At 30.3% G+C, this 120,771-nt stretch overlaps 5 protein-coding genes across 9 annotated transcripts; 2 read left to right on the top strand and 3 right to left on the bottom strand.

The window, feature by feature from the left end:
- Positions 1–14,345: 14,345 nt before the first annotated feature.
- On the top strand, positions 14,346–31,823 carry LOC123303125 (cullin-2). Of its 2 annotated transcripts, XM_044886252.1 has the most exons (11): positions 14,346–14,363; positions 17,272–17,440; positions 17,504–17,707; positions 18,937–19,228; positions 22,186–22,584; positions 23,839–24,225; positions 25,514–25,660; positions 27,879–28,023; positions 29,298–29,497; positions 30,047–30,262; positions 31,645–31,823. In XM_044886252.1, the coding sequence occupies exons 2-11, from the start codon at positions 17,322–17,324 to the stop codon at positions 31,774–31,776; spliced, it is 2,241 nt and encodes a 746-aa protein (XP_044742187.1). In that variant the 5' UTR covers positions 14,346–14,363; positions 17,272–17,321; the 3' UTR covers positions 31,777–31,823. The 2 variants fall into 2 exon arrangements, with proteins under 2 accessions (XP_044742187.1, XP_044742186.1); XM_044886251.1 differs by lacking the exon at positions 14,346–14,363 and having other exon boundaries at positions 17,205–17,440.
- Positions 31,824–42,923: 11,100 nt separating this feature from the next.
- Positions 42,924–45,755, bottom strand: LOC123302263 (zinc finger protein 271-like). 3 transcript variants are annotated; one of them, XM_044885125.1, is made up of 2 exons: positions 43,881–45,755; positions 42,924–43,093 (listed from the first exon to the last, which is right to left on the bottom strand). In XM_044885125.1, exon 1 carries the CDS (start codon positions 45,547–45,549, stop codon positions 44,461–44,463), a length of 1,089 nt encoding a protein of 362 aa, XP_044741060.1. In that variant the 5' UTR covers positions 45,550–45,755; the 3' UTR covers positions 42,924–43,093; positions 43,881–44,460. The 3 variants fall into 3 exon arrangements, with proteins under 3 accessions (XP_044741060.1, XP_044741059.1, XP_044741057.1); XM_044885124.1 differs by having other exon boundaries at positions 44,391–45,585; XM_044885122.1 differs by having other exon boundaries at positions 42,924–43,089; positions 44,391–45,585.
- Positions 45,756–51,212: 5,457 nt separating this feature from the next.
- LOC123302569 (mitochondrial import receptor subunit TOM7 homolog) lies at positions 51,213–51,735 on the bottom strand. Its single transcript, XM_044885547.1, has 2 exons — positions 51,504–51,735; positions 51,213–51,448 (listed from the first exon to the last, which is right to left on the bottom strand). Exons 1-2 carry the CDS (start codon positions 51,616–51,618, stop codon positions 51,384–51,386), a joined length of 180 nt encoding a protein of 59 aa, XP_044741482.1. The 5' UTR covers positions 51,619–51,735; the 3' UTR covers positions 51,213–51,383.
- A 4,280-nt stretch (positions 51,736–56,015) lies between these two features.
- LOC123302329 (eukaryotic translation initiation factor 2-alpha kinase) lies at positions 56,016–73,375 on the bottom strand. Its single transcript, XM_044885215.1, has 14 exons — positions 73,079–73,375; positions 72,280–72,406; positions 70,694–70,844; positions 69,804–70,153; positions 69,147–69,293; positions 67,056–67,305; positions 66,318–66,489; positions 65,274–65,406; positions 64,978–65,210; positions 63,172–63,309; positions 61,274–61,757; positions 58,638–58,785; positions 57,997–58,190; positions 56,016–56,302 (listed from the first exon to the last, which is right to left on the bottom strand). Exons 1-14 carry the CDS (start codon positions 73,207–73,209, stop codon positions 56,156–56,158), a joined length of 2,805 nt encoding a protein of 934 aa, XP_044741150.1. The 5' UTR covers positions 73,210–73,375; the 3' UTR covers positions 56,016–56,155.
- A 1,990-nt stretch (positions 73,376–75,365) lies between these two features.
- On the top strand, positions 75,366–96,045 carry LOC123302359 (phosphatidylinositol 5-phosphate 4-kinase type-2 alpha). 2 transcript variants are annotated; one of them, XM_044885263.1, is made up of 8 exons: positions 75,366–75,805; positions 75,889–75,986; positions 78,341–78,437; positions 91,451–91,603; positions 93,943–94,090; positions 94,160–94,311; positions 95,014–95,101; positions 95,631–96,045. In XM_044885263.1, exons 1-8 carry the CDS (start codon positions 75,674–75,676, stop codon positions 96,005–96,007), a joined length of 1,245 nt encoding a protein of 414 aa, XP_044741198.1. In that variant the 5' UTR covers positions 75,366–75,673; the 3' UTR covers positions 96,008–96,045. The 2 variants fall into 2 exon arrangements, with proteins under 2 accessions (XP_044741198.1, XP_044741197.1); XM_044885262.1 differs by having other exon boundaries at positions 95,014–95,137.
- The last annotated feature ends 24,726 nt before the right edge of the window (positions 96,046–120,771 follow it).

Here is a 120,771-nt window from a genome sequence, read left to right as displayed (position 1 = left end):
ATTCGTAATCTACGTAAAAAATGCTTGAAAATGGTTTTTTTCCTGATGTTCTAGGATGTTTTATAAGAAAAAGTGCTAAAACTGAACTTTTACCAATTCATTTTCTTCTTCAATTTTTTAAAGGACCTCGCCCAAATTAGATGTAATCTGTATTTCTGTCAAACTTTTTCAAATTTTGGGAAATGATAGTTTAAGTCATTCTAAAGAAAAGTTCTCATGACCACAAGTCATGAAAATGACAGGATTTCTTGTTATAGCTAAATTAAAGTTGGAAAATGTACTTATTTGTATAATATATGCCTATGTGTGTATAGGCATATACATATACAGATATGTATAACTACGTGCATACGTATGCTTTTTAATGTATAGGTGTTGTTTTTTAATTCTTGTTTTTTTTTTGAAGAATATGTTACGAAATTCAAAGAAGAAGCTTTGTTAAATGTTCAGTGGATCAATATGAAGTGTTAAGATCAATTAGTATACTATTTGTATAAAAATTATTGCAAACGAAGTAAATTCATCTGCTAAAACTAAAACAATATTTGCGAAGCTAGGAGGGAGCAAGAGTGGACAATACCCATCTTAGGCAGTTGATTGTTCACGATAGAAGTATCGAAAGTTAAAAAAATATGTACGGGTGGCGGGATCCACAATATAAGTGACACGTCACGCACTTGTGACGTGTCACATATTGAAACAAAATTTATACAAATTATAAATATTTATAATTGATTATGTAGATTGATCATTAATTTCAATCTGGGAATGGGAAATAGAACTATTGTTAAATTTTAGTACACGAGCGATATCTGTTAATAGGAAATTAAATTATTCCAATGGATATGTTGTATTGTATTTATGTTGGAGCAAAGAGTATAAGATACAGGAGAAGGTCGCGTATGCAAGCACGGGTGCCATCTGGTATTTGTGCGCAAGTACTAAAGTATATATACTGTATTTACATAAAATTTTATTAACTTCCCAGAGAAAGTTAATGTAATGGTGTCGGTTTTGAAAATCTCCAGTTTTACATATTTTCGCGGTTTCAAGACCGCAATATCCGAACCAAACCTTTTCAATTTGATGTCTGTGTGTGTGTGTGTGTGTGTGTGTGTGTGTGTGTGTGTGTGTGTGTGTGTGTGTGTGTGGGCGTATGTGCATATGTTCGTACGTTCGTTCGGATTCTTTCACCTCGGTTATCTCGCGAACCAATTAGGGCATTAACACATGCCTGGGCTTATTCGACGCGTAAGCGCGTATTTAAGAACTGAAAGAGTTTTCACCAGAATTAGTTTAGCCGTTTTTTAATGGTAATAAAAAAACTGGAAAAAACTTAATAAACAGAATCTGAAAAGTAGATAAATTACAGTTCAATTCAGTTTAGCACATTCCTACTTTCAAATTTAATTCAATTTAATGGGTTATCAGTCGCGTTTTATAATTCTATGACTGAATCACTAGAGGCGTTGAAACTCGTATACACTTTTTTAACATTACCAGTAATGAGAGCCTTCTCCTCTTAGTCTTTATGCTGAAGTAGAAATTGTAAAAAAAGAAAAGAAAAAATCTCAAAGAAAAAAAAAAAAAAATTTACATAGGCATCTATGTATTATAAATGTGAAAGTAAGGATGTTTGTTTGTTTGTTGAGCTTTCACGCAAAAACTAGCGAATGGTTTTTAATGAAACTGTATAGCAATATAGCTCATACATCAGAATAACACATGAGCTATAAATTAAAAAGATACAGATACTAAAAAAAAATTTTAATAAATTTAATCTGACATTTACTATTTTAAATTTTAACAGAAATCTTTAATTAATGTTTCAAAATGATGATCACGGATGGATCATTTTGAACCATAAATTAAAGATTTCTGTAAAAATATAAAATAGTAAATGTCAACATTCATGGCTACCTTTTCTGATATACTCAATGACTTATGACTACTTTACAATTTAAAAAATTTAAAACTGTGCATACCTTTTAGCTGCGTAAAACAATCCCTTTATGTGTTATGGAACTTTGATAAGTTATATCAAAAGAGGTGGAGGCTATAAAGCGGTGGTTTTTACTTTTAAACCCAGTGAAGCGGGTGGGTATCAAGCTAGTTGAGAATATTCTAGATGCTACTGACCGGCTGTCCGTCCTGTATACAAATCAAAGGGGAAAATCATTTAGTAAAATTAAAATTAAAAAAAAACCCAAAATATGCGTAATCAAGAATTTAAAACAAATATACTATTTTCAAAACTCAATGAAAACACAATTAAAAGTTTAAAAAAAAAAAAAAAACATTTTATTGTGTAACAAGATAAATCTGAAATCTGTATGCATTTTCTTATGTGGAATAAAAAAACCCCCGGCTCAGCGTGGCAGAGGCACGTCGTAAAATTTTTGTAAGAAACCTTAACAAGAATTAATTAGTATGTTCTTTTGTTCACGTGAATTGAATTTTTATAAACAAATTCTTTTGTTTCTCGCTGAAAAACCATTTAGTTTAATAGATGAATTTTTATAAATAAATTCTTTTATTTATTGCTGAAAAACCATTTATGAAAAAAATAGTGTTCATAGTTTTAATTAATAGATCCAGGGAGGAGCAATTGGGTGTAATTTCTACGTACAAAAAGTAAGGAAGTCGCCTATGTTAACCTTCGTATACTCGCGCGCGATATCTCAGACCAATCATTTCTTGTTAACTCAAAAATAGCATCACTGTGATTTTGCTGATTTTCGTACCTTCTTATTTGGTTGTTAGCCACGGATTAGTGCGGTGTCTGTGTTGATATTTAGACTACGTAGAGGTAGTTCTACAAATAAAGGAATCGGCGTATGAACTAAAATATCATTAAAAATATATTACAAACTAATTGATTTGTATAACATATTAGTACAACAAAATTAAATAAAATATCATGGGAAAAAATCGACCTCTCAGGGGTATGCCTAACTCCCGTTTTTGGGGGGTTTTAATCAATTTTTTACAAATTACAAAAAAACTATGTGTGGTGTTAACAATTAACACACATATACAGTACTATATTAAAAACAAATGTAATCTTTATAGTAAAATATGTGCAATAGAACATACATGACAGTTCTAGAATTTGCTATAACAATTGATTGTAACTATATAAACGGAGCAGAGAGATTACAATAAGTCAGATTACAATATGAGAGATTGCAATACGGACTCTTCAAGTTAAGTACAGAACGAGTGAAGTGAAGAACTCATTTATCATAATAACATTAAAATAAAAGTGTTGTGAATCGTATTATATTTATATGTATTAAAAAAAGCTTAACAATAAAAATTCGTATAATCCTATAGACAGTTGAATTTTTTATTACACAAATTTGATCACGTTGAGCCCGCTACATATGCATTAAATAAAAAAAAAGTTCAAATGAAAGTTCTAGCTGAATTATTTTTGCATATTTTCGTTTTTACATGTTTATGTAACAAATTCGATATTAATTCTAACCCATTAAAAGAATTTATGAAATTGGGAAATGACGAATTTGTTTTTTCCATTGCGCAACGGAACCCTTAAAACTATTATTTCGATTTTTTTTTTTTGGACTTTCCAATTTTGTAAAGTTTTAATACTTATATTTGTGTAATCTATAAAAGGCTTAATACGATTCTATTAATATAATTCTAAGTAAAATAATAAAAAATTTTCCTTAGTTGAACACCTTTTATTTGAATCATTTTTCGCAGATGTTGCTTTCTATTTGTTTATGATAATGTTACAAAAAATTTGAAATAAGATCGTTTTTAGATCACGTTTTACCGTGAAACGTGACTTGATATTCCATGTCAATTAATTGTTTTGTCTAGCGATTCTTTAAGCCTTCATCTGATTAAAAATCAAGACTTTTAGCAGTAGAATTTTTTTAACAATTTTAAGGATTGCACAAATTAACCGAATTTTGTGCAATTCTACACAGAAAATTTTGAAAGTGAAATAAAATTATGATTAATAGAACAGAAAGTTTTAAAAGTGAGATTACATTATTTTTAATAAAAAACGTTTTTCATCACTTTTTATAGTTTTCACAAGCGGAAAACTAGAAAAATGCTTATTTTTTACAATTTGAAAAAAAAAAAAAAACAGAAAATTATTGTTTTCAGCTCGAAAAACTTATTCGATTAATTCAATCTTCTTTAAGGATGGATAGAATTGCCAACTTTTTTCGAGTGATTGCAGTTAGAAAATGAATTGTAGGCTAACCATCGCCTATCTTTCTGTACAGTGAGAAGTGTGCCAACATCTGAGGCAATTGCTTAGGTGAGCTTGGGATATTTATAAAAATACATTTATCAAAAGAATATAGGAACATTTACCCAAAAAAAAAAAATTCATTGAATATAGGGACATTTATCAAATAAAACATACATTGAATGTCAAATCATATCACAAAATGTTTTACATAAAACATCTTGATTTCACTGAACTTTTTCGATTTTTGACTTAAAAAAAATACTTATCTCGTATCACTTTACATTTTTTCTTACGAATCTACAATGGTTGGACCTTAATTACGTCAGATGTTGGCACGATTAAAATCGTTTGACACTCAGTCTATATAACTCTAAAGTCAATGATTTTATTTACATGATTATATATTCCATCTATGTAAAATTTTATTTTGCATCTATAAAGTATAAATTGCATGACTTTAAACTAAAATCAATCTTTTTCATAGAAGTAATGATTTTGTTAATTTAACTTCAGTGATTTTGTATCAATGAATTCATATTTTAAATTCAATCCCATTCTATTATAAATACAAATATTTAGCTGTATTTGTTCCAATCATTAAGAAATTGTTTGAAAGTAATTTTACTTTATTTCAATATGAAACGGACAACTTAAGGATCAGGTTGTAATTTTTTTAATTTTTTTTTCAGTGTAACATCCCTGCAGAAACGCGGAAAACAAAATTTTTCCAAAATATTTATGTAGTAGCGTCATCTCGTAGAATTATAAGATAATTGGACATCGCTGTCGTGAATCAAATCAACTGTCGAATTTTTTTGCGATTTGATAATTACAGATGGTACTTGTAGTTCTGTTAAATTTAAATTTTAAGTAAATAAATGGTGTTGGTGAATACACAGCATACTTTTTGCAGATACGCCGATCTTTCCTAGCTCCAGCATATTATACAAAGGTAAAGGTCTTTTTAGCTTATGCCTTCGATTAGCCAAAAAAATTCACTTGTAATTAAACCAGCGCCAAATAATTAAACTACGAGCCAGAATTCATTATAAATTTCCGAAATTTCACTAAACATTTTTATTAGGTCCAAAATAACTCATAAATAAATCATAATAAGTTTAAAGAATAACATCATTCCCATTTTTAATGAAAGCGAAGACTATATGTATTTATAATCAATTTAGAAAATCCACTCGTTATTTTCTGAAATAACTTTGCAGCCAATAAACGAAATTTAAATAGCAAAACCGGAAATACAAAATAATTACATTTTATTATAGAAATTTGTTATAAACAACTGTTGGGGCCACATTTTTTATTTCTTAAAATTTATTATCTAAATTAACACGGATAAAAAATTTAGTAAACCGCATTAAATTATTGTGAGTTAAAATTTGGGCTGACATTTTCCGAAAAATATTACTTTAAGGGCGGTAAAAAATAAATGCAGTTGATGCGATCAAGAGCAGCACGCCTTTGTATAGACAAAGTATATTGTTATGTAGATAGATATACCTACCAAATAATGTAACACACAAGAGTGTATACAGGGCGTTCTGTTATTGACTGCAGATCGTTGGCCTACAGAATAAGCTCATAAAGACCAAGGAAAAAGTTATTTACCTATTTTCGAACTGTTCAACAGTTCACAGTTCAATAAAATATTGAAAGTAGGAGGTGGTCCTACATTAAAAACACTCAAAAAATGCATAATATTGTTTGTGTGTGTTTAAATAGTTGATTGAGCCATCAACACTTTAGTTTATTGTATGCATATTGATATAATATAGTAGTGGGAATGATTGTATCTATGTACTATGTACCACACCCTACTTATTCGTCTTCTCCTGTTATTATTATTTCTTAGTTTATGTAATAATACAATACCAGCCTTCAAAATTATAATGAATTATGATTCGATAAACTTATTTACTTTTTATTAATATTATATTAATTTATTTTGTTAATTATCTCGCAAACTAGGCCTCATATCCAAAATTCTTTTTCCTTCGCCTTTATGAGCTTATTCTGTAGGCCAAAGATCTGCAGTCAATAACAGAACGCCCTGTATAGACATACATATACCAACTTAAGTCATGTACCACAGTTTACTGTCGGAGTAAGTATTTGCTTTTATGTATTTTTTATTCTTATAATAGGGTACTTTCGGTAGTGAAAAATAAATTATAAAATTTCATAAAAATTAAAATATACTTAAATATTCTGATTTTGAGTCATAAAAGCATATAATTGTTTTATTTTATTAAAATTAGAAATCGTAATTTTTATACTGTATATCACGTGACCTAAAACGCGCGTAAGCTCTGGTGTGATGTCATATAGGTATTATAGACGCAGAAACAAAGCACAAAAAATGATCAAAGTACGAAAAATTTGAGCAGTAAGTCGGATTTGAATGCGGTTTTCGGCATTCGATTCGTTAGAGTGGCAGGAAATTTTGTGACCTAGTCTGATTTATAAGAAATTAAAAATATGCAACTAGTATAATAAATATGCATTGTATAATTGCATTTTAAATTGACCGTTAATATTAAATTCGGTTAATAGTGATGAAAATGATTTCAAACTCGTTACACGGGGGTTTTTGGAGTTGCTGAACACGAATATTGTAACAGAATTGGTCTCAATGGTACCTGGTGCTTTAGGTAAACAATTTCTCGTCGTCCAGTGGAGTTTTCGAGAAATTTGTTATACAATATAGTAAAAAAAAGCAATGAGTGTGATAAATTTTTGGAACAAATAGCACATTTTTTTAATAACATAAATATTAGAAACGCAGAAAAAGAGACCAACAATAAACATAGAAGTGGATTATGGTACGAGTTCCGCTATGGGGAGAATGAATTACTGCTTCGAAATGTTTTGAAGTAATGACTGTTGATAATACCAATATTACGTCATCAAAATGAATGACAAGATTTTCGAGAGAATAAAAAAGGTTTAAAATTTAATTTAATTTTAATGCAAGAAAGCGTGTTAATTTTACCAGAACATAATGTTTGTGGCTTTTTATTAGGAAAATCAACATTTTGAAGTACTTTTTCAAACATAGTAGAATGCCCTATTTTTGGGTGTGTTCCGTAATATTCACCAGTATACTGGCCAGTGCTTATGAAGTCATAAACTGACGCCATACTGGCGAATCGTTCCGAATATATTCTTAAATATATATTCTTATTGTATTCGGAAATTCGAGTAAGTCTTTTTCAGACGCCATTATTCCTTCTTAATGAACAATAAATAAATAAATCTCTTGCACAAAGTGTTACCAGTGCAATATGGCGTAGTATACCAGTACAATATGGCGCCGATTTCTGACGTCATGAGCACTGGTCAGTATACTGGTGAATATTAAGGAGCACACTCTTTATATTAAAAGTTATTTCAGAGTTCGGCTAATTCTCTATAGCATTTTTTTCTACAATTTATGATATTTATAATTATAATATTGCGTACAAAAAGTGTTGGTATCCCCTCAATGAGGTAACACCGAACGGCATGGAATTTGAAAGAATAGAGACTTTTTATGACAGTGTACATTCAGGATAATATAGAATAATGATGTGTTTGCGAGCATTGTCAGCAAAAATATGGAAGACAAAAACATTTTTTTATTATCATTTGCAAAAAATAATTTTTATTTTATTGTTTTCTTTCAAAAGAATTTTTTTCACATTATTCTAAATGAATATAAGAATGACAACGTAATTGAATTAATTGGAGACATAATTGAATGGCAATTTTTTCAATCAATTATGAAAATAACAAATTTGTGAGCATCCGAGCTCCGTCACATAGGTCATATTTCCTCCTTATGTTATGTTTCTTACTATTAGGTGATTTTATTGAAATGGGAATTTTGTTATTTTTCAAAAACATGAAATATATTTAAACAAAACTACTAAATTGACTGAGTTAATTGTTGAAATACACTGTTTAAAAAGTGTTGAATGTCAGTGCTTGCATTATTTTTGATAAATATATATAACACCATATAATAAAATTTTGTTCGTAACATCAATATTTTTGAGCACTGAATTGGTGGGACGAAGCAAGCCGCTATATCTGGGATTCGTTCTTTCGATTTTATCGTCATAGTTACCTCTATAACTGAGACAGCGAGTGAATATTAAATACAGTAACCTTTATAGCCGAGAATTGAGATAATATCGTTTTGTTTGTTTACTTACTTATTCTTATTCTACCCGCAAATTTCGCACTTAACTAATTTTTTTACTATCATACGGATGTTTATTTGAAAAATACCGAAACGAAGGCTCAAATCGTTATCAGTACGTATAAAACGAAGTTAATATCTTTTTATGAAAGTGGGAAGACACGCGATGAAGTCTATGCCGAATTTAATTTGCCAAAATCTAATCTTTGTAGGATAATTCAGAATAAAGATTAAATTAAATCATGTTCTGAAGGACAAGGAAAACTAAAACATGTACGTTTATCAAAATATCTTGAACTTGAACAGTGTTTGCCAACGTGAGTCAAGCAATTTCGTAGCAAAACCGTTACGGTAAGTGGACCGGTGATTAAATATAAGGCACAATATTTCATAATTTTTGTAGCAGCAATGATATTCATAATACGTTATTTTATTTAATAATTGCACCTCTATAACTAAAATAACCTGTATTCTGACCTCTATTAATGGAACCCTCTATAAATGAGACAGATATTTATTTATACCTGGATTTTTGAGACACTGGGTAAGTGGAATACCTCTAGAACAGGCATGGGCTAGTTATTTTAAGTCGAAGTCATTGTTATAACTTTATTGTGTACCATAAACTTTTAAGTGTGTCTCTTTATCCAAGTCCGCATTGCTCATATAGGAGGAAGCGAGACGGGTATATGACTCTTCTACCTATCACAGTTTCTCTTATAGTAATGAGATTGTTAGAAAAATGTTATCTCTCTGTCTTACTAGTATTTTTGGTTGTCACTGGTTAAGTTGTCACTGTCTTACTCGTATTATAGATACAAATCGGTGAGGGACTTCTCTAAGCCATGTTTGCCCATGTCTGCTCTATAAGTGAGACAAATTTTCAGGTCCTTGATGTCTCACTCAACCAGATTCCACTGTACTTCTCAAAATATCAAACCGTATGTGGCTATAGTCTGAAGCATATCAATAATAGGTTTCGGGTAATTCAAAACAACACGATTACCGTTTTTATGATCAGTAAGTAGTCTGCTTTCAACCGTATGACAGATTTGTTTATAATCCAACATATCCAAGATAAGATTTATAACTTCCCGTAATAAAAATTACCTAGCGGTTATTTTTAGAATTAATTCTATAATACCTAACAAGCACAATGTTGTGGTCATAACAAAAAAAAATTACAATTTATTTATCATCGTTTTAATGAATAATTATGCTAATGAATCATTTGTGTTTCTATGTGCAGTGCAGGCGCTGGATGGGGTTGAGTGTGCAAAATATCAGTACCGCATTTTTTCAATTGATTCTTGCTCAGAAAAGCTTATAGATTAATATTCTGGATCTTGCCAGGAACCCCATTGTTCCAATTTTTTTAATGCATACTCCCCCCCCCCCTCCATAGAAACAGTTTAATGACATTTTTTTGAACTAAGTAAAAGTTACTCTAGGTTCTATGGTTCATTTAACGTCAAAAAGGTTCTTTGTGATTTTTTCGTAAACTTGGTTTTTGCTAAAGCTAGAGTAACTTTTACTTGATTCAAAAAAAATGTCATTAAACTGTTTCTGTGGAGGGGAGAGGTATGCAAAAATTGGAACAATGGGGTTTCTGGCAAAATCCAGAATATTAATCTATAAGCTTTTCTGACCAAGAATCAATTGAACAAATCAAGAATCAATTGAACAAATGCGGCACTCATATTTTGCACACTCAACCCCATCCAGCGCCCGCTCTAGTGGTGTGAGTTGTAATATTGATATAATATATAATATTTTCAACAAAGTTCAAGCAATAAAATAATGACCCGAATACTTTCCACGAATTAATTGTGATTGATATTTAAAAAAATAATCGGCAAAGTGCGTGTCAGATTCGCGGTAGGAGAGTTTTATATGAATACTAGCTCGACCCGTGAGTAATTCCGCTCTCGTAGTTACCGTAAGCCGTGGCTAAAAATAACAAACCTAATACTGTTTTGAGCATTATATGTCTAGAGTATTAGGAGAACATCTATAAAAACTAACATGTTTGCCTAGTAAACTTATTACTTAAATTTTTTTTTAGTTTATCTTGCATGTTTTTTCCTAAGCGGTACATTTTTAGATCGTGATTATATTTTTCGTCAAACCTAGACATAATAAGCTTGAAAATGAGGGGATGGAATTTGATAAAGGAATAAGGAATTGATTGCTAGAGTAATAATATATAAGATCCAGGGTAGTCTTAACTATATTAGACACCGGAGTGCAAAATTTAGCCTGCGCCCCTCTTGTTAATAAAAAAACCAAGATTTTATGTTTTTTTACTCCCAAGTTTGTAACGCTTAGAAATGATGATCATAAGAACAATATATACATAACAATATATAACATAAGAACAATATTTAGGTATAAGTGTTCATAAAAACATTTATTAGTCCTCTTCCGTTTGTTCGTCCGTCTGTCTGTCAGCACGAGACCTCGAAAACGAAAAAAGATATCGAGCTGAAATTTGTATAGATTTGTACAGATTTATTAATTGGTTCTTGTATCCGTAAGACTCGTTTTGTAAACCGTTAGAGATAGAACAAAATTTTAAATATGAAAAATGTTCCTTATGAAAAAATAAACAACTTTGGGCAAAATTTTGGTGTTCATTTTCTTCAAAACTATAAAAGATAGAGAGTTGAATATTTCAAGGTAGCTTCAACTTAAAAAAAAGCTCTAAAAATTTTCAAAATTTGCAAAAATAAACAAATAGAGGCTCGAAGGCCGCCATAAATGTGTTGGTTTTCCAAACTTTCTTAAATTTATTAAAAATAATGCAAGCAAGCTGATGTTCAAAATTGTGTATACATGATATTTCAAAAATTAACTCAGTTAATTGTTTATTTTCACTTATTATACCATGTATATATGAAATATATCATGGTATACTAAGTTTAGTTCCAAGTTTGTAACGCTTAAAAATATTGATGCGGCTAATAAAATATTGGTATAGGTGTTCATAAAATCCATTTCCAGCTGTCCGTCTGATTGCTGAAAAACACAAAAACATTAACTCAAAAGTCAAAAACAAAAAGAGATATCAAGCTGAAATTTTTTTTCTTGAACTCATGCATACGACGAAAATTACCTACCCTCGAATATCCCTGCTGAAGCCTATTTTAAGTTTAAAGGTAAGTATTCACTTGAGACAGATTATTATCTAGGCTCAACTCCAAAAGTGGAAAAGGAAGCAACGGAGACCGATGTACAAAAATTTTCAAGTGGACATATACTGAAATTTCAATTTCCAAAAATTTTTTTTTAAGTATACGGATGAATTTTTGTCGACTTCGAGTTGAGACATAGTTATTGAAATAAATACCAAGATACTCGAAATAAAGATATATTCTATTTAAAAAATATAATTAAAAAACTTACAACAGATTCATATTTCGCTAAATATCGATATTTCCATTGCAACGCAACCATCGTCAGTAACTAAGTTTATTCATACAACACATTACAAACATTTTTTACAATATACAATTTTATTTCGAGTATCGTGGTATTTATTTCAATAACTATAAAATATTCATTTTTTATCAACTTTGCATATTTTCAAATTTACATTTACAAAATTCAAAAATATTTGTGATTAAAATTTCTCATTCGCAAATATTTTACTCATGTCTTTGACACATGAGCGTGAGAATAATTCTTACGAAATTCTCACGTAATATTTTTATGAATAGGAAAAAACTATTTTTATAAAAATTCGCTTGGAATTATGGAATTTCCCTATTTTTATTTCAATATTTCACAAATTTTTCTTATCAGTCAAGGCCACTTTTAAAATAACTGATAGTGATGTATTTTTATGAAATTTTTTCTTTTTTATCTCATAATTAATAGTTTTTGTTTTGGGCCGACTCCGTGTGGCAAAATATACCGACTATAAGCATGGTACGGTTATTTTTTCGTAAATTGAGTAAATTATGTCAGCAAATGCAAAAATGTCACTATTCATAAACCAAACATTACAGGAAAAAAGTTTTTGCTAACATTTTGACAGCGGCGTTTTTTATTTACCTATAAGTACTTTATTTTCTAAAAACTCAGTTCTAAAGGTGCAAATATTTCAATTCATCCTATATAAACATGATATCATAGCTTCTGAGTTTTGTATCACGGCTAAAAATTTTAAGATACAATAATACGTTAAATTTTTTTTCCAAATTGCCTTGTAACAAAGTAACTCATTTCAAACCGTGTAACAAAGGGTACGTTCCGATATACACTGCGAGCACTGTTCATTGATCTTATTGGAATGAAATTCGTTCCGTTATAGACTACCAGTACACTGCCGCAGTACCTGCCCTAAGGAAAATAACGACGTCATGAAACGTCATAAATCATCGCCATTTTTGTACTGCAAGCACTGGCGTTTTAGAGGTAAGGTACCCTCAGTGCATTTATCACGTGATCAAAATCAAACAGCGCCATTTTTTTAACATTTCGCTTCAATTATTAATATACCTTATAATACCTTATATATAAACGAGCAATTCTTGTATATATATTTATATATATCAACGATCTTGGAAATGGCTCCAACGATGTTCATGAAAATGAGTGTGCTGGGGCGAAAAGTCGATCTAGCAAAGTTTCATTTTTAAAAAACGACCTTTTACCCGTCTTTTCATGAAAAACTGAAACATGCACTGCAATAACTGACTCTTCCTGACATCTATTGGTGTATATTGTAGTTAACGAAATAAAAGACATTACCGGGAAATTCAAATTTGTATTTGCGTGGAGACATTTTAAACGGTCTTATATTAGTGATAAAATTTATGTCTTATTAACTCAAAAAATACCGAGCAAATCTCGGTCATCCAAATATTATAAATTATTCGTCATAATTATAAAATGTGAAGTAAAATTGTTTTATTAATAAAAATTTTAGACATTACATTCATGATAAATGAAAATAAAACATTTTAACTAAATAAAAATTTATACATTTTTATTATAAGAAAAAAAATTTAATTTTTTCAACTAATCTTGAATATATTATAATTTATAAATATTTAATTATAAAAATATTCAAACAATAATTTATTTCGTTGAATAGAGAACTTTTTAATGAAAATTATTTTCATTTGATAAAGGTGTCAAAAACCGAGGTGACAATACACTGGACTGTGTTCCGTTTTAACCAGTAACCAGTATAGCACTATAGCTGGCTAAAAAAAATGCTTTGCAGTATACTGAATAAATGTCATATCTTACATTAGTGCCAATTTATTTCGAAACATACCCAAAATATTGTGATAATTTGCCCACTCAGTTTCCAGTAGCGCACATATACTGTATTTTAAAGTAGTTCGGCCGTCACATGACTAGTCAAGTTAGCAACTAATTTATATTCACTGAATTTAAATCTAAGTTATGAATAAAAATAATATTTGTATCACGTAAATGTTTTTTAATGCTTTAAAAATATCGTAAAAGATCGATTTTATGCTTTAAAAATATCGTTAAAAGAAATTTGACTAGTTTTTGACGTTTAAACGTCAAAAACCAAAGTTTTTTTTATGTTTTCTTTTGGAAAGCGCCGTAAAGTAATGTTTTTTTTTTTTTTTTTGCATCAGAATCTGCGATAAATTTTCTTCATAAAGAAGAAAATAAGGTTCTGTGTTAAAAATCACAATTTTGCCACGCAAGAGGCCCCAAAACTGTGTTTATTGTGATCAAGGGATTTTTAACTATTCTTTACCGCAAAAAAAAAAATAAAAGCCGAACTACTTTAAACAAATGGTAGTGCAAGTAATACATATTTTGCCTTACGTTTATAATTTCTTATATGTTAAAGAAATAGACATAAATGCAATTAGTATTGCATATACTACGAAGTATACGCATAAATTTAAGGTTCCATTGTTTGTACTAGGTAGCAGAAAGGTAAGAAATTTCTCATGAAAAAATTGTAAAAAGGAGGAATTTTTGCTTTGTAAATTGTAAAAAGGAGGAATGTCTACGAATTATTAAAATTGAGACCCAAATAACATAAAAATCTAATTCAGTTAACTATTAGATGAGTATTTTTCGAGATATCCCTAGAACCGTCCTGATAAAGGTTGAATAAAAGCCTTTCCTACAAATTTTCTAGGTATACGCTTGCTTTTTGAATAAATTTGAAAAATCTTTCGATTAGCTCGAACGCAACATTTTGTAATATAAAAATACAAAACTGGGTAAATACAGAGTTATACATCACATATCTAAAAAGCCTAAAGACCAAAAATCGTAAAAGCATTAAAACGGATACCAAAAAATGTAAAGTTTCCAATGAAAACTTAACATTTCTTTTCCATGCTATAAAAATTTTACGCAGTTATCTGAATGTAGAGGTAAAAAAACTGAAGGATATTTTTAAAAATAGAACATTTATAATGAAATTCATTGTGAATGATACTTAATTTTTGGCGAAATATTTAAAATTAGGAAATCTCTTTTATTTAGTTCAGTTACCTATATATACAGAATATATACGCATTTTTCTACAGTGGCTTCCATCAAAATTATCGTATTTGTAACAAAAGTAATTTAATCATTTAATTTTTAACTATTAAGAATGTTTTATTGTGGGACATATCAAAATCATACAAAACGAACGAAAAATAGGATGCTCTTCAGTTAAGGCTAAAACTACTGTGAGCATTTTAAAATAATTCATTAATCCATTTAAAAGTTATTGTTTTAAAAAAAAAAAACTGTCATTATAAATAAATGTGTTAATTTTATTATGGTGATTAGTCAATAGATTCAATTCATTTCAGTTACCATAAAAACTACGAAACGACTCAAATTTTCAAATTATATCCCTGATCAAAAAATCCGATTCATGAATCAGAAATTTGCAATTCAACCAATCGGAATAAATAGGATTCATTTGTAAAAAAAGTTTCGATTCATTCCAATTGAAATCAATTAAAATTTTGAATCGAAATTTAATTAAAATGAATCGAGTTTAATTGGAAAAAATTTCCAATTCATTGCGATTGAATTCCGATTCAATCCAATAGACTAATCGGTAATTTGAAATTGGTTGCAATTCATGAATGGGATCGAATTCGAAATTTCATAATGGGTTCTATTGTATTGAATTGTAATTCAACCAGAATGAATTGGAAATTTGAGTCGAAATTCAACCAAACTTTTCTATCAGGGATAAATGAAATTAAGCGGTTGTTCAGAAAAAAAAATTAAAAATTAATCGAAAACTAGGTTTCCTTTCAAATTAACCCTATTTTCATTCGTTTTGAAAGAGAATCATATACCAAATTTCAACAAGTTTCGATACAAGGAATTTGTTTTTGTAATTTTCTCGATTTTTTTTAAAAGGGAAGGGTTAAGAAAGTTGGTAAAAAAATTTTTGTCTCCGATTTGAATAAAAATAATTTTCTAGAGTAACTTTAATCCAAAAAATACAAAAATCGTATCTCTTTGACAAATAGACGAGTAGTTTCTAGGATATCGACTAAAACTATATACCCCGAATCGGATTGGAAAACTTATCATGACTTTTCTATGAATCTGTACCTACAGACTTATATATGTTTCTATTGCATAATTCTGCATCTATGTCGCAGATAGATAGTATCAGTGGTTTTACAAATCCATTAGTTCATTAGTTCATTAGTTATTTTACAAAATAACTAACAAAACTGCTACCCAAGTTTGGCAGTAATGCAGAATAGCTTACCTGCAGCCACAATAAGCATTTAGTGTAGGGCGAAATAAAAAATGCTAACCTATGTAAATCATCGACGATTTTTTCGAGTTTCCAATTTTATTTTAATATTCTGCTACATAGTACAGATTGACGAAAAACAAATTTCGACCAAAAAAACAATCAAATGGATTCTGTGCTAGAGCCGGTCTGAAGATTTTTTGACTCTTACACGTTAAACCTGTTATTAAAATGCACAGGTACTACAACTTTTTGGCCATGCCTTGAATGGGGTCGAGTTAAAATTCATAGACGATGATACTTAATTCACAAGGTAAACGCAAGTTACAAAAAACCATAGCCTCGTGCTAGCTTGATCCTGTTCTCCTAATGCTAATTTAAACAATAAAGTTGTTTTTTTTATCCATGGGAATTCCGTGCGAGTCGAGCTAGTATATTATTATTATTAATATATATATAACTTACGCCATTATTGTTGTTTAGAACTAAAATCGACAATCTGACGTTTCATTTCAACCTGTTTTACATAACCTCTAATCGTTGATTCACTGCATTATTAAATATGCAATTTTTCGTGTTAAAGTTCAGTATTTATTAAAAACCGCTAAACACTTTTTATAAAACAGCTAGTGGTTGTATAAAACAACTAATTATTCATCTAAGTAATCCGGTATTTTTTCCGGGTTTATTATTTCCTAAATCCCAGTAATTCATCGACGAAATCTATATCAATTTATTGCTCGAATAAGATCATTATAAAACACCTCTATTACATTACATTTAGCTTTAAAAAAGTGAAAATGAATTAAGTGAAACACAGAAGACACTGTACAACGTGTCCAAGGCATTCTATACTTTATATCTTTTGTTTATAAGATATATAATCGCTTAGCATCCAATAACATATATGAAAAAAACCATAGTTCAGCCATAATTGTTCTCGTGACAATTCGACAGATGAACAAGCAAAATAATAAAAAAAAACATAAATAAAGAAAGCGTAAGGTCAACCTCAATCAAAAAAAATATAATTTTGGATTTAACAAAAAATTAAAAACGTTATACTTTTGAAAAAAAAATAACAAAAAGAAAATTTGTTTTATGATTATTTGAAAGTGTACGAAAAATTTCTTGATTTGTGAGTGTGTTCGGGAAAATCATTCAAAATGTCTTTAACTCCGAAGGAGATGAACTTCAACGAAACGTGGAGTTCTTTAAAGGAAACTGTTGAAGGTGTTATCACATTAGGGCATGTTCCAAGATCGATATGGAATGATCGTTTCTCGTAAGTATTTTTCGTAAAAAAATTTTTTTTAAAGTTTTATTGTTTAATTTTTTTTTCTTGTAGTGATGTTTACTCGCTGTGCGTTGTACATTATCCGGAACCTTTAGCTGATAAATTATATCAAGAAACGTATAAATTTCTAACAGAACATGTCACGGAGCTTTATAAACATGTTGAGGCTCAAGGTGATAATAACCTAATACCGAGTTATTATTCGGCATGGATGGAATATAGCCAAGGTTTAAATTACGTTCATAAACTTTATTGGTAAGTCGTTTATTTTACTAAACTATGGTTTGGATAATTTTAAAAACTTAGAGGTTAATCTTTAAGGGCTAAATTTTTGAAATTTGATCTTGTAATCGAAGACTACACCTTTAGATCCTTTTCATATATTATTAGGGTTAAATCTGTGCTGATCGGGTGAAAATTAATTCAGAATAAAATCTAATAGGTTCAAAACCATTTTGATAAAATTTGGAGCAAAACCTAATGAACCGGATAGAGGTTTAATTCTCAAGTTATTCGGACACTATCGTGAATCTAACGGTTTCTAACGTCAACTCTTCTTAAAAAGAACTCCTAGAGCGTCAGGTAAAAAACCAAATTAATGCATTTTTCACGTAGATTACGAATCCGAGCATGTGAAAAATTATTGGATTTTACTTAATTAAAATAGTTACAAATTTCCATTACAAAAAAGTTATTTTTCGTGCCTAAAAATGAATAAATAGGTTAAGTTAATTAAAAATAGGTTGTTAATTACCTTTTAATTATATTTATTATTAAAATATGCTTAAAATGTTCAAAAAATGTTATTAATCGCGAAATATTTCAAATTTTGAGGTTATGGTGTCCATTTTAAAGCATCTTGAATCTACACACGGTTCATTCAGTGACACGCAGGTTGGCCATGCTTTTAATGGGGTCGAAATAGCTTGGAACTGCGAGTTTTTTGGCTTTTTGGTTAACCCTGTGATTGCTTTCGTTCACTGATCCTCGGGTTGGTCAAGCCCACTTTCGGATTTAAGGAAAAAGGCCCAGTGCAAAATCTACAAATAGAGACGTTTTTGTAGTCTTCGTTAATGAATTTGGTGTCCAACTTTTGGTGTGCTTTCATGCAAATTTATCATCTCCCCCCTTTTTTTTTTTAATTCTCGTAAATGCACTTCTGGACGCCTTGTCATGCCCCTTTTAAACTGCACTTCGGATCACCTTGGGGTGCCCAACTTCGAGGGCCAATTGACAACTGCTCCTTTGACCACCTGTTAAATTCGCCACTGGCCATGCCTCTAATGGGACTGACTTCATTAATTCATTTCAAAATAAGTGCAAAAATTGTTATTCACAGTTCTATGAAAAATAAATGCTTTCATTCACGCTAAATTAAATCTGAGAAAAGCTTAAAAAACTTATAATATTTAATAGATAATATTTTGTTCACGCTAATCATCTACTCCAAATTATCTTAACGTGAGACTCACGCTTTTTTTTAGGTATTTAAATCAAACCCATATTAGAAAACAAAAATTATCAGAAGCGGAAATGATTTATGGTGGCAATAATCCAGATACTCAAGAAAAATTAGAAATTGGTGAATTAGGTCTACATATTTGGAAAAAGGTTATGATAATGCCATTAAAAGAAACTTTAGTACGAAATTTAATGTCATACATAATGATCGATCGTGAGGGTGGACATGTTTGTACAACCACACCGGAAATGGTTCGTGGATGTATACTCAGTTTTGTTGCGTTGGATCAATATCGACCACAAGATAATATTCAGGTCAGTAAGTACTCTTAAACTTTTGAGATCATATTCTCACATTTACAATGTGGTAATCAGCCTTTAAAAATCTGAACAAACGAATTTTAATATTCTTTAATAGTCTTGATATTTAGTATCAAGTTTGCAACAAAATCTTGTGTTTTTGGGTTCGATTTACTTTAACAATTGTAAGGGTAGTCATCAACATGAAAAACATTTTCATGCAATATTGAAAATAAACGTCATTCACATCCAGGGCATCAATTTCAGACCAAAAAAAAAACAGTCAACATCGTTCTGTAACGCAATCCATTCACTGAAACGTCGCACCAGCTTCATTTTAGCAAATATATGGCCAATGACATCGCCACTAGATTAGGTTAGAGTGGCTTTCCTGGGGTGGGACACACTTAATCCATAAGGTCCGTTGTGATACCGAAAAAGGGTTGGCCCATCCCTGGCCATGAACCATATGGAGCTGTTTAACAACAGCAGGAGAGCTTTGACGTCGACGGACTTTAAGTCGGAGAAGTCGGCAAAGATAGCCTGGCTTAAGTAAGTCCATCTCCTCATGGCAAGAGCTGGGCAGTGACAGAGAAGATGAGACATTGTCTCCTCTTCCTCACCACTGTGACAACTCCTGCAGTAGTCGTGATACACTGCCAGGCCCAAGCGTTGAGCATGCCTGCCGCCCAACCAGTGTACTGTAATAACCGCAATAACTTTGCGAACAGAGGCCCTTGGAAGTGATGTAAGATCTTCGGAACGCCTACGATTGTACTCAGACCATATTTGTCTTGTAATATCACAAGTACGTTCCTCTCTCCATCTAAGATTGGCCTTTTTTAAGATATCGTCTTTGAGGAGCAACTTTCAGTTCGCAAATGGAACTCCCGGATATTAATTGATGCTTGTGTCTGGCAGCATTGTACCATTTCTGGCAAGCTCGTCGGCTTCACAATTCCCTGGAATGTCCCTGTGTCCCGATACCCAATGAAGGTTTACATTCATTTGTTCCGCCAGCTCATTTAAAGACGTACGGCAGTCTTGAGCTACCTCTGACATCGCCACTCTAAAAACCGCATCAAACTATCGCTTGTTGTTGGTGGAGAAGTTCTTCAATTATTTATCTTCTCAGATAAATGAAAATCAGTTTTATTACTCAGAATAATTTCGTTTGAGAAATCATGATTTTGGTCTAGCATTTTTTATGAAAAATGTCATCCAAAGAATGGCCATATGTAAGAAGAACCGCGGCGAACATTTGGCAGATATTGCGTTTTTTTTTTGTTTTTTTTTTAATTTGAAATATCTCTGGTTGAAATATCCATTACTCTCTAGAATTGAATTTAGAAGACAAAATTCTTCATCGATATTTTGGTTGCAGTTGATATTCTGCATCAATTTGAACTACAAAATCTTCGGTTTAGGTCAGAGTTGTCAGGTGATTCGTTCAAAAAGCGGTAGACTCAGTAAAGAAACTGTAAATCCTTATTCTTACTTAAAAAATTTTAGAGTATAAGGCGCAGTGAAAAATTATCAAAAATGATGATTTTGTCCATTGATATATTTTCATGGTTTAATTTATCGAATGTTTAGACATGATCGTGGGAATCCGAAACCAGAGGTCAAAATAGACTACCAAAACTCCAAACATTTTGCTCCCCTTATATTGATAATTCATATTTTATATTCTATATATATGCAATATATATCAAGGTATATTAATTTTAGTCGTAATTTTAGTAGTAAGTTTATAACGCTTAGAAATATTGATGATGCGAACAAAATTTTGGCTATAGGTGTTCATAGAATCACTTAATTAGCCCATTTCCGTTTGTCCGACTGTCCGGCCATCCGCTCGTCTGACTGGAAACACGATAACTCAAAAACTAAAAGAGATATCGAATAGCGTCGTCAGGACGTAAAAAGTAAGTTTGAGTTCCTAAATAAGCAACATTAGTCAATTGAGTCTTGGGTTCGTAGAATCCATCTTGTAATTCGTAAGAGATATAACAAAAGTTTAAATTTAAAAAACGGTTCCTTTTGCAAAAATAAACAACTTTTGCTTGAAACATTTTTTTGCAAACATCATTATTTAAACGTGAAGGCGCAAATTAGGGCAAAATTTTGGGTTTCATTTTTTTCATTTTCTCTGAAACTATAACAGATAGAGATTTGAAAATTTGTAGGTAGCTTCAACTAGTGAGTCTTGTGATAGATTTTCGAAAAGCGAAAAAAAATTTTTCCAGAAAACTAGAACAAATGGTAACAAACTATAATACCTTCCATTTTCGAACTCTCTACATTTATACGTTCTAGTTCAAGCGGGAACAAACAATTGGCTGAGTTAATAGTTGCATTTATTTTTAATAAATTAGAGATGTAGCAAAACTAGTAAAAAAACTAAAACAAATAGCGGCCAGAAGGGTCACCATAAATGTGTAGAGAGTTCGAAAAGAAAATTTTTTTTTTGTCTCGCAAATAATGGTGGCCATTTCGAACATATCATAAAATAATTTCTTATGACTATAATTTAATACAATTCCAATCCGCAATATTTTGCTAATAATAATTGATTCGTATCTTCCATCGTCTGATGTAGTCCATCTTAAAAACCAATCGATCGATTTCATTTTTTATGCTCTTTCAAATAATATATGTGCAAAGGTAGGGCATGCTATTTTAAATTATAAAGTGAGAGTGGCTAGGGGCGAGGGGATGAAAGAACACTATTTTTCAACTTCCCCATCTAAATCAACAGTTATTAAGAATGGATACTTTTGAAATGAAAACACTGTATCTTTTTTTTAGTATTAAAAACTATTTATTTTACTTTATCGCGCTACTAAACGTAGATATTATTTTTAGTACGTTTACCTCCGATTGTACTTCCCAAACATCCCTAAAGCCGTTGATCAAAATAATGGCAGTGAAATAAAAAATAATGTTTTTTTGTTTTGTTTTTCGAACAGTTATATGTAGAAATATTCGAAGATCCATTTCTAGAAAAGAGTTCTGAATATTTTAAAGCAGAGGCAGCGAAACTATTAGAAAAATATGATGTGAGTAATTATATGGAGAAAGTTCGTCAAAAACAATACGAGGAATATAAACGTTCACACATATTTCTACATCGAAGTTCTATCTCAAAAGTGCATCAACGCATCGAAAAGCATTTTGTTGAGGAACATTTAGAAGTATTTCATACAGAATGTCGTGATATGATCCAGAAGAATCGTACCAAGGATTTAGCAAATATGTATCCTTTATTGAAACGGGTACCAAATGGTTTGTCTGTGCCAATTGCGGAATTTTTGGATCATGTTAAAGAAGAAGGTTTACGTGCTGTGAGTTGCTTAAAAGGTGATACTGTAAGTATTTTAACTAAAAATATTTTGAAATTGATTTTAAAGTGTTTAGTAATCACGAAAATTTTATTATTGTTTTGTTTGTCAATATTAACTTATTAATTTATTATTAGAGATGAAACGGATAGTGGTTTGACCGGATACTAGATATTCGGCAAGATACGAGGCCTGAGCGCCAGATATCCAGTTACCAGATATTCGGCCCGGTAGCTCCAATTGTTTTCACTTGTCATTGTGGTTTTGTTTGATTAACATAAAATGTCTTCATCAAAAAAACGATCGCAAATTTGGCAATATTTTATTTAAATAAAGAACACCGAACTTAGCTCGTATGAGAGCTTCTTTAAAAGCTGAATTGGAAAGTCATTTTTAATCCTTAGGAGAGAATCCAAATTACCTACTTGCTACCTTTTTAGACCCAAGATTCAAGTCAGACTATTTAGGAGTTCTTGAAACTGAAAAAGCCCGATAGAAAATCATGATAGAGTATATAAATAATAAGAATATAGTTTAGAAAACTAAAAAACACGCTTGTTGCTTGTTCTATGTATATATGTATAGTATGGTTATCGGTAGTATAATAAATGTATATAACTGATGATGTCCTATGCATGGGTATGATATTAGAGAGTTACATACAAACATACATACATACAGGTGAAGGTAACATAAGCTTGTTAAAAAAATATTCTTACGACGAATCTTCTTCTGACAATAACATATCATCGCCGTCTTCATTACCTGCTAAACGAATGGAAGAAGATGAAACTGGATCTAACCTCACAAGTGAAGCTCATAACACTTTTTGGGACTGTTTCAATGAAGTGGCAAAGGATAATAGTAGTGATTGTCGGGATCAGGAAAAACAAAATCCAATTGCTAACGAGATTGATTTTTTCTTAAAGACTCGAGATATCTCGATTGCAATCACGACCCATACATTTGGTGGTCAGTTAATTTGAATTAGTACCCACAGTTGTCAAGATTTGCCAGAATTTGTCTTTTTGCACCTGGCAGTAGCGTTTCAAGCGAAAGGCTTTTTTCAGAAGCTGGTCTAGTAACTTGTGTGAAATAATGCGAATTTTTTCAATTCTACTATACGGGATTCGTCCGGATATTCGATTACTATCCGGTATCCGGCCGGATAGTGAAAACAGGCCGGATACCAGATAGTTACCGGATATCCGTTTCATCTCTATTTATTATTTAAGTTTGATTACTAAATTTTGTATACCTAATTCAATTTTTGCTTTCTAGGTACATATACAATTTGTAGAAAATATTTTACGGGTATACCATAAATATGGGAAATTAATAGAAAAAGTATTTAGTGGTGATCAAAATTTTATTAGTGCATTAGATAAAAGTTGTTCATATGTTATCAATTATAAAAATGTAACAAAGCCGACATGTCGTAGTCCAGAATTGCTTGCAAAATATTGTGATACATTATTAAAAAAATCCGCAAAAGGGATAAGTGATGCAGAAATTGAAGAAAAATTAACTGATTGTATAATTGTATTTAAATATTTAGATGATAAAGATATATTTCAAAAATTTTATAGTCGAATGCTAGCAAAACGTTTAATTCATCAACAAAGTTATAGCATGGATGCTGAAGAAATGATGATCAATCGTTTAAAAGTAAGTTGCTTTCATTTAATTTTATTTACCTGGCGCCAGTCGTAATATTTGACAATCATTTCAAAACGGCTGGAAATTTTATAGTTTATTTTGAAAGTCTTATCTAATTTCTTCTACAAATAGTCTAATTAATAACTCGGAAAATGTTAAAAACTTGACGAACAGCACCGATTTGAAAAATTATTTTTCTACGTGGTCCTTAGACTTTTAGACTCATTTGAAAATTGAAGGAGAATAACCCATTACCCAACAAAAAATCGTCTATAAATTGAATTGGCTCTAGCGAGTTTATTTGATTACTGATCACGAATACGGGTCTTAATTCAACAATATCACACTCCAGTATGGGATTCGTACCCTTTTTGGTCAAAATACTTACTTTGTTTACTAAAATTGAACATTTTACTGCGAGATTTCATCCAGAGATTTATTTAGTTGCATTTTACACTATTTTCCTGTTTATTTACTTGACTAAAAATTTTTAAATCCATGGACTGGACTATTTCTAATTGTGTGCTAAGCTTAAAATTGATGAATATTCATTCAGGGCGATGTTCAAATAAGAAGATAATTGAATAAAAAAATGCAAAAATTATTTTGTCCGACACTCAAAAAACAAGATGCCTGTCAAGCAACAGACATCCTGTTTTATTGACAAGATGATTTTTAAATTATCTAACTTCTTACTTTTTTGAATAAACCTCAAAACGGTTTTGGAGTGCACCGAATTACTAAAAACTCTAGATAAACATAGTAAAGTCATTATTGGCTGTGTGCTGGGACACTCAGGCATCGATGGGAACGAAGAGGTATATGTGCTCCAAACACCCCATAACCATTTCTTGGGGTACCGAAAAGCACAGTAAAAACTGAAAAAAAAGAATAGATGGTACGGGAGCCATCTGCTCTTGGGCAAAACCGTGCAAAAAGTCTTATTAAAAGACTCACGAAAAAAGGCTCAGAAGAAACTCTCAAAGGCAATAATCTCTGCAGATTTTCTTTAGAAGACGAGGAAACTGGAATACACATTCTGTTGGATAATAGACCAATATTCTAAGACTTACTCCTAACTCAAATCTATCCTTAGTGAAGTTTCATTAATTTAAGCTCGTCGCGGGTTTAAAAATTTTCTAGGCGTCCTGAAAAACAGGTTCCTGGTTTGAAAATTTACAGAAAAAAATATGTTAAGTCATGGTCTTGATAATAACCATTTCAAATTTCTAACCGTTTTAAAAAGACTAGTTCTAGGTTTATTGTTTGAATTATTAAATTTTGTTTGTTATTTTAGCAAGCGTGTGGCTACGAGTTTACAAATAAATTGCATAGAATGTACACGGATATATTTTTAAGCACCGATTTAAATAATAAATTTAATAATTATTTAAAAGAAAAAAATCATTCTTTAAATATTAATTTTCAAATTTATGTTTTACAAGTAAGTACAATTTTTTTTGTAATTATAGTAACCCCGAAATATTGAACAACGAGTCAAACGACCTTTAAATCGAGTGAGAATAGGGTGAATGATTTTAAATCACTTTGGAACGCAAAATATATTTGGTTGCTTCGACTTGTGCGCGGATCAATATTATCACAGAGTATAGATATTAAGCGTATTCGATGTTATTTTTTGAGCCGCCATTTTGATGTTTTTTACTAGAATATTCTGTATTTTAACATGCGGCAAGAACATCCTAGTTAACGAAAATGATGAAATATTGAATATTCGAACAGTTTGGCAATCGAGTAATCTCGCGTAAATCAGACGTTAATTGATCGCGTTTATCTTGCGATTTAACGCCTGCTTTTTCTTTCTTTGCATGCTGTCAGTTATTGAAATACTTCATACTTACAGAACAAAACCATATAGTATCAAGTATTAGAACTAATAATATAGATCCGTTACGTTACGAACGTAATTATAGCATTGCAAATATATAGAAGTTGATGATATCAAACGCAATGGGTGAATGTAACCTATCAAAATTAAAACTAATAAAAACCTGCTCTCTTTTGTCAATTTAAACACCCCCTAAAAACTATTTTCTTTCTTTTATTGAATTTAAAAAGGATAAAGTTAAAATTAAAACACTCGCGTTTCATTTTACTCAAAGTAGATGAATGTCTGAAAACGGAGGTTAAACCCCATTATTATTATTATTTTACTCATATCCCCTATGGCTGAAAAGGGCCCCGAGAATTGCATTGCCTAGGGGCCCCGATATGATTAATCCGACTCTGTTAATAAGTTTTATAACAAAACTGTTTTATTTTTTCATAATAATTTGAAAGTTACATACAGTTTTAAAAAACTTTTCAAAAGAGAAATAGTCGCGTCATTTTAGCATTTCAAAGAGAATTTTTTTTCCCCATATTTTTTAAATGCTCATTAAGGTGTATACATCAAAATCTACATCTAACTTGGTGCCGCTAGAAAGTTTGGCCATTGCTATGGGCCAAATAGGCCAATTTCTCTAATCAATTTATGAGGTGATTTTTGAAAATTTTAAAACTTTAAAAATATTTAACAAAATGAACCAGAGACGTACAGTCGAGGGTTTTCGAGGTCGCTGATCACTATCCCGTAGTCAGAATTGCGATATACTCCCCCCTCTCCTGGATTAATTCGCTCCGCTGGTCCAAAATAGCAATATTCTGTAAATATTTAACAGAATGGACCCAAAAAGTATAGTCGGGGGTTTTGGAGTCGCTGACCACGATTACGAAGCTAGAATGTGGATATACTCCCTCAGATTCAGAAGCTAGAATGCCAAATTCTGACTTCGGAATCGTAATCAGCAACCCTAAAAACTTCCGAATATACTTGGCCAATTTTATTGAATATTTGCAGATTATTGTTTTTTTGGATCAGCAGGGGAAAAACTATCCCAGGAGAGGAAAGAATATATCGAAATTGCGATCACCAACCCCAAAAGCTCTCTAGTATTTCTTTTTGTCGAATATTTACATAATGTAATGTTGCGGTTTTGGACTAGCAGAGGGCGTATTACTCCAGTAGGGGTTAATATCGGCATTTTGAAATCTTGACCAACGATCCCAAAAACCCCCGAATATTCTTTTTTGGCCGATTTTGTTTTAAATTTTCAAAAATCACCCCAGTTATGGATTCCAATAATTGATTTATTTGACCAATAGCAATGGTCAAACTTTCTAGCGCCAACAAGTTAGATGTAGATTTTGATCTATGCACCTTCCAGAACATTTAAAAAAAAAACTGGTCCAATAGGTTGAAGTACAAAAAAATTCCTTATTTTACACTTTTTTCGTCTAAAACAAAAACGCCTGAAGAAAAATATCGTGTGACGTTATAATTTTAATTGTGTATGTATGTATTTATATGCTTTTTAATTTTAACATTTGTCTAAATAACGTTTGTAATCTGTGAATTCTTTTTTTATATTTTTTATTCATTTTAATTAACTTATATTTAATTATACATAACTTTAAAAAAATTTTCTTGGCAAAGTTCAATATTATTTATGATAAAGAAGTGAAATAAAATACAAAAATTGATGATTATTTTTTATTCAACAATCCAATTCATTTTATCTTTAAGATATATGGGGTACATAGTGCATGGAGATAGTCAATAATTATAAAATATTTTTAAAGTGATATGTTTTGAATTACAGACAGGTGCTTGGCCATTAGGACAAAATTTGCAAAATAATTTTGCAGTACCACAAGAACTCGAAAAAAGTGTACAATATTTTGAACAATTCTATCATGCACACTTTAGTGGTAGAAAATTAACATGGTTACATCATTTATGTCAAGGTTTGTATTTATAATTATAACTTTTTACACGACAAGTGTCAGCCTTGACAAAAAGAGATCACAGGGATTCAATATATACCAACCCATTCACTATTGAATTCTATCTTACTGGGATTCAAAAACTATCTGCAATAGCTAGAATTAGAAATCGATAGCAACTTCAGAATTTGTTTCGATGCATATAAAATTCATATTCATATAAAATTTTGTGAAAATATTGCAGGGTCCTGATAAATAAATTAAGATTAATGAATGACTACTAGGCAAAAGAAACTTGTAGGAATATTATAGTCTCGTCCTGTGTTCAAATTTAGAAAAAAATAGAACGAAAAAAATTTCTGTAAAAGTGCCCCATTGTTGAACGCAAGGGTTAAAACTTCAGAACCAAACCTACTCCTCTATAGTCAACAAATTCAACCCAACCAACTGGTAATTACAAAAATACTTCGGACCTATTAAAATTTATTTTTATTTCAAAATTAGTCCTATTTTACCATTAATTTACCTGAAAACAGGCGTGGATCTAGAGTTAAATTGTGGGGGGTCACATAAACTGGAATCCGGATTCATAGTGGTGAGAACCGTGGATTTTTTGTGTTTTCGTGTGGGGGCCTTACTTAAAAATTTCTTTTCCTAAAAACTTGTTGTCAAAAATTATTTGATTTAGTTTTTTTACTTTATATATAAAATAAATCAGAGTATATTAGGTTTAATCCCAAGTTGGTAAAACTTAGAAATATTGATACCTAGGAACAAAATTTTGATATAAGTATTCGTAAAATTAACCTAGTTATTCCATTTCCGTTTGTCTATCCGTTAACACGATAACTGAAAAACGAGGTATCGAGCTGAAATTTTTTATATCGTGCTCCGGACCCTAAAAGTGAGTTTGAGTTCGTAAATTGGTAACATGGGTAGATTGGTTCTTGCAAATTGCAAGGGCAAGAACAAAAATTTAAATGTAAAATTGTTTCATATAAAAAAGTAAACAACTTTTGTTTAAAACAATTTTCTGTAAAAAACTTTCTTTTCCCGTGAGAGTCTAAATTAGGGCAAAAATTTAGTTCTCTCTTTCTCAAAAACTATAAAAGATGGTTAGTTAAAAATTTGTTGGTAGCTTGATTGATTCTAATTTCATACTAAACTCATCCGATAATTGAAATTTTGAATTCAGTAGAATTTTACTTTTTTTAAAGTAGGTGGGTGCTTTGAATCATTTTTGTGAATTTTTAGAGGAGACAGGTGCCTTAATATGTTTTTTTTTGTTTTTTTAGGTGAATTAAAATTAGGATATTTGAGAAAAACTTATATTGTAACAATGCAAACATATCAAATGGCAATATTACTACTATTCGAGAAGGTGGATTCATTAACTGTAGCTGAAATTTTAAATACTTTACAAATAAATGCTGAACAATTTCAGAAACATATTGTTAGCTTATTAGAATGTAAATTATTAAATTCAAATACTGAGGTAAGTACTTTCCGATTTTCAATAATACATTTAAAGTTATCTTGAATCTTTTCTTGAATCTTGAGACCCTGGACACATGAGGAACATAGGGCTTCCTTTTATTAAACTTAATTTGACAGCTAGATCGAGAACGCACTCTATTTTCTATGTCTATGGCCACGTCCTTACTGACCTACAGATAGGTTGTCAGAAAAATATTCAGCAATTAGTCCCACCTAAGTTGAAAAGATCCTAATGTGCTACTTTTTTTATAGTCTTCGTGTTTTATGGTGACGTCCTGGAATCGTGAGTCACAAAAATTGCACGTGTTTTACCATTCTAAGTGATATAGCTATAACATTATATGTGAATTACATGTACTGTTATAGTAATGGTTCAACTTTTATTTTATTTTAGCGTTTATTTTAACACAGAGTGTATATATCGCTCTTAACGACTCTCAGATATAACGGACATAATTGTACGATCCCTTCGATGTCGTTTATCCTATTTTGACTATATCTTATACAGAATATTCGGGAAAATAATTTGTATTTTTTCTTTTTGCAGGAAATAACACCAAATACGATATTATCATTAAATTTTGATTTTTCGAGCAAACGTACAAAATTCCGTATTACAGCCGCCACACAAAAAGAAAGTCCACAAGAAGTTGAAAATACTATATCATCGGTGGAGGAAGATCGTAAATTATATTTACAAGCAGCAATTGTTAGAATTATGAAGTCTCGAAAGCTTCTTCATCATAATGAACTAATTCAGGAGGTCAGTTTAGTCTTATTTCTACGGAAGCATGAATGGTTCATGATCAATTTATGAAAAAGTGGCGCTACACTAGCTTCTTTTTTTTTTAAATGTGTACTACCCACAAGTATAAAACCAACTTTCAAAAAGTGCACTTGTGACTTGTGGTTATGGATACAAACCTTGAAAATGTCAGTCGGTGATAACTATTATTTAGTTAGCCACTACCGAAACTGTATGGAATTATTAATAATTGTATATGCGGATTTAATGATAATATGATAACGTTTATTATTTGTATTATGTAGTTAGTTAAAAAATTTTATTAGTATTATTTATAAAATATAATGCTTTATTTAGCCTTTTCCCTAAGAAGATTAAAAAAAGATCTGCTAGATGGCAGGAAATCGAAATATAGGAAATCAAAATATTTGTATCTCCCTAGTTCTACCATCTAGCGAATCTTTTTTTAATCTTCTTAGGAAAAAGGCTAAATAAAGCATTATATTTTTTAAATAATACTAATAAAAATTTTTAACTAACTACATAATACAAATAATAAACGTTATCATATTATCATTAAATCCGCATATACAATTATTAATAATTCCAGACAGTTTCAGCAATTCTTTGGTTTCGGTAATGGCTAATTAAAGAATAGTTATCACCGACTGACATTTTCAAAAAGGTTTGTTTCCATAACCACAAGTCAGAAGTGCACTTTTTGAAAGTTGGTTTTATACTTGTGGGCAGTACACATTTAAAAAAAAAAGCTACTGTAGCGCCACTTTTTCATAAATTGATCATGAACCATTCAGGCTTCCGTATATTTCTCCCGAAAATATAAACTTGCATTGAATTTTATTAAAGAGGGCAATTTTTTATTGCAAGTGTATAAAATCATAACTGCTAGAGCTCTCCCTCTTCTTATAAATAATAATTGACAATGAAATGCATTAACACTTAGCAACATCCTTCCTTCTTTGCGTAACGTATTTTATGAATGGCCCCTTATTAAGTCATTATATCCAATTGCAAGCGCGAAAAAACACGTTTTTTTATTAGTGATTTTTGGGAAGACCATTTATTTTACATAATTATAAACGTATACATGTAGGACATTTCTTTAGTTTTAAGATCTCGTTGTCCGTTTCAAAAATTTGATATGGTACTGCTCCTGCAGGCGATCTCCTGGAGGTCCTCCAAAAAAAGTGAATTTTTTTTTTTTTTTGATGCGTTTATCTTGAATATTTGGATAACTTATGGATAACTTTGAAATTTTTAGAGAATATGTACATTCCGGAAATGCAAAAAAAAAATGAATCTTGGAAAATTCTATCTGAATTTAACTCCTTAAAGAAAATGTTTTCGTTACTTTATCCTAAAATATTAATTTTTTTCAGGTTTTATCTCAAAGTAAAGCATCGTTTGCACCAAGCATTCAAATGATTAAAAAATGTATTGAAGCCCTAATCGACAAACAATACCTAGAACGAACACCAAACAGTCCTGATTCCTATAGCTATGTGGCATAAAAAATAAATTATATCGAAAATAAAACTAAAAAAAAAAAAAAAAAAAACTTAAAAAAAAAAACAAAAAACAAAAAACAAAACAAAGCCATTGTTCAATTGTTCACGATTTTATTCTAAAAACAAAGTTGGGCATATAAAAACTTATTTTCAGAGAATATACCTTTAAAACAAAACAACAAATGCCTCCACATTACAATCCACGTATGCAGTAATTTGTATATGGAGGTGTCAACATTTTTTCTAAATATATAAGCAATAATTAACATATACAAGAAAATTTCTTTTTTGTTTTGTTTTATGTGAAAATCGAAATTTTTTGTTTGAAAATGTATTCTTTGACCGGCAGCGATCGTATCAGAACGATTATTTAAGTCACCTTTTACAATTTGATCTCCCCCAAAAATTAATTTGGAAATTCCGAAATTTGATTAAAAAAATTTGTTATAATAATCAATAGGGTAGTTGATTACTTTTAAAACGATGCAAAAAAAAAAAAAAAAAAAAATCATAAAAAATTTAAGGTTAAGCGCAGTATTTGACATTTATTTCGAAACGGCTGAAAATTTGATAGGCTAATGCTTTTCCCTCTACGAAAATTTTTATAAATGAGACTTCGTCCAAGATTTAACAGATGGCAATCGAAAAACCTTAAATATCAGAGAATTTAGAAATTCTGGAAATGTTAAGGAATAATCAGAGAAATTTTAACTACAAAATCTCTGATTTTGGTCAGGGTTGTCATATCATTTCGTTAATAAAGCGTTTGATCTAGTAAGAGAGCAGTAAATTCGCAAAAATATCGCTTCAAAATTAGTTAAGGTAATATGGCAGTATCGAGGATCACAGTTAACTACTAATTTTTTTAATTTATTCAAAAGATCAGAGTTCCCTCAGTTAATAGAAAATAAATTTCAACATGATATTTACCGTACAGTTTTTTTTTAAATCAATTTTTTTTAACTCGGCGTTCGCGTTTGTATTTGCTTTTTCGTTAACAGCCATATTTAGGAAGATATATATAAAGGCAAATAAATTTAGGAAAAAATGTCGGGCTGCTTAAGCGCGCTGACCCCTCATAATTTAAAAACCTTTTAGAATTTTTTATCCGAAGAAGATTTTTGATATATTAATCGAGAATGATCAGTAATGATCCCTTAAGTCATTTACGATAAAATTTGCTTGAAATAGAATTTGCATTTAAATTTTTGGAAGAAACTTAAAAATTCGAGTACAACAGCTACGTTAGCCAGAAAATTTTACTGCAATTTCCCGCCTTATAATCTCTTTTAACATCCTCTCAAAATTGAATTTCTTTTAACATTCTCTCAAAACGAAAGTGTATTTTTCTTTATACCAAGTTGAAGTATCAGAGAAAATTTTTGTTCGCCCAATGCCGTAGAGTGCCTCTAAAAACCATTGTATTGGTGTCTTCCTATCCTGAACTTCAACACGGTAGAATTTACACTTTGTGATTTCATCATTTAGGTTCTTAAAATTTGTTAATGATTTTGTTTACGATAAAATCTTACAATTTTCAAGATATTCGAAAATAATATACATTAACAAATGCCATTTTGAAACATAATCCACTTTCGATTGTCATTTGTTCACATCTGATAATTAAATGTCATTTAGAAATCTTTTGCCAAAAAATTTGCCGCAAATTTGTATGTTTTTTTCAGGCAGTTGACTCAGTGGTGGCTTTAGGCTTGAATCCATGAAGCCTCTGTCGGGTTTGATGGTGATGGCACCCTAGATCCAAGTCATTGCAAGGCAAAATACACACCGGCGGCAAGAACATATATATAAGGACGTGAAACTTGGAGAGGATAGCAGGAAAAAAGGCACCTATCTAGGCGAGGCCTAGCTCTCGGCAGTTGCGTACTTTCTACTGCGCATCATACTGTCTTTTGTTTTCAATCAATTGAAAGTGATTGAAAACGTTGCATACTTGAAATTGTCAAGTATGCAACGACCGATGACTAGATCCCGCCCAGATAGAACCTCAGCGTAGAAACTTCCTATGTCGAGCTATGAGCGGCCGTAGCTGAATTTACGGTGCTAATCTGGGCGGAGTCTAGTCATCCTTCGTTGCGTACTTGACAATTGAAACAATTGAAATTGTTTTCAATAACTTTCAATTGATTGAAAACAAAAGACAAAAAATTGAAAACAAAAGACAGCTTGATGTGCAGTACAAGGTACGCAACAATCGAGGATTAGACCTCGCCCAGATAGGCGCCTTTTTTTCTCCTAACCTCTCCACTTTCGTCCTTATATAGTTTCTCGTCCTTATATATTTTCTTGCCGTCGGATTATATTTCGTTACAAAACGGCGCCTTGCAATGCCTTGAGTCTAGGGTGCTATCACCATCAAATCCAGCACTGACCTGAATATACTCACTTGAAAGTTATATGGTCACTAAATCATTTTGTATTTTTAATACGCTGTTAACATTAAATTTAAGATTTAGATAATTTTTTTCTAGTAAATTTTAATAAACCAATTGTGTGCAATTAAAAATTCAATATTTAACATAAAAGCAATAGGAAACCTCGCATATGTTTCATCAAATTTAACCATAAGCGCTGGGAAAAACATTAATACATTTTTATGATTAAGAAATAACCAAATTTGCCTTATGTCAACAGAATATTGTTCATTTGCTACAAGAACGTCATACATTCTTTAAAATTCAGAATAATAGACTCAATTAATATGAACTCTTTAAAATTCATCAGTCTTAGCTTAGAGTCTTTAATTACCGAGACGTATTTGCGGCCAGTAAAATTCCAACACCTTATATACATCAAATATATTTGGTGGCACTAAGCATATTAAAAAATATGTATTTTTCAACCATCAAATATATCTGATCTACGATCAAATTATTCGCTCCATAGAGAAGAATAGACTGACTGTTGATTGATATAGACACAAAAAAATAAAAATTAGCCGCATTATCGTCAGTGGACATTATTTGACGTCTCTTTTTACCAATGGTGCACGTTAACAGATAGTTTAGTTCATAATTATTAAACTGTGCGCCCAAAATAAAAAATACATGGGCCGGAACCACAATGGAACAACTGGCGGAACCCTTTGGCAGAGGATAAAAAGGGAAAATTTTCAAACCAGATCTAAACATATTGCATCATACTTTTCATTTATACCATATTATTACCACAAATAATTTTTAAATGGAGCTTTCACAATTTGTTTTGTCCCGGGGACTCTTTAGCTGAAGTTCCGGCCCTAAAAAGTATGTCTAACTCACTTTTATCTAAATAATTAGCACTCCATATTTATTTATTTTATAAAGAAAAACAAAATACGGAGTGCTAACTTTCTAGAGCCATCATCGTTAAAAATGCGTATATTATTCTGGCTCCCTCATAATTACTGACTAATACAGTTTGTACCAAAGCTATTATATTCTAAGAAAAATTTTTTTTTTTGCTCCGATGTATTATTAACGAGGTGGGTCTTCTTTAGTTATCGTTAGAAAGGATAATTAACAAAACTCTATCTCGTTAATGGAACATCGGATTCAAAAACTGCAAAAGAACTTTGTTCTTAGAATGTTGTCTTCATATCAAGCTGCTATAATAGATAGTGGTTCTTTTGTAGTGGCCGTATAACTTTAAAAAACAATCAACTACCTTATTTCGATTTGTTAATTTTTTTATCAGAATTAAATGCACTACAAAATTTTTATTTTTGAGAACTCCTTTCCTTAACAGAGAAACTACAAAATTTCGTTTAATATTTTTTCGTTTGATGTTCAATTGATAATTTTAATAAAAGTTTCAGGTCAAACATTTTTGTAAAGGCCTTATAAAAAATATATAAAAAAATTTGTATATTTATACATACACACATGACAAAACTAAAAAAAAAAAAAACAAAATATTTTACGTTCATTATAGTCAAAATCCGGTTATAACAACATTGAAGAGATCTAAAATTATGGTCTTTATATCCGACAGTCGTTCTGAAAAAAAACGTCACCAGAAGCTAATCACAGAAAAATCATCCCTTTCTAAAGAAAAATGAAAGCCTGGCCGTCAAAAGACAAGCTGTAATACCATATGGTCAGATTGGGGCGCCCCCACCTGATCATTTAGGTGGACAAAGAATTTTCCCAAACAGACGACAAAAGTAAAGTATTTCAGCTTGTCTTTTTACGATTGGGCTAAATTAAGCTCCTATAATATAACGTAAGCTCCTAACAACATTGACTACATTGTAGATAGAAATTTATGAAGTTGTTCCTTACAAAAAAATGAACAACTGTCATTTACAACAGTTAACTTTGTAGTTAAGGCCACGCTGTTTATAAGGTTCAAAATAAAGTGAAAATTATTAAATTTAAGTGAAAACTACTCAATATTAATTAAAGACTACTCAAAATTGAGTGATGTAAGTATTTTAATGCTAAGGAAGACTCTATCTAGCGATCGAAAAAAGAACTATAGGTGTAAAAATTTTGTTAGTGAATTACATAAAATTATATGTACCAAATATTTATAAGAACACAAACTACAAAGTTTATAAAAAACTAGGAAAACTATCGCAATTATAAAAGACTAGAAGAGCAAATATGGCACAGCACATTAAAAAGTGAAGTAGTAGGTGTCTTTTGCCTTTTCAATCAATGAAAAAATCAGTTGACATCTTAACGTTAAAATCCCATTCATCCAGATATGTTGTTTTATCCGATGTATGTTATAAACGGTATATTGACGGTATGTTATATTTGGATTCAGTCAGAAACTTGCCAATTTGTCATAATAAACGATTTATCATTATAAGCAATGTCGTTATAATCAATTTTGACTGTACTATTATTTATGCTTTTGTATGGTTTTTCTATTCTATTTAAAAAATATGTATATTATAAATAAATTCTAAAAAAACGAAAAAAAAAACTAATGATGTCTCGAAACGTCTGGATAAAACGAAATAAAAAATTGCAGCTTTGATATGAGTATATGAAAATTTTTAAAACAAACTAACTGAGAAAAAATTGTGTTTTTTTTTTTATTTTTTTGAAATTATTGTTGTATTATATTAAATAAAAATATATTATTTAAATCCTATATTCGATAGTATTCTTTTCTCGTGTGTACCTAAATCATCCCTCTATGCCCTATTTGAGAATCCGTTCTTTAGGCTTAACCTCAGTCTTTAAATTAAACTGGCCTAATTTGACTCTAGCATCCGTACCTTGACCAGTCTGTAACCCTCATAAAAAACAAAACTATTGAGTCTCTTTGCACTCATTGTAGAACGTAAGTAGTTTTTAACCTTTTTCTAAAAACGATCGTTCTGCACTACAGTTTGTTACAGCTAACGTAATAAATATTCTATTATTGCGATTTCTACGTTTGGAAACTCAGTGTAAAGGTCGTTTGCTCGCAAAAGTTTCAGAAGATCGGAAGGTCAATTTTTTTCTATCGTTTTTTCAGTGCAACAAGCATAGCAAAAATACCCAAATTTAAATTTTATGATTCCAGTAAATTAAAAAATCAAATATTACCATTTCAAATCTTCAAAGAAATGAATTAATTAAATTTTTTCGAAGACAAATTTTCACTTAAGGTGCCAAAATTATGATTTACAGTATTTCGATTTGACAAATACTGTATAAGTCGAATTTCTTGAATTATCTATTAAATAATGTATCATTAATTAAAAAAATAAAAACTTTCCATTCAGAAATTTTGATGACAATAAGAAAATTTTTTTCCACTTGCCAAATTTTGCCGCCCTGGGCACTAGCTCCGACTACCCCTAGTGTAAATCCACCGCTGTCTTTTCACAAATAGGATCCGAATATTTTATTTTTTGGTTTCGCGCTTATATAAGTTCAGAATTGGTTTTTTCTCACTTATAAAGGTTTTTGACAAAAACAATGTCAGTTAGTCGACTGTCGCGCTTAGAGGCGCAGGCAAGTAGCAGTCTAACTTGTGGAGATACACTAGGGAAAAGAGAGAAAAACCACTTTCTCTTATAGATGTTTCCTGTTCCTCACTTATCGAGGTTTCAGAAGGCTAAATCGGCAGTATATGGTTATCCATCCAGGTTTGATTGTAGTTGATTTCTTTTGGAGGAGGCGCACACCCCAATTTACCCTCTCAGAATCCGCGCTTAGAGACAGACAATATTACTTAAGTACACCCCAATTTGTAAAAATGCCTATGGTTACTATGGATACGAAAATATGTAGGATAAATTATCGAACGACAAAAATTTAACGAATAGAATGATCTAGTATGTTCTAGAATAACTTATCGTTTAGATTTTAATCAGAGCAAGCTTAGAAAAATGCATAATTTGTTTATAAAACAAAAGTTATTCGAAATTAGGTTTCACTAAATTGAGGACGTTTTAAATCTGTCTCGTTAAAACTGAGTTAAATAAAATAAAAATTATTAGTTTAATATATTTTATTGGACTTTAAATTAAATTATGAATGTTCAAAAAGCAAATAAAGAAGCTAATACCCTGGATAATGTTCCAGATAAAGTTCCACATACACAAGAAGCCGACGAAGAAAATTCGTCGAAAAATTTGGATTTGAAAAAAAAGGTATTTTCTTTAGTTTTATTTCGAATGCTTATATTTTAATGAACGATTGGAGTATAGTAGATCGAAACTTTAAAATATAAAATCGAATTTTTCGACAGACGAATCGAACCACGTACGTCGTACGAAAGTATAAAGCGAAAATAATTGGCATCTGCGAAGTGGGCCCATGTATTTTTTAATTTAAAAGATTCCTTACATTAAGTTTCTCAATGGTTTTTCGCTGCTTTATAATTTCATAATACCTAGGATCTTTGCCCGATGTGTGTCGATAATCTGCGTTGACTTCACGCCAAAGTACACGTAATGTGAATCGATCGTATATTCGTCTTTTTGACGATACTCATCGTCAAAAAGGCTTTATCTCATTTTCATCGTGAATCCTCTTCGTAGAATGAAAATTCAATTTCATTTCGATTGAAAAGCATTTTGAATTTTCAATGAATTAGATAAAAGTTTTATTCCGATTGAAATAAATTCTAATTTTTTGCATCGAAATGAACAGGTTTCAATTTATTCGAGGAAATAAAACCGAAAAAACTCCGCGCCAGTAGATTTTTATGGAAACCGCCTGGTAGAAAATATTTGTCTAAGTGTACTCAACAAAATCATATCCATGTGAACTTGTACTTTTTCGATTTACCTCACTTCCGGACACCCATATTCTTTTTATTGAGCATTTAAAAAAATTATTGGATTTTATATTTTAAACGATTCCCATTTTTTGATCCTTGACATCTTTTACCTAACCCGGCGGTGGATTTACACTAGGGGGAGTCGGGGCTAGTGCCCAGGGCGGCAAATTTTCTAGAGTGGAAAAAAATTTTCTTATTGTCATCAAAATTTCTGAATGGAAATTTTTTATTTTTTTAATGAATCATACATTATTTAATAGATAATTCAAGAAATTCGACTTATACAATATTTGTCAAATCGAAATAACTGTAAATCATAATTTTGGCACCTTAAGTGAAAATTTGTCTTCGAAAAAATTTAATTAATTAATTTCTTTGAAGATTTGAAATGGTAATATTTAATTTTTTAATTTTCTGGAATCATAAAATTTAAATTTGGGTATTTTTGCTATGCTTGTTGCACTGAAAAAACGATAGAAAAAAATTGACCTTCCGATCTTCTAAAACTTTTGCGAGCAAACGACCTTTAGCTGTAACAAACTGTAGTGCAGAGCGATCGTTTTTAGAAAAAGGTTAAAAACTACTTACGTTCTACAATGAGTGCAAAGAGACTCAATAGTTTTGTTTATTTTTAAATAAGATATCAAAACTACATAACTTTGAGTGAGATTTCAATGGCGGCAAAAGATTAAATCCGGCCCTGAGGATATTGTTTTGTTTTGCTAATTTTTTTTAAACAAATAAGTAATATTGACCGACTTGCTTCATGTAATTGGGGTCACAAGTAAAAAAAAAGTGTTCTTAGACATTTTTTTCTAAGCCCTCCAGTTTTCGAGTAAAAAATTCATAAAATTTGAAAAAACGAAAGAAAAAAAGATTTTAATCCGTCTGAAAAAATCATATTTTTAATATGTATAAAATTTTCAATTGTAGAGTAAAGTTTACTCAACAACATCCCGCAAAAACTTTTGTCCTAATTACATTTTAAGTGCTTGATTACTAATTGTTAAGAGAGCTCGCGAAAAACCACCCAAAAATAACGACTCTCTGTTCTATACATGCTAGAAAGATGATGCTTTCACCAATCGACTCAAAATAAAGTCAAATTAACAGAAAATTATAAAAAAAAATTGATTTTCCACAACGCAGCCTTCCGGAAAATCGTTTTTTTAAATTTTCCGGAGAGTTGCGTTGTGGAAAATGTTAATATTCGAACTTTTCTGAAAATTTGACTTTATTTCAAGTCGATTGGTGTCAATCCCATCTTTCTAGCATGTATAGAATAGAAAATCGTTATTTTTGGATGGTTTTACACGAGCTCTCTCAATAATTAACAATCAAGCACTTTAAATGCAATTAGGTCAAAGGTTTTTGCATAATGTTGTTGAGTAAGCTTTACTCTACGGAGGAATAGACTTTTTGAGGAATGAAAATTGTTTTTTTTTTACTCGAAAATTGGACTAAATAATTCCTAAGAACATTTTTTATAACTTTTGACCCCAATTCATAAAACAATTTTTCCCAAAGCAATTCGGTTAATATTACTTATTTGTTTAAAAAAATTAGCAATACAAAACAATATTCTACCGGGTTACCCACGGGAAACCTGCCCTTTTACGTTCAGGAACATGTTTTAAACGAGATCCTGCAAAAATTTTCCATGTGAAAATTTTATTTTGCCGGATCTATTATTTAAATTGCAGAAATCATATTCGAAAACAAAGTTTGTTTTTCGGAATTGAATCTTATTATTTGTTTTGAAAACTAATATTAGTTTTTTTTCTTATTTAGGTATTTTATCATGGACTTCCAAAGGGAAAAACAAAAAGGTTAAACGCCATTGATGAACGCGAACCATTATATTAACAGTTACAGCAAATTATAATACGTGTTAGGAGTAAAAACTTTTGGTAGAATTACAATAGGTAATGTAATTTCAACTTTGTGTTACAAAAATAACAAAATTGTTTGTAAATTCTTGAATGATTATACCACGTATATGAAATATATCAAGGTATATTAAGTTTAGTCCCAAGTTTGTAACGCTTAAAAATATTGATGCTATGAACAAAATTTTGGTATAGGTGTTCATAAAATCACCTAAATAGTCAATTTCCGGTTGTCTGCCTGTCTGTCTGTCTGTCGTCTGTTCGTCTGTCATCACGATTACTCAAAAACGAAAAGAGATGCCAAGCTGAAATTTTTATAGTGTGCTTAAGACGTAAAAAGTGAGGTCGAGTTCGTAAATGAGCAATATAGGTCAATTGAGTCTTGGGTCCGTAGGACCCACGTTGTAAATCGTTAGAGATCGAACAAAAGTTTAAATGTAAAAAATGTTCCATTATAAAAAAATAAACAACTTTTGTTTGAAACATTTTTACGTTAACATCACTGTTTACCCGTGAAAGCGCATATTATGCTCAAATTCTAGTATTATATGGGTATATCAGAGTTCCGTATACTTAGCAGATAAAATTGTTATTTTTCACTCAAATTATTTTCATTCATTTGGGAATCGTTTGGGAGGATTTGGGAATATAATTTTAGAATTTGGGAATTATTAGTTTTCCTGTAATTAATGATTATTTTTTCAGCGTATAGTTAGCAGGTAGGTAATTAAATCCAATTAATATTATGTTATTTGAAAGGAAATCATTTGGGAATTATGATAAAAGAGGTTTCAGAGTTTGGGAATGTATAATTAATTAATAAGAGTAAGATCTATTTTTTAGTTTATTTATAGGTTATGTTATTTAACCGTACACCTGAACCATTAATTGTTATATGGCAGTATGGCGCCAATATTTAAATACTACTGAATAATTTATTTTTTAATTTATGTAAATGTTAAGTTTTATTTTGCATAAAAACTGTTCTTATTCAATTGGGAATCGTTTGGGAAGATTTAGGAATATAATTTTATTAATTAGGACTGATTAGTTTTCATTTAATTAATTAGTTTTTCAAAACGTCAAAAATTAAATTTTCACCATTTTTTAGTTATTTGATAATAATTTACCCGGAGATTAATCTAATTTATTTGGGAATTACATTTAGCATGGTTTCATCATTTGAGACAGTATAATTAATTAATTATTTACATTTATTTTTTAGTTGCTTTTTATGGTTATATGAATGGCGGCAATATTCAAATGTTACTTCATGCATTGTACTTACCATGAAGCATATAGGCAGGAGAACGATCGCTATAGAAAATATTGTCCCCGCAATATGGATAAAATAAGTGAGGCGCTGCGATCAATATGTAGTATCAATAAAAGCGGGCTGTTGTGCGCTAATTTCAAATGATATATCAATTTGTACATTATGCTAACAACAACAGCTAACTTCACAGATACTACTTCTTGATGACAGCGCGGCTGGTGGCTTAAAAATGAACTATAAATTCTACAAATTTTTAGGGACAGGTACGCTAATGCTTTAGTACATAGCGATCTTTCTCCTGTTCTATTACCTTCATGGTACTTACTTTAAATTATCTCTGTTATATTTATTAGGAGATCATTTGTAAAAGCTAACATGTTTGCCTGATAAACTTATTATTTAAATTTTCTAAGCGGTACATTTTTAAACTGTGAATATATTTTTCGTCAACCCTAGACACAATAAGCTTGAAATGAGGTGTGAATCATGGAATTTGATAAAGGAATAAGAAAGATAAGTATAGGACAGAAAAAAACTTGCTAGAGTTATAATAAATAAGATTAAAAAAATAAGTTTTATTTCCGTCAAAATAATTAAGTACATCAAATTTATTGGTTACCAACTTACACAATCATAGACGATATTTTACAGAGTGGTTTAAATAAATGTGCCATATTTAATCCAATCGTTTAAATATTTTCTCATTCCACATCGTATACATAATACGATTCTCAGAATATGAGCCATCTTTATAAAAAATCCCATAAAATTTATAAAATTTTATTTAATTATCAACATATTTTGTACAGGGTGGTAAAATTATGGTATCAGAAATATTGTATGCTGGTGGTATTAAATTTTCATCGCCATCTTGAGCATTAAACTGTATCAATACCAATTCATAGGTTATAATTGTTCCAGCTACCTGAAAAATAACATAATTTAATGTATTTCCCATTTTAAACATATCGTGACAAATTGTTGGATAACAAATTTACCAACTTCATACTTTCATAAAATAATTCCTATTTATTGAAATATATAGGCAATATTATTACATAGATGATGAAATTATAATGTAGAACCATATGTTTTTATTGCAGGAATTGTTCAATGGGTTATTAAAGAAAAAAAACCACGGAGTGCTATTATATGAGTGGTAAATCGCGATAATAATCGATAATTTTCCATACTTATTCTCTCGTACAACTTATAAATAATTTATAGCAGCTCGATCCGTGAGGAATTCCGCTCCCGTAGTTAAAAATAACAAACAATAAATATGGTAGAAAAGTGGAGAAAAAAGTCAAAAGTTTTTTAATTAATATTAGGAGAACATGTATTTAAAATTTTAAAATAGTAATTATATGTCTGGCGTATTAGGAGAGCATCTATAACAACTAACATGTTTGCCTAATAAACTTATTATTTAAATTTATGGATATTTTTTCGTTCAAATTATTTGTCTGTTTTTTTTTAAGCAGTACATTTTAAGATTGTGTGTATATTTTCACCAATCCTAAACCAAATAAGCTTGAAAATAAAGGGAAAATCATGAAATTTGATAAAGGAATAAGAAAGAAAAGGGTAGGACAGACGGAAAGAAGAGAAGGATAGGTAAAAGACAATTAAAAATCAGAAAAAATCAATTCAATTTATTTAAATACTGTTTTGTAAACAGTATGACGTTAAACTGAGCACATTCTCATCACCTTCGATTTGATTTTTCGACATTTAATCACATGACTTGCTTTCAAAAGTCTTTCATATTCAGTAAAATTACGATTACTCGGTTTTGTTTACCCCCAACAACAAATTTCATTAATATTAATCATTCTCTTCTTGAAAAATTGCATAAAGAATATGTATTGCTACGTTATTATTAAAATTTGTCACTTTATGTCAGCCATGTTTTTTTAGCCCCGCCCATATGTCAGATCCCAATAATTGTACCATGATATAAACAGTATCAGTAGTACCAACTTGACATTCGTATTAATTTCATATTACACTGCGTGCAAGATTTTTTATCATAAAAAGAACTTCAAGAAAATCAAATAAATATAAATCAATTTTATTTTCACGCAATATTTATTCACTTTTTCATAATATTCAACGGTTTTTATGACAATAAATGCTTGTATGACAATTATTATTAAAATTTGATTCGATGGAAGTTTTGTTCTTAAACCTCCATACATTTGGACCATTGGATACTTCACCTCGCCCCAGCTTCCTCAAGTGTGCTTCCTCACGTTACTCCTTTAAATAAATTTTATAGGTATTTTTATTTTACAATTTAGATTTATCTTTGGTATGAGTTCGTTTATGTTGAATTAAATAAGAAATCCGCGCAAATGTTTTATCACACATTTCACATGAAAAGGGTTTTTCCCCAGTATGAATTCGTTCATGTTGAATTAAAAGGCTTATATAATTAAATGATTTATCACACATTTCGCATGAAAAACGTTTTTCACCTGTATGAGTTCGTTTATGGGAAGTTAAAGCACTGTTATACGTAAATGTTTTATCACACATTTCACATGAATAAGGTTTTTCACCAGTATGAATTCGTTTATGCACAATTAAATCGATTTTTCTATTAAATGATTTATCACACACTTCACATGGAAAACGTTTTTCACCTGTATGAGCTCGTTTATGGTTTATTAAATTACTTTTTAGAGTAAATGTTTTATCACACATTTCACATGAAAAAGGTTTTTCCCCTGTATGAGTTCGTTCATGTTGAATTAAACCGTTTTTATAAGTAAATGATTTCTCACACACTTCACATGAAAAAGGTTTTTCACCTGTATGAGTTCGTTTATGGTTTATTAAATTACTTTTTAGAGTAAATGTTTTATCACACATTTCACATGAAAAAGGTTTTTCCCCTGTATGAGTTCGTTCATGTTGAATTAAAACGTTTTTATAAGTAAATGATTTCTCACACACTTCACATGAAAAAGGTTTTTCACCTGTATGAGTTCGTTTATGTTTGATTAAATTACTTTTCCACGTAAATGTTTTATCACACATTTCACATGAAAAGGGTTTTTCCCCAGTATGAATTCGTTCATGTTGAATTAAAAGGTTTATATAATTAAATGATTTATCACACATTTCGCATGAAAAACGTTTTTCACCTACATGACTTTGTTTATGTACATTTAAACTGCATTTTTGAGTAAATATTTTATCACACATTTCACATGAAAAAGGCTTTTCCCCGGTATGAATTCGTTTATGTTGAACTAAGTTGTTTTTAGAAGTAAATGATTTATCACACACTTCACATGGAAAACGTTTTTCACCTGTATGAGTTCGTTTATGGTTTATTAAATTACTTTTTAGAGTAAATTTTTTATCACACATTTCACATGAAAAAGGTTTTTCCCCTGTATGAGTTCGTTCATGTTGAATTAAACCGTTTTTATAAGTAAATGATTTCTCACACACTTCACATGAAAAAGGTTTTTCCTTGGTATGAATTCGTTTATGTTGAACTAAGTTGCTTTTATAATTAAATGATTTATCACACACTTCACATGAAAAACATTTTTCCCTGGTATGAATTCGTTTATGTTCACTTAAATGGTGTTTTTTATTAAAAGTTTTATCACACACTTCACAAGTCAAAGATGTTTCTTCATTTTTAATATTATGAAATTCTAAATCATTTCCATCAAATATTTCATCTTTAATAATTAATTCAGTATTTAATTGTTGTTCAAGTTTAATTCGTTCGTTCTCCATTTTAACATCAGTTTCTAATATAATTAATTTGGGAATCACATTAAACACGGTTTCATCATTTGGGAAAGTATAGTTAATTTATTAATTACATTTATTTTTTAGTTGATTTTTTGTGGTTATATGAATGGCGGCAATATTCAAATGTTACTTCATTTACAATAATTTTGTTTTTTTAATTTATTAAAATGTTAAGTTTAATTTTTCATTAAAACTTTTCTTATTCAATTGGGAATCGTTTGGGAAGATTTAGTAATATAATTTTATTATTTAGGACTGATTAGTTTTCATGTAATTAATTAGTTTTTCAAAGCGTATACTTAGAAGGTAAAAAATTAAATTTTCACCATTTTTACGTTATTTGATAATAATTTACATGGAGACTAATCTAATTAATTTGGGAATCACATTAAATACGGTTTCATCATTTGGGAAAGTATAATTAATTTATTAATTACATTTATTTTTTAGTTGATTTTTTGTGGTTATATTAATGGCGGCAATATTCAAATGTTACTTCATTGACAATAATTTTGTTTTTTTAATTTATGTAAATGTTAAGTTTTATTTTCCTTTAAAACTGTTCTTATTTAAAACTGTTGTTATTCAGAGTCATAATCATCGAATTGAATCAACATATCAGGAAGTAAAAAGAGGAGTGCCTCAAGGAAGTGTATTGGGACCATATCTGTTCATAATATACCTCAATGACATAGTTTCTAATATAAAAAATGACCCGATACTGTTTGCAGATGATATATCGATTGTATACTCATCTGAAAACAGCGCAGATTTGAAAACAGAAATCAATGATTCAATTGCTGAACTATCTGAGTGGTTTAGAAATAATGGTCTGAAACTAAACGTCTGCAAAACGCAAGCAATAAAATTTGGAAATTATGGCGAAAAGATGGGAGAACTAGAAATAATAGACAACCAAATAATTAAAATCGATGACTGCAGTAAATTCCTGGGAATATTTGTAGACAAAAATCTAGATTGGAAAAAACACATCGATTATGTAGCAAAAAGAATCAACAAATCTATATATTTACTGAGGATTCTAAAGTCTAAGTTGCCGATTGATGGGTTACTACAAGTATACTATAGTCAAGTTTATGCTATATTGAGGTATGGAATAATCTTCTGGGGAAATGCGGGATATGCTGAAAAAATATTTAAATGCCAGAAAAGATGCCTTCGTGTAATGTTCACCTTAAAACAACAGGAGCACTGTAGACCTTACTTCAATAAGCATAAACTTCTGACAGTATACGACATCTACATTCTAGAAAGTTCCCTATTCGTAAAGAGAAACCCAAAACTTTTCGAGTGTAAGGAAAATATGAGAGCGCGTATCACTAGATCCACCTGGGAATACAAGGTTCAGCAAACGAGATTGAGCACGATATTAAAAGGGCCATACAACAATACGATAAGAATTTACAACAAAATCCCAGTTGAAATTCGTCAAGTCCGCGACGAACATAAGTTCAAGGTAAGTCTCAAGCAGCTGTTACTGGAGAGATGCAATTATAGTGTCAGTGAATTTTTGGACATGTAAATCTACTCTGTTCTTTTCTTTCTTTTTTTTGACAATTTTCATGTACAAATTTTGTATATTTTTTCTATGAAATAATAAAGTATTATTATTATTATTATTATTATTATTATTATTATTATTAAATTGGGAATCGTTTGGGAAGATTTAGGAATATAATTTTATTATTTAGGACTGATTAGTTTTCATGTAATTAATAAGTTTTTCAAAGCGTATACTTAGAAAATAAAAAATTAAATTTTCACCATTTTTACGTTATTTGATAATAATTTACATGGAGACTAATCTAATTAATTTGGGAATTACATCAAACACGGTTTCATCATTTGGGACACTAAAATTATTTAATTAATTACATTTATTTTTTAGTTGATTTTTTATGGTTATATGAATGGCGGCAATATTCAAATGTTACTTTATTGACAATAATTTTTTTTAAAATTTATGTAGATGTTTAGTTTTATTTTCCCTTAAAACTGTTCTTATTCAATTGGGAATCGTTTGTGAAGATTTAGGAATATAGTTTTATTATTTAGGACTGATTAGTTTTCATGTACTTAATTAGTTTTTCAAAGCGTATTCTTAGAAGATAAAAAATTAATATTAAAAATTAACCTCCTACGCTAGCTTGTACCTGTACCTGTATAAGAGAATAAATATTTTATTTACAATTTTATCAATACAAATGCAGTTTTTATTTCATGATCAATTTATTTATCTTTATTAGAATAAACAGTTAAATAATTTTCCTTCCTATCCACATCCTCTTCACACTTCCTAATTAACACTTTTTTTATTGGACGAATTATTAATCTTTAATAAAAATAAGATTCGCATAAAGCATTAATCTACACCTACATAAAAAATGATACAAATCATCATATAGAAAATATATATTTTGACATTAATCACTCCCAAAACACTTCAAACAAACCTTCACAAACGATTCCTGATCTTTGAAAATTTCCCGATTAAATAAAAATAGTTTTAATGTCAAATAAACATTCACATAAATTAAAAAAAACAAAATTATTGTAAATGAAGTAACATTTGACTATTGCCGCCATTAATATAACCATAAAAAGTCAACTAAAAAATAAATGTAATTAATAAATTAACTATATTTTCCGAAATGATGAAACCGTGTATAATGTGATTGCCAAATTAATTATATTAGTCTCCATATAAATTATTATCAAATAACGTAAAAATGGTGAAAATTTAATTTTTTACCTTCTAAGTATATTGAAGAATAATTAATTAAATGAAAACTAATTAGTAATAAATAATAAAATTCTATTCCTAAATCTTCCCAAACGATTCCCAATTGAATAAGAACAGTTTTAAGGCAAAATAAAACTTAACATTTACATAAATTATAAAATAAATTATTCAGTAATATTTGAATATTGGCACCATACTGCTATATAACAATTAATGTACGGTTAATTAACATAACCTATCAATCAACTAAAAAATAGGTGTAATTAATTAATTATACATTCCCAAACTCTGAAACCGTGTTTATCGTAATTCCCAAATGATTTCCTTTCGAATAACATAAAAAGTGGATTTAATTTCGTACCTGCTAACTATACGCTGAAAAAAGAATCATTAATTACAGGAAAACTAATAATTCCCAAATTCTAAAATTATATTCCTAAATCCTACCAAACGATTCCCAAATGAATGGAAATAGTTTGAGTGAAAAATAACAATTTTATCTGCTAAGTATACGGAGCTGTATATCAGCTATATGTGTGTGACATGTATATATGTGTAATGTGACAGAGTAATTAACGTCCATACATGGTATTTCAACAATTAACTTAGTTAATTGTTTGTTTTCACTTGTTTTATACTAATTTGAGTTTCAACATTTTTTTGTAATTCATAAAAAAAAGTATTGTATATCAAATTATAACCAGTTTTTGTAAATTTCAAATTATTTGTTTCAGAATAAATCAACAGTTTTAGAAAATTACAAAAAACAATTGTAATTTTACAAAAATCTTTAAAAATGTATAATAAAATAATAATTACCTTATAAATATATTTTTTTTACAAAAATAAATAATTATTATTAATTTTGAAGAAATACTAAGTTAAAATTTTGTTTTAGCTCAATCTGTGATATTTTTGACCCAACGCTAACGTTTGCCGTCACATAATGCCTCAGCTTATTGTCATGTCACCCTAAAATGTTCTTTGGATTATTCTAATCAAAAGTTGCCACGGCCATAAAACTTTTTAACGAATAGTTTTCGAGCTACGGGCGATCAAAGCTACACTTGTATTATATTTATAGTAACGGTATTACTAATAAAATGGCTTCCTGTGAAACTTTTTCAAACCGCTCCATAAATGTTCTTCAGATCGTTCTGATCAGAAACTCTCATGGTCACAAAAATTTTTAACAGTTCGTTTTCGAGGTACGGGCAATCAAAGGTACACATTAGTTATATAGACCGTAGATCGTAAACTACTCATTAAAAAATTTCTTAACGGTGAGAGCTTTTGATCAGAACGATCCAAAGAACATTTTGGAGGCGATACCAAAAGATAAAGAATCTACGGAAAAGTGTATAAGTTTTTGATGCACATAATGCATATTTCTTCCTAAGTAATTTTTTGTTGTTTTTTGTTTAAATCGTTCAGTTTCTTATTTATAAACTACAAAGTAGAATCTGTCGAATGAGTTATAGATGATCCCGATGAGACCATTTTATTACAACAATAAGTTTAAACGAATTTTAATAGAATATTGGAGTCGAAAATTCTAGGGATGAGTATACTTTTAGCCTAAGCAGAGATAAGAATAGAAATTTTCGTTCATTTTTTGTCCGTTCTGACCTGCCCTTTTGTGGTTACGATCATGAACGGTAAGTTTCTACGGTATCGATTGAAGAAATTGGTCCAGGATATCAAACCTGTACAATTTTAGATTATATCTCAGAAATTATTCATTTAATCGTCCAAGAGGCTCGATTTTTGTAGTTTAGAAATAACTGTAGAAAACGATTTTTATTCAAATCGGAGACAAAATAGTTTTATCGATATTTAATCATTTTTTAAGTATCCTTTTGAAAAAAATCAAGAAATTCACTAACAAAATTTGCTTTAAAATTGGATGAAACTATTTATCCAAGTTAATTTTAAGCCAAAAATAAAAATAATCGATTTCATTTATTGATTGGGCGAATAATTGTTAAGATATCGCTGAAGGCCGATACGAAAAGTTTTTATTTAGAAGGTATTCAGAAGATATTTCGGAAAATACTCAACTTATCGTTAAATGAGCTGGATTTTTACGTTTTTTTGCATCCTAGTTACACTAAATAATCCAAGAACACTAACATTTTTTTAACTTTACATTTGAACGACAACATGGGTGTACCAAACTTTTGGTCCAAGGTGAGACAAATTAAGATATTTTTAGAAAAAAAACTATGAGATGAATATTTTGCTTCCGGAATTTACTCTAGGGAGTCTTTTGGTCGCTGATAACAAATACGGGGTTTAAATTCTACAGCACCTCACTTCAGTAAGGGATTCGTCTTATTTTTGACTATAAAAACTTACGACTACCGGACTCATGATCAGCGACAAAAATTATTGATTTTAATAATTGTTAAAAATTGTTTTATGCTTGGTAATTTCTGGACTATTAATCAATTCTTTTTGGAATCTGATGAATTTCTAGAAAATAAACTTCAAGTCAAGATAATGTTATAAATAAAGAATTTATTTACAAATAATAACAAAATAGTATTTCCATAATTACAGTTTTTTTAAACGTAATGACAAATTATTATTTCCATAATTACAGTATTTTTAATGAAAAGATAACGCAGGTAACCTAAATTCGATGAAATCTGAACATTTGAATGAATAACTATTGCCATAAAAGACTGCTTAAAGAAAATGGTGGCATTCCAGGATCTGGTCCCATTTTAAAACCTACCAAATTAAAACATTAGAAATGGAATATTAAAGTATAAAAAATCGAGTTTACCTAAGTAAATGACACCGGGTATAAAACCCCAATGAAAAGCAGTTTTTACAGCGTCTACAACAATACCAAATCGGTTTTTTACTTCATCAGCAGGTTCTGCCATTCGGATTTCCATGTTTAATAATTTTTTACTTCCTTAAAAAATATTTATCAATAATTTTCTTTACTTTAGAAAGTTTATGAATTGAAACGTGATATCGTAATTTTGACAATTGTGAATTGAATGCAATATTTTATCTATGATTGAATGAAGTTCGTACGAGGTGGACCATGAAGGTTATAAAGAAGGAGAAAGATCGCTATGTACTATGGAGTGTAGAGTAAAAGGAGAATCATCTCTTATGACTGTTTGACCAAAAAAGTGTCCACAAAAAGCTGTTAGATTATAGTTCCAAAACCAACTAAAAAGGCGCTGATGACCACTGATGATTCGATGTGTATATACTATGTGTATATACTTTCTTTCAAATGCCGTCATCAGCTTACGGCAGCGCCACCACAATTTCACATGACTTTATGGACACTTTTTATATACAGAGATGATTCTCCTTTTACTCTACCCTCCATACTATGTACTAAAGCATTAGCGCACCTGTCCCTGAAAATTTGTAGAATTTATAGTTCATTTTTCAGCCACCAGCCATGCTGTCATCAAGAAGTAATATCTGCGAAGTTAGCTGTTTATGAGTACAAGTAGATGAAGTTAGTTGCATAATGTACAAATTGATATATCATTTCAAATTAGCGCACAACAGCCCGCTTTTATTGATACTACTTAGCGGTCGCAGCGCCTCACTTATTTTATCCATATTTCGGGTACAATATTTTCTATAACGATCGTTCTCCTTCTTATAACCTTCATGAGGTGGACTGTGGAGTTCTTAGATAACCTTTAAAAAAAATCTTTGGGCCATAGATAAAATTTTGGGCGCTTTCGATGATTTGCTTTTATTTTGGTTAAAATGTGTGAAATTTTGAAAAAATATAAATGCTGAAAAATGTATCCTTCAATTAGAATATTTTTAATAGTAATTTACTGGACATTTATGAAAATCTAAAAATGTCTTCTCATTTTTTTCAATTTTTCCGAAAGTGATCGAAGTTTTGCTATTACATTTCACGTGGTCAGTTTAGGACGTTGTGCCAAAAATTCAAAATTGGCAGTGCTTCAGTACTTTAGTGTGAATTTGTCAGAGAATATATCGGTATTTACTGATATAGTCTCTGGAATTTGTGCTTGGGAAGTAAAAAACACAAAAATGGCAATTAATTCAACTGATAATTCAAGTAATCATTTGTTCATCAATAACGAAAATATTAAACTCGAAAAACAATTAAATACGGAATTAATAATTAAAAGTAAAATAGAAGAACATTTTATAATGGAAAATGAACGAATTATAAATGAAATGTTAGAAAACAGTGTTACAACGGAAAATGGCACGATTAAAAAAGAAATATTAGAAGACAACATAACAGTGGAAATTGGAAGCATTAAAAATGAAAAATTAGAAGACAAAGGTACAATGGAAGAAGCAATACTAAGCAACAGTAGTGTTAGAATGAAACATGAACATTTATACAAAGTGAATTATGAAAACATTAAACTGGAAAAAGAATTAAATACAGAATTAATTATCAAAGATGATATATTAGATGAAAGTGTTCTATTAGGATCACAAACTATTTACACTAAAGATATTCAATTTTCATGTGATATTTGAGCTTTGTATGCTGCTAGTTGAACAATGGTTTTGTAGTCAGGATACTTAGTATTTCCCAAAAACTTTCGCACTACATCATTCAACGATACCCAAGCTTCTTTTTCCTTCTCAATCATACTTTCCACAAAGAGGGTGCCAGTTAAAAGCCTTTTTATATCGGAGCCAGTGAAAACTCCTTCTTTCAACTTTGCTTCTGATAGCTTCGGGAATTTTTTACATAGATATTTAAAACAGTCTTCATCCTTTTGCAGTGATTTTACAAATTGTTTCATCAATCCCAATTTGATGTGGAGAGGTGTGTAGTATTGATAACATTTTTCTCCCCAGGTTTTAAAGTTTCTCGGGGTGGGCAATCACTTTTAGTCCAGTGCTGTTTTCTGGCTCTACTATTCCATAAGCATAAGAAGCATGGGTATTTAGTATAGCCTGCCTGTTGACCCAAAAACATCGTGAGTATTTTAAAGTTCCCCCATCCATACATTGATGGTCCTGATATTTCCAGGGTAATGGCCAAATTGTTATAGTTAGATTTCTTTCATATGCACAGAATAACCCATTGGAAAGCGAAGCTAATTTATTTTTATTGTGCAATAATAATATTTTAAGACTAGTTTTATATAATATTACTATATAATACTATATATTGCTATTTAAAGACTAGTTACTAATATCTATAAAAACATATGTGATAGAATGTTTTGAATAGTTTTCCTGTTTTTGGGAGGTCAAAATCTATACGAAAATGTAAAAAAATCCTATGCAGTTTTTTAGTCGCAGACCTGTGATATTTATACTAAGAAGCACTTGAATTCAACACCAACGGATTCATACTAGAGAAAAACCCTTTTCATGTAATATTTGTAATAAAAAATTTACACTTAGAGGAAATTTAAACCGACACAAACAAATGCATACTGGGCAAAAATTATTTTCATGTGATATTTGTAATAAAAAATTCGCCGATAAAAGCAATTTAGTTAAACACAAACGGATTCATACAGGAGAAAAACCATTTTCATGTGATATTTGTAATAAAACTTTTACCGCTGGCGCTAGCTCCAATTTAGTTCGACACAAACAAATGCATACTGGACAAAAATTATTTTCATGTGATATTTGTAAAAAAAATTAACCCAGAAACATTATTTACTTCCACATAAACGTATTCATAGTGGAGAAAAACCATTTGTATGTGATATTTGTAATAAAACTTTTACCGCTAGCTCCAATTACGCTCGACACAAACGGATTCACATTGGAGAAAAAGTATAAGCGAATTTATTGCAAAGTAAAATTATACAACAGGGCGATTAAAAAACAATTTTTTCCCGATAATTGGGAATTCCCGTGGGAATTTATTCAGTTCTGACGTAAGAACCTGTATTATACGTCACTGAATCCTTCTCTTCTTTTTAACAATGTAAAGCAAAGGTTTTTTTTACCATGACCGGAGGAGAACATTCAGTTTTAATATTTAAAAAAGATAGTTTAAACTAAGGAAAACTTCATATCTACCGATAGAAAAAATCTATAATATTCTGTATCTCAGTAATCAATTAATTTTGGGTATATATTTAAATATGAGTTTTTTTGCTGGAAATCAAACATGTAAAATAGTGCCGTGCAATTATGAAACACCTATACATTACCAAATAACGTTGCCGTTCCTAATCTCAAGCACTACTCATCTATCTAAGTTAAACAAAAATTATTGATTTTAAAAAATAGTTAAAAATTGTTTTATGCTTGGTAACTTCTGGATTATAAATCATTATTTTTGGAATCTGATGAATTTCTACATAAATAAGTTAATTAAATTATTAAAATAATAGACAGAAGAAAAGATTGATTAAGTTAACGATAAACGATTGATTACGTTAAGGAAAGATTCAAATGTTTGTTTAAAACAAGTGAAAACAAACAATTGACTGAGTTAATTGTTGAAATACCATTCATAGATAGGATTGATTATGATATCGCATTACACATACATAACTAATATAAGTGATATTTCCATATAATACATACCATACAATTTACGCCTAATTTGCGCCCTCACGGGTAAACAGTGATGTTTACGAAAAAATGTTTCAAACAAAAGTTGTTCTGTTTTTATAAGGAACATTTTTTACATTTAAACTTTTGTTCTATCTCAATATCTTTTGTTCTATTTAAACGGTTTACAAGATGGGTCCTACGGACCCAAGACCCATTTGCCCTATGTTGCTCATTAACGAACTTGACCTCACTTTTTACGACCTCAGCACGCTGTAAAAATTTCAGCTTGGTATCTGTTCGTTTTTAAGTAATTGCGATGACACACGGACAGACAGACGACAGACAGACAACCGGAAATGGACTAATTAGGTGATTTTATGAATAATTTTGGGGTTATTTTGCAATTTGTAATACAAAATAATGATGATTTTTTGTCAAAAACATTTACATCGTTTTTTGCGAATGCAAATGTTAAAAAATACGCGAATATTCATTCTAGCAGTAGTCCCTAACGCATTCAATGAGTGAAACTAGATTTAAAATAGTAATTTATTAAAAAAATATTTATTAAAAATTCAATATAATTAAATACAATGGAATGTAGAATCATTTTGTTTAAATAAACTTAACCATCATAAACATTTTTAATATACAAAAAATTTCTAAATTATTCCAAAAATATGTATGTTTCTTTCTAATACTCCACGACAAAAATATCTATATTAATATTTCAAATCGATTTAATTTCACTGTACACAAACAAAATTTCACAAAATTCCAAAAAAAAAACAAAATCGCAAATTGCACACACAAACAATTTCTTTTTTTATTAAACTAAAACGAAACTCCACAAGAATAGAAAACTTAAGTGCAATTAAATCGATCAATTTTAAAGCTACTACAAAAATGTTCTTTGTTAATTTGTCATTGTCATTTGACTGTCCCCTGTCGTGGTGGTAATTCAAAATGCCACTTTGTATCCTCTATGGTGTGATTGAAGGGTGGTCTACATCGAATTCCATATGTGGTGGGTCTTTTTTCAGGTTTTGTTGCTAACATTAATTTTAATAAATCGTGCTGAAACCAAAAAGAAGGAACTTAATGAAAATTTGTAAATTAATTTTCGTGTTTCACTATGTTAGTTGGAGATAAGGTATTTGAGGTCGGAATTTAAAATTAAAATTCCGATTTTAACGGGACTCAATGCCTGTTTTTTTAACTGTTCGTATGTGGGTGTAGAAAAAAGTCAGTTTGATCAGAAACTGTGCTTTTGAAATGAACGCGCTTACAAGTTTGTAACAACCAATCGGACTGAAAAATTATGAAAATAGGAAATGGATGGGTCTTGAACTATTCTACTCTCCGAACTAATCCTTTGACATTTTTTCTTAAATCTCGTCGTTTTTAGTAGCACAATGAAACTAAATATCTCAAAAGAAAATATTCATGCATCTTGGAAGTTTTCGACAGTAGTTTATTAGGTTGTAAAAAATTAGTAAAAAAGGTCGACCTCTTAGGGGCGCATCTAACTTCGTTTTTTGGAAGGCAGTTGGCGGGGGGGGGGGGGGGGTTGATCAGTTTTTTACAAATTAAAAAAAAACTATGTATCAAATAAAAAAAGTTCAACAAAAAACTAATTTAATTGTGCTCATTTTTTACTTTATATCTTCAAAATTGACCAAGATATGCCAATTTCAAAATGGAATTTTATCCATCTTGTAAACCGTAAGAGATAGAACAAAACTTTAAATGTAAAAGTTATTCCATAAACAAAAATTAAGAACTTTTATTTGAATCATTATTTCGTAAACATCACTGTTTATCCGTGAGGGAGCAACTTAGGAAAAAACTTTAGTGTCCATTTTCTCCCAAACTCTAAAAAAAAAGCTGGTTGTAAGTTTTTAGGCTAACTTCACTAGTGGTTTTGTGAAACATTCTAGAAAATAAAAATAAAACTCCAGAAAATACTTGCGACAATTTCGAAGTTACGCCTTAGCGAATAAACAGTGGTGTTTATAAAAATATATTTCAAATAAAAGTTGTTAATTTTTTTGTAAGGAATAACTGTTATATTTAAACTAGTGCTTTATCTCTAAGGGTTTACAAAATGGTACTTTTTCATTTGATTGAAAGAGCCAAAAAATTCTATTTTAAAATTGGCATACTTCGGTCAACTTTGAAGCTAGAAAGTCGAAAATAAACAAAAAAGTGTACAATTAATCAGCTACAACATTTAATTGAACTTTTTTCATTTGAACATAGTTTTTTTTTTTTTTGTAATTTGTAAAAAACTGATTAAAACCCCCAACTAACCCCCAAAAAAGTTGGTTAGGCGCGATCTTGAGATATCGACTTTTTTTACGAAGTGTTTACGTTTACAACCTAATAAACAACTGTGGAAAATTTCAAAGATGCATTAATTTTTTCTTTATTACCATGATATTTTTTAAAAATTTTGTTGTGCTATTTATAAATTCAAGGAATAAAAAAACCATTATTTTGATGAAATTGTATGGTTTTGATCAAATATTGATTCAGAACCAATTGAATCTTATATTCGGGATGTTTCTAAACAATTTTTGTCATCTAGCCTCATCGTTTTCGATATGTTGGCGTTTTAAAAAAAATTTTATTTTTAGACTAAAATTTTGTTATGAACAAATTTGACGATGGTTGAGTGGTTTTGAGTATTGATTAGAAGTATTTGTTCATTCAATCATATATTCATCAGAAATTAAGTCCGGTTTACTATGAAACAAGCGAACACTTACCTCATGTTGAAATTTTTTATGAAAACTATCAGGAAATTTATTGAATCGTAATTCAGATAAAGTTTTATGTCGTTCCATTTCCGTAGAAAATGGCGTTAATAATTCAAAAAATATCACGCCTAATGAATAAATATCTACTTTGTAATTGTAAAATGAACCCTTTACTTGTTCTGGACTCATGTATAACTGGGTACCTGAAAAATTTTAGTATTTTATATAAATTATTCGTCAACTGAAAAATGTTCGAAGAAATAATAACTCTGTTAATAATATAATAACCCGCGCCGGTAGATTTATATGAGAGCTGGTAAAAATATTTGCCCGGGTGTACTTAACAAAATCATATTCATTCGAAGTGGGGGAGAAGTAACTTACTTCCGGATACCACATTCTCTTTTTTTTACATTCGAAAAAACACAAGTTTGCATTAATATGATTTTCTTGAGTACACTCATACAAACATTTTCCACCAGCTCCTATAAAAATCTAGTGACGAGAAATCAATTCCTTGGACAGACTGTTTTTTCGGTTTTATTTCCTCGATTAAACACTCTCATTGGTGCCACACTCACAAGCCGAGTGTAGCGAATGTTTTAAAAATAAACAATCCAATTTAAGGACTGACTAAAGATTATACTTGCCTACTTCTCTAGTATGTTTTTTAAATTTTGTCTTTGCAAGCGTATTTGTATCACAGGGCGGCACATATTCATCATCGTCCATTGCAGTAACCAATCCAAAATCACCAATTTTTATTTCACCATCCAAGGAGAAAAATATATTACTCGGCTATAAAAAAACGTGATTGGGTAATGAATTATATTTATCTTGTAAGATAATAGCACCTGAATGTCATCAGCTGCCAAAAACTTGCATTGACATGTTGCAATTCAGACTAGAACGGCACTTTTCCAGAAAATTTTAACATCCGCGAGTGGTACGTGGGATACGCAGCTAAAGTTGCATACTTTTACAGGAGATAATGACCTCTAGTATCACTTGGGGCATTGGAAATTATGTAGAAAAATGTCTTTATGGGCTAATTTACAAAGCTACCCTGGTCTCAAAATTTTGGCAGTTCGTTTAGGTCATGCATATTTTCCTGCAATTTTGAGGGGGCGCACAAACGGCAAAATCACCAATTTAGGTGGACAAAAGTCAAGTCAAAAGTTTGGAATTTCTGAGTACTTGACCTTTTTATTATTAGTTGATAAGACGCTTAATACTAATACTTCCCGCCATACCGTGTATACAAATTCTTATATATTATAAATGTGAAAGCAAAGATTGTTTGTTACGCTTTCACGCAAAAACTAGCGAATGGTTTTTAATGAAACTGTACAGCAATATAGCTCATACATCAAAATAACACATGAGCTATAATTTAAAGATATATTAAAAAAATAAATAAAATAAATTTAATCTGACATTTACTATTTTAAATTTTTACAGAAATCTTTAATTTATGGTTCAAAATGATGATCACAGATAGAGCAGAATTATGATCATCATTTTGAACCATAAATTAAAGATTTCAGTAAAAATTTAAAATAGTAAATGTCAGATTAAATTTTTTTTTAAATATAGCTCATCTTTTAAATTATAGCTCATGTGTTATTCTGATGTATGAGCTATATTGCTGTACAATTTAATTAAAAACCATTCGCTAGTTTTTGTGTGAAAGCGTAACAAACAATCCTTACTTTCACATTTATAATATATAAGGATTTGTAAACACGGTATTATAAATTAAAGATTTCTATAAAAATTTAAAATAGTAAATGTCACAATTCATAGCCACCTTTTCCGATATACTCAATGAATTATGACTACTTTACAATTTAAAAAATTGAAAACTGTGCATATCTTTTAGCAGCGTAAAACAATTCCTTCAAGTGTTATATGAGGGGGATAAGTGAGATCAATAGAAGTGGAGGCTATAAAGCGGTGGTTTTTACGTTTAAGCCCAGTGAAGCGGGCGGGTATCAAGCTAGTAAATAGTAAATGAGTGAGCCATTCTTGTTTAAACAAGTGCCTAATAACCGGCAGTGAGATTATCTTTATTCGTTTTTGCTTTTATTTAACAATGCAATCTAGCTGCAGAGTTAACTTAGCAATTTGTAAACGTGCTCAATGTATTCAATAACGAAAAACTATATAACCAACAAGTTATCCCAAGGATTTGTTTGCAGGATTTGTTTCATCCATCTTTCTAGTCTTTAAATGTTGCAAACAATTTTTGCGATTTTTTGCGTTTTGGGTGATATATAATTTTTTTCAGAAACAACACTCCGAATCACGAGGAGGGAATTTTTTGAAGAGTGGGTTAAGTTTCCCAAAAAAAAAACCACCAAGACCCCTTGCTGAAATTTATTTTTACTTTCGCTCAAATTAATAATCAAAAAGATATGGAGATTAGGCCTTTGAAAATTAGAATTTCCCGTTTTAAATATTAGCAAATAAATTTTGTTTTTGACCATTGTGTGCTCGCCAATCGTGTCAAAAAATTAATTCGATTTTTATACCATGAATATTTGTAATATACAAGGTATACTAAATTTAGTCCCAAGTTTGTAACGTTTAAAAATATTGTTACTGTGAACAATATTTTGGTATCGGTGTTCATAATAATCGCGTAAATAGTCCATTTCCGGATGTCTGTCTATCGTCTGCCTGTCCGTCTGTCATCGAGATTACTCAAAAACAAAAAGAGATATCAAACTGAAATTTTTATAGCGTGCTGAGTACGTAAAAAGTGAGGCAGAGTTCGTAAATGAGCAACATAGGTCAATTGGGTCTTGGGTCCGTAGGACCCATTTTGTAAACCGTTAGATATAGAACAAAAGTTTAAATGTTAAAAATGTTCCTTAAATAAATAAACAACTTTCGTTTGAAACATTTTTTCGTAAACATCACTGTTTACCCGTGAGGGTGCAAATTAGGCGCAGATTGTATAGTATATATTATAAAGGAATGTCAGTTATGTATGTGTGACATGAATGTATGTGTAATGTGATAAGAGTCATCAACATTGTCTATACATGGTATTTCAACAAATAACTCAGTCAATTGTTTGTTTTCACTTGTTTAAATTATTTTTTCCGTATGTTAAATATGGACAAGTTTCAGAACTTTTTCCACCTAAATCGGTGATATTTTCCACTGTGGGACGGTAAGATACTCTCAGTACCACTCGGGAGATTGGAAATTTTATGGAAAAGTTTGATTCTGATCTGATCTACAACATATGTCAATTTTTATAAAATTTTGCATATACCTTTAAATCACGATGTATAAGACCTTGTAAATGTACATACTCCACAGCGGATAAAATCTGTTCGAAGATCACTTTAATGGAATTTGGATCACGTACAACATTCTTTAACATCCAATCTTTTAAGCTCTCCTTCTGACACAGCTGCATCTGTATATACAAGTACATTCGACGTTCCGCGTTCAAAGCAGCACGCGATGCAACACTTTGACTAATATCACTCTTATTCACAATTTCAATAATATTTGTTGAATTCTTTGGCACTATTTGATTATTTTTTGAATTAAAATTATTATATTGACTTGTATTACGATGTTTACTAACACTATCTGAATTGGAATCATTGGAGTTATCCCCGAATACAATGAACGAATCATCTTCATCGTTATCATTGCAAATATCGATTTTATTATAATTTTCACCCGGTGCTTCTGCTATTGATATGCTATCTTCTGTTGGCGACTCGAAGGTTGAATGTGGGATATCGCTGGAAATAATAAAAACATTCAGAATTCTAGTTAGTCTAAATACTGTTCGAAATCACATTTGCACTAGGTCGTTAAGTTATTATTTTCCAGACAAGTTTATTCAGTGAATTGTCTGACACTGAATAACCAGGCTGATTTGTGTAATAGAGTATTGAAATTATTTGAATCGATTTGTCTTAACCTTGCGAATTCTTCTGAAGATATGGCAGTAATGAAAATTCAATATGGCAATCACCAGACCCCATATTGCGAAAAACTATGTGGTAAACTAGAAACCAAACGCTTGAGCCGATTTTGATGATTTTTACGTCATTCGATTTGTCTTAACCTTGCGAATGCTGAAGGTAGTAATGAAAATTCAAAATGGCGACCACCAGACGCCATATTGTGAAAAATAATGTATGCGTGTTCCTGTGTGGCACACTAGAGGCCAAACGTGTCTGACCGATTTTGACGATTCTTACGTTAATCGATTTTTTTAAATCTTGTGAGTGCTATTGAAGATATGACAATAATCAAAATTCAATATGGCAACAAACAGGCGCCATATTGCGAAAAACTATGTGGTACACTCATAGATATATATATATATAACATATAGATAGAGGATCCCATGCATTGGAATTGGTCTGAATTTGAGATATACACTAGCGCCACCAAATGATTGACTAGAACATATAACATATGCTTTGAATGGTTTTATTTAGTTCTCAGCCACTCACACTAAGGCGCTGTTTTACGCCATATAAATCCTCTATCTATATGTTATATATCTATGGGTACACTAGAGACTAAACTTTTGAGCCGATTTTGATGATTTTTACGTCAATCGATTTGTCGTAACCTTGCGAGTGCTACTGAAATGGCGACCACTAGACGCCATATTGTGAAAATGAAAAATGACCTGAAGTCGACGACCTATGTCAAGTGGGGTATCATTGAATAGCTATTAAATAGAAAAATCGATTAACGTAATAATCATTAAAATCAGTTTACGCGTTTAGAAAATAGGCTGCAAATGACAGTCTATAAACAATGGTAAGTGGGGTACCGTTTAATAAGTATTTGAAAATCCCTACTAAAAAGGAAAAAATAAAAAAACCGAGTTAAATATAAACTGAAAAAAAAGGCAGGTTGGGACCCATTAAAATCTACACCGACTCGACTCTTCCTAATAATGGGTTCAGACTGTTAAAGTCGCTATGTAAACTGTTGGATTTGTGTATTTTCTATGCAGTTTATGCTTAACTCAGTCGGGTTTTTTGATTTTTTAAATAATTATTTTAAGTTTTACGTATGCTAGCAAATTCAACAGAGCTAATTAGAAAAGTCATTGCTGGGTTCAGCGTGTTAAATTCGAAAAGTTGATTGGGAAATGAAATATTTTTAACAGAAATATTTAAGACTACTTACAGAATACAGGACATAACATTTGATTGCCAATCAGCTGGTGGAAATTCCAACCATGCGTTGTAATACCGCACAATATTACGATGATCCAATTTTGCTAGTGCTTTCACTTCACGCATAACACGTTGTCTTGAATCATGGCTAGAATAATTAAATAAATTTATTTTGATTTCATTTTCGTGAATCAATTGGTTTAAGGGCCTCAACCCAATTTATAACACAATAAAACCAAATATCTCAAAGAAAAAAATAAAATGCATCTTTGAAATTATCCACAGTTGTTTATTAGATTGTAAAAACTGCTTAAAAAAAAGTCGACCTCTTAGGGGAGCGCCTAGCTACCTTTTTGCGGAGTAGTTGGAGTATTTAATCAGTTTTTTACAAATTACAAAAAAACTATGTAAAAAATAAATAAAAAGTTCTATCTGATTTTTTTTTCGACTTTCTAGTTTCAAAATTGACCGATCGATATGAAGCCAATTTTAAAATGGAATTTTTTTGCTCATTCAATCAAATGAAAAAGTATAAATTTTGTTAAACCGTTGGAGATAGAACAAAAGTTATTTCTTATAAAAAAATTAATAACTTTTATTTCAATCATTATTTCGTAAACATAACTGTTTACCCGTGAGGGCACAACTCTGGCGCCCTTTTTTCCAAAACTATAAAAAAAAAGTGTGTTGAAAATTTTCAGATTAACTTCAACTAGTGGTTTTGTGAAACATTCTAGAAAAACAAAAATAAAAGAAACGCCCTCGTGGATGAAAAGGGATGTTTAGAAAAAAATATTTCAAACAAAAATTGATTATTTTTTTATAAGACATAACTTTTACATTTAATGTTTTGTGCTATCTCTAACGATTTACAAGATGATTTTTTTGTTTTTCATTTTATTAAGTTAACAAAAAATTCTTTCAAAAATTGTCGAAAACTTCGAAATTTTCTGGAATTTTTTTTGTTTTTCAAATATCTTTCTTAAAATGACTAGTTGAAGTTATCCTGAAAATTTTCAACATACTTTTCTTTATAGTTTTGGAGAAAATGGACACCAAAGATTTTTCCTAAGTTGCCCCCTTACGTGTAAACAGTTATGTTTACGAAAGAATGATTCGAATAAAAGTTGTTAATTTTTTTTATTAAGAAAAACTTATACATTTAAACTTTTGTTTTATCTCTAACGGTTTACAAGCTGGATCATTTTTCATTTGATTGAATGAGCAAAAAAATTCCATTTTAAAATTGGTATATCAAGGTCAATTATGAAGCTAGAAAGTAAAAAAAAAAAAAAAAAAAACAAAAATGTGCACAATTAAATCTGCTCGAGCTTTTAGTCAAACTTTTTTAAACTTGATAAATAGTTTTTTGTAATATGTAAAAAACTGAGTAACCCCCCCCCTCCAAATTACCCCTCAAAAAAGTGGATTAGGCGCGCCCCTGAGAGTTCGATTTTTTTTAACGATGTTTTTACAACCTAATAAACAACTGTGGAAAATTTAACAGATGCATGAATTTTTTTTTATTACCATGATATTTTATTTAATTTTGTTGTACTATTAATGTCACTTTGAAATCGATTCAGAATGTTTAGGTTCGATAATTTTGGAACTATCTGGGGATAAGTCCTTGTAGAGAAATTTTGTACGTTATACGTCGCGCTTGGCATCTATAGAATCTTCTAAATTTATCTAATTCTTGCTAGGAGATAATCCCCTTCCAAAAGACAGATTATATTCAAAAAGACCACAGAAACCTAGATTCCAGGAACCTGGATATAACACCCTTCTTTTCGTTCACTGGTTTAATACTTACCGATTTGGCAAATTAATCTGTTTCACAGCGTAATTCCACTCATCAATTTTATTTCGAGCTTCGAATACCATACCAAATCCACCTCTTCCCAAACAATGTATTATATCAAAATCGGTTAAAAACCGTGAATTAAATGGTAAATCATTTCCACTCGAAATATCCACACCACTATTAGATGATTCTGATGAATGTCGAATCATTTCTTTTTTATCGGCATTCTCATCGAATGGAATCTAGAAAAAAATGGCGTCTTGTAAAAAATTAAGAGAGTCAGGTTGCATAACAAGTTAACTTACTTGAACGTGACGTTCGATAAAGATGATTTCTTGTTGAACGCCTTCTTGAATTTGAGATGTATTTAAAAATCGTCTAGCCAGAATGAAATTGACAACAAAAGCTGTGGTTACCGAAATCACGACGACTTCTTTCCTATAATTAAAGTATTAAATTTAGTTTACTCTAAAATAAAGTTAGGTATACTTTAGATATCGAATTCAATTTTTATGGCTTTTAAGTTGGCAAACTTTTTAATAATATTGTATGTTTTGAAATCTAATTTCGATTCGATACTTAGTATTATTCGCATCAAATTAGGTAAAATTTACTGAAGTTTTGGGTACAGCAATGCCACCTATACCAATTTTTAGCTTATACCTGTAGAATAAAAATTTTCATATAGGCAGTCGAAAGTCAGTCAAAGTTATTAGGCGTAAAATTTTCAATCGATTCGTGTATATAAACTCTTTCTTATCTTTCATAATTTTTGAAAAATTACATGAATGTTCAATTTTCCATGTTTTGTGGAGTTTTTTTTTTTTTTAATTATTAACCTTAAAAACTGTGCATTTTAGGGAAAAAATACTTTGAGTAAAAGTTTTTAAGCATAAAATTTCCAACCGATTTGTATATTTTGATTGTTCTTTCACATTTTCGGGAAATAAATATATAAATAAATTTTCCCCAGTTTTTTAGAAAATGGTAAATTTTTCCGAAATCACCCTCTTTTTTTCTGCGCATATGAAATTTTTAATTCTTTGCATAAAAAGCTAAAAGTTGTTATAGGTGGCGTGGTATTCCTGTATCCAAAACTGAGCAAACCGAATAATAAATTATTTAGTAAGGGTCTCTTTTGAGTGGGTTATTTTTTGTACGATTGGGTGTAATCCCCAAATGACTGACAAGGTACGCATTCACCGTACCCCCTAACTATTCTAGTGAGTATAACGCGATTTTTGTAACCTAGAGAAGGTTGACTTGTCCACAGTCACTACGTTTTGAAACTGTTTAAGGACAGCTAGAGTGTTTCAACGTTTTAAAAACACTTTGAAAGTCCAACTTACCACCAAAACCACAGCGACACAATAATTATTTGGACAGGAGTTTCATCATCGAAAAAGAAATCTGACTCTTCTGAAGAATTCAAAGGGGGTGAATCACTGTTGTTCGATTTATCACAAGCCATATCCTCATTTTCTTTTAAATCGGTATCAGAGTATAAATAATATCCATGCCCTGCAAAAATAATTTTAAATTATTAAGCTTGCATTAAATTAAGCAAGGCGTGAAGGAAACAAGGAAAACTGAACTCGAGTTACATTAACAGTCTAAGGAATGTTGAGCCCAGTGAGCTAAATTTTATCTAAGAAGCTAATCTTCCATTAAATCACAAATTCAGAATATCTAATGAAGTTTTAATGAGAAGGATTAACGCGACTCACAATTACTCGTTTGTGCGAAACGTTCAACGTAACTATTGAAAACAAATGTACCCAAATATCAATTGTTATGATTATGAATGTTTTAGATTTCATCGGTCAGCTTTATCATCTGTGTTTTTGGGCCCCAAAACAATGGCCAAAAATCTGAAAACATTCGATAAATGGACGGTTTTGTACTTGTTAACACTATTGTGAAATTAAAAATTTTTCGTTGTCATAATAACCTCCCAAAAATAAAGACGCAAAACTTTTTGACACACGAATACATTTTTTGGAATACTCTGTATATTCTATATAGCAATATGATGTCGCTTGACCCATTGAGTATTGAATATTAATCACTTCTAATTAAATACAAACCGTTTATATATTTGCTAGCATACAGTACCGCTAACGACGTTGTACCAATTTCCGAGACGATGTCAGTCTTTTCTTCGGATGATTCATCGTCGTCATATTTTGGCATCAAAGCTGTAACCGATGCACTAGAGACTGGATATGGCTTCCATGGTATTTTTGGAGGAAGTTTATTTTGCATGTAATTTTGTTTGAAATTTATTACATAATCATACGCTATGCTTTGCATTATGGCCGATTCTTGAATGTACAACTAAAACAAAAAATAAATTTTAGGTTCAATATCGATTCATTCTAAAAAAATTTTTATCAAGGGATAGAGATTGAATCTCCTAGATACTTTAACTCTTGGATATCTCATGATCAAAATAGGTATTGATACCCGTAGAAACTTAAGATAGGAGAGTAAAAATGTTTAAACCCTTGAACTTTTCAACCGTTTTAGAATTGAATAATTCATAGGAACTATTAGTATTACTCCTTCATGTATTTCCTCAACCTACTGACCGTTTACCTGAGAACATAACGCGAGCCGGTCTCGCCCAGTTTAGACTACCAACAGAAATATACTTGAGTAAATCAGTAGACAATCGGATCCTTACAGAGTTGAAGGTCAGTTGATTTTACTCCTCACAAGGATCTAATCTTTAAATGAAGATTCATCATTACACTAAAAAAATTATTAAGTATTTTTCGTTGGAAATTAATAAATTTTTTTACTGAATATTTTCATCCCGATTATTTTGTCCTTGAAATTTCATTCACCGATCATTACGACCTCGTAAATTCATTCCCCGACCATTTCATTCGCGAAAATTCAACCGTCAATCATTTTTATACACTGTATATATTTAATATATATCATAGTATACTAAGTTTAGTTCCAAGTTTGGTATAGTGAACACCTATATCAAAACTTTGGTACAGGTGTTCATAAAATCACCTAATTAGTACATTTTCGTCTGTATTTTCGGCTGTGGACACGATAACTCAAAAACGAAAAGAGATATAAAGCAGAAAATATTATAGCGTGCTTAGGCCGTAAAAAATGAGGCTAAGTTCGTAAATGAGCAACATAGGTCAATTTGGTCTTGGGTCCGTAGGACCCATCTTGTAAAGCGTTAGAAATAGAACAAAACTTTAAACGTAAAAAATATTCCTTATAAAAAAATAAACAACTTTTATTAGAAACATTTTTTCGAAAAAGTTACTGTTTACCCGTGAGGGTGAAAATTAGGACAAAATTTTGATGTACATTTTCTCCAAAACTATAAAGATAGGGCTTTGAAAATTTTCGGGTAGCTTCAGCTAGTGATTTTGTAAAACGATGTTTTTTAAACTCTTCTAATTTTATAAAAAAAAAATAATGAAAGCTCTGATATTCAACACTTTCTATACAGAGTATTTCAACAATTAACTCAGTCAATTGCTTGCTTTCATTTGTTTTCTTGATTAACTTACCCTCAGAAAAAAAAACTCCGAAAAAGATCTCCAGAATCCGTAAAACGCCAAAGGAAAATTCGAATGTTTGGACAATTCATCACTCTTAGAATGTCTACGTATTTCAATAAAATGGTTAATGCAAGGGACAAAACCCCGAAGGCCAGTTAGTTAACGTAAGAGCCAAAAAAAAACTCGCCGATCCGTGCTAGTAGCTCGAGCCAATTACAGGCATGGCCAACCCGCAGAACACTTGGGTATTTCAATCACAATAACCGAAATGACCGAAGGCGATAGGGCAAAAGATAAAACTGTCGGGGGCCAATTTAACGATAAAAAATTTAAGGTCGAAACAACCACGGTTTAAATCGAGGGATTAAATATACGGGAATGAATCGCTCTCCTACCGAATTTTATTTGTTAAAATCAAAAAATTGAGTGGAAAAAAAGCATAAATCCCCTAATAATTAGTAAGAATTAGTTACCAAGAGGTTTTAAGGAAGGAAGAAAGATTCATGAGTTTTAGATTTTCTCTCGTACAAAGGGTGGGGATCTAAAATCACCGAAAGTTTGGTAACGTAATACTTGAAGAAAATATATTTTCGATATTTTTGAAAAATTTTGCCAATTGGAAAATCATGTATTTGTACTTACTTGTTTTTTATGCATACCAATATAAATCGATGGTGAACTAAAGGTTTGGGCTTCTTTATTCCAACTCCATTGTGATCCAGTAAATATTTCAACAGGTTTCAGTTCATTATTAATCCATTGCCATGCATTTGTTATTGGAGAATCCAACTAAAAATTTTAAACAAAAATTAAAGATTGGTGATTATTAAGCGTTCCTTTTTTTTACTAAATAATTTTTCAAAATTTTGAGTGTTTCTGGATTTGACAATTAAACCGTATAAAAATACGGAATGTTCAAAAAAACTGTAGACGCTGATGAAGTCCAACGACATGAAGCAACGCTACTTTCAATTATTTGTTTGTGAGATAAGTTTGAGAAAGAATAAAGGCCTCACGAGAGACAAAGAAATTTTCGGTTATGTTCTAGAAAATTTGGCAACCATTGGAAACAAATTTCTTTTACTTCTTTTGGGGCTCTACCAGGGCAAATTTTAAGGGCAAAGAAGTGTACTGGGAGATGCACTACTCCAATTTACTCTAAGACTCGAAGTGTTGCGATAGAAATCGAAAATTTAAGACCATTTGTAAAAGGAAAAAATGCCAATGTTTGCTATGACACACGGCCTATCATTTGAAAACAGTAATGATTTTTAAAGAGCTTATTTCCCCTTTAGTTACCTTTTGGATCCATAACACTTGATTCATATTCGTTTCAGAAACAGCAAAAATTAAACCTTCTGGTAAAACAACTTTGATTATTAAATCCAAATTAAATTTTTCATTTGCATGACATTCTGTACTTTTCACAGCTTTGATTTCATGTTGAGCCACACTAAAATTCCATCGTTCCGATCCATTATCGGGGGATATTGCATGTACAGTTTGTTGTTTTTTCTGTATAATTAAAATATCATCTTTGTCAATTGATTTATCTAAATTGGTCTCATTATGGCATCCAGTTATATCACATTTGTATATTAATTGGCCGCTTTTTAAGCCAACACCATACGTTAGCATCTCTTTTCCTCCTAGAAAAATAGAAAAGATTGTTTAATGAAACTTCGATGAGCTAATAGCCAACGTTGATATAGTCAATATTGGTTATTAGCTCTGTGCATAGTCATGATAGGGAAAATCAGATTTACGCCAGTGCTCCCAGTGGATAATTTTGACGTTAAAGGACGCTGTTATGACTAATTTTCAATTCTTTACATGTAAATGGTATAGTAAATGTCACATTAAAATTATAGAAAAATAACAATTAAACTTGTCGCATTAGAAATTATGAAAATAAGGGACGAAATTGCATAAATCATATTTTTTAAATGTAATTCACATAATTACTCCTTTAAATTTGTTAAAAAATAGTATTAAATTTTCAATGTAAACCATACAATTATACCATTAAAGTACTATGTCGTTGCTATGGTAACTCCCTGAAATAAAATTAATGCACGGAGCGAATAATCAATATAGACTCCGCGCTACGCTTTTTGGTCACAAAAAATATACGTTTTTTGGATGCATTTTGTGTATTGGTGACTAAGTCACCGTAAATTTACACTTACCTGCGAATACTAAATCATCTGAATATTTAAAAGACGATGTTAATAATTCGTCAGCGGTTACTGGAACTAAATCAATATTTTCGCCATCGAATTTGTATAAACTGCCACTTAAAGATGGAATCATACGAACCCAAGATCCTGTGTTTGTTAACTGTAAAATAAAAAAATAATAATTTTACAAAAAGTGTACAATCATAATAATGTAATACTAGCTCGACCGCACATGCGGTTGCGACCGCGATTGCGCCCCACGCGGAATTTCGCAGTGCGATACCTGTGATCGTTTCTTTAAATAGTATTAGAAGAATATGTTTTAAAATAGTTCAAATTGAAATAAATTTTCCTAATAAACTTTACTCTTCTATTTTGTTAGTTGTTGCATTCATTATTAGGAGAAGATCTATAAAAACGGTTTCGTTCGAAACATGTTCGCCTTATGAAAATTACACCTAATTTTATTCCTCTTGGATTTATTATGGCGGAAGAGAAGTGGTACATTTTCAGACCATGGGAAATTTTTCATCATTAAATAGTACGATAAGCATGAAAATAAGAGATCAACCCTGAAATTTGATAAAAGGAATAAGGAAGACATCGCTATGTGACAGAAAAACACGCTAGAGAAATAATATATAAGACTAAATCAACTTTCATAAAAAACTCGCGAGCAGCCAAGCTCTATTACTTGAATCATATTTCTCCCTCATTTAATATTTCTTATTGTTGAATTCTTTTTACTGAATGGAATGTTTGTCTTTGCATATTTTTGAAAACATGAAATGTCTATAAAAAAGGAGTGGAATTGCCCCCGGAGAATTATCATCACCAAAAAGTATTTTAACATGAAATCAATTCACATATAAATTTTTATCTACCCCCTCTACAATGGCATTCAGGTGATTGTTGACCCTAAAAAACATTACTTTTTTTTGTATAAAAAAGGGAGAGTTGTAAAGTTGAAATCTACAAAAAGCCCTTCCTTGACACTAACTTAACTAATATAAAAATTTTCAAATCTCTAACTCAACTTAGTAAGACTGTACATGTGCGAAAAGTTTAAAAAACATAATTAGGTGGTATAAAACAAGTGCAAACAAAAAATTGACTGAGTTAATTGTTTAAAAATACTGTATAGATTGTGTTGAATATCGGTGCTTGCATAATTTATAATAAATTAGAAGATATTAAAAACCAACACAATTTTGGCGGCCCTCTTTTTGTACCCTGTATATACTTCATATATATAAGGTATACAAAGGGGAAAATACAGAGCAGTTGCCACCCCCAAAAGCACCGCCTCGACACTAACTCAACTTACATACCAATTGTTATCTTTCCAGTTATTTTTGGAGGGGCTGTAGAGGTGTCCAAGCCTTAAAATCCGAAAAAAAACATGATTTTGTGGTATATAAAAGGAAGAAGGGGGCCAGGTTGATACAAACAGTGCATAAGTTGGGGCCTTCGATACACTAAATAAAAAATTTATATTTTGAGGGAAAATATGACTAAAAAGGAACCTCGAATTTCCTCAACGATCTAACGAAATGATCGTCTTATTTTATCGAAACATCATTTAAATTTCTTACCTCACGATTGTGTATTGTCGATGAAAGCATGTCCTTGTCGCCGGTTTTGAATTCCCATAGTATTGATCCATTTTCATTTGCATTTAAGGCTGTTATTTTTCCATCTAATGTGCTTACATAGACTATCCTAAAAACAGATACAAAATTATGATGTAAAAATACATTAAAGTTCTACAAGCACGGAAACTTCAAAAAGGTTCTAGCTGAATTTTTTTAATATATAATCCTGGCGACTAGATTGTATCTGAATTCTGACTACTTCGCTTCTCTAGAATAAATCAATCCGAAAGAAATGAGTTTCGATCGAAGACAAGAAGAAGTGCGATATCAAATGTAACGTCATTAAAATTTTAATGCCCAGTGCTTCAAAATAGAGTCTTTGGTTTCAAATTTTTTTCTCCTTGAAAGGTAGGCAGTGACACCAAAAAATAATTTCCGAATTTGATCATTTTAAAAACATTTACAAAATTATTAACTGATACAAATTTAGGTGTGATTTTTTGAGTGCACGGCTACGAGTATGATATATTTAACTTGTGTGAATAACACGGTGAACGCAAGGACCAAAAAAATAGTTTTTCAATTTCAAAGTCAAAATTCCTTGAAAGTTAGAAAGTGACACAACAAACATTATTGGGACAAATGTGACCAATGCAATTTGGTCTTTAAAATCACCTCATTCATTCTAAAAGAAACTTGGATGACATTCAAAATTCAAGCACGAAAACTGGGCTATCAAATTCTATTTTCTTTGAAAGTTAGAAAATGACACACACAAAAAATATGATAAATCACTTACTTGTCAAGATTTTCCTTGATATTTGATGAACAATAAGGTAATGATTTAATATCAACATTTGCATAGGATAAAAACACAACATTTAATAACGAAAAGAAACTTAAACAGAAATACATAAATAATTTATACATTATTAACAAACTTTATGATTATTTATCATGTTTATTGCTTCAAAACATGAATCCATTAAATTCATTTAGAGAATCATTTTAAATTTTAACTATTAATCAGGTGATACAAATTTAAAACATTTTCGGTAAGGTTAAAAATAACTTGTCACTTGATTTTTTCGTATTCGCCAATGTCATTTCTGTTGTTTTGGAAGGTTTTTCTATTTACGGTAGAATTGATTCGATAACAATAATATTTGCTATTACGTGTACTTCAAGGTTTATTTGGTTTGAATGGTACTATTTGAAAAGTGTGCGTTCGGCAACTTCTGTTACTCTTAACACAGGCAATTAGAGAACATTTCTCTCAGCAAACGTTTAGTCACTCACTGAAAATTTTGTTATTGATAATTGAAAAGATATGCAGTGATATGTCAAAGTTGCTGTATCGTGGAACGTTTCGAAAATTGGGAAATTGAAAAATATAATAAAATGAACAGGTTTCAAAGTGCGGATCCAGAATTACGTTCAAGTGGGAGCAAAAACAAAATATAACTTGGTGTATATATAACGTGGCCATTTTTATTTTATCTTAAAACGAGACATTGTGTAAAATTTATCAGAATTTAGTGAAATTGAGGTTCCAATTTTTTGAAATTCAGGTCCCCTTCCCTCCTCCGCTTGTGTTTAGCGATTGCTTTAACCTGCTACATACTCTCTAAACTGTAATACATTAAGATAATAATACACAAAAATTTTAATGACCCTAGGCTCAAAATGATGTTCTTGCGAGTTCCAAAAATTAAACTTTGCCATTCCCCACTGCTCGCTTCTGTATTCGGTTTCCACCAATAACATGATAACAATATATGTACCAAATAAAAAAAGTTTCTGAGGTAATTCAGCAAATTTTCTTTTACGATTTTCTAGCTTAAAAATTTGGATGAAATAAGCTGTTTTTTGTACTTTTTTTCTAAATTTTAACCGTTTTCGTGAATAATTCCTAATAAAGTTGATAAAATAATAAAGAGATTCGAATACTTTACGTTCCTGTAAAAATATTTCATTTTGCAGAATTCTTTGTGATCTTCTTTATCGACAATTAAACACATAATTATCTTATAATTAGACTATTAAGCACACAGACTAAGCATCGCCTATCTTTCCGTACAGTGAGAGGTGTGCCAACATCTGAAGTAATTGCTTGGATCAGCTGGAGACATTTATAAAAAAAAAAAAATACATTTATCTAAAGAATATAGGATCATTTATTTAAAAAAGAAAATACATTGAATATAGGAACATTTATCAAAAAAAACATACATTGAATGTCAAATTTTCATATTACAAAATGTTTTACATAAAACATTGTGATTTCATTGAACTTTTTCGCTTTTTGACAATGACAAATATGACAACAACACTTTGTTTTGACATTTCTACACCACCGCCATGATGGATTTGACCTTAGCAATTACCTCAGTTGTTGGTTCGTTTAAAATCGTTTGACGCTCAGTCTATGTACCTTCATGGTTTAAGATAATTATACATTTAACACGTGCGAATTCAATTCAAATATTAATTTACATGTACATCAAAAGCTGGCCTATCTTATCATAGATTTTATATACAAGTTTGTGTATGAGATATATGGAGTTAGAAAGTCCCAAAACAGCAGTCAAACTCAAAAAATAATTATTTTAGAAAAAAATGTTTACAAAATTTTTAGAGCTAAAGAAATTGGGTGACCTTGACTTTCACAGTCACCGAAAAATGAACTTTTAGCTGATGAGAGATAGAGGAAAACTTTATACATATTTATTATTCCAGAATCGTAGAATCACAGAATCGTAATGTGCGCGTGTTTTTACATCTTTTATAATTATATCATCCCGATCCACAGTTATATGACCAAATGAAACATTTTGACCAGAAAATGGAACAAATTATGAAAATTTTGGTGACAAATTTTAAATATTCGTACGTAAAAATAGGTGTATACATCTGAAGTAAGTTACAAATTGCTTACAAAACAATTGAACACCATAAAAAAGACACACCTATATCAAATGACATAAACGAAACAAAGAGAGCGAATGAAGGGAAAAAAAGAATACAATAAAATGACACAATATTTGTGAAAAACACGAACGATATTAGTCGGGGGAAATCGAATATGGCCGGCATTCATCTTATGTCAAAAGTGACCAATTATCAATTTCAATAAAACTTCGTTTTTAAATTTCAATTACCATTTTCAGTCGAAAGCTGAATTTATTGTTTACCAATATATAAACATCTTAATTTATAATGGTTGATCCATAACTAATTAGCACTCTATTGTGATACTAATTTAGTAAAAAAATCCGTACAATCCGTACTTCGTGTGTTCGAACAATTTGTCACTTCAAAAAAAAAAATTAATAAATTTTTTCTAAATAATTGTGATAACTTTTAAAATTTAAAGTGAATTAGTGGTGAAATCATGTCGGTTCCAAAGGCAAAAGGTTTATCCAAATTAAAGAAGAAGCATTTTCGAGTGAAACATCAAAAAGTGAAATTGTTTCGAGCTAATGAACCATTGCTTTCAGTTTTTATGTGGGGTGTCAATCATACGGTAATGTACTCTTCTGTTATAACTGAGCTTTAATTTGCAAGTAAGGGATTATTTCAATTTTTGCGTACTTCGTTTTGTTACAGATTAATGAATTAAGTCATGTCACGATTCCTGTTATGCTTTTACCAGATGATTTTCGGGCCTATTCGAAAATAAAAGTCGATAATCATCTGTTTAATAAGTAAGTTTTTATAATTTCATCTATTATAGAATTTTGGAAAGTGTCGAATTAAGATAAGTTGATGTCCTAAGAATTTTTAGCCTATATATAACGCCTATATTTACGAAAGTAAGAAAATGTTGTGTAAGGGCTTTTTGAAAATGGCAAAGGGAATGATTCCCACCTTTCATATTTTGACAGATGCTACGATTTTAGAGGTTGGATTTCGTGAAGCGTTACTTTTGTAAATGTTTCGTTTTCTTTTTGAGTTTATAGTGAATTTCGAAATTTTTGACCATCTTTGAAGAAGTGAATTAGGTATGAATTTATAAATGATCTCGTAGATTTTATATGGAAAATTTTTTGTTCCTTTGTGAAAATTGTGAATGCAAGTCTCCTAAGGCACGTTACTGTATTTTTGCTCCTTTTCGAATCACTGTCGAGTGATACCAATCCGAGAAAATTAGAAGATATCATGAGATGTTTAGAGACAGGGAGTTTATTATGCAATTCAAGCACATCTACGAAGCATAAAAAAAATTTGGGAAAAATCAACAATAAAATAGATTTTTTGCGGTTTTTGAGTTTTAATGATTATTTTTATTCAAATTACATAAAACTTTTCTTCATTTTTTTGCGATTTTATTAACAACAGATTTTTAGGATTTTTTCGATTCGTTTAAAAAGATACCAAGAAATTAAATATGTTTATTGTGTCTGTTTCCAAAAAACACAAAAATTGAGTCTATTTGATGATTAAATGAGTAGTTCTCGATACCGCCGAAAATCTTTCCGAAAATATTAGAGCCTTATTAACGATTTCCGGGGATGTCATATATTCGACCAATCGATAAATTAACCTGATTTTGTATTTTTTGATTCAAAATATAAACTGAGATTCAACAAATTCCGAAACAAAAACATGTACTTTTGATAATTGGATGCATAGTGTCTGAGAAATCGTCAAAAATTCTATATGAAAAGCGATTCCTCGGATCGAATCGCATTCTGATAATACTCAACTTCGAAATCAAACTGTTCTTAATTCGACACTTAATTTTTTTTTGGATGTAAGACCTAAAAATTTAAATATTATTTTATTTTGCTACTCTTAAATTGGGCCCTTTAGCCGAATAAATAAACCGGAAAATAAAGAAAATCTGTCAAACAGCACTGATTTCAAAAATAACCTTTTTTAAATGTTTACTAACTATCACCACTAACCTCTGCCTTGATTTTAAAGTTTGGTGAGTTTCAACCCCTTTCAAACCAACTCAACAAGATACAGTTTATAAAATGAATATTTAACTTCCTTAATTGGCTCCAGGAGATTTTTTTTTTTATCGCTGATCACGAATCCGGGACTAAATTCAACAATACTATATTCCATTATTGGATTTGTACGGTTGTTTGCCAAAAAACTCACTTTTAGAGGTAAAATTAGTATCGTTCCAGAGTTTTTTTGGTCCCTGATCACGAATTCGAGGCTTAAATTCAACAATAAACCCTAAAGGTTTAAATATCATTTAATTTTGCTATTTTTAAATTGAGCCCTATAGTCGAATAACTAAACCGGAAAATGATGAAAATCTGTGAAAGAGCACCGATTTCAAAAAAAATTTTTTACGTGCTTCTCAGACCTCTAAAAACATTCATCAGCACCAACCACTGCCTTGATTTGAAAATTGGGGTAGTTTTAACCCCATCCAACCAAATTAGTAAGAAACAGTCTATAAAAATAAATAATTTATCTCCGGAATTGGCTCCAGGGGTTTTATTTTGTCCTTGATCACGAATTCAGGATCTAAACTCATTAATACCATACTCCATTATGGAATTTGTACAATTTTTTGCCAAGAAACTCATTTGTTAGAGATAAAATTGAAATATAAAAATTTTGATGCGAGAATTTCTCTCAGAGTTTCCTTGATCACAAATTCGGGGCTTAAATTTTACAATAAGCCCTAACATTTAAATATAATTTATTTTTGCTATTTATAAATTGAGCCCTATAGTCGAATAAATAAACCGGAAAATGATGAAAATCTTTGAAACAGCACCGATTTCAAAAAATCTTTATTCTACGTGTTTCTTAAACCTCTAAAAACATTCATCAGCACCAACCACTGTCTTGATTTGAAAATTGGGGTAATTTTAACCCCTTCCAACCAAATTAGTAAGAAACAGTCTATAAAATGAATATTTAACCTCCGGAAATTTCTCCAGGGTTAAAAAATTATCTTTTTTTGGGATAAAATTGAAATAAAAAAATTTTTCAGCGAGAATTTCTTCTAGGTTTTTTTTTTTGGATCGTTGATCATAAGACCAAAAAAATAATTTAATGATAAATTGTAATCTTTTGTTTTTATTTACAGGGAAAATATGCCATCTCATTTCAAAGTCAAAGAATATTGCCCGTTAGTGTTTAGAAATCTTAGAGAACGATTTGGAATCGATGATTTAGATTTTAAGGTGAGCACTATTTTTTTATTTATTAAAAATTTTAACGAAATTTTTAAATAATTGATATTATACACTCCAAGATAAAATTAACTGCTCCCTACATTTGCAATTTTTATACCATGTATATATGAAATATATCAAGGTATACTAAGTTTAGTCCCAAGTTTGTAACGCTTAAAAATATTGATTCTACGAGCAAAGTTTTGGTATTGGTGTTCATAAAATCTATTTCCAGTTGTTCGTTTGAATGTCCCTCCGTCCGACATGACGATACTCAAAAACGAAAAAAATATCAAGCTGGAATTTTTTTAGCATGTTCTGGACGTAAAAAGTGAGATTGAGTTCGTAAATGAGCAACATAGGTAAATTTGATCTTGGGTCTGTAGAGCCCATCTTGTAAACCGTTAGAGATAGAACAAAAGTTTAAATGTAAAAACTTTTGTTTGAAACATATTTTCGTTAACATTACTGTTTAGCCTTGTGACTGCAAATTAAGCACAAATTATATTGTATGTATTATATGGGAATAATATCGACTATGTGTGGGTGTGACATGTATGATTATGTGGCTCTCGAAGAGTGGTTATCTTTCTTTGCTTGTATGGTGTTAAAAAACAAACGATTGTGTAATCAACATTGTCTATACATGGTATTTCAACAATTAATTCAGTCAGTTGTTTGTTTTCACTTTTTTTATGGTAGTCTGTAATTTCGGTAATAATGGCCGTATCGAATTGCAAGAAAGAAACATCTTGAAATGTCTAGTTTTGTAATCTTGAAAGGAAAAATTTTTTAGGCTTTACCGTCGGCGCTCTTAATAGAAAAATGCACGTAGAAAAAATTTACTACATTTTTGGATTTTATCTGAAAATTATAAACGACAATAGTTGGACAGCTGAAATTTTGACAGGGTTGCTATTGTCACTATCACAAAAAAATAATAAAAAACAAAAAAAGATATAGTGCGAATCGGGCTCGCACATAAAGGGTTTCGTACTGATTTTTATTTCTTTTACAAAAGTACTTAAAGATGTACGAACACCAAGATAATTTAAAAAAAAAGATTGATTTTTTTTTATATGAAGTTGGATTAAATCTAAAAAAATTCTGGAAATTTTAGGGGGAAGGTGCCCGATTATTGAAATAATTAAATGACTTTAAAAGTAGGCATATTTAACATTGATTTTATGATAAAACGGTAGATGGATGATATGTTTTCATAGATTTCCCCAAAACTTGTCGGTGGAAATTAAAAAAGAACTATTTAAATTAAAATTAAAACCTTAATAAATTATTGAAAACAAAAAGATCCCGTTGTGCCCGATTAATTTAGTATGTAGGAGTACGGTATTGTAGACACAAGTTTAAATAATTGTATATTTTCAATTTTGATGGTGTATTATGTTATAACTTGACAACACTCAGCTGATTTTTTCATTGAATAAAAAGACTAAAGATGCCTACTTCATTATTTATATAAATGTGATGTGCCATTTTTGCTCGCCGAGTCTTTTATAATTGCGATAGTTTTACTACTTTTTTATATAAACTTTGTAGTTTGTTTTGTTAAATGAATTTTTTACACATAATTTTTTCATGCAAATTGAGGACCTTAAATTTTATAATTTTTTATTTACATTTTGAACTTTTAATTTTTCGGTTAAATGTTTTCATATACATTTTTAGTTTTAATTTCATAGTTGTGTGTGAAATTTTTATTTCCCGACTACAATTTGGAAATTTATGAAAAATTAACTCGTGATTTACTTTTTTAAACGACATAATGACCCAAATTAAAATAAAATCAATTATTTTAATATTTTATATAATTTTTTAACAAAATTTGTGTTGTAAAAATTGTAAGATTAACCTCTTTTATATGTCTATGGTATGTGTCTATGGGCGTTATAAACTATAGTTCTTTTTATTATCGCTAGATAGAATCTTTCTTAGTATTAAAATCCAATATAGATAGCAGCATCTTTTTATGAATTTCACTATTAATACAGTGAAAAAAAAATTCCTAATATCAATCGATATGATGAGGTTTTCTTAAAGTCATCGCGAGATCAAATATGGCGAATGGGGCCACGAATGTGATACAACTACCGTACGGGGTTGAGTTGTGAAGTTGAAACAAACGCATGAGTTGTTTGTATGAAAGTAATATCCTGTCTAACAAATTTCGAATATTGTTGCTTTGAAATGCAATATAGTTTGAATTTGAACCAGCGACATATGGATTACTATTGATTTTAGTGTGTTAAGTCGATCGCTGTACCAACTGCGCTATCGATAGTTGTTATATATGTACACAAATATGCTATATATTATAAAAATGATCAATAAGTTTATTTCAAACTCTCTGTAAATTAGTAACGACAGTATTCATGTAGTTGACTCAATCACATATTCGCACCGTGCGTGAGTTTTATGGGAGGCGTTTCCATGGTAACGATACACTACTTTAATTATAGAATTGTATGGATGCATATTTAATTGTATGGATTTATGACTTGCATCGACAATTTAATATTATTTTCTCACAAATTTAAATGAATAATTATGATAATTTACATTTGAAAAATAATATTTGTGCAATTTGATTTCAATTTCACAATTTTTAATGCATATTCACAAGTTTAATTAATTAGTGTTTTTCAATAATTTTAATTTGACATTTTCTATAACGTTAATATGTAAAGAATTGCAAATTAGTCATAACAGCCTCCTTTATCGTCAAAATTTTTCACTGGAAGTGCTGGCATCGATTTTATTGTCCCTACCATGACTACGCACACAACGAATAGACTAGGCATTACGGGTATGTGTTCGTTATAACCAAATCCTGTATTAAAATCAAACGCAAAGAAAATTTTTTTTAATTAATCGATTCGCTTTATGTACATGATTATATATTCCATCCATGTAAAATTTTATTTTGCATCTATAAAGTATATAAATTGCATGACTTTAAACTAAAATCAATCTTTTTCATAGAAATAATGATTTAGTTTATTTAACTTCACTGATTTTGTATCAATGAATTCATATTTTAAATTCAATCTCATTCTATTGTAAATACAAATATTTAGCTGTACTTGTTCCAATCATTAGACAATTGTTTGAAAGTATTTTTACTTTATTTCAATATGAAACGATCAATATCTGGATGAGGTTGTCATTCATTTTTGTCAGTGTATATACTCTACTTAAAGCTTCATAAATTAGTAAATCTATATATATATATATATAAAAAGAGAGTGTTTGTTTGTATGTCCCCGATTTTCCCTAAAACTAACCATTGACCTTCGGTAGGGGATTATGTCATTGGGTAGCCCTTAGGCTCCCATTGTGAATAAGGGAGTTTGGTGGGGGTGGAATTAAAAATGATCTAGGAATTCATAGAAAATAGATTAAAAAAATAGTTCTAATAATTTTCAATAGATGGCGCCACTGCCAATAGTAAAATTTTCACTAGATGGCGCTACTGGCGCAAATGTCTTTCGATTTTTCTCGAAAATTCTGGAATGTTCCATGGATTTCTATCGAATTTTCTAGAATTTTCTCGAACATTCTGGAATGTTCTATGGATTTCTATCGAATTTTCTAGAATATTCTCGAATGTTGTATGGATTTTTATTGAATTTTATCAAACTTTCTCGAACAATCTGGAATGTTCCATGGGTTTCTGTCGAATTTTCTAGAATTTTCTCGAACATTCTGGAATGTTCTATGGATTTCTATCGAATTTTCTAGAATTTTCTCGAACATTCTGGAATGTTCTATGGATTTCTATCGAATTTTCTAGAATTTTCTCGAACATTCTGGAATGTTCTATGGATTTCTATCGAATTTTCTAGAACAATATTCTGGAATGTTCCATGGGTTTCTATCGATCTTTCCCTTACTTTTCCGTACACACAGAGAGTGTAGACATAATATTGGGATCGGCCAAAAAAATCTTACTGTTCCGTACACACAGAGAGAATTAAAAAAAAAATCTTTCATTTAACAATTTTGATATTTAAATGTGCAAAAACAACCCAGCGAAGCGGGTTTAACAGCTAGCACTTATCAAATTGTAACATTGAATACCTATCTACTTATATGGTTAGCATTAAATAAAATAGTAATTAGTTTACTAAGTTATTTAGTTAATTATTTATTATTTAATTACCAAATATGAATTTATTTCTTATAATTCGTAATAATTCAAAAATTAAAATTTTATCAAAATTCCATTTCTAGAATACATTTTTACACTAAATATTTAAACATTTCGGTTATGTTTCCTTTTTTATCATGTTTAAAATTTAATTAAAATAAGTGAAAATAAAAACAAACAGAGCTAATTATTTAAACACCCTACATTATACTGATGTCAATGTTTGAGCTGGTTATTAATTGATTAGACGCATAAAATGAAACCCAGGACATTGTGATCGATCGGCTATAACGGTAATCTACCTCCCCTCTCTATGAGTATTCGATTTTTCGGTACGAAGTTGTTACAACCTAATTAATAAATGTACCAAATTTCCAAATATCAAAGATGCAACAGTTTTTTTCTTATTACCATGATTTTTCTTAAATAATTTTACTGTACTAACAGACAGGGCGAAATTATAAGGATTCCTTTTTACATCTTCGATGACGGAATGGAAGAAATCATTAATGAATATTAAAAATTTCTTAGAATGGAAGAACCACCTTAAGATAGTATGGGTCGCGTTTTTCTTCGCATTGTCATCCAAACCACTAAACGTGTATGCAAAATTTTAGCTCAATTGGTTGATAATAACTTCTTTGAAATTCAATCGAAAGATCCGAACAATCATACATGCATACATACATACATGCATACATTGCAAGTTAAGGTAGTATGGGTTGTCGACAGACCATCTTTTTTTTCAAAATTTTAAATAGCGTACCAAATTTAATACACACATTACCATAATTTATCATAATAATTAAACTGATTTTATAACAATTAATAATACATAAAAATAAATAGTATTTTTGACCATTCATTTGATTAGTTATTGTAGTTATAATTCCTATATTATCGACATTTTATACTCTAGAATATATCTTCTGTATTGTAATGAAAATAATAGATTTGGCAACGTTACAACGGTTTAAAGCGCCAATTTAGGGTTCTTTAAAATTTTCGGGGTCGATTGTGACATATTAATTAAACTTGTCAACCAATGTGAACGACATCTGTTAATGATTTTTAAAGTTATCATACTCAAAATGAAACATACGGAAATTACAATGTAAATTATGATTAATCGTTAATAATTTTTCATAATGATCGATAACATGTATTTTTGTTTATATCTATAAATTCTTTAAACTTTAAGCTTTTTTTGGTGCATTATTATGTGAACACAGTTTTTTGTGAAATATGATAATTTTGGTCTTGTATAAAGAATAACGCACGGGATCCCATTGAGTCAATGTAAAAACTACGATTTTTAATTTTCAATATTTCATTAAAAAAGTCGATAAGGCATCCTTAAACTTGAATAAAACATTATTTATATGCTTATCTTTAATATAATAAAAGGCTAACTGTTCTAAGTTTACTTTTATATTTTACCCATACTACCTTAAATTACTAATCAGTTGATAATTATATAAATAATTAAAAGAATTTAAATAATTAGTTCTTTTTATTTGTAAACATCCCGTATTTAATTATATTTTCACTAGATATAGAACTATGACCTATATCGAAAGTCAACGGGGAAGAATCCGTTTCATGATTCCATCAGACATGAATGAGACCATAACATGATTTATGGATATAGATATGTATACAGATGTGGGTCATTTTAATCTATAAGCCTAAATATCTCGTTTTGTAGTGAACCAACTAAAAAAAAATTTAAACAAAACTTGCATGGCATTGGACCTTGTTCTTCGGGTTGCGTTAATAACATTCAGATCCCAAACGGTAAGAGATAGAATAACACTTTAAATAAAAAAGTTGATGCACAGACTGATTCAAAGATTATAGATCGAATTTTGAATCATCATAATATTTTATCTAATTTAGCTTGTCTCTTTCTCAATAAAATTTTGAAGAAAACTCTTGCTCGGGTTTTTGAACTAGAATATTCAATTTTGCACGATGCTTCCCGTGGCATTTGGGTCGACAAAGTTGAACTTTGACGAAAACGCATTGCCGGGCGGGGTGCCAAAAATTCACTCGAAGTACTCGATATTTGCAATAAAGATGCGTTTCCGAATGTCTACTAAATGCTTCGCGTTATTACTGTTTTGCCTGTGACAACAGCGACGAATAAACGCTTCTTTACAACCTTGTTTCGTCTCAAAACATACCTTAGATCGAGAATGTTTGTAGATCTGCTTGGATCGATGAGTTTTGGAAAAATTTTTCTCTGTACCTCGCAGAATTTACTTATTGAAAAACGGTGACTAAATATCACCTTTTGATCTATTGACCTAACATTTATTAACTATATGACCTGCGCACGAGCCTGATTAAAACTATTTATTTACTTTGTAACAAGCTACAAAATGTAGATATTCACAAACTGCTAGTTTTTGATACTTTTGTCTCCGATTGTACGTCCCAAACAACAAGGAAGTGTCTTGGTTGTGTCAACTATCCAGACCTCTCTCCTCTGACTCACCTCTTTATGTATGTATATCTCTATATATTATAAATGCGAAAGTAAGCATGTTTGTTTGTTACGTTTTCACGCTAAAACTGGCGAATGGTTTTTAATGAAACTGTACAGCAATATAGCTCATACTTCAGAATAACACATGAGATATAATTTATAAAGAAATATAAATAAATAAAAAATTTTTTTAAATTAATTTAATTTGACAATACCATAAATTACAGATTTCTGTAAAAATAGTCATTTGACAGTACCATAAATTACAGATTTCTGTAAATAAAGTCAATATAAAATATTTCACGGTCATCTTTTCTGATATACTCAATGAATAATTACGACTATTATACATTTAAAAAAATAGAAAACCATACATATATTTTACCTGTGTAAAACAATCCTTACCATTATTTCGAGTGTTATAGAAAGGGATAAGCGAGAGCAATCTTTACCAATCTTTACTTTTAAACCCAGCGAAGCGGGTCGGTATCACTCTAGTACTACATAATTTATATTTTCACAAAAAATGAAAAAGCAAAATTCCATTTCAATAAAAAGCATCCTACAAAACGAGTTATTAAATGTGGGAGAAATATGACTTTAGTGATTGCGTTCTGCTGCTCACGAGTGTTTTTTATGAATAGGTTTCTTTTAAATGGAATTTGAAATAACAAATATTAATTATTATTATTAATAAGTAAATTAATAATAAATTAATAATTAATAAATAAAAGAATAATAAATTGTTTGTCAAACTATTGCTAAGTAATTATTATTTTTACTTAACACAAATGACATCACAGTATCCGCTACCGCACTACACCGCCCACCCTGCCTCGCTAGTATTAATTTAATTATAATGTTTATAAATAATTTTCAATTAGATAAAAAAAATAATTTTTTTATTTTCAATGTTATGGGTAATGAATTAAAGTATAGGATGTTTAAGGTACAATATCTGTAAATCCCTTTTTTATGGAATGAAACAAATTTTTGAGGAGATGTTAAGAAAAACCGTCTCCTTGAGAAAGAAGTACTTTCGGTAGTGAAAAATAAATTATGAAATTTGAAAAAAGTTAAAATTAATGTAAAAATATACTCAAATATTCTGATTTCGAGTCTTAAAAGCACATTTTTCTTTTATAATATTAAAATTAAAAATCGTAATTTTTAAACTGTATATCACGTGACCTAAAACGGGGGAAAGCTCTGATGTGATGTGATATCGTTATGAACCATAGACCATCAGTTAGTTCAGTGTAGACAGCTGGGTATAATATATCCATAGATAATAAATATTTATATTTATTATAATTAGTTGTCTATGAATATGTCTGTCAAACTTATCTGTGTTATTTCTTATAATGATACCGATATTACGTCACCGACTTGGATGCCCGCGTTTTTACAGTTTAAAAAAGGTTTAAAATTTAATTTAAGTTTTTGGCAAGAAAGCTTGTGTATTTTTCTGAAATAAATTTTTGGTGGCTTTTTATTAGTAAAATCTACATTTTTAAGTACTTTTTCAAATATAGTAGAATACCCTTCGTGATAAATTCAAAATTTTTAGTCCGTTAACTTAAAAAGATATTGTCTATCAAAGTTGAAATTTTTTTTGCATGGGTAAAACGTACCATTTTACTAAAACTGAATCTTTTAAATTAATATTTTAAAAGTATTTTTACAGATTTTGTTCAAAAACAACTTAATGATAACTTAATTTATGGTTCTTGCGTGTCTTGTTAAAAAGAAAAAGAAAAGAAAGTATTACGTCACGCCATGAAGAACGCTATGTAAACAACATTACATTTTAATAGAACCAAGCAGGTTATTTGATTACAACTGCTCAAACTTGCATACAAAAAAATGCTTGTATGCCAAGTCGTGATGTCATTCAACGACATGGTTTTTAAAAATGCAGAACACATAATACAAATAGTGTTTTTATACCATGTATATATGAATTATACATAGTTTATATACATAAATGTACATAAGTTTAGTCCCAAGTTTGTAACGCTTAAAAATATTGATGCTACGAAAAAAATTTTGGTATAGGTGTTCATAGAATCATCTAATTAGTCAATTTCGGTCATCCGTCCGTCCGTTCGTCTGTCAACTCGATAACTCAAAAACGAAAAAAGATATCAAGCTGAAATTTTTACAGCGCACTCAGGACGTAAAAAGTGAGGTGGAGTTCGTAAATGAGCAACATAGGTTAATTGGGTCTTGTAAACCGTTAGAGATAGAACAAAAGTTTAAATGTAAAAAATGTTCTTTATAAAAAAATAAACAACTTTTGTTTGAAACATATTTTTGAGTAAACATCACTGATTACCACGAGAGCACACATTAGATGCAAATTTTATAGTGTGTATTATTAATATGGGATTATCAGTTATGTATGTGTAACATGTATAGGTGGTATATGTGTAATGTGATAGAGTAATCAACACTGTCTATACATGGTGTTTCAACAATTCTCAGTCCATTGTTTGTTTTCACTTGTTTTTTTTAAAATAATACTTTTTTGATGTAAATGAGATACTAATATGTATATGACCAATATTTTAAATATGCCTACATACTTTTCAGAATAAGCAAAATTTTTTATAAAGATTGATTTTTATAAAGATTGAAGCTCTATCCGGGGACACACTATATATCAGTATACCGGCCAGTGCTAATGACGTTATGAATCAACGCCATATTTATGATTCGTTACGAAATATACTAGCCGGCGACAAATTTTAAATTGTTAGTCATGTTATTGTTGAAACACAATTTAATGTAGTTCGGCTTGCAGTAAATGATAGTTCAAAGTCCCTTGATCACAATAAACACAGTTTTGGGTCCTCTTGCGGGGCAAAATTTTGAATTATTTCATTTTAAAATTGTGATTTTTATCACAATATCTCATGGACGAACTCCAATAATGTTAATTGTACAAAAATTAATCGGTGCTTGAGCTTGAAGTTGTCATATCAGAACAATATGGCGTCCTGATTTATGACGTCATCACTGCTGGTCAGTATATTGATGTATGTATATTTTGGAAAACGCTCATAACACTGGTCAACAAAATTTGATTTTTTTTGCCATATTGATGCAAAAGAACATTTATTGTAATTCTTGGAGTGCTAAATTCGAATTTGGCTTTTGGCTCATCGAGTTTACGAATGGTTTATACCAACCCCGTGCGCAAGTAAATGCATCCATTTATGAGACGCATTTTCTCTGACGAATCAGATATCCAAACATATTTTGAGCTTACAGTACATTCTTTGATTTTATCTTTGAATCGAGTACGTCAAATAGAAAATTTGGGCTTGGCGAGGCTATCGAACTTGTTGATGCTGCATAACATATTTTGCTTGAAAGAAGAGGAAACGTTGGAGAAAAGTTCACGAAAATTTTCAAAACCATGAGCGATATGTGCGATGAATACGACATAGGAATGCGGAAGCCAAGGTTCTCGGCATAACAGACTCAACGCTCGAATATACAGATTGTTTCAGTGGAAGATTATAGATCAAATTTTGAATCAGTTTGTCCTTTTCTCAATAAAATGAAAAATTCTGATGAAAACTCTTGCTCTACTTTTTCAACTGGAATAGATATTTCCAATAAAGATGCGTTTCTGAATGTCTACTAAATGATTTGCGTTCTGGCAGTTTTGCCTGTGCTAAAAGTGACGAATGAACGCTCCTTTTCAACTTTGCGTCTTCTCAAAACATACCTTAGATCGACAATGTCTGAAGATCGGCTAAGCTATTTAGTCCTCGTTCGGTGTGGAGGTCGATGTACACAGAGTTTTGGGAAAGTTTTTTTCTGAATTAACTTATTGAAAAACAGTAACTGTGTATCACATTTTGACCTTATTAAATGTTCTCTTACTCGAAAAAAGAATTTGCTGTTTTTATTGACCCTCCCTTGGATAATTCCTGCGCACAATCCTGGTTTTTACCTAAAAAAAGGGAAAAATTCGTTTTTCGACTGTATTTGAAACAATGTACCATCACTCTACAGGTAATTTTCTCTCATATGGAAATTGAAAGTTTCCTTCTTTTCCCCTTCTCTCTTATAAATTCACTTTGAATTTTTCCAATATTTTTTCCTTTTCAATAAATCATATGTTATTTATTATAATTACAGTATATATATTATTTATATCTATAATAATAAATGCATAGGATTAAATTATTATTATTCGATTTTCTAAAGAACAAGTGAAAACAAACAATTGACTGAGTTAATTGTTGAAATACCATGCATAGACAGTGTTGATTACTCTATCACATTACACATACATACATGTCACACATACATAACTGATAACCCCATATAATGCATACTATACAATTTACGCCTAATTTGCGCCCTCACGGATATAAGTAGTGATGTTTACGAAAAAATTTTTCAAACAAAAGTTGGTTATTTAACAACTCATGCGTTTGTGTCAACTTCACCACTCAACCCCGTATGGTAGTTGAATCACATCCGTGGCACCATTTAAGCATGATCTCGCGATGAATATCGGTTTGTATTAAGATTTTTTTTTTCAGTGTTCATAATTGAAACCAAAAATATAAATTTTATTAATTATTTGTTATAACATAACCTTAAATAATTGCATTTTTTTTTGTTGTCAGTAACATTCGCATCGTTTCTTGCGAATATGAATGTTAAAAAAGATGCGAATATTCGTCACATCACTAATATGTATTTATGTTGCAATAATAGAAATATCGATTTTCTAAATTAATTTTCTGTTATCTAGGTGAATCAATATTTGGCGCATATTGTCAATACTATGTTTGATTAAAATATTGATAAGTTTTAATAATTTACATTCAACGGAAGCCTGAATGGCTCACTGTCAATTTATGAGAAAGTGGCGCTACACTAGCTTATTTTTTAAAAGTGTACTACCCACAAGTATAAAACCAACTTTAAAAAAAGTCAATAGTTCATTTTCAACAATTGCACTTGTGACTTGTGGCATTATGGAAACGAACCTTTTTAAGATGTCAATCGGTGATGACTATCCTTTAATTAGACACTAGCGAAACTGTCTGGAATTATTAATAATTATTTGTCTGGATTTAATAATAATATGATAATGTTTATAATTTGTCTTATGTAGTTATTTCAAAATTTTCTTTAGTATTATTAAAAAATATAATGCTTTACTTGTTGATGTTTTTCTTTTGCATCTGCACATTTTTAATTGCTAACCTTTAAACGTATTATAAAGTGTTTATTATGACGTTTAATTAGAAATCTGCACATGACAAAATACCGACATCTTCTAAAAGGTTCGTTTACATAATGCCACAAGTAATAAGTGCACTTGTTGAAAGTGAACTAGTGACTTTTTTAAAAGTTGGTTTTATACTTGTGGGTAGTACACATTTAAAAAATAAGCTAGTGTAGCGCCACTTTCTCATAAATTGACAGTGAGCCATTCAGGCTTCCGTAATATTATTTTAAAACCCTTCTCATATTTTATTTTTCGTTTCAAAGTATGTAGATTACAAAAACGTAAAATAAATTCTATCCACCGTTACGCCATACACAAAAAAAGTTTTCAGAGCTTTTCTCTGAAACTATAAGAGACCAAAAGTTGAAAATTTTTATGTAAAGTATTTAATTTCATATCAACTTCATCTGTTAACAAGTGAAAACAAACAATTGACTGAGTTAATTGTTGAAATACGATGTATAGGCAGTGTTGATTAGTCTGTCACATTACATATACATACATGTCACACACATGTAACTTATATACCCATACAATACACACTATACAATTGGCGCTCTCGCGGGTAAACAGTGATGTTTACGAAAAAACGTTTCAAACAAAAGTTGTTAATTTTTTATAAGGAACATTTTGTACATTTAAACTTTTGTTCTATCTCTAACAGTTTACAGGATGGATCCTACGGTTACAAGACCCAATTGACCTATGCTACTCATTTACGAACTCGACCTCACTTTTTACGTCCTCAGCACGCTATAAAAATTTCAGCTTGATATCTTTTTTCCTTTTTGAGTAATCCTAATGACAGACAGACAGACAGGCGACAGACTACAGAAAGACGACAGACAGACTACACACAGACAGATAGACAACCGAAAATGGATTAATTTAGTGATTTTATGAACACCTATACCAAAATTTTTTTCCTAGCATCATTATTTTTAAGCGTTACAAACTTGGAACTAAACTTAATATACTATGTATAATATTTCATATATACATGGTATAAAAATGCCAATACAAAATGCCAGTCAATATTTTTTTCAGAAAAAGACGTTACAAATGAAAATTTCTTAGTGATTTTATTTTTTATTTTTTAGGAATCCTTAACGAGATCTCAACCATTACCTGATGAGAGTTCAGGTAAATCAGGCGCTAAGTTTTATATGTCCTACGATCGTTTGTTCATTATTAAAACGTTAACAAGCGAAGAAGTCGAACGAATGCATTCGTTTTTAAAACATTACCATCCGGTAAGTAAACAATTTTTATCTTTACGTATTGAAGTCTGTTCCATTGTGGAAAGAAGACCTCGCACAAATTAGATGTAATTTGCATTTCGGTCAAACTTTTTCAAATTTTGGGAAATGATAGTTTAAGCCATTCTAAAGAAAACTTTCCCATAGTCACAAGTCATGAAAATACAGGATTTCATGTTTTAGCTAAATTAAAGTTGGAAAATGTACTCATTTGTATAATATATGCCTATGTGTGTATAGGCAAATACATATACAGATATGTATAACTACATGCATACGTATGTTTTTTATTGTAAGGGTGTTGTTTTTTAATTCTTGTTTTTTTTAAGAATATGTTACGAAATTCAAAGAAGAAGCTAAATGTTAAACGTTCAGTGGATCAATAATTTGAAGTTTAAGATCAATATTTTCAGCTACATATATGCAGCTACACATACGTTCATGATATTTGACAATTAAATTACAATAATTTTTTTGTAGAAATGAGTACATTTTCCAACTTTAATTTAGCGATAACTTGAAATCCTGTCATTTTCACGACTTGTGACCATGGGAACTTTTATTCAGAATGACTTAAATTATCATTTCCCAAAATTTGAAAAAGTTTGACCGAAATGCAGATTACATCTAATTTGTGGGAGGTCTTTTCTCTGTCAAAACTGAAAATAAGTCCGAATAATAGTTTTTAAATGCTTTACTTTTTCTTTAAAAATTTGAGAAGTCTTTTAAACTAGGATTAACTTTTAATTTGACGTAAATAATCAGAGTGGTCCCAAGATTTCGGACTACTGTAATTCAACATAGTGTCCCAAAAGAATGTATACACACTTTGCGTGATTATAAAAACCGTATATAGTTTGATGGATTACAGATTAAAAATACAAATTAAAGCAGACAGATCTAGAATTTAATTTGTCAGCACAAATGTTCAAATTGATGCCCATTTTGATCCAAACATTTCTGATAACGCGAAGCAATGGAATCACAGTCGTGCTGAATCATTTCATTAAGAATTTCGTTGCACTCTCTGTGAATTGCCGACTTCAATTGATCGACTGTTGCCGGTTTTGACAAATAAATCTAATCTTTGATGAGTCACCACAAAAAAAAATCCATTCGTGTGAGATCTGGAGAGGGCGGAGGCCATTCCATGGCACCTCTGCGCTCAATCCATTTGTTCGGCAGATTTTCATTTTGACAAGCTCTCACATTACGATGATAGTGTAGAGGTGCTCCATCTTGCTGAAAATAATAGTCTTCTTCATTCTCAAACTACTCACGAATACTCGGCATGATATTATCATGCAACAAATTCAAGTAAACAGCACCAACCAAGGTGTTATCAAAAAAGGATGTTCCAATTAAACCCTGCGCTGACAATTCACACCACACTGTATCTCCTGGTAAATTTAAATGATGTTCTTCTGTAACATGAGGATTCTCTGATGCTCAGTAGCTAAAATTGTGCTGGTTTATCGACTTCTAAATCGTCTTTGCACTTTCACAACGTTCTCACACTTATGGTAGCACTTTAAAATAAGCTAGAAGCCAAACTCGCCGTTGCTCGGGTTTAAATACATTGCATGTTTAATGGTATAAATAATATTTAAGGTTCCATTTTTTAATTGATAGACTGACTCAAGTCACCGAGAGAGCCTCCTTTTATACTGTTGAGGTTGTTCTATTGTCCTTTTTCTTGTTAGAAAATAGTTTAGTTTAATAAAATTTATATCCAGACAGAATATTTTAATATAAATAACTTACTTTTAACAATAAAACCCTTAAAACACTAAACTTGGTTGAAATTCAAAGATTAAAATTTCGGAAGATGGCCCAGAAAGTTCGTGTCCGGTTGTGGCTTGATAGTTCTACTGGACGTCGAGAGATGGCTCTATCAGCTCTCGGCGGTCAGTTTAAAGTTGACCATGAGTATAGTTGTCGATTTAAACAAACTTTCTAGATCATTTCTAGAACTTTCTAGAATTATCTAGAAAATTTCGAATCGATTTTGATTGTTACACACATTTTGGAACTTTATAGATCATTCCAGAAATTTGTTCTGAAAATTTCCAAAAGTTCACATGAGTAAGAAAGGACAGATATATAATTTTTCACCTTTTGCCACCCACAACCGCCCAATTCCACCCATCGCAACCAAACTCCCATACTTTCACCAAGAGATCAAGGAGTATTTACCGTCCCAACTTGAAGTTGATTTGAGTTGGTGGTCATAGAAAAAAACCCTGTTTTCACGTACTAACATTAGCATTTTATATATATATTATATTACTTTTTTTTTCTAATTTTGACTTCATAAATTTTTTTTCTTACAGTATATTGTTGAAGTTCATGGAAGGTCATTGTTACCTCAATATTTAGCTATGTATCGTTTGACAGTTGACAGTGTTGAACATTATATGGTAGTTATGCGAAGCGTATTCAGTAACCATTTAACAATTCACACAAAATTCGATTTAAAAGGTAAAACTAAAAAATTAGATCTTCTATGATTCATTGAATTTATGTTTATCTCTTTTTGTTTGTTTGTAGGTTCAACAGTGGATCGTGAAGCATCGGAAAAAGAATTAGAAAAAGAGTTACCAACCCTTAAAGATAATGATTTTGTTAAGCAACAAATGAAAATTTATATTGGTGATGAAGCTAAGGATAAGTTATTAGAAACTCTTCAAGCTGATGTTGATGTAAGTTAATATTAGAAAATGTTTTCAAATCAATCATTCTAGACAAGCTCATGCGCAATCACCTAATTAGTCCATTTTCGGTTGTCCGCCCGTCTGTCTGTGGGCACAATAACTCAAAAACGTAAAAAGATATCAAACTGAACTTTTATAGCGTTCTCAGGGCGTAAAAACTGATGTGGATTTTTCCGAAAATTTGAAAGATTGGGAACAATCAAAATATACAGATCGCTTGGGAATTTTATGCTTAATAACTTTTATTCAAATTATTTTTTCTCTAAAGTGCACAGCTTTAAGAATATTAAAAAATTGTACATTGATGTAGATTTTTCAGAAAATATGAAAGATGAGAAAAAATTTATATATACAAATCGATTGGAAAATTTACACCAGATAATTTTGGACTGACCTATTTTTTTCTAAAACGCATAGTTTTCAAGTAAATGAAACGTAGAAAATCGTGGATTTTTTCCGAAATCATCCTCCATTTTTCTACGTCCAATGAAAATTTTTGTTCCTTAAGTAAAAATCTAAAAATTGGAATAGGTTGCAATCAAAATTTCAGTAAATTCTTTCTACCTTGACGGGACTGTTATGAAATTTAAAAAATAAAATGTTTTGAGATAAATTGAAATCATCCTCTTCTCCTTTGAATTTTTTTTTCTTGGAACTAATGACTAATTTTTAATTTTGTATTCCTTACAGTTTTTGACAAAACTTCATTTAATGGATTATAGTTTATTACTTGGTATTCACGAATGTGATAGACAAACTCAGGCATCCGGAGAACCTGGTGAAGGCGAACAGGTTCCATGCGAAGAAAGTGCTGGTAAGTAAAACAACCATACTGAAAACCGAGTTAGGTTAGTGTTTGCTATAGAAAATTTCAAAAAAGGAAATACCCTCCAACAGAATTGAATGCCACACGTTTGGCCATTAACCTAGTTAAGTTGGCAGGTCAGGCATTGTACATTCTTGTAGAAAAATATCGTGTGCATTGGTTCCAATGCTCTTATAATAGGTTTGGTTAGGTTAGAGTGGCCGTCCTGGGGTGGGACACACTTAGACCATAGGGTCCATTGTGATACCGAAAAGGGGTTGACTCATCCCCGGCCACTACTCCATGAACCATTTGAAGCTGTTTAAAAACCGGAGGAGTGCTTTGACATTCAGGTCCAAGAGATCGTCATAGAATGGCTGGCTCAATCCCATTCTTTTAAACACATACTGATTTCCACAGCATTTCCGGTCTTTTTGTGCGTTTTAACAATCTTGAACGCTACTTGAGACAAAAACAAAATTTGTTTCGTTTATTTTTACAGAATCAGCAGCGGGTGAAGATTTAAGTGAAGCCGATGAAAGTGAAAATGAATTACGTGGTGGCAGTCAAGGTGGTTGGGGTTTTGGTTCCCCGCCTGATTCACCACGAACACATTTTGCACAATTAATGCGTGATTATGACGGTTACATAATACCACAGTTAGATATATACGCAATACCGTCATCCGAGAATGCTCCGGTACGAGAAATATACTTTATAGCCATAATAGATGTATTAACCCAATACGGTGTTAAAAAACAGGCGGCAAAAGCTGCTAAAGCTGTTAAATATGGAAGCAGTGTTGATGGTATTAGTACATGTGAACCGGAACAGTATGCTAAAAGGTTCACAGATTTTATGCAACGCCATATCGAGTAAAAAATAATCAAAACCATAAACGAAAGAAAACACAAAGATTTTTCCAGAATTAATAATTAATCTTTCATCTCTTTTTTATTGTTTTCATTATTTTTTGGTTTGTTTTTAATGTTTTTTTACTAAATTTTATTTGTTTTGTTTTTAAAAGTATATGTTTTTTTTTCAAATCGATTGGTGTCTATTAACACGAAGGTTATCGCAGAACGAAAGAGGTTAAAATTTACAATCAAAGTCGATTATAACGACATTAAAGGGATTGTACAATTATGGTCATTATATCCGATGGTTATTATAAGCGATATGCACATTTTATTTACCTGAAATAATCATCGTCCAAAGCAAAATGTCACTAGAAATTAATTTGGTTGCTATTTTACTACATATCATTCTTCTCCAAAGGAAAATGAAAGCTCGGTCGTCAAAAGGCAAGTTTAAATTTTTTGCGCTCAAAGGTCACTAAAGAACGAATGAACTTACTGTCAAAATTGTTTATAACGACATTGAAGAGATGTATAATTATAATCGCTATAAGCGATATATTGTATCTTTTTGGAATGATTATCTTAGGAGAGAAATATCACCAGGAGTTAATTTAATGACCTTTTAGCGCCTCAACTCGACCCTCTGTTCTTTCGGCCAGGCTTTCATTTGTCGTGGTCGTTATATCCGATGATGATTATAAGCGATATGTACATTTTATCTTCCTGGAATTTTTTATCTTAGGAGAGAAATGTCACCAGGAGGAATTTTCTGACTATTAAGCTCCCCAACTGGACCCTTTGGTTTTTCATTTTGTCTTTTGGCTATCAAGTTTTCATCTTACTTCGGAGGACGCAGATTTTAAGGGGTAAGGTGTAGTCAGAGTAATTTGCAAAGTGATGTCTGTGTTGTTCCAATCGAAGCTCCTTGCGTTGATCATCACTAATCCTTTAAGATTCATCTAAAATCAACCGAACAAAAAAAAATTAATTTTCTTAATAGATAATCTAGAGCCTGATCGAAGTTTTTTTTTTTTTTTGGAAATTAACAAAATGGCGAAAATTCTTTGATCAGGCACTAGTTTTTCATGATTCCAAAAAGCTGAATAAATTTCATTGAATTCACCGAGCGGTTTTCGAGCTACAGTGTTCACCAGTTCGATAAACGTAGTTTTGAGAAAAACGCATTTGAAGTTTTTCACTCAATTTACGTAAAGTAATACGTATTATTTAGTTACTTCCGCCGAGTCATCTATTCCTGGGCCATATAATAGTTCTTAATGATATCACGAGACACGTCGTTTTATCCAATCTTACTGTAAATTATATGTATTTTCATTTGGGTTTATAAATGTCGTTATAAACGATTTTAAGTGTAATATCAGATAGGCTAGCGTGCTAATAGACACAACGATTGATTTTTTTCAATTTTATTTCTTGTTTTTCGATTCGATTCGATGTTATCCATTCGATATACAGATCTAGAATTGTTCAGGGATAGGAAAGGGGAATAATTGTGATTGCTTACACAAAGAAATGTGTTATTATTTGTTTTTGGAGTACATAAAATCACTCAGGTAATTTTGTATACACAAGGATTTTTATGCCGAATGAAGAATACGAGGGTTTTTTTTATTTTGAGTTTTTTTTGGAAATAAGCATAATAAACTTAGGCGATTTTTTTCTTTGACGAAAGTGGCCACAAATCGGAGATTTCAGAGAATATGATTGATCGAGAAGACCAAAAAAATAAAAAAATCATAAAATTTGGTGACTGGATTCATAGTTCTTGATGTATTGCTGAAAATCTCTCCGAAATATAGGGCTATATATAGGATTTCGGGCGAAAAATTTGTCCAATTATCAAATGAACTATTTACTGAAGTTTTGAGTACCGCAATGTTACCTATGCCAATTTTTATGCGCAGAAAAAGGAAGTGATTACGGGAAAATCAACGATTTTCCAAGTTTTTCCACAATTTATTGCAATTTACTCGAAAACTATGCATTTTAGAGAGAAAATTCGAAAACTTTTGGAAATAAGTTGATTTATCCGAAATCATCCTTTTTTCTGCGCATATGAACAATTTTATTCTATAGATGGCATTGCTGTACCCAAAACTTCAGTAAATTTCACCTAACTTGATGAGACTAGCTCGTTAGAACTTTCGATAACGCTTTCAATAGATAGTGTAGTAAAAAAGTCTATAAAAATTTCGAGGAAAAGATTTAGCTAAGGCACATCTTAAAAGATGTTTTCTTTAAAGGTCTGGGTTATTTAAATTTATTATTATTAATCCTATTTAAAGGAGGGGGAGAGACTATCTTATCTTCAAGGACTCGTAAAGTATTAATATTTTTTATTTAGCCCCGTCTTATAACTTTTGATCTATGAATCCACGACCCTTGATTTCGGGCCAATATTTTACCAACTAAGTCACAAGATGCTTTTGGCTTAATACAACGTGTCACAAGAAAAATTCAAAAATCGCCGATTTAATTTTGATATTTTTTTCATTAATTTTTTTTTTGGTTCTTATTGATTTTGGCAAAAAAATATGAGCAAAAACAAGAATGTTTTTTTTTTTTTAATTCAGAGAGGGAAAAAATTAATTACTCATTTTTATAAAATGGCTTAAGCGCTTATTGAATGTTTCTATGTATAAAAATTTCTATTACAAAAAAAAAGAAGATAATTCTGTAGATTTTCAGGAATTTTTATTAATTAAAATTTACGACTTTTCACTGAAAAATGAGAAAAAGTTATATAAATATTTAAAAAATAGGATATTAAAAAAAATTTCTTAATAGAACAAGAAGGGAGAAAAACAAATGAAAATCGATTATTTTATTTCATTTATTTGATAATTTTTTTTATTGTGATTTCTAATTTGTAATTCCACAGTATTTTGTATTTATAAAAATAACGTAAGTATGAATTAAAAAAATAAGAAAGAATTTTCTTTAGAAAGAAAATTCCACCTAAAAAAAGAAAAACAATATCTGTATACATGGACAAAAATAATATAAGAAAAGACTCACTCACCCTTCTTTCGAAGAAGAAAAATCTGTTTGGGTTAATTTTCATGAGTGTCATTCTAACAATACGTGTAATCAGATTTTTAAATTTCATTCGAGATTTCAGTGTGGTTCATGAACATTGAGGGACAGCAATACAATCCACAAAAGCTAACTAGTTAGGTCGGGTTAGAGTTGCTATCCTGGGTTGGGACCATAGAGGTTATATAAGATAGAGGCGTAAAAGCATAGGAAACGCAATAAGTGGCAGCACGAAGTGTTTTGAATTATTGTATAAACACATACATAAAAAATTCTGCCAAACTCAATTAACTGCATATGATTTTCATTGAAATTTGAATCAATTAATTAGAATAACGATTTTTGAATGTTTTTTTTTTCTTCCAAACAAGAAAATTTTCAAAATATTAATATACCTAAAATATCACAAAGTCAAAATAAAGTGACACATCATCGTCAACACATGTTTGTATATACTGATCTAGACGAAGACAGGTATACGCGTACTTTTTTTAGGCCTCTCTCTCTATAACGATTAAACGTTTGGATGATTACTTTATGGTTCTATGAAATTACTTCTATGGATGAGACAAACTTGAACCGAAGGATCCCTTGTGATATCAAAAAAGGGTAGATCCATCCTCGACCACTACTCTGAACCATTTGGAGCTGTTTAAGAACAGTAGGAATGCTTTGAAGTCAACGGACTTCAGGTCGGAGAGCTTGTCAAAAAAGTCTGGTTGAAGTGAATTCATCTCCACACGGCAAGAACTGGACAATGACAGAAAAGATGAGACATCGTTTCTTTGTCTTCCCCACTGTGACAGCTCCTGCAATAATCGTGATATACTGTTAGGTCCAGGCGTTTAGCGTGCCTGCCGCCTATCCAGTATCCTGTGATAGCCGCAACAATTTCTCCTATAGATAACGCCCACGATCATACTCAGACCATATCTGTATTGTAGTATCAAAAGTGCGTTTCTACCTCCATCTAAGATTGACTTTTTTTTAAGATATCTTCATTCAGGAGCAGATTGCAATTTGCAAACGGAACTCAAGGATGTTTATTGCTGCTTGTGTACAGCAGCCTTGTGCCATTTCTAGATTACTCGTCGGCTTCACAATTCCCTGGAATGTCCTTGTGCGCTAGTACCTATACCAAGTTACGTTCATGTGTTCCACCAGTTCATTTAAGGACGTTATGTAGTCCTGCGCTATCAGGTAGTTTTTTGAAAAATTCTGGAGATGAAAAAATGACAAATAAATACTCTTCTGGAATTGAATTCGAAAGATCTGATTCTTCATTGATATCTAAAAATGTATATATTCTACAATTTTAATCATAAAATCTCCATTTTGAGGTTAGATTTATCATAGTGAACGTTTTTTTTTTTTTTTTTTCGAACAGAAACATTTCAAATTATGAAATAACAAAAACAACCACGGAATTTTTGTTATAATAAAGTTAGGGAATATCATGGCCACAATTCCACACTGAAAATACGAGAATCTTTGGAAAATTATCTGCTTTTCCATAAGAAAATAGCTGAACTCTCAATATTAAATTGATACTCATGAAAACTTGACCCAAAAAAATTTGTACTATGTTGTAGAAAACTTAATCTTTCTTTAGTCTCAAATTTCCACAGAAAGTACACTTTTCTTCATTGAATAAAAAACCACTTCGAAAATGTACTTTTTGTTTCACACCACACACGTTTGTCTCAATTTGTATGCAGAAGACCCACAAATGGTCGTTTCGTTTTTACACATAATTAATTATTCAAATCGAAAATTGATAGATATTTTCGAAGAAAATAATAAAAAAAACGGCTCTAATCGAATTTTTTATTTGTATTTAAATCATTATTCAAATTTTCTACGCACATAAGTATGTCTGTGGCCGATATTTATTAGACCAGGTCTTCTACATATCCACACTGACAACGAAAATAGTACCATAAAAATCTCATGATTAGTTTTACGAACGAGAAATTGGGGAGTTGGCATATCTAAGACGAAGTTTAATAAATTCTTTAATCTTTGGAAAATTATATTTTAAGGCTCTTATAGACAAAAATTCAATTAATTTGACGGACAGTTTCTCGCTAAAGCGTTAAATCAGTACGATTCTTAAACTTTTTAGAGACAAGGATAACATTTTGGATCCTATTTATAATTAAATCTTGTCGAGCAGTTTCGTAAATAAGCCTTCTACTCGCTAAAACTTTAAATGGGGACAAAACTACTTTTTGAAGTCAAGGATAACATCTTGGCTCTTATTTACAATAATATCTTGACGGGCAGTTTCGGAAATAAGCCCCCCGTTCGTTAAAGCATTAAATGAACACGATTTTTATACTTTTTGGAGTCAAAGATAACATTTTGGATTCTATTTACAATAATATCTTGACTGACAGTTTCGGAAATAATCACCCCATCCGCTAAAGCATTAAATAAGCATGATTCTTAAACTTTTTAGAGCAAGGATAACATTTTGGATTCTATTTAAAATAATATCTTGACGAGCAGTTTGGGAAATAAACCTCCCCCCCCCCCCCCCCGTTCGCTTAAGCGTAAATTTTGCATGATTCTTAATTATACTTTTTGGAGTCAAGGATAACATTTTGGATCCTATTTACAATGATATTTTTTCGCATAGAAAGAGTGCGTATTTCAGAAACAACACAACAAATTATTTTGATTTTTGCGGTTTTTGAATCTGATTTACTTGTGACTCACACCGGAATCACCTTAATTCTATTACCAACTTAATTTTTTAATACTTGCCAACTCTCCTATTATTAACGAAACTAACCATCGATGATGAATAAATGCTACACGTTATTTTACGCATGCGTTATGAAGTACTTGTGAAATCAAGTCTTAAGTTTTTTTTTTTAATTAAAAAAATGTTGCGTACTAAATTTTAAGTTTAAAAACAAAGTTGTGATTTGATTCGCCAAATATGGACGATTTTACAAAACATACGTAGTCGAGTGTAAAAAAAAATATATTTCGCTACTTCATCAATAAATTTTGCAAAAGAAATTATGCTTAAAAACTTTGCTGAAAATTTGTTTGTTCGAAACCTCCAGGAATTTGATGGATCATCTCAAAACGATTCACAACTGTTTTCTGATTTTAAGAAAAACTTTCCATATTTTGTGGGGATGATGGACATAACTTAAATTTTCCATAGATCATCAATTTTCTAAATTACAATAATTTGATTTTTATTATCAAATTGATTTTAAAGGTGTTTTTACAAATCGGTAGCAAAAACGGAAAATGAGTACGATTTTTGGGTCAAAATTTAACATGATGGAATATCAAAACAAATTTTGTTATTTTTTCAGCTTTTTTTAAGAGAAAAATTTACAAAAGCAAATCATTAAATACAAAAATTGTGTTTATTTAACGATTTAATGTGCGACGTTTTCCAAGCGAACATATTTCGAAATATGTAATCAGTGTAATAAGTCGCAAAAATAGTTCGCACAAACGCCAAATGGGCACAATTTTTGTGCTTTTTGCACGATCAGTTTTATCAAGATTAATGATTTAAAAAAGTTAGTGGTCTAGATGTAGAGGGAAATCGAGGATTTATTTTGGTCCCCGATTTGGTTGAAACTTATTTTATATAAACTAAATTTGACCCGAAAACAAACTCAAAAACAGTGTTAATGTAACGAATATAATAAATCGGTTGTTAAAAAAATGCGTGAACTCATTAAAAAGTCCAATTGAAGTCCGATTCAGACTTTCAATTCATTCCGATTGAGTTCCAATTCATTCCGATTGAATTCCAATTCAATCTAATAGAACCCAGTATGAAATTTCCAATTCGATTTCATTCATGAATTGCAACCAATTAGAAATTTCTTATTAGTTCTATTGGATTGAATCGGAATTCAATCGGAATGAATTAGAAATTATTTTCCAATTAAACCTGATTCGTTTCAATTAAATTTTGGTTTAAAATTTTTTTTAGTTTCAATTGGAATGAATCGAAAGTTTTTTACAATTGAATCCTATTCATTCCGATTGGTTGAATTGGAAATTTCCGATTCATGAATCAGATTTTTTTATCAGGGACTTTTATCGACTAAGCACAGTAAATTTTTCTTCAAATCCCAAAAACACCTTTTGGGATTTACGCCTTTTTATAATCGGAAATTTTCCATCTCTCTATATTACACCATAAATGTGCAATTTATTCGAAATTATATAAGGAAAACGAAAAAAAAATGTAATTCTGGATATTAGGATAGAAAAATTTGTGAACTTTTCACAACTGTTAATGTATAATATATTTATAAATTAAAAAGTTTTTCATGCATGATTGAAAAATATTTTTAAACAAAACAAAACATAAAAAAATTTTTCCAAAAATATTGTAGAAAAATCTAGTAAATGGATTTAATATTAAAAAAAAAAAAGAAAATTTAAACTAAATTTTCAATAAAAAGAAAAATTTAATTACCTGAGATCTTTATATATCTAAAAATGTATAATGTTTCATTCATCTGAATTTTGATGAAAAATTCCTAAGACTATTCTCCTTGATTCAAATTTACGAGGAAAATTTCTAATATACTCTTCTTGATGACAATAAATAATTTAAATTTGAATGATTCCAAAAAAAAAAAAAGAAAAACTAATTTGGATCATTTCAAATTTCAAATTTTTGAATCTAAATTTTAAATAGTTTTTTTGGGTCTTTTATTCTTATGAAAAATATCGAATTTGAATTGAGGACAATTTCAAGAATTGAGTTTGGAGTTCGTTTACAGTCTTAAAAAGTTAGGAGCAATTCTTTCCACGCTTATAGGTCTAAATTAGACAGTGCCTCATCACTCAGAAGGATTGTTAAGTCGATTTATACTTACAATCGCTGTTTTTTATTATAAGTAAAGGTAATAATTCTTTTTGGTTATGAATAGGAAGAGAATTTTCCAAATTTGGTAATAATAGGACAAATTTGGTATGAATAGGAAGAGAATTCTCCAATTTTGGAATATTTCTCCAAATTTGGTAAAATGCCAACTAACCTATTTACAGAGTAAAAATTCCATTTTGCTCGTTTGGGCGTAAGAAATTTTAAACAAGATGTTAAAATATTACCTGAGGATTTTCAAACTTAGAAGCGAAATCTTGTTTTTTTTTTTTATACCCACACTTTAGGCGTGTATAAATAAGAAGCAAGGGACGCGATACGCGAACTGCATCTACGCTCAGATAGCCTAAAAGTGGCGCTATCAATTATTTTGCTCGCTGCTTCTACCATCTAACTCTCACTAAGACGTTGCACAGGAAAGTTTTCAGAAAAAAAACGTCGGCGAGTAGCCTTGAGAGGTTCTTTAGCCTTTCGTTTGTTTACCGTCGTTATAGCACGAATAAATTACCTAATACTCTTGTATGAGACTTCTCAAAATACCATCTAACTTGGTAAAGAAGCCTGAATAATCCTTTATTTCTTTTTTCAACACGCCACTTCAGTGTTTGTTACCAAAGACTATGGGACAATCCCTTTTCCTCGAAGTCACGAAGGGATGTAAAATAGAAAAAAATATTCGGGAATAATTCTGAAATTTGAAATTTTCTCTTCCTTAATGATTAAAATGTTATCGAGAACATCCAAGAATTATGAAGAATTTTATCCTTCTAAATAATTTGGAATTACAAACGATTTAGAATTACCAAAGAGTATGGAGTCAATTTGTCTTCCTCGAAGTGACGAATGAATGTATAGTTTACAATATCCAGAAAAAAATTGTTCAGGAATATTCTGGAATTGGGAATTTTCTCTTACTAAAAGATTTCCTCTTTTTCGAACTGTGAAAATATGGAGTTTACCCTTGTCAGAGATCGAGAAAATTCGAGAATTAGGAATTTCTAGCTCCTAAATAATTTAGAATTAGAAACAAAACAAACTTCAATCTTTTATCTGAATATAATCGAAATCGGTGGATGAAACCCCTTAAATAATATATTAAAAAAATAAAATATCAAAAAGAGAGAGAACTTTTAGAAAGTTTTAGGACTTTTTGTACAGAATTCATTGTTTTTGAATTGTATGCGTAATATATATTGTAACGATTTTTATTTTGTAAATAGAGCATGAGCTTAACTTTTGAAGTGAATTTCCAAAAAAAAAAAAGAAAAGATTATCTGGGGTTAAACCCGAAAATCACATACGAAAGTATAGTAAATAATAAGAAAGTAATTGATTCACTACGAAAGTTTAGTTTTGAAGAAAATAAAAATAGCTTTGTGCATTTATGTGATGAAAATTTGCACGATGCTGTTTTGTTTTTTATAATAATTTAAAAGCTGTCAGGCCAAAAGTTTACTTTATCGTTCGAGAAATTTGAAATTTTTTCAAAATATTTCATTAAAAGTTAACCGGAAACCATGCTTTTTGGAAATTTATTATTTTCCTCAACGACGAATATAAATGTCTCAGAATGATCACATAAAAATGCTAAGCATAAGCTTTTTAGATCTGTTGAACAATTCCTTCACAAAATCCGAATCTCTTTTTAAATCAAGATTTTGATCGTTTTTCAAAAACCAACCTGTTTTTTTGTAAAACAAATTTTCCGTACCTCCAAATATCGTCATTCGTCATTGATCAAAAAACAAAAACTTTGAAGAAAATTATGTGAATTTTTAGCCGGACAGTTTTTAGATTGTAAACAGTGCCAGAATTAAAAACACACTGTTTTAAAATTTGGCTTTATAACATTCCAAAAACCACAAACAAAAAAGTATATGTAAAAAAAAGTGTGGATTTTTAATTCTTCGCTGTGGAAATAAAAAATTTATCATTGCCAGTTGAAATTGATTGTTCCTAATTTTTCTGGGAAGTTTTTTAATAACCCGTCCACAACATCATGCTTAAAATATTTGAACAATCAATCAACTCAAATTTACTGAGAATAAAATTCTGAATGTTGAGAAAAGTATTTAAACATAATAAGTACAGTCAAAACCGACTATAACGACATTTTATCTACATGAAATAATTATCTTCTGAGACAAATGTCGCTAGGGGTTAATTTGATGATTTCTTCACTAAAAATAGAGAAAAATGAATGCTTAGGCATCAAAAGTCAAGCTTTATTAAATCAGCTCTCAATAACATAATTTCTGGTAGCTAATTCTATCAATTCGTCATAATAACCGATTCGTCGTTATAAACTATATCGTTATAGTCGATTTTGACTGTAATTTCTTTTTGGAGTCTAGTCTTTGTTTTATAAATTAAAAAAAAAAAAATAATAACACGAATAATTTTTATAAGTGTTGTAATTGACTACTAATTAACAACTCTGATTCATGAATTGATTCATTTAATTCGCAATTCCTTCATTTAAATATTATTGAATCTGTGATGTCCTCTAACCCTTTCGAGTTAAAAGAACATAAAGCTTAAATGCCATTGTGACCGTAGTTAAAACGGCTCACGATGGCATACTAAACTATACGCACTTGAAAAATTCATATTCGCCAATCTTCGGTAAAAAACTTCGTGCAAGCATTCTTTTAAGGATGATTTAATCAGGTTGCAACCATTTTCAGTTGCTTTTTGACCTCAAAGTCATGATCAGTGACCCCAAAACCCCCCGAGAGACGATTTTCTAGGTAAAATTTTTAATTAAAATTTTTGTTATGACCGTCACGTCTAGGGGTTCTTTTAATGCCAAAAACGATTTTTGAGGTGAAATTTTGAATTTTTTTTCACTGTTACTTTTGGGAGTGCTTTAGGAGTGGGGAAACTACCCTTTCTTTTCTTATTTTCTTATTTTTTATAGTAATGTAGTGACTAGTGGGTAAGAATGTTCTTGAAAGTCTAAGGAACATGTACAAACAAGAATTTTTGAAATTAGAGCTGTTCCATTACTATTCCACATTTTCCGGCTTATTAAGTGTACTATAAATGATGAAAATAATTTGAGCTGCGTAAACATTTGTGGGGGTATATAAAAAAATGTCATAACCAAAGAAATTAATGTCATAAAATTCGCAGCAACAGACAAAAATTAAAATTTTGTAAACTAATGTAATTAGTTATTACATTTTATTTATCTGTCATTGAGTATCTACGGAGATAGTCGAAGTATAACGAAGCCATCCGAATGGCGGTTTTTCAGCTCCTAATAAATTTTATTTTCTTTTGAGTTTAAAAAAAGTTTTTATTCACTAACCTGTAAAGCATGCACTTTTGTAAAGGTTAAAAAATTTTCAAGTGAACATATCCCATTTGAACCCACCCCTAACTGAAGGGTTCAAAATAACATCGAAAATGGAACACTATGGATGTGTTCCGTAATATTCACCAATATACTGGCCATATTGTACTGGTAAAACGGGCATGACAGTGTACAAGTGATCACCCGGTGTTGGTGCAAGAAATTTATTTAATTATTGTTCATTAAGAGGGACTAATGGCGTCTGAAATAGACTTACTCGTAATTGACGAATGCAATAAGAATATATATTTAAGAATATACATGTACTGGCCAGTATATTTCGGAACGATTCACCAGTATGGCGTTGGTTTATGACGTCACCAGCACTGGCCAGTATACTGGTGAATATTACGGAACACATCCTATATATAAGTAATGAATAAAAATATCCAATAAATGGATAATATGTCCTTAGAAAATTTATTCCAAGGTACTGATTCTTAACGTGAATTAATTTTTAAATCAGAGTTGTATTGAATTCAACACGAAATTTTTATAGAAATTGTTAATTATATGCAAATTTGATACTCGAATTTTTTATACAGTTCAGTCATAATATTTACAAAACACAATTTATATACTTATCAATAATTATATAGCTTAGCTTTCCTTCACATTAAAACTTGTTCGATTTTTCTCTACAATTTTTCCACATACACACGTACACAACTTGCACATAAAGATTCCTTAAAGAATTACGAGGATAAAACTTAAAAAATGTGAAGATAATTTTCAAGAATCAATCGTTATATTTTCCAAGATTTTCCCCTCACAGATTCTGCACTTGTCTAACTGAAAACCTTTCCGTTATACTCATAACAATAGGAAATAAAATTTTAATGATTCCGATTCCGAGACTTGGACAACATAAGCCTTGACAAAATATATCAATGGGGCTTTCAAGTAATACGTAAGTCAGCTTTGGGGGAAACAGAGAAGTGATATGGTCTAATTTTTTATTTTTTAATAATTAAAAGAATCAGGAAATGTTTTAAATCTAATGTAAGGTAAAATACTGTTTCGAAAGTGATGTATCGATTCTCAGAAATGAGCATTTGATTTTCAAAATATTATTTTTTTCACCGCCGAAAGCCCTATCAAAGTGTCGTCTATCAAAAAGTAATTTAGAGAAATTTGAAAGAATTTTTCGCTAAGATGGCAGTTTCGTGTGCCTTGATTACATGTTTATCAAAAAGTTGAACGAATGTTCTGATAATGTGATGTAATCGCAATGTTCTTCACATTCTTTAAGGTAAACTCAATATATTAATATTACGTAAGTTCAATGTTGAATTAATTTAATTAGTTTGTATTTCCCGCCATTTTTTAAGCATCTTTTAAACGGTCAAATGTAATCGTGTATTAGGTTTCTTTTAGAAGTTTTCCGGTGGCAATATCGAGTATTCCCGAAATTCAGTATGTCGTCACAATATTCAATTATTGTCATAGTGCTGATACTTTCCGATTGAAATCGCGAGTATTCTTAAATATTAATATTGCCAACGGCAAACATCTGTCAAAAATGGATTACGCTATGAGAGATAAGAGTTTTCGACTGCAAAAAACTTTTCATTTATTCGAACGAATATAATAGTCGATTTAAATGGCAGCAAATGTTAACCGTTAGATGGGACGCTTGCGTCTTGTTCTAAACAAGCGTCAACAAGCATAAAACGCTCCAAGAATAAATAGAAGAATTCATGAGATAGATTTTAATTGAATCATCGATTTAAACTAATTTAGTTGAAGAAAATAAACTTTAAAACTTCAATTAAATATCGTAAATAACGATTTGATGTTTATTGATGAACAATTCCGATAATAGTCGAATAACTCCGAATATTTAAAAAAAATGGCGAAATTGATTACATTGAAGTAATTTAATATTAATAATTATACAAAGTATCAATTTTTTTCAAGCATATAATTAATAATTTTTGTAAATTTTATGTAATTTTAGAGAATGAAAAAATAATTCAATAAAATGACTTTTTTCAACAATTTATTATTATAATTAATTGAATAATTAAAAAAAAAAAAAAAAAAAAATACCGAGAGCTGTATTTTGCCATAAAATTTCTACATAAATTTAAATTTAAATCTTATGTACATTCTACATAAATGTCTTTATATGTTCAAAAAACAAAAACGTATCTGAAAAAAATTTTTGAAAAATTTTATTTTAATTTCCTTACCTGTCCTTCCTTACCTGCCCCCCTTTCTGTCTTTGTCCAATAGTTTTAGATGAATGTATCTCATATCTAAGGTGTAACCGAAAATCTACACGTTTCGATGGGCATTGATCAATAAGATGTCTTTGGATAATAAAACGCTCCAATTTGTGATAATAAAACTTCAGAATGAATAACGAAGGTTCATTCAGAATATAATTGTGAAAGGGGAAAGTCTTTCAATCCATGGAATGCTTTTTACGAGTGAGAATAACTTCGTGGAATATGTATGTTCTTTTTAATGATTATTTTATTTTGTGGGGCATTCATAATTGAGAGAAGAGAGGAGAGGAAAATTCTTAATACGAGTAAGAATTATTAAAAACTTCTGGTCCCAAAAAACCAATGATATTTACTTTGAATCCTGCTCTCGTTACAAAATAACTTTTAGTCAACCACCTAAAAAAATAAGCTAGAATAAGTAAAATAGTTGAGAATTTTGTAACTAAAGTAGTTCGGCCATCACATGACCAGTCAAGTTAGCAACTAATTTATATCCATTGAATTTAAATCTAAGTTGTGTGTTTAAACGTCAGAAACCAAAGTTTTTTATAATAATTATAATAATGGGGGTTTAACCTCCGTTTTTGTGACGCATGCCTCATCACAGAGGCCACCCACTTCATTATTTGTTAATATTTATTTATTCAATACAATTACAATTACATTTTTGATGTGGGTGGAGTCGGTTACTTCGTTCTTATCCAAGCGACGACGTAGAATGTAATCAAGTCTGCACTCCCATTAATTATAAATTGTTCACACTGCCGCTGCCTGGATTCGAACCCGCAACCTAACTCTAAATAGTCCAACGTTCTAAGACTAGCGCCTTAGACCGCTCGGCCATTTAGGCTCTACCAAAGTTTTTTATGATTTCTTTTTGGAAAGCGCCGTAAGGTAACATTATTGTGAGTTCTTCCATAAGGTACTGTCTTAAAAATCACAATTTTAAAATGAAATAATTCACAATTTTGCCCCGCAAGAGGTCCCAAAACTGTCTTAATTATGATCAAGGGACTTTGAACTATCAGTTACTGCAAAAAATTCACCGTACTTGCTCAAACTGTCGAACTACTTTAGCTAGTAAGGACTTTGGAATATCATATTCCGTTAGCGAAGGTTAGTCGTTACCAGTGTAACGTTAAATTTATAATAAAAAAATTTCCAGTCGAAGAGCTAATAAACTCAGTTTGACCAAATGACTATTCAATTTGGTATAAAAGATTAAAATAAGTGTTTAAAAATTATGACATGTTTCGATCAGGGTAGTCATTTTTAAGTGTGGCAACTTTAGATATTCAAACCAACAGGTAACAGGTGAAATTTTTCTAAAATAAACTCATCCTTAAAGTAATTTGTCAGTAGTTTTTCTTTGAATTAATTTCTGTACAATAAATGTGTTTAATGGCGTGACATGTTTCAGTTAGTCATGCCATTTTGGAAGTATTTTGGTAATGTAATATAGGATTTTAAGTGGGAAGTTTCTTCAATAAGTTCACTGTGAGCAAATGAAGATTAAATTCTGTGAAGTTGTGTGTATGAGGAAAAAGCAAAGAAACAACACCATTTGTATTTGAGTAAAAATTTTTTTTTATTTTAATGAAAAACATTTATACAGAGGCATCAGGGTTTCAAGCAGTCCGCTTTTACAATATCGCCCGAATAACACAGATGTATTTTTTAAGCGTAAACAGACAACTTATTCTTTTCTTAAATAAATTATAATTGGCATTGGGAGGTCATGTTTACAGATTATTATTTCAACTTAATCTAAAACGAAATTGTCAGTTCGTAAAGATAACCTTACATTTTATTTCGAGTAAATTGAAATAATCAGCAAAACGCAACAGTTTTTATTTTCATAAATTGAATATCTATAAATATTTTAACAAATTTTTCAATGCCATTTATATTCCATTGGAAAAAGGAAGTGTTTTTTTTTATTAGTATTCGATTTCTAAAATTAATATGTGATACAAGTATAGACATAATTTTATAGTAAACATTTTTTTTTTTTGGTATAAATACGTAGTGAGAATTTTCTTACTTTTTTGAGTATACAAACTCATTGCAAACTCAAGATTTTTAGTTCATGAATTTTCTGGGTAACTTCGTGAATTCTTATATAAAAATAAAATCACAACGCCAGACTATGTTCTTTTAAGTATAAAACGATATTTGAATCATTATATTTCTAGAAAAGTATAATCAGGTGAAGTTTGAACTCACAAACTCATGCATTCTAGACCAGCGCTGTGCTATCAAATTTTACGATAGCTGTGTAGAATTGGTCCATATCTTCACTTCGAACCTTAAAACTGTAGCCAAGAACATATATATTAAGGACGTTAAACTAGAGTGGAAAGGGTAGCAGGAAAAAGGTGCCTATTTAGGTGTGTCGCCCGTTGCGTGCTTTGTACTGCACACCTCGTCTTTTGTTATCAATCAATTGAACAATTACAATTTTTTTAAATCATTTAGACAGCCTGATGCGCATTACAAAGTACGCAACGACCTGGTGACTAGACCCCGCTCAGATAGTCGTTTAAAATTCAGTCACGGGCGCTTATAGTTCGGCATAGAAGGTTACATGTTCTTAATATATATGTTTTTGCCTGTAGCATTCTAAAAGACTAACGCTTTAGCCAATTAAGCTATTATGATGTATGGTAGGTACCTATGTACAATTCTTCCTAATCTTGATATCAACTCAAAAGGATTGGATGGATCACTTTAAACACTCCGCGTCTGATGTGTTTTTGTGTGTCTCACGATATTCGCTGTCATACTTTCGATTGGCATGACCTTCTAAATCACGGAAAATTGCCCTATTTCAATTCGTTTACTACTCGCAACCCTTATAACCAACGTTTCTGGCGCTAGAAGCAAAAAAATGGGACACTCTTATCCTCCGAGGGTAAATCCTTTACTTTTAATATGGCGATTTTGGAAATTAACTTTCTACTTAGAACCAGTGTTGCCAACTTTCAATTCTTAAGCCCACTAAGCAAACGATAGAAAACTACTAAAAAACCACTAGGCAACAACGTTACTAGAATATTTTTATCACAAACCTTTAATTAATAAGCATAAATGATATTAAAATATTAAATTATTTGATCACTAAACAAATTTTTTAGTAGGAAACAAATCTTTTTCCTACTAAAAAAAAAAGAGTAAAACTACTGAGTTGGCTAGAATGCTTAGCTTCTATATCTTGATACCTTGATAACTTCACTATGATTATAGCCAATTTTCAAAAACGCCATAGACTGTAAAATCAATTTATACACTTCATAAAAAATCGAACTGAATGAAACCTACAGGTCCCAATGATTTTGTATACAGAAAAAACGAATTTGATACGAACAACAACGGTTTGTATTTTTTTTTTAATAAACGTATAAAATTTACAAAGGATTTCACGTACTATTTGTTTTTTTTTTAAACATCTAAAAATGTCGGTCTTTGAACACATCAAATTGTTTTGTATACCGCATGTGAGATGGTGAATTAAAAACAAAATTTGGGAGGGGAGGAGGTTTAATATTTAAGAAAATCATAAATAGTGCTAAATTTAATTAATGCCCTTTCACATTTAATACTGAATTAGGTTTTGAATGTGGTTCAATAGGACATTTGAAATGAAAAATCTTCTTTACTACAGTAAAATTAAAGATTTGAAACTGGATACAGTTGCTTATTAGAATTAGATGATTTCGAATAAAAAAAAGGCCACTACACAAACACCTCTTTTTAGCCACTTAAATGATTTTAATCTTAAGGTAGTTTGTTACCCACATAACTTGAAAAAATTGACCCCACATTATTTTATAATTGTTAAAAAGATTATACTTAAATGCATCGATAGAAAAAAATTAGGTTTATCTGGCTTCTATTTCTGTTGTTTATCGGAAACATTAAAACGCGCGCGCAAAGAATTATATAACATTCCTTAGATTATATATAACACATTTCGATTTTTGCCCCAATTTCCTAGATCAGTTTTTTGTATTTTATAAATACGTATTTCGACTACCAAGTAGTCATCATCAGTATGAATTAGCTAATCGTTACTACTGTTATTATATATGTTACTCGTTGCTAATTTGGTGACGGCGCAGTCTATTTTTACGTCCTCAAAAAGTGGTGTTTGTCACGGCTTTCAGTTAGATTTTTTTTACAAAATCATGAAAGTGTAATAAACAGCTGTGTCCAGTTTTAAGGTCATAGCAACTTTTTCTTTATTTATTAGTTATTTACGCCGGTATTTTAGTTAATTTTACTGTGTAAATTTTTTAATTGCGCATAACTAAACGCGCCTACAACACATATTTTTTCATTACGCATTTTTGAAAAGCTTTATTTGCGTGCTTGAAAGTTTTGGTTTTGTCCTAAATTTTAAATGCGGTACACAGATTTCCAGTCATTTAGTTTTTTTTTTTTTTATTGAATTATGAAAAATTATTTTATCTCACAGTTTAATTGTCTTTACTACCGCTACGTTTTTCGTTTAGAAAATTCAATTTACCTAAGTTTTTTTCTAGACATTTTTTTTAGCATTTACTAACAGATAATTGAAAATATCGTTCTAGAATAATGACGCCACAAAATTCTAATGTATACCGTCAAACAGAATTTCGGTCAGATTGTAATGTGAGATTATTTTGTTAATCATAAGCTTTTCGCTACGAAATTTTTGCATTCCTGATGAAAATCATGAGCGCTTCGTTGCGAAGTTATTCTTCCACACTTTGAAGTTGTATTTATAGGAACTCCGTTACGGAGCGTCTATTGTACTCCGTTACAGAGCGCATACAAAATATTTAAATCAAATAATGACAAAAATATTCTTTTTCATGCTAATATTTGCGATGAATATCATCAGAGTTGAGTTAATGAATTGGTAAAATTTGTCAAATTCGACCCTAAAAATTATTATCTAAACCTTTCCAATTTTGAGATGCTCTGTTAACGGTATTAGTTCCTAGAAAACCAAAACTTACTTAAAACATCTAATTTCAAGGCATTGATATGAAACTCCAATAAAAACATTTCGTAATGGTTTGTGATAGACGGAGAGCTGGTCGCCACCTTGACTAAGGCACTTGCAACAAAGCTACAATTTTTGTATGATTGATTTAATTATAGTTAAGTATCAAAACGTACTTCTGTCTGGGGTGGCTAGGTTGCAAGAATACCCTCTCTATTTTTATAATTGTATTTTTTTTCAAATATTGTTTCACACGTCTGCCGTTTACATATTAATTTATATTACCTGGAATTCATAAAATAATTGGCAGATGATTCTCGCAGTTGCAAGTACCTGTCAGGTGTGTTTAAAATTGTGACAAACGGACGTATTTTATAATATACTTTAACAAGTCTACCGTTTACGTATGTTTTAATTCATGCTATTTTAACCGTGTAAAAAAATTGGCAGAAGATTTTCTCGGTTGTAAATGCTTGTAAAATTAATCTGAAGAGGATGCATTCGTGTTCGAACCTCACATTTCACAAATATTTATAACCGAGAGAATCTTCTGCCAATTTTTTAACACGCTTAAAATAGCATGAATTAAAACATACGTAAGACTTATTAAAGTATTTTATATAATAGGTCCGTTTGTCACAATTTTAAACACACATGGCAGGTACTTGCAACCGCGACAATCTTCGGCCAATTTTTTTATGAATTCCAGATAATATAAATTAAAAAAATGTAAACGGCAGACGTGTGAAACAATAACTTAAAAAAAAAAATTCACAATTATAAAAATAAAGGGAGTATTTTTGCAACCGCGCCACCCCAGGCAGAAGTACGTTTTGATACTTAACTATAATTAAATCAATCATACAAAAAATTGTAGCTTTGTGGCGAGTAGGTACCTTAGTCAAGGTGGCGACCATCTCTTAGACTATGATGTTTTATCTACTAGTAAAAGCTAAAACAGTTCAAGTGTAATCCAATTGAAACATAAAAATTTAACGGATTTTTAGGTGATACACATATTAAACATTTTAATTGGACAGTCTTTGGTTTGGTGTTTATCCAAAAGGGATAATCCTTTCATTCTTGGCATTTACCAATTTTTTTTAGTTAGCAAAATTATTCATAATCTTTTTTTGATTTAACTATCTAATTTCATCAGAACTAAATTTAGAAAGAATGCGAGGATTATTTTCTGGAATATTACATTTTGAAAATAATCGTAAACAAAATTGAGCCATCCAGGCGAGGCGTCCCAAAAAAAGTTTCAACGAGATGTACTATCGCGACTTAAAATTACCCGCTTGCCAGATTAGTTTGAGGAAAAAGGAACTATCCATAATCTCCTGAAAAACTTTAGGACCACGGTCATTGTCTGTTCTCGTAACAGAAACAAAAATCTTCTTGTCAAGAAAATCTGCTTGCCAAGTTGAAAGTAACCATTGAAAATAAGTGTGTTTAAATGCCAACTTTAATAATTGTAAAAGTTGAGCGCAATGGCCGACAATCTGAATACTTTCTTTTGATAAATATCTGGTTTCTGCATTTGTTCACATTATTTTCAAATTTTTGCATATATAATCATTTATTATGGTGCCGACAATATAATATTTATTATCTCTATCCACCACGAGACTTTGACCACGATGCGCATACTTGCCAACTTGACAATTCACTAAAATAACAGTAGCAGATGCGCAGAACAGGCTTAGTCACTTGGAGGATAGAGATCATGAGAACTATCTGTCTCACTTTGTCGGGACACTTTCCTCTTATAGGAACTGACCATAAACCATATAGGAGTGTTACATATATGAGAGGGTGACTGTATGATATCTGTGAAACTTAAATTTGATGCTTGTTTTGAATAAGGATCTAAAATATTTTATATCACAAATTCACTTTCGATAGGCTCAATTTTTTGCTTACAATTAATTCTTCTGTGTGTATATAATAATAAATACAATAAACTAAAAAATTGTATGTCGAAAATATTTCCACATGAATAATTTCACCGCAAAACAATCGAATATCTGATTTAAATTTTTTTCGGTATGATTTATATGTAAAATTAATTGCACTTTTTGTGATTTTTAATTAATAATTTTCACACAATTTTCGTCAGTCAAGTGGAAATATGTTGATAATAATTAAATATTAAATAGGTAGGTATGTAGTAAGTGTAGTGATTCCCCAATGTTTTTGTCGAACATTGCGTGTGTTTCGTGATTAATAATTAAATTGATGAAGAAAATTTGAATTATATAAAAGGGTAGTTAAGTATATTGATATTAAAGTATTATACATTATACTTACAGTCAAAATCGGCTATAACGACAATGAAGGGACCAACAATTTTGGTTGTTGTAACCGATAGTCCTTATAAGCGATATGTACATTTACTACATTAGTGGTTTGTTTTTATTAAATAAGAGAGAAAGACTATGTGAATATGTACTAGTGATGTTACAAATGTTGTATTTTGTATATTCGAGATTTTTCATCTACATTTGCGTATGCGAATGATAACTTTCAAATAAAGCGCTCGCAAATTGTCCGTCTTATAAGTTTATTAAAAACCAACAATATTCCATTAAAAATACACCGTACAAATCCATTAAAAACAAACCTCAGTTTGTTTTGGTTTGAGGCTAGTTTGTTATAATTGCATTTGTCTAACTTTGAATATTATAAGTTTAATTTTTTAATAAATAATTTATTTTTTTATCCAAATATAAGTAAATAAAAAATGTTAATCTTAATCGTCACATTAATATTTGATCGTAATTGCTGACTCATTCCACTGAAAATTGGTCTCTTTAACCGAAGTTCAAAATAGTGTTATGATGATGTATTGTGTACTTGAAAAAGTATCTATAATAATCAAAATACAGGGGTGTCTTTTTATCGATAAAAATGCTTCAAGTAAAAAATATTGGGTGTATATGCACACATCTTACGCAGACATTAAACTTGATTTAGGTTTTCAAGCTCAATGGAAATGTCAATTTACTCCATAACTGGTAATCGATAAATGAAAATTTTAAATTAGAAAGTTGTTATTGATTGACATTTTTCCGCAAACCGTATAGTTTAGGCAAAAACGGACTGAAAATTTTTTTTTCATATCAAAATTCTTATTTAGTATAATTGTTTCTGCGAAATCTAGACACTCCTCGAACAGAAATTTCCTATAAAAATGGTTTATTTTTCTATATAAAGCATTTTTGTTCGAATTGAATGAATAAACGCACAAAAAGCTAGATTTCTGCTATCAATTACTGTCTAAATTATTCGGTTTAGAAACAAATGTTTCAAATGAAAAATGTTTGTGTATTTATAAAGAACAACTTTCTGATTTAAAGTGTTCATCTAATGTTTGTTAGTTATGAATCAGATTGAGGTTTTAATTGAACGTGAAAACTTAGATCAAATCCGATGGCGGTATGAGATGTGTGCCTTTAAAATCCTGTATGTTATTTTAATTTATTTACTTAATTTTATGTTGTATTCGTTTTATTTTAAATCTTATAAACAATGAAGCGTTAAATACAAGGCTAACTCAGTTATGGCACCGAGGTACCCGTATACACCATGTTGCTATGGGCTTATTTGATGACTTTCACTAAAATCACCCTTCTTCACAGAAACCATACACCAAAAGGTCGGGTTAGGCAAATTTTCAATGTATAAGAGTCACCAAACTAGTTTCCGCAGTGTCATTTTTCTCAGAAGAGAATTATTCTAAATAGATAAACAAGTACATTTCCCTTATAACGTCTATTGAATATGACGGCCATAATTGTAGATTTCTTCAATGTCGTAATAACTGGTTTTGACTGTATATGTTCGTATTAAAATATTAAAAATTATATTATTCAATCATTTTTCATGTCTTTGAAATATTAATATCATCTATATTTCCGGCTCTGATCATATAAAAATTGTTGCAAATTTTCCATATGCACGAGAAAGTGATTAAATGTTACATAACATAATCCCTCATAATTTCCTATTGAGGTCATTTATTGTACCTACAGTAGGATTTCTTTAAAAAGAATATTAGGGTGTAATACGAAAATTCGACTTATCAAGGTTTCAGTAACGAAAATCTGGTCAAAGTTTTTTTTAATTAATTTCCTTTTTGGCAGCTGTTAAGTGTCAATTTTTTGAATCAAGTAGGGCTATTTTTGGAGGTTATTGTACGTCAAAAAACTCCAATGTTGAAAAACAATGTTAAGGAATGAGTAACGAGCTTGCCAATATTCAAAAAAAAGTGTCCTGTAGAGTCCTGAGTAGCTACAGATGTAGCCATTTTTAATATTCCCCATTATGATTACATTCTTATAAGAATGAAGTTTTAAATTAAAATCAGTACCGGGTTTCATGGTGATGGCGCTCTAAGTCCACAGGCACCCAGGGTTGTCAGAAAGTTTTCATTCAAGTGATCGAAATCGATCGCTCCATCTGTGATCGAAAGTCGCAAAATATTCTGAACAGTCGCCCAATAAAAGTTTGTAAATACCTTAGACATAACAGACTTGAATTTACCAGGTAATTTGAAATTGATTTTTTCTAAATAACTAAAATAAATTTTTGTATACTCTTTTATAATATAATAATTTCAGAGTCAATGGAAAACTCAAGAATATGAATTTGATATATATCTTTATTTAAATAAGTGAAATTTATTACTTTTCACACTAAAAAATACAGAGTACAGCAGAATAATAATTGAAAAGCGCCTAATTTGCGACTTGTCGCCCAAACTCAAAAAAAGGAGCGTATCCATGAAAAAAATGGCCCAATTCGCGATAAATCGCCCCATCTGGCAACCCTGCTGAGGCATCTTTTTAAATAAACATGGCTGTTTTTTTTCGTACTTAAATTTTTTAAATTTTGGAGCCTTTTAAATGTTGCCACCTAGGCCAAGGCCTCATGGGCTTAAACCTAAATCTTGCTCTGATTAGTGTATATTTTAAGTTGTATCATTTATTTCTCATATATTGTTTATATCGCAAAATCATTTTTTTAATAATTAAAAAGCTACCATAAATAAAATTGATTAAAAAAAGTTAGATCAGATTTTCACCTGGAAGGAAAAGAGTTTTCCTTCGAATGGAAATACGTAAAGAAATGGAATTCGAAATTTTTGCCAACCGACGGGTGCACAAGTATGTGCTCCACTAAATAAATAGAACAATGGTTATGTTGTTTGACGTCACGGTAATAAAATATAATATCCATCTGATAGCTTTACACCGAATTGAATTGTTGAAATTAATTATTTACAAAACGTCATTTTACAATAATTTTGATGCATTGAATATTATTATTGTAAAATTTAAACTCTCTTATTTGCAGTGGTTTCACCTTGTCAGTTGTTTTCATTTATGACGTAATTGTTCAAACTAATCACACATTTTAAAATAGACTTTTAAATGTCATAAAGTCATATTTAATAAAGTGAAACATGGTTTTTACATTTGGCATTCCTTATATGTCAATCAAGCCTAAAGTGTCTGAAAAGTATATTGAAACAATAATAAGTGAAAACAAACAATTAATTGTGTTAATTGTTGAAATTCCCTGTATAGAAATTGTTAAATGTCAGGGCATGAATTATTTTCTTATGTTTAAAAAACAGACAACAAAATTAAATGGCTGCCCTTCCGGCCGCCATTTATTTAGTTTTCGCAAAAGTTCGAAAATATTTTATAGAAAATTTTCGAGAATGTTTCACAATACCGCTAGTTGTAGCTACCTACAAATTTTCAATTCCCTGTTTTTTATAGTTTTGGAGAAAATGGACACTAAAGTTTTGCCCTAATTTGCTCCCTCACGGATAAACAATGAAATTTACGAAAAATCTTTCATCCAAAAGTTGTTTAGTTTTTATAAGGAACATTTTTTATATTTAAATTTTTGTTCTATCTCTTGCAGTTTACATCTCTTGCTTGATGGGTCCTACGGACCCAAGACTTAATTGATCTATATTGCTTATTTATGAACTCAAAACTCAATTTTTACGTCCTAATCACGCTATAAAATTTCAGCTTGATATTTCTTTTTTGCTTTTCGACAGACAGACAACCGAAAATGGACTAATTAGGTGATCTTATGAACACCTACACCAAAAATTTGTTTGTATCAACAATATTTTTAAGCGTTACAAACTTGGGAGTAAACTTATATAACAGGGTATGATAATGATTAAAAAATATTATTATTCACAATAAAACGTCCAGTTTAAGGAGAATAACTCGCC

Source organism: Chrysoperla carnea, chromosome X (assembly GCF_905475395.1).
Source record: "Chrysoperla carnea chromosome X, inChrCarn1.1, whole genome shotgun sequence".
Taxonomy (NCBI): Eukaryota; Metazoa; Arthropoda; class Insecta; order Neuroptera; family Chrysopidae; genus Chrysoperla; species Chrysoperla carnea.
Note: the sequence above shows the minus strand (reverse complement) of the source record. Positions and strands in the feature narration are given on the sequence as shown.

Excerpts from the sequence above, each read along its gene's own strand:
- LOC123303125 (XM_044886252.1), top strand. The coding sequence starts at position 17,322 with ATGTCTTTAACTCCGAAGGAGATGAACTTCAACGAAACGTGGAGTTCT. Across the intron at positions 22,585-23,838 it reads GTTGCTTAAAAGGTGATACT|GTACATATACAATTTGTAGA; the intron begins GTAAGTATTTTA and ends TTTGCTTTCTAG. Across the intron at positions 28,024-29,297 it reads GTTACATCATTTATGTCAAG|GTGAATTAAAATTAGGATAT; the intron begins GTTTGTATTTAT and ends TTGTTTTTTTAG.
- LOC123302359 (XM_044885262.1), top strand. The coding sequence starts at position 75,674 with ATGTCGGTTCCAAAGGCAAAAGGTTTATCCAAATTAAAGAAGAAGCAT. Across the intron at positions 91,604-93,942 it reads TTTTAAAACATTACCATCCG|TATATTGTTGAAGTTCATGG; the intron begins GTAAGTAAACAA and ends TTTTTCTTACAG. Across the intron at positions 94,312-95,013 it reads CTCTTCAAGCTGATGTTGAT|TTTTTGACAAAACTTCATTT; the intron begins GTAAGTTAATAT and ends TATTCCTTACAG.
- LOC123302263 (XM_044885125.1), bottom strand. The coding sequence starts at position 45,549 with ATGTGTGATAAAAAATTTACTCTAAAAAGTAATTTAATAAACCATAAA.
- LOC123302329 (XM_044885215.1), bottom strand. The coding sequence starts at position 73,209 with ATGTATAAATTATTTATGTATTTCTGTTTAAGTTTCTTTTCGTTATTA. Across the intron at positions 67,306-69,146 it reads TTGGTATGCATAAAAAACAA|TTGTACATTCAAGAATCGGC; the intron begins GTAAGTACAAAT and ends TTTTTGTTTTAG. Across the intron at positions 65,211-65,273 it reads TTATCGAACGTCACGTTCAA|ATTCCATTCGATGAGAATGC; the intron begins GTAAGTTAACTT and ends ATTTTTTTCTAG.
- LOC123302569 (XM_044885547.1), bottom strand. The coding sequence starts at position 51,618 with ATGGAAATCCGAATGGCAGAACCTGCTGATGAAGTAAAAAACCGATTT. Across the intron at positions 51,449-51,503 it reads ACCCGGTGTCATTTACTTAG|GTTTTAAAATGGGACCAGAT; the intron begins GTAAACTCGATT and ends TTAATTTGGTAG.